At 43.4% G+C, this 118,925-nt stretch overlaps 3 protein-coding genes across 5 annotated transcripts; all 3 read left to right on the top strand.

Annotated features, from left to right (window-relative positions):
• The first annotated feature begins 32,227 nt into the window (after positions 1 to 32,227).
• Positions 32,228 to 47,824, top strand: PABPC1 (poly(A) binding protein cytoplasmic 1). 2 transcript variants are annotated; one of them, XM_080611690.1, is made up of 15 exons: positions 32,228 to 32,962; positions 37,647 to 37,840; positions 37,944 to 38,059; positions 39,858 to 39,988; positions 40,855 to 40,949; positions 42,373 to 42,510; positions 42,616 to 42,711; positions 43,171 to 43,443; positions 43,626 to 43,719; positions 43,903 to 44,013; positions 44,845 to 44,999; positions 45,451 to 45,535; positions 45,716 to 45,846; positions 46,141 to 46,236; positions 47,382 to 47,824. In XM_080611690.1, exons 1-14 carry the CDS (start codon positions 32,770 to 32,772, stop codon positions 46,231 to 46,233), a joined length of 1,905 nt encoding a protein of 634 aa, XP_080467816.1. In that variant the 5' UTR covers positions 32,228 to 32,769; the 3' UTR covers positions 46,234 to 46,236; positions 47,382 to 47,824. The 2 variants fall into 2 exon arrangements, with proteins under 2 accessions (XP_080467816.1, XP_080467815.1); XM_080611689.1 differs by having other exon boundaries at positions 32,229 to 32,962; positions 39,858 to 39,997.
• A 7,671-nt stretch (positions 47,825 to 55,495) lies between these two features.
• On the top strand, positions 55,496 to 83,640 carry SNX31 (sorting nexin 31; the record flags this gene model as incomplete). Its single annotated transcript, XM_080639614.1, is given in 16 exon segments — positions 55,496 to 55,561; positions 55,634 to 55,708; positions 61,025 to 61,031; positions 61,034 to 61,138; positions 62,217 to 62,281; positions 70,361 to 70,471; positions 73,512 to 73,602; positions 75,240 to 75,327; positions 77,110 to 77,179; positions 77,707 to 77,766; positions 77,770 to 77,799; positions 78,411 to 78,614; positions 79,129 to 79,224; positions 81,091 to 81,168; positions 82,189 to 82,252; positions 83,211 to 83,640. Coding segments are annotated over 16 exon segments (1,302 nt in total). The 3' UTR covers positions 83,303 to 83,640.
• Positions 82,004 to 104,295, top strand: ANKRD46 (ankyrin repeat domain 46). Of its 2 annotated transcripts, none has more exons than XM_080639613.1 (4): positions 82,004 to 82,248; positions 95,282 to 95,624; positions 96,920 to 97,078; positions 102,251 to 104,295. In XM_080639613.1, the coding sequence occupies exons 2-4, from the start codon at positions 95,314 to 95,316 to the stop codon at positions 102,465 to 102,467; spliced, it is 687 nt and encodes a 228-aa protein (XP_080495739.1). In that variant the 5' UTR covers positions 82,004 to 82,248; positions 95,282 to 95,313; the 3' UTR covers positions 102,468 to 104,295. The 2 variants fall into 2 exon arrangements, with proteins under 2 accessions (XP_080495739.1, XP_080495738.1); XM_080639612.1 differs by lacking the exon at positions 82,004 to 82,248 and adding an exon at positions 84,761 to 84,794.
• Positions 104,296 to 118,925: the final 14,630 nt, after the last annotated feature.

The following is a 118,925-nucleotide window of genomic DNA, read 5'->3' as shown; positions in this document are numbered from 1 at the left end:
ATTTGATCATGACAGAACCTTCCTATGTTGAATGATCAGCCTCCTCTTGTTAAGAAGACATGAGAACATGCTTGTAGTTTTTGTTCTGACCTTGAAGACTCTGCTAAAACGTGGCAGTGTTGCTTTGAACACAGGGCATGTCCCATTCTGCAGGGCATCCTCCTGCTTTGTCAAGCAGAAAAGGCTTTCAAGGGCCTTGAATTCTTGCAGCTTTTAGTGCAGCATTAGCACTGCACCCATTTGTGATACAGGATGCTGCTTCTGCTGGATCTGCATCCTACTCACGGACTGGATGAGGCAGCACAGGCTGAACAGCCTAAACAGTGGTAGAAGCTGGGGATGTTTGAGCAGCCTGTGTGCTGAGGGCACCTAGCAACCCCCTGCAGCCTTGTGCCCCTGGAGGAGAGGCTTACAGAATGCCAGCAGCAGTCTGACAGCCCAGTTAGCACCTGCCCCTTACTCATCTTGCCTTTTGCCTGGGGTCCCTTTGGGAGGCAGGTAGGTAGGTTAGCTACACCTTGTGTTGGTAAGCTGTACGTGCATTGTGTGACTGGATGTGCTTCCTTATTCCAGTTATGTACATCTCAGCAAGATCCTGGCGGGCTGACACTTCCAGATTCTGAACAGAGGTGGGAAGAAAGGACAGCCTTATGGATAAGGAAATGTATTGGAAGTCAAGATTTAGCCTCTATTCCTAAGTCTTTCCTGGGATTTTTTTGTGGTAAGTGTTTTCTTACAAGGTGCAGTTAAAAGTTGCTGGAAGGTACTGAATCCCAGCCATTCTGAAAATAGTCACTTAAAGTGCCTTTCAAAGAGGGGAAATCGCTTGCTACTGATGTGGTATTAAGGTGCTTCAAAACTCACGTAAGGAACCTGTGGAAAGTGAGAGCTATTCTAAACAACTGCTGTAGCCTTTGAGCTGTATTCAAAGGCATTGCATTAATCTGGTGAATAATTTTTTGCCTATTTCACCCTCAGAAAAATTAGTATTACCTGTTAGCTGTAATATAGGAGCTGCTAGTTGTGATGAGTAAGAGCCAAGCATGCTTTTCCACTCTAGTTCACAAATTACCCAGTAAAGGTTGCTTGATTTGTTTATTCTTGTGTTTTAGTGTAACAAAATCATTTGCCTGAAAGATTCTTCTTTTTTCCTATCCTCTTGTAGCCTAGTCTGAAATAACAGAAAAAAACCCTCATTTTAAACCTGCCAAGTGCTAATTGCCATAACAACCACCTGCTCTTTAAAAAACTCAGAAACATGCATGACGAGAGACAACTTCAATATGAACTCAGAAAATGAAGCTCAATTCAATGTTCCTTACATTGTGTCCTACTGTCCCCAAGCTCTGCTTTTGACAGATGAGTGACAGGAAGGTGCAGCAAAGATTTTCTACCCTATGTAAATCAGTTTCCAACTGAAAGCAGAAAAGCTGAGGTTGCTCTCCTGGTTTAGTCTCAGGGCAAGATATCCAGCTCAGGTCAGTGTGGTTTTCCTGGAGTCAGCACTTCACATTGCCATTGTCAAATGCATCACATTGAGTTGTGGGTCAGTTTATCTTCTTCCCTCTCCTCAACATGGCTGATACGGAGTTTTAGTAGAAGCAAAGCAGAGCAGTCTTTAAATGGGTGTTTGAAGCAGAGTCAACTATTTCAGAGGTTTGCTTTACAGATGACCAGGGACATCATTAAGGGGTGTTAGCACTGGCTTGTGCAGAAGGACTCTTGGATCATGGGTGAGGCTGTAGCTATGCAGTCCTTATCTCCACCATTTAGACAAGGGATATGTCTGCTGGTTTTCAGTGGGCTGACAGTTATTGGCAGTGAAACACGTACAGGGTAGAGCCAAGTCAGTCATGCTGCATACCAGATTGCTTTTTTAGAACTAGAAGGAAAATGGCAATTTCAGATTCTGTTCCTAGGCAAAATACAGCAACAATTATGGCTTGGAAGTAGGAGCTTAGAAGGGCTTTGGAGGTTCACTTTGCGAGGCATGCAGTTTTACTCGGCCTCTCAGGAACCCACACGCAGGGAACCAGATTGTGGCTGAAAGTAGCCTTGAAGGAAGCTGGAACATATGGGCCCCCCAAACGCAACTGCTAGATGCAGCTCTAGAACGCTGTGATTGCAGATCCATTATTTGTTATGACTCCTGACTGGGAGGAAGAGGGAAAGACAAATCCCCTGGGTTACATGTGTGGGGCTTATCTTCAAAAGGGCTTGGGAAATAGTTGGAGAAAATAAGTATTTTTAACCATAAGCTACCTTTCTTTTGGGTTTTTTTGTTTGGGGGTGTGTGTTTTTTGGTTTTGGTTTGTTTTGGGTTTTTTTTTTTAGGGTGAGTGTTTTAGGTTTGGTTTGGGTTATTTTCTTACTAGAGATGTGCTTCCCTGAAGCAACTTAGCAAATGGTTTCTGTTGACCAGCCATTTCTTGCCTGGCAAGAAACATTGGTTTTGTGGGAGGAATTACTTTCTTAGAGTTTCTGTTTGCTCCTTAAAGGGAAGGCTTCTCCTTGCCTTTAATCCTTGACCATTGTATAAACTGTGATGGAGTGCTTTAAAGCTTGGAGCATTTCACAGGGAATTGTGGTGAACAAAGTGGCATCTGTATATTGGAAGTATTTGATTACAGTGCCATTGCTGTTGGTGATTATTGGCACTTAACAATGCCATTATTGCTATAGATCAGAGTGCCAGCTATGTGGAATCTAAATATCACACCCCTGAGCTGCCATCAGCAGACTGTCCCCAAGGACACATGGACCCAGCTGATGTGTAGGGCAAACATAACAGCTTGTCAGTGTGTGAATTTGCAAAGCCAAGTCCAAAGCTGCTGAGTTTAAATTCCTTAAAGAGGAAGGGATTGTTTAAGTATAAATTTTTATCATGGTAAAATATCCTCATTCACAGATGTATGTCTGATTTAATTCCATTGTGTTATTTCTTTACATCTTAATCTGATAATTTTATTTCTTCACATTTCGTAAGTAATACTTAGAATTGTTCTAATCTGGATTGATGCTTTCTTCTGCTGTATAGCCACACACAAAGCAGAGAGGAAGACTGGTCCCCAAACTTGTGCCACAGAGCCTAGTGTTTGTCCATTGCACTGAGTTTTTTAAGAGGCTTATAGTTTAACCCTCTGGGACAGGGTAATTAAGCTGTTTTGCTGTTAATGCTAAGCCATTTAGCATCAGCATATCTAATTCCAAGTCCTACTGCCAGAAGGAACTGGAGAACCCTTCTAGGTCAGTGAGGTTTGGATTGCCAGCAAGTGGCATTTCATGGATGAGAATTTTTTTCTGACCAAACATAAGGATGTGCCATTGCCCCAGCTGATTGCTTAATGTGTCCTGGGAGGACCAGAGGTGACAGGCTGTAGGTGGTGTGGAGAAAACACTAAACTTCAGCAACACATCTGTATGTGTTTTGAGGCATGACAGTGTTTCTGTACTCAGTTTCACAATTCTGTTCGAAGTACAGAAAGGTTGACTTAATGGGTACAGCTGAGATCTCACCTAAGCTAGATGACGTAAGGCATTTCAGTGTGAATCCAGACCATTCACCTCCTACATTCTCATCCTGCCATGTGTCCATGAGCAATAGACATGACGGGGTGACAGGCTCTTACGCTAGAGCAAATAATTACTCAGTTACTGACGCAAAGTGCTTACCTTTTAATAGCAGGAAAACAGAAGTGTCAGTCTATTACCTAAAGCAGTGAACATCAGCAATGAGTGATTTCCTCCAAGACAAAGGACCATCACCTCCAGTTTGATGGTCAGTCTGCAATTCTAGCATAGCTTGAACTTTAGTCCTGACCTGCCAAGGCATAAGAATGGGGTTTCCATCCTGCTGCCTGTCAGTAGTATTAAAGAAGTCTAACTTTTGTACAGCAAATTTTGTGTACTATCCATCTTTTCCCAGTCTATTTCGTCAGGCTTGAAGTTCATTCAACAAAATAGAAGGTTGCACAGCTGGGATTTAGAAGTTGCTTACTTGTAAGTATGAGGGAAGATAGGTCTGTAGTGTTACGTATTCTGGAAGATAAATAATTTTTACCAACAATGCAAACAGATATTTTGAGGTGAGCAAAGAAAATGTTAACACCAAGACTACAACAAAAGGAAATAAGAAGACATGCTGAGAGAGATAGATAGGGAAGTGAGGCAGCAAGAATCTAACCTCAAAGCACACAGGAGATTACATGACCCAACTTCCTAGCCAGCCCTCTGAGCATTTCAGTGAGGACGATCAGTGTTTGGGTGGGACCCTGCCGTTTTGTTCCACAAACCATTCACATGTGCCCTTGATAAACTTACCTTTTTGGAGAGCGGGGTCAGATGCATTTAAATGTGACGTTCAGACAGAAGTGGAGCTAGACTTGTTCCTGTTTTTCTTTTTTCCCTGCCTTTTTCTGTGTGTGCTCAGGCCTGTGTTACTTACAAAACTGTGATGGGATTTTGATTTAAATTTAGGTTTGGTTGTACTGCTATCCCCAGGAGGAATTCAGGTCAAATTGCGGTCGTAGGGGAACCTGTGACATGACATCATCATCAAAGTGAAGACACCAGGTACCGCACAGATACGGGTTTTAAAGGAGCTGCCTAGTTGATTTTGATTTTTCTTAACTAAAAACTTGCCAATGCCTGATGCACACTGGGATGTGTCAGCACAGGCTCAACAGTCTCTCCTTTTCCATTACTGCAGGAGCTCAGAGGGATCATCCTGAGGGGCTGGTCACCAGAGGGAGTCTTTGCCTCAGTGGTTGTTACAGTGATATGGCAGGAACCAGAAATAATTCTTCCCTGCTCTTGAATCTGCTGTATATGCAAAGCCAAAGGTTTTACTTTTTGCAAAGTAAAATCAGAACCAGATGTGACATTCCCAGTGACAGCACGTACAAACCAGGGACAATCTCCAGACATCATGCTGGAGCCACCCGCTCGACTCCCTCCCTCTGCAGAGCAGAGGCAATTCGCTGCCTTCCACAGCTCCTGTTGTCAGAAGCAACTGCCAGGATAGACAGACTGCCTAAGGAGAACCTGCGGCTTCCCAGGGGGGGTTAAGCAGATTGGGAGAGAGGTGTGGAATTAAGCAGCAGGAAGTGAAAGGACTGATGGGTTTTTCAAGCAGGGAAATGAAATTGCTCTGATGGTTGGGATACAGGGGAGAGTCTCTATGGTGGGGTAAACATAGGAATGATGGGGGGAAAAAATCTCCAGAGAAGTCCCTTGTTAAATATGTTGTTTTTATGTCATGCTCCAAACCCATGGAAATGTAAAAGGACGGACCCAAGATGCCTTCCAGTCAAAATGGGCTTAATTAGGGATACCACCAGAAAGACAAGGGCAAGGCTGGAATGGGTGTCTAGATGAACATTGGCACTGCAGAAAGTGTGTGTGTGGGGAGATGTCTTTCAATGATCACAGTCATGCAGTTTGTGAAGAGTCTGCAGCCCCACCAGATTGTGCCTCATACCTCTGAAGAGCCACAGTGAGTCACCTTCTCTTTTATCTATCCTACTAATACCATGAGATTGGTAACAAACGGAAGTGAAAAACAAGTTCCTGTGCTGGTTTCAGCCAAGAAGTTTTCTTTAGAAAAAACTTTGACTAAAACAATCTGTATTTTCTATCTCTGAATCTCAAGATGTTTCTCTCTTTCCTTTTCCCTATCAAATGAATGAAACAAGGTAGCCAATTATTGTTTGTTCACTTTCTTCTGGTAACCCTATATATATGGTATTATGTTGCAAAATGAAAAGGCATCTTCTTCAAGGTTCAGAAGGCTGGTGTCTTTATCTTGTGCTGACCCTGACTTTCGAGCTGTGCTGCTTTCCTGTCCCTGTGAGCATCCTGACTGGGCAATACACGTGTTTAGCAATAGTTGCTCAACACAGGAGCGCTTCAAGGGCTGCATTCCCACCAGTGACTTGCTGCTCTGAAACACTGAACAAACTCATTTCAGAGACAAAGCCATGGAGATCTCCTCCCTGCTGGCTCATGCAGTGGACGCCCAAGTCATCTTTGCACATTAGCCAGTTAACGTATTATGGTCATTAAAGCTTTGGAACATGGATATCCCATCCGAGGCTGAAGGTGTGAATGACAAGTCAACCAGTGAAATGCAGAGCCAGTTCTGAGCGTGTGTTTATGGCCATCGTCATCATCACTGATGCAATATTCCAAAATGGTTCCCAGGAAAAGCAGCTTGTTTGAACCTGGGAAGATGATGTGACCAACCTCCTTCACCTGCCTGCCATCTCCTCCTTGAGCAAGCTCTGCAAGTGATGAACCTCCAGTGAGCAGGATGGATTCCCAGATGGCAAAGTTCATCCATCAAAGGCCAACCAGGCAGGCCAGCTCTTTATGGTGCAATCACAGCATCTGTCTTTGGTGCTCTCTAGGTTTGGCGGTACAGTAGGAAATTGCATCTTCTTGGAAGGATAATGAGGAAACCCAAACTTCTCTGTCCCTAAGAGCTGTCCCTAAGGGTCAGAGCTGAGATACTGGCAGAGAAACTCAAGGTAGCTACCTGCCTTCTCCTGCTCCAACTCCCTGGCTAAGGAATGGACTGCAGACTTCAGTCTACAGGGCTGCCAGGTTTGGCTTAAGTTCGTGTAAGAGATCTTTTAATTGAAATGCTTGACTTAAACATTTATTATTCAAACAAGGAACTTCAAGACGTCATTTAAACCTTACAAAAATCACAGATATTTTTGAGGAAACGTAAGCTGAATTTGGAGCAGACTTTGTGCCACACACTGAGCAAAAGCTACATCACAGTCTCCCTCACAAAGTTCCTGGGACAAATTGAAGAATCAGTGAAGTATCTTTCATGGGGAAATACGATGTCGAAGAGGGATGACCCAGGTGACCTTTTCTTGATTCAAGAAATGTCTGTTACACTCTCATGATACATTTTTCTTCTAGTTGCTAGCTCTACAGAATGGACTCTTATTTTCTGTGGTAGAAACTCCTCTTTAATTATGTTTCTTCTTTGCTGTGACATGTGTTAAGGTTTCCAGTTGTGTCATAGACTTAAACTCCTTGTGCTGAGACCATGTGCAGCTGAAGATAGAACACAAAAAAACAAACAGATCAACAAGCCATCATCAGATTCTGTGATGCAATTTCAGTGGCATATTCCAGCAAGAAGGAAAATCTGCCTTTCAAGAAATGAAAATATTGCTTATGCTGTTGACGGAAAAACCAGTATTTTTGTAGTTACTTAAGAACCACTGCTGCAAGTGACACCTTTAGCTGCATCTCTGATGGAGAGCCTGAGGATACCCTGTAGAAGTCTGGCTATTCTATAGCTGAGGAAGGAGCACCAAGGGAAGGGGTTTTTGCTTCTCAGAATTGTCATAAGATGCAGAATTAGCTGAGAGAAGAGGGAAATCTCTAAGATGTTTGTGCTGTTGATAATGGCAGCAAGTCCTGTGCTGGGCTCTACAGAAGCATATAAAACACTTGCCCTCAGTGGGGTTTATGCTCTCTGCTGTTGCTCAGTACATCTGCAGAACAACTCCAGAGGCTGGACGCGATGCTGAGGTTCACATCTCTGTCCATGACTGCCTGGCAGCTCCATCTGCTGTGTAACCTTAGTGAAGAATTGTCCAGAGACCTAAATACTAAAGCTTTGGAGCTTGCAAGTAAGTGCTGTTGGCAGTCCACACTGAAACTCCATTTTCTGTAGTAAATAAGGAACTTGAGCTTTCTTAGTAGGGCAGCAGCACGTGTGTTCCTGTCCAGAAGTGCCAGTAATCCTTCTTTTTGCTTAGCTTGTAGGACAGCATCATTATCCATCTTGCAGCAAGTATCTGCTGGGTCATGTAGTAGGAGAAAGATCTCAGGCCCCCCAGATTCAACACTGCATCCAGCCTAATGAAGCATTTTTCAGTACAAAGACCACAGGATAGTATTCCTCAGCATCAAGTCACAAAAGAAGCCAAGGTGCCAAACTGTGAAGCTTCAGATCCTTGGACTTGGTAGTGTAGATGGAGGCGGCAGACTGAGAGTGCCCCCTCCACCAGCCTCCAGGAGCAGGCTTCACTGTGCAGGGTTGAGTAATCCCTGTGGCCCCTCTAAAGCCAACAGAAAAGAAAGGGACCCTTCACACAGGTGAATAACCCCCTCCGTAACAGACACGGGGTGAAGTGGATCTTCTGGAGATGCCTCTGTCTCCTTTGATGGGCAAGTAAGCCCTCATTTTTGATGGCTGAAGTCAGAGAAGCTGCCCCTCCATGTCCTGACTCGTGTCTGCTCTGTGTTGTGCATGCAGCCTTGTCCACCGCCCTTTTCCCCACATCAGTGTTTAGAAGTCTGTGTCCTGCGGAGCAGGACTCCTGAGCTGCCATGCATGAGCAGCTCCCAGAAGGGGCACCGTGTGCGTGGCTGCTGCTGATGGTGTGAGGAGCAGGGAGATTCCGAACCCTGCTCTTTATAACTGGTTCCCTCACTGCCAAGCAGCAGGCAGCTCCTGCAAAACACTCCAGGTTTCTGGCACTTCTGTGCTCATGTGGCCGAGGTGTAAGATATAAGTAGTTATTGAGCCTAAAACTGTTTACAGTATTTTCTATACCTGAAGAGAACCTAGGTTAGGCAGTAAAAGAGCACATTGCTTCAGCTTTTTTTTTCTCCTAAGGGGAGAGGAAGGTGAACTTTCTATTTATAGACAATACACGTAAAGGTTTTCATCACTGAGTTTACCTCATCCTTGCGTTGTGTTGTTACTTGGGGGTAAACAATGTGTGGATGAGATCTCTTCACGTTTGCCACAAGATTATGGTTTTAGCATGCTGCTGTAACCACAGTGGGCTGGAGATAGAAGCCGTGAGGATTGCAGGGAGATACCAGTACCTTGTATCAGACCAAGTTTAGATGGTAAATGCTGGGCATGGCCTTTCCCAGTACATTTTCACTTGAGACTCTCTCCATCACACATGGCCAGTAAACCGAGTTTTACAGTTTCTAGCATTTGCTGTCTCCTACCTGCTCAGCTGGAGGAGAAAGGTTGAGAAAGAGAGAGCGGGGACTTAATTTGGTTTCCACCGCCCCATGATGCTTTTTCGCCCAACACTTCGCTCACCACAAGCTCACTGCAGTGCTCAGACTCCAGCAGGACTGTTCCCGCTTGCCCTGATTGCTCCCAAAGCTCGTGGCACTGCCAGGAGCTGCCTGCAAGTGGGGGTATTGCTGCTTGTCAAGATGAACCATGGTAACTGGAGAGAAGAAAGTAGTCTCAGGGGATTCTTAATGTTCCGAAATTCCTGAAGTACGTGTGCAGTAACATAAAAAAGGCCTAATTCATTTTGCATTTGAATAAGTCCTTTAGCAAAGAACTTTGATCTCCTAAATCAAGAAGACTGGCAACAACTGCTGAACCAGTGTAAGTACAGCAACATTTAGTGGCCCCACTCAGCTGAGATAAAAAGACCGTCTGAGAAACTGCCTTTGAAAACATGGTGCTGGAGGGAAAGGTACAACTGAGACATGTTTTTCATTCTTTATAAACATGATTGTGTAGCAGCTTTAACAGTTCATAGAATCAAAGGTCATCCAGTTCAACCCTTCTGCAATGAGCAGGGACACCTCCAACTAGATCAGGTTGCCCAGAACCACATCCAGCCTGTCCCTGAATGTCTCTAGGGATGGTGCATCCACCACCTCTCTGGGTAACCTGTGCCAGTGTTTTATCACCCTCATTGTGAAGAGTTTCTTCCTCACGTCCAGCCTGAATCTCCTCTCTTTTAGTTTAAAACCATCACTGCTCATCCTATCACAACAGGCCCTGCTAAAATGGCTTTCACTATCTTTCTTATAGGCCCCTTTTAAGTACCGAAAGGCTGCAATAAGGTCTCCCCAGAGTCTTCTCCAGGCTGAACAAGCACAACTTTCTCAGCCTTTCCTCATAGCAGAGGTGCTCCATCCCCCTGATCACTTTTGTGGCTGCCTCTGGACCCTCTCCATGTCGCAGCTGTTTGGGAGGTGCCGTGCTGAGCTGCTGTGGCTTTGGGCAGGAGCTGCTCTAAGTAGCGCTGTCACAACCAGTGACCACGGGCGGCACGAGGAGGGCCCCTACCCCCTGTCCAGCCATTCACACGGCAGAGGCGGGTGGCCTGGCTCCCACAGCCCCTTCTCTCGGGAGCTGTCGGGCACCAGACCCTGTGCAAGACATGGCTGGGGAGAATGCTCCATGTGCTGAGGCTGCCACAGGGCAGAGAGAGCGTTGTGTTCCTGCACCGAGGTGTGCTGAACTGGACATGTTCGTACTGCAATTAAATCCAAGTCATGAGATCATTTGAAGTTGCTTGTTGAGAGAGTTTAAAACTACACTGTTCGGGATGTGATGGATGCTGCTCACAGACATTCAAGTGACCGCCCAGGAGTTTGTATGATTAAGATCATTTGTCCTTTTTGTAATTGTAAGAAAGCTTTCAGGTACGTCAAGCGAAGCAGCTCCTGTTCCTTTTATCCCAAAATGGGTACACCTCCTGGAGCTCGCTGTGTGTCACTTTGACAAAACACATTTTCTGAGACTCATCTACATGAAAAAATCCAGATTATTATAAATATTTCACATCAAAAGCATTTTATTTTGCAATCATTTCTTTGTTATTTCTTGCTTAGACTTCACTAGTAAGCTGCTGAGAGGGGCACTGGCACCACTGACAGCCTTCCCACCTCCCACTGCTGCTGGCGGGGTTTGGGTTTCCATTCCTGCACGGGGACATCAGGTCACCAGTAACGCATGGACACAAACACACTCAGTTAACACCTCGACTGTCCAAGCTCAGAGCTGCAGCAGCAGGAGAGTCAGGGAGTGCTGCAGGATCTGGTGTCCCAGCACTGCTCTGCCCAGGTTTGCCAATGAGCAATGGGAGAGAAAACACCTTGGTGCTGAGCGCTGTGCTGCTGGGACAGGGCCCAGGCTGAAGCCTGCAGAAATAGGGGACACCAGAATCTCCTTTTCAAGGAGGGAGCTTGCTCCAGGCCTAGGAAGGATGAGCTAACACAGCTGCTGGGGCTTCACCTACAGAGCTGCAGCAAAACGGGACGCAGCCATGGCACACAGGTATGGTTGCTGCTGAGGGACAGCAGAGCGGAATCTGGCCTGGCAATGTGATTCCCAGTTATCTATGAAGAAGTTTTTTGGTAGCTTTTGCTTACCCTGTCAGTAGTGTGCTTGTTCACAGCTGTATCTCAGTGAAGACCCTGCGGTCACACAGGATGCTACATACATCAGTTAGTAACTTCTGCAGTGCCTGAAATACCAGCCAGCCTCTGGAATGGCTCAGTAAAGAACTAAACCTGCTTGGGGTGAGAGGGAGGACGAAGAACCTCCCCGTGAGCAGGGCATGAGGTGCAGGTAGTGATGAAGGCCAAGTTTACAGGGTTTACAGCTGTCCAGGGCCCGTCAGCAGAAGGAGAAATTAACCCATCCAGCATGTTTTAAGCACAGCTGTTGGTCAGACTGGTCCCTGCATCAATGCTCTGCTCTCCTCCCTCGTGCCCAGTGAACCCCCTTCGGCTGCCACTGAAGTGATCACATGAAGTCTTCAATCCTTCAGACCCGAGTGAGGCAGGCAGGGCTGCAACCTGCCTGGGCAGGAGCAATGTCAGCCCAGCCCTTCCCTGGGAGGAACAGCCGGAGAAGCACAGGGCTCTCACAGCAGCCTTCTGCACTCCTCCGCTCCTTCTTTCTTATTGAATTTGGCTTTAAAACGCATTGGCTGGTGCTCAGCCTTACGGCATGAGGTTGCTCCTGGTGAGTGTGGTCAGTGCTCAGCCTGTGAAAGCAGCAGGACTGGGTGCACTGGGACATGGGATGACAAGACCTCAACAGCCCACAGAAACTGAGCCAGAGGGTTCTGGATGGCTGTGCCTCACTGCCAGAGGTCATCTGCTCATGCTTGGAGCCTCGTGCTTGTCCTCATCCCTGCAGGGTCTGTGTGTGGTCGGGGTAAGAGGATGGGATGGTTTTGCCAGGGGTCCCATCCAGCCCATGCAGCCCTGTGACAGGCTGCCAAGGTTTCTCCTGGGTGTCTGCAGCATCAGAGACTGACTAATAACCGACTGATCATACAGTGTAATTACTGGGTTACTTTTGCCCTCTAAAATAAAGTGCTACCTCATAATTAAAAATAAAAAGAATTGCAGTCCTAATTATTAGGCTTTCATTAGGCTGACAGAGGCACACGTGGCACTGCAAGAACTGTTCTCAGTCCCTACCCACACTTCCCTGTGACGCTCCCAGGGAAGCCCAGGGCAAAACCTCCCACTGACAACAGGGGCAGACGGTCATGGCCATGTAAACCTCACCAAATGCCGTGCAGAGCTGAGGAACAAGAGGAGCCTGCCCTTGAGCATCCCTCGAACTTCAGTGCCTACTGCAACCCAACCTGCAGGCTGCTGCTGGAGCTCAATCCTCAGCCACCTTAGCAGCTCATGCACTGCAATTTTAGCATAAGAATCATAAATGACACCGTGTTTCACATCCACATAGGAGATAATCATAGCCTGGTATCTTCACACTGAAAATACTGTGGTAAATACATTGTGTTGTTCTTACCAGCATCCCTGAGCAGCCGCACCCCAGCACGTGGGGAAGGAAGAGCTGTGTGGAGCCATCCAAAGGAGGGCAACGAGGCTGGTGAGGGGCTTGGACCACAAGCCCTACGAGGAGCGATTGAGAGAGTTGGAGTTGTTTAGCCTGGAGAAGAGGAGACTCAGAGGTGACCTTATCACTCTCTACAACTTCCTGAAAGGAGGCCGTAGACAGGTGGGGGTTGGTCTCTTTCACCAGGCAGCAACTGGCAGAACGAGAGGACACAGTCTCAAACTGCACCAAGGAAGGTACAGGTTGGATATTAGGAAGAAATTTTTCACAGAAAGAATAATAAAATATTGGAACGGTCTGCCCAGGGTGGTGGTGGAGTCTCCATCCCTGGATGTGTTTAAAAAGAGATTGGATGTGGCACTTGGTGACATGGTTTAGTCGAGGTGTAGGGCATGGGTTGGACTCGATGATCTTGAAGGTCCCTTCCAACCTGGTAATTCTGATTCTGATCTGAGGCTGCCTTTGCTGAGGGGTCGGGTACAGGCAACTTCTGCTGGAGGCAGGAGGGCCTAGAAGTCTCTCTGAGCTCAAGAGTAAGTCTTGCTCCCACTACTAATGAAGTCATAAAATACCATGTTGGAAATGCCAGCCCTGGAAGAGCAAGAACTAAGCACCGTGGCACTGTTTGTAAAGCACTGCAGAAGAGATGCCAGGTTATTCTTTTCCAGCCTTTCTCCCCCCATCTCTAACACAAGCCACCTTTGCTTAACCCTTTTGCAGTTGCTGGCCATCGCAGACCATCTCTCATACACTAAAACAGTTGGCCTGGCTCTAGCCAGAGGGGTAAACCAGAAACTCTCCTTGGAACCTGCCTGGAGTGGGACTAGCAGTGACAATGCCCAGGTGCCACTTAGGAGTGATGGCCGCATGCTGCCAAGAGCCTTGAAACCCTCTTCCTGGACCTTGTGCCTCACTGAAGCCTCTTGGTGCGTTTAGCATGTACCACCCGGGACAGCTTTATCCATTGTCCTTGCCCTGGTTGAGTGAGGATCGGGAGCACAGGAGCAGGGTGGGGATGTGCTGCTTCTACCAGGGCTGGAGGGGCCCTTGGGAGGACTGCTGGTTCCCCAGGGAATGGCGCAGGAGCAGGCAGAGGGGAGGCGGAAGGAAGCGGTAGTTTCCATCAGCAGCAGGAGGGGAATTCCAGCAGGACGCTGCTGCTTCGTCAGTGCCTGCACCTCCCGGGGCCACATCCTGCTGGGAAAGTTAGAAACTGACTCAGGGTTAGCCAGTCCCTTGGCCACGAGCTGCAGTGGGATTATGGGTGTGAACAGGGCAGCCCTCGGGCACCACCAGAATGGAGATGGGGGGATCCCAGGAGACCTCAGCCCACCCTGGGCAGCACTGCCTGGAAATGAAGTGAGTTCAAAGGGGGCACCCTTCCTTACTCCATCAGGGTGTGGACACGGCCATTGGTGGTCAGCAAAAGATCAGCAACTCTGGACAGAGCCCTGTCCTGCTGTCACCTTCTTCTTAAATCCTCTGAGGGGTGTGAAGCAGCTCGGAGGAAGCCCGGAAAGCAGTGAAGGCTGTACCTGAGATGTGTGCCACCGAGTCCCTGCTGACAGAACAGGGATGGTAATCAACTGGCTGAAAAAGGGGAGCATGAGGGAGAGCACAAGAGAGGAGCAATCAATCAGCTTTTTCACATCAAATAAGCTGTTCTGGGTTGCTCCATGGTGGGACAGCATGGGACAGGAATCTGGGAGAGACAATTTTCTGAAACTCCCTTCTAAGCTGTATATCCCAAGTGTGACTTTCCACCCACACTGTTTTGGAGGGAAGAGCTGCCCATGCCTGCAGGGAGGATTCTGCAGCTTCCAGGAGAAAGGATCTCTTGGGATGCAGGCTTGTAACCGGCAGCTTGAATTCCGCCTGTCAAATGAACATGGATTAGATTCAAGCTAAAGTAGCAGTTGTTCAGGTGGAACGAGAGAGGTCTCCAGATCCACACAGCTTGAACGCTGGGGGAAGCTGAGCTCATCCTCACGTGTTCAGTCCTGAGATACAGCGAAGTAGAGAACAGCAGCAAATCTTGGACATGAATCAGATGTTTCCAGAAACATCTGTGATTTCTGACATCCCATCTTCTGGTCCAAGCCCTCCTGTAATTTATAGTTCTGCTTTTCGAAAGAGAAGGCAGTATTTTGGGCACAGTGCCAGGCTGGAACAGCTTCAGGACAGCACCATGCATGAGCTGAGAGCACAGGCACGTTTCCAGTGACCTCATTTTTCGGAAGTGCTGCCCCTCTCCATGTCCTGTTGTGAACAGCCAGGGGCTCACTGCCTGCAGCTCTGTCCTTAAGTTTGTTAACCCAACGCACTGGTCAGGACACACACCCCCTGCATATTGCTGCGGCAAAGCCCATGGAACTGTAGGGGGTGTTAATGAGCTATAAAGCTCTTGCAGCAGCCTTCTGTAAATGGTGTCATAGGGCTGTAATTCTCCATTCAGCTCTCCAGGCAAGCTCCTGCAGATAGGATCTCATTCCCTTCTGGACTGTTATTGGATGTTTCAATCCTTGTTGCTGCCAGAGAAACTAACGGTTAGACAGGCTGTGTCCTATGGTGCGCCCAGTGATCCAGCCTCGGTCCAGCAAAGTGGTGATTTGTGTCCCGTATAAAGCACATGGAGATTCCCACAGAAGTCAGTATAAGAGGCAGCACCCTTGGGATCAGGGCACCAGCAACCCATGAAGGAGGAGCCATCAAGGGGCAAGTACTGCCATCACTGGATGGGGTTCTTCAGAGGGATGGTCAGTCCCAATCAGTTCTCAGTACTGTGGTCAGTAACAGTGGTTTTCACTGCAAACATTTTTGGTTGCTCCAGTATGTGCCTCACCCTTCTTATTTACAGCAATTAGTGAGGCATTTCATGGGGAAAAAAACAAAAAGGGCTTCCTATTAAAGCAAGGAAACGGTGACAAAGCAAGAGGTGGTGAAAAGAAATAGAGTTTGCCTAGCAAAACAGCTATCCTATTATCTCATCAATGGCACGGAGAGGCGAAAGTATAAATAGCAGCACTGGTAATGCCTGGGAGTTGCATCTTGGCGTTGCTGCCTCTGGCCACCTCCTTCTGGCTCCCGCTCCCAATGAAGTCCACGGGCAGGGGCAGGAGCTAGGTGGAAAATCCCGCCAGCTCTCTGACTTCCTGCTCCCGCAGGGCAGGCCGCGGGCCGGGCAGGCAGGCGAAGGTACCACTGACACAGCCTCAGCTGACCCAGCAGCGCAGAACAAGGCTTTTTTCTTAGGAAACACAGATTTTCCCGGTGCAACTTGACAAAATGCACAAGGGGAAGAGCCCAAAGATGGAGGAGGTAATTGTTCTTAACTGGTTGTCCCTGATCCTTCCAGTGATGGTGTATGATGCAGCCTTGGTGTATGATGCAGCCTTGGTGTATGATGCAGCCTTGGCTACAATAATCCCTGTTCACAGCAGAGAGAAAGGCTTTGTGTTATTACTATGACATTGGACTAAAGAAAGGCAGGAGAAGAGCCAGGACAGCCTCTGTGGCTGGCTCTCACCAAAGAGGTGATACCTTGGAACGGAGGGTATCATCTATTAAATTCTATTGGAAGGGCTTCATTAGAGTTTATGAAAGGTAGTAAAGGAAACAGCCCGTGCACCATCCTATTGCTTCCACGTTTTTCCAAAGACGTTGGAGACATGGATGTATACAAACACTTCGTTGCCACAACCCCTGTGACACAGGCCAGACACAGACCCACAAACCCAGCTTGGTATTCCAGGGTGGTTGCAATAGGCTCCCACATTCTTTTGGGTTTCAGAGTAGCACACATCACTGGCAGCATCAGCAGCAAAGACCAAACCTGTTGTTCAGCTGACACACAGTTACTTGGAAACTCTGAAACGTTACCTTGTTCAGGATCAGGCCAGCCTCAGCAAATAGGGTGAACTTAGATGTAAAGAAGAACTTTTTTCACAATGAGAGTGGTGAAGCACTGGCACAGGTTGCCCAGAGAGGTGGTAGATACCCCGTCCCTGGAAATATTCAAGGTTAAGTTCGACAGGGCTCTGACAACCTGATGTAGTTGAAGAGGTCCCTGCTCATTGCAGGGGGGTTGGACTAGACAACCTTTAAAGGTCCCTTCCAACCCAAACTCTTTTATGACTCTGATTTGCTGACTTAACTTGACTGCTTCACACCCTGTGTCCCCCAGATCAGTATTTAGTCAAGACACTCGCTCCTGGCTTCACAACCAAGGAAAACTTCCTCCGACCACCTGTGTGAAGGTCACCTGCACAGGGCATAAGGACCTCATCTTGTTGATTGCTGAGCACATCTTCTCCCGCCCACTGCAGCCATGGGCCCATGGATTTCTTCCAGCCCACTGCAGCCGCAGGCATATGGAGCAGTTGCACATCCCAGGCAGGACTCCAACACTGTAACCCCACTTTCAGAGGTCTGGCCATCACAGCACTGGCGGTCGCCAGCCACTCCAGAAAAGAAAGGGTAACTGGGCCAAAAATACAGCAAACAGCTTATTTCCAGCAGATGTTCCTGGTGACATGTTGGTTGTGACACCTACTGGTGTTCACTATGGAAATCATCCTTGGGTGCAGACGCATGGCATGCTCCAGTTCATGACTGGCACAAGGAGTCAGAGTATGTCCAGCCCTTTGATGGGATATGGGATGTTCTGCACCAAATGTAAGACCAAGTTCACACCTCTCTGCTCTCATCTTGTCTTCAGAGCCGATTTCCTTAGTGACTGAGCAAGAAGTGCACAATCTCCACAATGACAATAAGAAACACTCAACAAACAGGCTGTGGCTCAAAACCACTGGCCTCATAGCTGCTTGCAGATGGAGGGCTGGGGCACAGGAAGCCATGCCGGGCTCTGAGAGCTGGTGGTTCATGTTCTGCAACCATGTCCTGGCCACAAACCTCTGTGCTAGCAGAGAGTGGAGCAGTGGCCGAGGGGCTCCAAACAGCCCGAGGGAACAGCCAGGGATCAGGCAGGAAGCTGAGAGACAAACCAATAATGAAATGGAAACCAAACAAATAAAAAGGGTAACTCGGAGAAAACTCTTGGATGGAGCTTTTCTTCTGATCGCCTTGCAAAGGGGAAAACGGGGACAAAGAGAAGCGATCTGCAGATGCCCGTGGTGCAGGCAGTGCAAGGGAAGGACAGGGAGCCTGCAGAGACACCCCACACCAGAAGCAGTGCTGGCAGTGAGCGGAGCAAGGGGGTTCACCCACCAGGGCAGCTGGGCTCAGCTCTCCCCATGGCCTTTTGATGGGCATCAAGTACTCTCAGCAGGTTGCTCGGAGGTGCTCAGGGATGGCCTGAGGCTGCTGCCTTAGCCAGGACTCAGTGTCCCCGGAAAGTCTCCTCCCTACCAGGTTTTCTTCCCCATGGCGCAGATGGGGAAAGCACTGCGGAAGAAGCACAAGGTGCTTGGCTGCTGTGGCTTGCGCTGTTGAGGGTAACATCAAACTCTTTCCTTCAGGGAAGGGCGCCGCACAACCGGTTGTGTATTTGTGCCTTCTGTGGTTTCTTGCCATACAGCCCTGCTTTCTGATAAACCAAGAGGTACATGTCAGGGCCCCTGTTTGCTCCCAGCACAGGAATTTGTGGGTAAATCCTGGCTATAAAAGAGCTGGCTTTCAAGGGGGCCTTGCAATAACAGCAAAGGTGGAAAGGGGATAGGCAGGAAGGCTGAAGTACTGAGATGGGTGACAGCTGACAATTGGGTGTCAATCCCTTACCAAGATAGCAAAATGCAGCAGAGAAAGCCTTTCATCAGGGTGCTTCAGCCCCGAACAGCCACTGTTTGGCTACAGTGGCAGAAGGCTTCATCTATCACAAAGAACTGAAGGTAGGGCAAACACATAGAATTACACAGCAAATCAGGAAAGCCAAAGCTAACTAGCAGCAGAGCTTGTTGTGGAGCAGCTCCTGTTGGGACACTCGTCCCTTACTGGCGTTGGGACGCTTGTGCCCTACTGGAGCTGTCTTTCTGGAGCAGAATACAGGATTGTTTTCACTGTCAAAATTGATAGAATCTCTCACAGATTGAGACTGAAGAGCCCTGGGAAGACAGCCCTGGGTTTTAGCTCCACATTCCCATAGCCCAAAGGTAGCTGCAGATACTTCTAAGGAGCTGTTCTCCTTAGCGTCTGTGGTGATTTTTGCAATGGCTTGCACCTGCATTTGAGTAGATTTTGGGTTATAATCTGGTAACACTGAAACCTGTTAATCTGGCTGTGCCCCTGTGGAGGAATTGAGCTGTTGAGTCTGAGCTGCCCAGCCAGGCCTTAGCAAGATGGGGAGGGGGACTGCTTTTACGAAAAGCAGCTAAGCCAGCGATCACTTGTGTTGATCAGTAACCTGGCTGCAGGGGTGCTGCTGCAGGAGGCAGAGGTTGCTGTTACCCCTCATCACTCCAGGGAGGTGCGTTTCTGCCATGCAAAGCCTGCTGCAGCCCTAGGGAGCACAGGGACTGCAGAACAAGACCCGGTGTGAGCCCCACAGGGCAGTGCTGTCAGAAGACACAGAGGAGTTAGAGCTCGCCCAGCCCTCCCTTTTCGGCTGTGGTAGCATCAGCACCCTCGGGCTTTGTACTGTGCTAACATGATATGGAAGGTGATTTTGGATCACTGTGCTCACTGTTTACTGCAAATCCCCTGGGAGTCTGCCAGCACACCACACTGATACCTGCTTGTTCATGCCTATGCAGTGTGCACCATAGGCAAAGAGCGTGAATCATAGAACCATAGAATAGTTAGGGTTGGAAAGGACCTTAAGATCATCCAGTTCCAACCCCCCTGCCATGGGCAGGGACACCTCACACTAAACCATATCACCCAAGGCCTCATCCAACCTGGCCTTGAACACTGCCAAGGATGGAGCATTCACAACTTCCCTGGGCAACCTATTCCAGTGCCTCACCACCCTCTCAGTAAAGAATTTCTTCCTTATATCCAATCTAAACTTCCCCTGTTTAAGTTTGAACCCATTTCCCCTTGTCCTGTCACTACAGTCCCTGATGAATAGTCCCTCCCCAGCATCCCTGTAGGCCCCCTTCAGATACTGGAAGGCTGCTATGAGGTCTCCACGCAGCCTTCTCTTCTCCAGGCTGAACAGCCCCAACTTTCTCAGCCTGTCTCCATACGGGAGGTGCTCCACTCCCCTGATCATCCTCGTGGCCCTCCTCTGGACTTGTTCCAACAGTTCCATGTCCTTTTGATGTTGAGGACACCAGAACTGCACACAATTCTCCAAGTGAGGTCTCACAAGAGCAGAGGGGCAGGATCACCTCCTTTGACCTGCTGGTCACACTCCTCTTGATGCAGCCCAGGATACGGTTGGCTTTCTGGGCTGCGAGCGCACACTGAAGCCGGCTCATGTTCATTTTCTCATCGACCAACACCCCCAAGTCCTTCTCTGCAGGGCTGCTCTGAATCTCTTCTCTGCCCAACCTGTAGCTGTGCCTGGGATTGCTCCAACCCAGGTGTAGGACCTTGCACTTGGCATGGTTAAACTTCACAAGGTTGGCATCAGCCCACCTCACAAGCGTGTCGACAGCAGAGCTGGAGGTGCACCTGGATGAAACAGGCATGTTCTCATGGACAGAAATACTGGGCACAAAGACCCCCTAAGTGAGGGCATATCTGGAGGACTGTGTCCAGTTCTGTGCTCCTCAGTACAAGAAAGGCAAGGAGCTACTGGAGAGGGTCCATTTGAGGGCCACAGGGATGATCATGGATCTGGAGCATCTCTCTTATTAGGAGAGATTGCAGGAGCTGTGGCTGTTAAGAGAAGACTGACAGGAGATCTCATTAATGCATACAAATATCTCAAAGGTGGATGCCAGGAGGATGGTGCCAGACTCTTTCCAGTGGTGCCTAGTGACAGGATAAGAAGCAATGGCCATAAACTAAAACACAAGAAGTTTCACCTCAACATAAGAAAGAACTGCTTTACGTTGAGGGTGGCAGAGCACTGGCACAGGCTGCCCAGGGTGGTTGCGGACTCTCCTTCTCTGGAGACATTCAAAACCTGCTTGGACATGTTCCCGTGTGACCTCTGGGTGACCCTGCCTTGGCAGGGGGCTGGACTAGATGATCTCCAGAGGTCCCCTCCAACCCAGATCCTTGTGACCATCAAAGCCCTGGTTTTTGCCTTTGCATTTCTGCCTATCCAAATCAAAGTGCATGTTCCCAAAGACTTCAACACTCAAATCCTCTGAAGTACCTGAGCATCTCTGCTCTCAGCACTGGGGCATCTGCACCCTGTGGTAGGCCTTCACACCTTGCAAGAGGCACAGCCCAGACAGGGAACAGGGGAAGACAGCAACAGATTCCACCTGCAGTAGCTGGACACCCCCTCCGGTGCTGCATGCCCAGCTCTGTGTCACGTTCTGCAAAAGCGCTCAGTGCCTCTGTGCCAAAGTGCATCTAAGTGGCTCTGCCTCTGGCACCCTGTAGCAGCCACAGCCATCCATCACTTTTCTGAGCTCTGGATTCGTTTTCAGTCTGCATTTCAGTAAGGCAAGAGACTTGTATAACCCCAACACCTGTCTGCCTGTTTTTTCCCAGTCAGCACAGGTTCACGAAGGGCAGGTCCTGCTTGACCAACCTGATCTCCTTCTACAATAAGGTGACCAGCCTGGTTGACGAGGGAAAGAAAGGCTGTGGACATTGTCTATTTGAACTATAGCGAAGCATTTGACACTGTCTCCCACAGTGTTCTCCTGGAGAAATTGGCTGCTCATGGCCTGGTTAAGAGGATTCTTCACTGGGTTGGAAACTGGCTGCATGGCCAAGCCTGAAGACTGGTAGCAGATGGTATCACATCTAGTTGGCAACTGATCGCTAGTGGTGTCCCTCAGGGCTCATTGTTAGAACTGATGTTGGTTAACGTCTCCACTGATGATCTGGATGAGGGGATCAAGTGCACACGCAGTAAACTTGTGGATGACATCAAGTTCAGCAGTAATGTCGATCTGCTGGAGGATAGGAAGGCTCCACAGAGGGATCTGGACAGGCTGGGTCGATGGGCTGTGACCAATGGTGTGAGGTTCAACACAGCTCAGTGCTAAGTCTTGCATCTGGGTCACAACAACCCCACGCAATGCTACAGGTTTGGGGGGAGTGGGCTGAAAGCTGCTTGGCAGAATATGACCTGGGGGTGCTGATTGACAGAGCTGAACATGAGTTTGTGCCCACACAGCCAAGAAGGCCAATGGCATCCTGACGTGTAGCAGCAATAGCGTGGCCAGCAGGGTCAGGGCAGTGATTGTCCCCCTGTACTCGGCACTGGTGAGGCTGCACCTCAAATCCTGTGTTCAATTCTGAGTTCCTCGCTACAAGAAAGATATTAAAGTGCTGGAGCATGTCCAGAAAAGGGCAATGAAGCTGGTGAAGGGTCTGGAGCACAAGTGTGATGGGGAATGCCTGAGGGAACTGGGCTTGTTTAGTCTGGAGAAGGCTCAGGAGGGACCTTATCACTCTCTACAACTGCCTGACAGGAGGTTGCAGTGAGGTGGGGGTCAGTCTCTTCTCCAAGTAACCAGTGACAGGACAAGAGGTAACGGCCTCAAGCTGCACCAGGGGAGGTTTAGATTGGATATAAGGAAAAATTTCTTCACTGAGGAGGTGCTCAGGCATTGGAACAGGCTGCCCAGAGCAGTGGTTACCATCCCTGGAAGTGTTCAGAAACCATGTAGATGAGGCTCTCAGTGCCGTGGTTTAGTGGTGGTCTTGGCACTCCTGGGGTAATGGTTGGACTTGATCTTAAAGGTCTTTTCCAACCTAGCTGATTCTATGATTTCCAGTACCCCCAGATAACCTCAATTCAATTTAGATGACATGCCTCAGATATGCTGGAGTTCCTATAAATTTTAGTGACAATCGATGGCTGGGCAGAGAAGAGAGAGACCCATATCACTGACTGTCCATGGAAAGCTGTTAGGAGCTTGGTTTGATTGCAGATGACATGCCACTCGGCACATGGGCACAACTGGGGTGGCCATGCCATTGCCTGCCTCTGGTCCAGCGGCAGCAGGGCTGGCAGCAAGGTTTAGTGGGCCAGCAGCTCGGGGGAAGCTGGGAGCCTGGTTTTGTTACACCACTCAACAGCTTGCTTCTTGATGCTTTCAAAAAGTGGCAGCTTCAAGTGCATGAAAAGACAGTTCCTGTTCTTATGTTCATAGATTTCCTTGGATTGTCTTTGCAATGACATTTTTAATAGATGTTTCCATTTCATTTTCTTATCCCTTTGGATTTAACTGCACTCATGCTACTGCAGTTCAGAATCACTGGCCGTTTAATGGTTCACCTTTCATTTAATCAGTTACATTTACCATATTGCTTGTCCATAGGACTTTGCCACATCCTCGATGGCTGGCAGCTAACATCCTGTGCTTGTCCAGGGGTCTCTGTCAGTGGTATAGATAGAGCACGTACAGATCCGGGGGGAAGCCTGCATGTGAGTGTAGCAGGAACCACAATGGAAGAATTCGTCTAAGATCAGACTATGCTGGCCAAGCAGAGTACCATAGCTGTTTTTAGTCTTTACTCCAAGCTAGGCCTGCAGTGCTGGGCCAGATGCAATTCCTTCCACACTCCCTTTCTTCCAGTCCCCTTTCAGATCCCTGATGTCACGCGTTGCCCTCCCCTTCTCCCCCAAGCCTTTGGTGGAGCAGAGCTCCTGCTGCACCACATCACATCCACAGCACCCAGTCCTGGCCACAGCAAAGAGAGGCTGATGTCACAATAGACTGCTGGTAATTCACTTCTCTGTGCCAAGTCACCTCTGTCTGTCTCTCTCGCTGCATTCACCACACACCTAAGCCTGGGGGAAGACGCCTTCACCAAGCCCTCACCAGGGACCTCTTCAGTGAGCTTGAGTGGGAACAAAACGTTCATCATAACTCAAGTTTGGCACTGCCCCGCTAGAATGACTGTAAGCTGGGCAGGCACATGGAAGGTATAGATGGACACTGAGGTAGGGATGTTCAGAGCAGGGTGAACATTTCTAGAAAGCAGAAAAGCACTGAAACATTCAGATTCCTCTAAGCCACCCACAAGCAGCATCTGCCACAGGCTCCAGCAGCCAGCGCTTTCACTCCACTCCTCTGCAGGGATGACTGAGACTGAAGCAGTCCCAGTTCAGTACATGCTGGAAAAGAATAGTCTACTTGCTTCAGCTCCCCAGCTCAGAGTCAGGCAGCAAATTCACCGTCTTCCCTAGAAAGGGTGGGGATTTGTACAGTATTACCTCATTTGCCAACTTCTGCTTTGCCTGGCATTCTGATGGGTGCCCCCTGGGGCTGCATGTGATGGGACTGGTTTGACTCCTGTACCAGGGGAGCTGAGTTCCTCTATACCGAGAGGAGAAGCTGTTGAGCAGCTAAGGACCATCCTCAGCAGCAGTTATTGAAATCCCCTTCCCATCAGATCACTTCCCAGACCCAGGGCCTGAGGTCCCTCTAGACACATCATCTCTCTCTTCAGCCCTTTCATCAACACTCCACTCAGCCTTTGCATCTCTCTCCTTCCCTTCTGCTGCTCTACTTTTTTGGGTAAAACAGGGTGACCAAACAATTAGTGCTAATTATTCCTCCAGAATTGCTGCAAAGGACATAGCTTCACAAGAGGCCTTAAGGCAAATTAACATTTTATCAGCACTGGAACAGTCTCCTTTTGTTCCTGGGCCACACAGCCAAACGCTTATCTTGTGTCAGCTCTGACTCTGGGAGTGGATTTAAGTCAGTAAAACATCCCAAATTAACTTCCAGCAAAAAATGCAAGCCGACTCTACAACCAACCAGCCCTTTAGAGGGAAGTGGTTGGGACTGTATGGGGTGGACAAGGGGAGAAAGCTGTGAGGATGAGGGAAGAAGGGAGCAGGAAAGGGGAATGGACCTTCTCCTCTCAGTGGGTATGTTCAGCCACTGGTGGAACCACAAACGGTCCGTCAGAGCCCTCTAAAGGACGGCCGGGCAGCGCCATGCTCCCAGTCTTCTCCCAGAATACCAGATTTGGCCATGTTGGGTCCCAACTGTAACCCAAAGTGCACTGGAAGCTACAGACACTGCAAAATGCACCAGAACTGAACAGTTATTGCAGTATGTAACAATGGCAGTAACTACTTCCTGCCTCTTAGGTAAGAGTGTTATTATAAGGCAGTTATTAATTGCCAGTACAATCCCTTTCGACTCAGAGAAAAACTCTGCTGTCATATCCATGGTGGAGAGGGGAACAGAGGCAGCTGTGGCCAGGTTGCCCACCTCATGCTATGGGCAGGCTGTCTGGCTCCTTCCACAGGCGAGGGCCCCAGTCTGATGATACAATAAACTGAGCTGTAATGTCCTACCACTAGGTTAAAAGCAGTGTGTGACATGAAGCTCTCACTGATACTAACTCCTCGTGGCAGATCACATTTGTCCAAACAACTGTGGTGGGTTTACTTCATACTAGCGGGGCTTTATGCAGGTTCTGTCATCATGCGTCCAGGCCAGGGTTTCATGGCACCTCAGAGGTTTTGTCAAGTGTTCTTTCTTGCTCTCCACCTCTCCCTTTATCCTAGGTGTCACCAGCCTCCTTCAAATGCAGATCCTGTCAATCCCTTGCACATTCTCTCTGCTATATGCACATCCCGCTCCAGATCTCAGGTTTTGTGCCCAACTCCTCAAGAAGACTTTTGCCCAGACCCTACTGCAACTTATGCAATGGTTCCAAGTCACCCAGGAAAGGTGAGCACAGCACTGAAATTGTGCTGGCAGTGGGAGAGGGGAGCCCAACAAGTGAATCTGCAAGTCCTTGGGTGGTACAGCACTGTGGAGCCAATAGGTATGGACTAGGTTGAGGAATGAGAGGTAAATCAAGCCAGCACAGACTCAGTGGAAGCCCATCCAAGTAAGACCCTCATCATAAGGTCTTGTCACCACCAGCTCCTCATGCAGTGTGTGAGCTGCTTCTCCATGCCCTGCACATGCCTTCCTCAGCAGGCATCCTTCCCATGCCACGCTGCATCTGCAGACCCACAAGCACCAGGCTGCAGGAGGCACCATGTGTCCATGCACAGAAAAGAGATCAGACCAGTCCTGCCACCCAGAAGCCACCCAGCCTCTCTCTGTGCTCTCCCTGAGCCAGTTTCATGCAGGTCTGTGAATCCCATTCTACTTCAGTTTTGGCTTTCTTCTTTGTACTTACTTTTCAAACTGTCCTTGCACTCCTCTTTGCTCACCATGTGAGCTAATTGGTTACAGGCTGCCAGGGCCTGCAGGTCTGTGCTAGAGGAGCAGCAGGCTGACATTTCAGAGCCAGCAGGGTTTCAGCACTGGTTTAGAAGATGCCAGGCTACTGATTCAAAGATGGCAGGACTGTGATAAAGGTCCAGATCAAAGGGCCTGGACTGAGACCTGTGAGAAAAGTTTAGGTGAAAGCATCATCCACGGAGTAAGAAACACAGAAATGTGTCCTGCATATGGGCAATCTCAAGTCACAGTGAACAGCTAAAACATTTTATGTAGACAAACTGGCCAAAACATCACTTGTGATCTTTCTGGTTCTCATGGCAAACGAATGAACTGCAGCTGGTCCACTGGAGGTCTGTTTCCTCTCAGGCAAGATACTCTTATGCTGCTACCATCAGCCTTTTGCAAAGGGAATATACACACAAAATCCCCACAACACAGTAGGGAAAATCAGAAGTGAAGTTAAGCCCAGGAAGAAGGGAGGGGCGGGGGGAAGGTGTTTTGGTTATATTTCCACCGAGTAAAGCCTGTTTTGCTGGTGACAGTAACTGGTGAGTGATCTCTCCCTGTCCTTACCTCAATCCATGAGCCTTTTGCTGTATTTTCTCTCCCCTGTCCTGTTGACAGAGCAGCTTTTGTGGCCACCTGGTGTCCAGCCACAGCCAACCCACTACACATGTACACTTGCTAATTCAGCAGTGCCTATCAGAACAGGTTACCTGTTCATGGCAGAGCTCACTCCAGTCTGACCCGCTCACTGAGCCAGCACCACAAGACCAGTATGAATGCTTTCCAGTACCTACCCTGCAAGGGAGACATGGCTTTGTTAGGAGGAGGGAGGGAGGCGGGGATAAAAAGTGTGTTCTGCACTTCCACTGAGGATAGAATGAGAAGTAACTGCAAAAATGGGAACTTGGGTCACACATTGGGAAAATAATTTCCAAGTTAATGAGAGAGAGGCCCTGGAACAGACTGCCTGAGAGATCACTGCACTGCCATCCTTGGAGGCCTGCTATGAAAAAGCTTGAAACATCTCAGTGGGGAGGACAGTGTTCTCACTTGGGGAAAGAATGGACTAGGATACTTCTATGCTTCCTTCCTGTCTCTTCTCCCATCCCTTCCCCAACAATTCTGCACCTCTAACAGTCTACAATCTGCCATAATCTAGATGTTTGCATAGAAACATGACAATAACTCTGTCGCCCCAAGTATACACCACTCACCAGTCCCTGTGTGGCATTCCAAGGAAACTCAACAGCAGCATGATACTCTCACGTTTTCGCTTGAAGTACTTCAGTTCTTAAGGAAGAAATACTGTAGCTACTGATGAGGGGAGCAAGCCTCAGTTAAACAATTCTGACTCTATCTAGTGAAGGGCACAGGGAGAAAGAAACACTAATCTGCTTTTCAAAATACCTTAATTTGGTGATTTCTAAGCAAGGGGGGTGGATTGTATCTGGCAGAGGACAGGGAAACACAGCAGAGGATGTGGCTGAGAGGTGGTGTATGAGGGACAGGGGTAAAGCGAGACAGAGTTCCCTCAGGGAAGGAAGGACAACCAAGCAGAGGAGCCTGTCCCACAGAGCAGCCGGTGGCAGCCAGGCAGAGCCTCCCCCTGCTCCCACTCCTGCAGACAGAGCCTTCCCGTAGCAGCCCCAACCCCTGCTCTAGGACCTCTTCCTCTGACCATCCATCCTTCCAACCCTGACGTCACTTCCCAAGGCTTAATACTTAACCAGTTCTTAGAGTGCGGAAGGGAGACAGAGCGTACTCTTGAGGAGATATGAGGGGAAAAATGTGGCAACATTCCTGACCAAACTCAGCTCAGTACCTTCCCATTCCCTCAGCTGCACTTGGCATTGGAGAAACACACAAACCTGTTGCTTTGTTTGCTTCAGGCACATCATAAAGTAATTAACTATCTTTTTTCCCATGTCATGACTGCTTGAGAGTGACACTTCTTTCCCTCTTCATTGCCAAAATGACTTCTTCACAAGCTCAGTAAACAGACACAGTTCTTTGTATGAGTGAAGAATACCCATCAAATAACCCAGAAAATAAGAAAGGAAACGGCTTTTGCCCACACTCAAGAAGATTCAAAACACAGCGCTCTGAGGTTGATGCAGGCTTTCTTTTTATTTTTTACTGAAAGTATTTCTCAGAATTTGGGATCGGCTTTTCTCAACAGATCACCCAGCACTGAAAAGCCCATCTGGACTAAGTAGGCTACCAAAAGCAAACAGTGTTATCATCGAGGCACTCAGTTCAAAGAAGCAGGCACTCCCCTGCAAAAGGTCCAGGTTCTTCCTTATCTCTTTAACACAGCCCATCAAGGTTTTAGCTTTCACAATGCAGTTTCAGGACATGGCATTGCTCTGCAGCTAAAACAGAAAACTCCAACGTGAAAATATCATGCAGTTCCTGAAGGCAGAAACACAGTGTGTGTGTTCTGAACAATAAAACCTTATTTTTCTTAAATCAACTATTAGCAGTGTTAAATTTAAAAAAAAAAAAAAAAGAAAAAAAAAAAGAAAACTCTTCAATATTGGCACTTTTCAGCTGCAATTTAAGAATGCCTCCTGTGGCTAACTACAAAGCTGGGTTTGCCTCATTTCCAACAGTTCAGTGCAATCCACTGTGCATCAAAAAGTCAGAATTCATAGGCAATAGAGAGGAAAGTTACTGAAGTCTAAACACATTTCAATAACTTCCCTATTTCCGTGACAGCCTGCAATAAAATAACAATTGCATTCACAAATCATAATGCCATCGGCACAAAAGAAAAATATCATATCCGCTTACAGCTTTCAGTTACAAAGGATCATTATTTAACATTGGTAGAAATTATGTTTGGAAAACATGCATGAGTGTAGTCTAAACTATTAATCAATTGCTGTTGGTGAAGAATACTGTGTAAACTTGGCTCCTTTCCCCATTTGGTAGTTCAATGAACATTTAGCTGAAAGGGGGCAACACATCCATCAGGTAAGCTGTCTTATCTGGATTGCAAAATACTGCAAAGATTTAGAATTAAAGAATAACTACCTCTCATTCAATTCCTGTTTGGCTTAGATCCCCTGAGGCTGGTAAGTTACATCCTCCAGCTAAATCGCAAGCCTGGGGCTTGAAAAAAGAGCAGTTTCTGTCGGGAAGGCCAACTTCTAGGCCCAGTCACAGGTGTGGAACACCTGCAATGACAGTACATACACTGGGTCTAGACAACAAAACCCAGCTGACGAGACAAGCATGATACAGCAACTCTTTATCAGCCACCACACAGAGCATCACAGCTAAAATGGATTTTGGAGAGACACAATGAGAGTATGAGGTAACACTCAACAACAGTTCTCCTGCCAGGACCCCTTCTGGACCTCTAACCTCACCTGGGGCTCTGGACTGCAGTTCTGGGTGAGCAATTGGCAGAACAAAGCACGTGAGTATCTAAGTCCTTCATGAAATTTAATCCTAAAAGACTAGAACCTGCCAGCAGCAGAATTCAAAGCTTAATACAGTCTTGTGCCTCAGCCACAGAACTATCTTTTCGCTGCACAACACTTAGGCCACATCTCAAAAAGTAAATGTTATAGGAGGAGGACAAGACAATTGTCTTGGGCACCACCAGCTAACTATACCGACCTCCTACTGTGCAGGGGGTTTCTTTGAATTTCCCAAGATTGTGTGGCAGTATGTGGGTGCGAGGGGACTGACAGCAAAACCTTTACTGACTGTCACATCCCTGCTTCAAGTCAGAGCAAAAGGACTGCAATCTATGAAGACAAGCCCCAATAAGATATTATTTTGCTGAAAAAAGAAATACTAGACTTGTTTAATTAGAAAGCTCCAGTGCTTTTGAACACAACTTGAACTTTTCTGGATACCCATCTAAGGTCAGGAGTGCACTTTTACTGTATTAATAGCCAAAAGTGTTAGAAACTCTGAACCCATACATTGTTAACAAGGCTAACAGCAAGACCACTGAAAGCTCCTCTCTGCTGCACAAAAGTTGCCTTTTTTTTTTTTTTTTTTTTTAAATTTTAAATGCCCTACCACACTCTGGGCAATTTCCTTGCCATCACCCAGGAGAGCCGAGGACTGAAATGGGGTGACCTAACTCACATGAAAGAACAAGAACATGACTAGGCAAAAAGAATCATGAAAGAATGTGCCCAGGAGCCAGTGACAGAGAAGTATGAAAAAAGGCAGTCTGGGGAAAGGAGACATGCTGAAGAACACAACGGAGTAAGGAAGGGATAGAGGGGAAACAGTACATAATACATCCTAGGGAGGGCATTATAAACCAGTATTTAAACTATAGGGTGTTTTTTTTTTTCCTATAAAAATCATAGTTGATTTTTTAACAAACACATCAAACCCCACTATAAGATACTGCTGACTCCGGCTGTTTGCTTTCTCACGGGACAGAAGCAACCATTGTTGCAGCAGGGCCCGCAGAAGGGGGCATATTCATTTGTCAGCTGCTTCAAATCCAAGCCAGTGCCTCGGTTTAAGCCACCAGTGTGGGGTGGGGGGGTTGAATGAAGATGATGATACTTCAGCATGAAGCAGAGAGGGAGATGGCAGTCCCGCCATGGGTTTGGTGACCTCCAATCAGAGGCAGTCAGCAGCTGACAAATACAGGAGGAATCCCCCACATGTGACAGCAAAATTCCACAAGTACTCCCTCCTACAGCTCTGTTTAAACCGGAGATGACAAATGCCAGTGAAAGAAAAATAAAACAAGACACTGAATATAAAACAATATAACAAGATACAAAAATGTGATTCTTCTTTCTGTTGAAACTATGTAAAACAAAAAAACCCAAAACCCCACTAAACAAATATACAGAATTAAAACTACACTAAACAAATATACAGAATTAAAACTACACTAAACAAATATACAGAATTAAAACTACACTAAACATGAAACAGCTGTAATCTCCAAGACTTCTGCAAGTCTAAGACCTGGCTTCTTGCCTTCCATCTGCACTAAATTATTTAGCAGGAACAAAGCACATTTGATTTCTGCATTTTTTTTTTTTGTGTCTGAGAATATGAAACGTTTAATTAGTTGATAATAAAACCCCACAGAATTTGAAAAGATAGGGAACTATTTTCCTTTTTTTGTGAAAAGCCTCATTTTTTTAGGACTGAGCCAGATAAAAATGAACTGCCCCAGCAGCCTGCCTATCACAGGCCTGCTAAGCTCCATAGACTGTTTCTTCTCTGAAAAACTCTTCATATGGCACAAGTCATAAGACACATTTGACAAGTTTGTAAAGGGGCATTACAGCCTTACATCACCCCCCAACAACAATGGCAGATATCTTACACATACATCACAGCTACAAAGAGATGGCCAGCCCATTCCAACATACAACCAAAACTTTAATGGCTTAACGCAAAATTCAGCAACAACAGACATGAAACTTAAGGTACAACCAAAGCAGAACCTAAACGTTGCTTCCGCCAAGACGAGCTTTGCCAGTCTGTCCGAGATCCTGGAGATGCAACTTCCGATTTTCCTCCAACCTTTTACTGCTTCTTGAGCAAAAGCCCCAAAACAACGCGCTGCACGTTTAATCTGCATGGCTCAAGGGACTAAAGGCACCGCCGGGCTCCTCGAGAGCCAGCAGTGATGCCCGCAAACCTTCCCCACGCTGGTGCCTGTACACCAGCCCCACGAGGTACCGATACCAACGCCCAAGTCACCCGCGAGTAACTTCGGCGCCGAACGAGGCCCGAGGCTGCCCACTGGGAGCACAGAGTTCTCGCATTCACCCGCGCTGCTATAGCCCCAAGCACCAAGTCCCATCGGAGCGGAGCCGAGGCAAGGCGAGGTGGGTCCCCGAGAGGCACCAGCACCGCGGGCCCAACCGCTCACATGGAACGAATTCCCCAAACCAGACAACTCCAAACCCATTGAGGAACCACGAGCCCCGCCCGGGGGCGGAAGCCGCTCTATGCGCACGCGCGGGAGGGCTGCCCGGGCCCCTCCCCTTCCTGCCGGCACGCGACCTTCCTCTCCCGCCCGACCGCTTCCCGCACGGGCGGCACGAGCCACAGCGCACGCGCACGGCCACTCCCCCGCGCGCCGCCCCGCCCGGCCGCCGTTCAACCGCTCGGCGCGCACGCGCCCTCTGAGGTCCCCGCCCCGTCCGCGCCGCGCACATGTGCTCTCCCGAGGGCGCATGCGCCCTGCCGCTGCCTCCCCCACCGCTGACGTCGGGGGGCGCCGGCGCCCGCGCGTGTCCCCGCCTCCCGGCGCGTGCGTGGTGCGCGCGGCCGGTGCGTGGCGTGCGGCGCGGTGGGGGCGGGTGGGGGCGGGGCGGGTATATATAGCGCGCGGCCGGGGCGGCGGCCTCCCCCTTGTCCCCCGGCCGCCGTCGGAGCTGTGTGCGCAGTGCGTGTGCTCCGGACACCCGGACACGCCGGCCCGGCCCCGCCGCACCATTTATTACTAAAAATATATAAAAAGCCAAAAAAAATCCAAAAATCCTAAAAAATACCTTTAAAAAAAAACCAACCCTCCTTTCTTCCGCCTCCCGACAACCTTCTGCAACCGGCCGGTTTGATATAAAATAACCCGGTGAAGCGAAGCCCCCGGACCCGGCGCAGCCGAGAGGAGACACCGAGCGAGCCCGACCCTCACCGAGGCCACAGCAGCCGCCGCCGCCACCTCCGCCAGGCCCGGCACGGAGTGAGCCAGACCCCCCCCGCCCTTTCATCCGCCGCCGCCGCGCAGCCGCCTCCCGCAGCCGTTAAGTTTCGAATCCGCCTCCGGCGTGCTCCCCCTACCCCGTCCCTCGCGCCGCCACTGCCGGCCCCAGCCCTCACGGACCGCCGGGCCGCCGCGGCCTCCTCGCCTCGTCAGCGCCCTCCCCTTGCCCTCCCGCGCCGGGAGACGGCGGCAGGATGAACCCCAGCGCCCCCAGCTACCCTATGGCCTCCCTCTACGTGGGGGACCTGCACCCCGACGTGACGGAGGCCATGCTTTACGAGAAGTTCAGCCCTGCCGGGCCCATCCTCTCCATTCGCGTCTGCAGGGACATGATCACCCGCCGGTCGCTCGGTTACGCCTATGTCAACTTCCAGCAGCCCGCCGATGGTGAGTACCGGGGGGCCGGGCAGTGGGGCGAGCCGGGGCGGCCGTCGCCGGAGGAGCCATGTTTCTCCCCCGCCCCCACCACGGCTCGGCGCGGTCCCCCTCCCTCCTTCCCCACCCCCCTCCCGGGCCGCCGCCGCCCTGCGTCCATTTTCCCATCCCGGCGCTGCCGAAGCGGGCGCTGGCGCTGCCGGGACGGGCAAACTTGCCGCCGCGCGGGGGAAGTTTGCGGCGGGGCCGCCGCTGGCTGACACGAGGCCTCGGGCCGCCCGCGCCTCGTGGCGGGGAGGGGATGGGGGGGGAGGCGCTTCCGCTGCCGGGAACCGAAAGCCGGCGACGGGCGGGGAAGGGCCCCCGCATGGTGGAGCTGCCCCGGCCGGGCCGTGGCATGGGGTGGGAGTGAGTGATCGTGTGTGTGTGTGTATGTACGGGCGGCTTTTCCACAGGCGGGCGGCACTGCACGTCCGTGCGCGGCTGTATGAGGAATCTGGGATGAAGGCTAGCTTGAAGAAAGCATCATAGTTATTAGCACCTTTTAATAACTACGCAGGAGCTGGGTGTGTATGCGTGATTAAGAAGCCAAAAAGAAGGAAGCAGGATGTACCAGGCTGGTTTGGTAGTTCCACAGATGTCCAGTCAAAGCACAGGCCAGAGCGTAGCATGTTAGGACACCATGGCATGTCTGTCACATGTAGGGAGGGGATGAAGTTACTTGGGCCTCCTTTGCTTGCTCTTGTGGCAGGCTTGTACGCTGATCCATTTCTCTTTACAGTAAACTCTTTATTAAACTTGCTTTTCACAACGTGTTGCTGGTTCTCTGTATCAGTAGAGAAACTTCCCATGTTTGTGCTGAGTTGGGCAAACAGGCCTGTTCATTTGGGAGGCGCTTCAATAAAAGAACCAAATGTGGCTGATTCTGAGTTTTGTGGAGTACAATTAAAAGGAAGAAGACCCTAAAACAACAGTAAAAGCCCAAAGCGACCAGCTGGAACATGTTTGATTTCAAGTACAGTTAAGAAGTTTTTATTATAATAGTTTTATTTTCAAGGATATAAAAGTGAGGTATTTGAATTACAAACTTTTCAAGCAATTAGATTAACTGACTTGAAAAATCTGTTTCAGTGTATAGCCATTATCAGATCAGACTTTGGTGTACCAATGGTATCTGTATCTAAGTAGTAAAAGTTATTGTCTCATCTTTTTAATGGGCAGATTATTTCACCTGCTGTTAGCTCACTCCAGAAAACTTTTAATTTATCTAGCCATTGTTTAGGATGAGACAATTTGAATGCTTGTTTTAACGTACTTTGCTTTCATTTGATAAAAACCTGCAGTACAGTTTACTCAGAAAAATAAGGGGTTAGCACAGTTCAGTGATATTATCAGTGCTCTGATAATGTCAAGGCAGAAGTTGAAGGTGATTCAAACACTTCTGCTGCTTAGCAATGACGGAATTCTGTAAGGGCAGGTTTATCATTGTCATTAGTTGAGCGACCTGTTCAACCCTAGGTTTTGTGACTTGCTTTGTAATTTGTCAAATATGGGAAAAAAATGCAGCTTATTCACCCAAGCAGTGCATTCAGAGTTTGAGAATGTGCCTCTTACAAATATGCTGTTACTCCAAATGTACGTACGTTTCAGACTTCAGGAAGTGCACATATTTTATTCTACACTTAGTCCAGTTCAGCTAAAATCATTTCTCATCTGTATCAAACTTGCAGCTGGCAATATCTGTAAGCATTTGTTTGAAATATACTTAAATGATAATATGTGATCATACTTTTGCAACATGATTTGATATTCTTGGCAAATACCTAGAAAGCATTTGCTGATTTTTTTTTTTTTTTCTTCTTCATAGATCATTCTATCCATTTACTGAAACCTTGAAGTAAGAGGGAGATTGGTGAAATAGCAGGGTTATTCTTAACACTGGTTTTATTTTTATCCCAGAGTAGCTGCCTTGTCTTGGTTTAGCCTAATTCTTAGCTATATCTCCAGCTATGCTTATTAAACTGCTAGTAACAAATAGCTGGGGTTTAGAAAAATGTCTTTGAAGGTGTGTTTGACATCACCAGCTGTCTGTAAACTGGGGATCTCAAAGCTCTCCCAAAACCTCATTAGACCTGATGACACATTGGTGAGGTATGCACACATTTCATAATTGTGACTTTTCAGATTTGAGTCACAGTCTGGAGCAAAAACCTAGGCACTCTTGTTTAATCACTAAACTGGAAATATTCTTGAGTAATCTGAAAGTGCGCTTCTCCCATCACATTTTTCGAGTGGTTATGTTTCCAGAGTTTTCTTATTTTACAGTTGTTGCTGTGTAGGTTCAGCACAGTTTAGCATGAAGTGTATATTTCCTGTGATTTTTGAAATGTAGTGGACTGTTCAGTTGCTCACAACTAAAAAGGGAACTGGTGACTCATTCAGTAAAAGCTCCAGCAGAATCAGCAGAAGTGCAGCATGGGGTAGGTGTGTCCACTTGGTAACAAGTTAACTGCTGAATGGAATTGTCTCACCGGCATGCAGCTTTTCCTGGCTGAACTGCAATGAAAGTAAGCCAGTTTTACTAGTTGTGAATTTTAATGAGACTGGCTCCTACCTGTTGTCAGATGTATTCCAGTAATGCTTTAAAATCAACAGTGGAATGACAATATGGTGTTGACTAAGCAGGAATCTTTAAACTTCTGCTTCTGCTCCACAGCAGAGGTGAGGAGAGCTGTTAAAGAGTTTCCATGCTGTCCTTGTCTTTGTGGAGGAATTGCATTGGTCTAAATGCATGCTTGCTGCTAGTTAAGAGTGGCAATGCTTGCGAAGGCTGGGAGGGACCAACTTTGAGTCAAATGTTTGGGAAATGTGTCCGGGAACACACATTTTTGAGGAGTGTTGGGATTATTCTAGAAGCAATTAGCATGAATTAGAAAAGCTTCTTTTCTAGTAAAGGAAGTCCTATTACTGCTTCTGGAAATAATGAACTGTTTGTTGCTGGCACTTTTATAGGTGCTGGCAGTAATAATTCTAATTACTTCCAGGGCAATAGCAGTGTGTTCAATGTTTCTACTGTAGCCAGCCTGATTATCCACACTTCTTACTTTTTTTGCCATCTTGTTTGTTTGGTTTTTTTTTTTTTCTCCATTTGTAATGCAAAGCCTTCCAATGCTTTTTGTTTCTTATTATCGGTATCTAGGTTGTCTTTTCTCTCCTGCTTAATTTATATTAAAGTTTGTGAAAGCTTCGTTAACTTATTTAAAAGACTGGCAATGTTTAAATTTTTTTGTTGCTTCAACTTAAATCAGTTGTTGACTTGCTTATGTGAATAAGGTAATATTATCAACAGACAATTTTTTCCACAAACAAACGTTAGATGTTTGGTTTGTTAATTTCTACAGTTGTCTTTCAGAGAATGAGCTTCAAATTCACTTGTAATCTGAAAATGTGGCAGGAAAGGACGTAAAGCAGGGTGTGCCACCTGAACCAGAGGCTGATGGCAGATTTTGGTTTACCATGAAGATAAAAGCAGCAGTTAAAGAGCAAAAAGATAAAATAGGGGTTTCCACAATGAGATTGGCCCTTTGGTCCTTCTGAGAATAGCAATTAATGACATGGCTTTTAAACGAATACTAAACTGATTTCAGTCTTGTTAATATCATATGGCTCTATTATATGCAAATTGCAGTGAAGTGACTTAGGTGTGACTTCAGCTATTCACTGGGACTTTTTTCAGTGTTCTTCCAGACATACAGGAAGAATGACAAAAAGGAGTTAATGCAGGAGATCATTGCTTAATAGCTTGTTGACTTAAAACCTTACAGGCATGTCTTGTTGCTTTGAAGGGGCATATGAAAACTGAAGAACTCTTGATACTTCTTATCTAAGTATACTGAGATCTTAAATTCAGAATTTGAAAAGTTAGTTACAGAGTTCTACTGTAAAAACTGCTTAATTGGAGTAACAAAACCTGGTTTACTGTTTTGCTGTTTTAACGCTTGCTCCTTCACTCAGCTTGTATGTATTTCATCATAGCTTTTAATATACATATAATTTCAGATTTTGAAAATTGAACTCTTTGAACTGTCCCTTTCCCAGAAATCCATTACAGATCTTTTTTTTTTTTGTCACTAAGGAAGGAGTTGTGTGAAACAGCTGCATGAACCAGGCTTGAACTCCACCTAGCAAAGATAATTTGTCAGTTTAGGGTTATTGGTGCTTTAGGAATTCTTATATTAATGTTTGCAAAAGGCCTCATGTAGGCACCAGCCATACCCCTAAAAGCATTGTTAGTAATACGATAACACATCTGTGTGGTGTGGGAGTGCCAGCTGTTTTTCAGAGATAAATGTTTAAACTTCTTATGGAACAGGGTTGTAATTGCCATCACTCAATATATTTTCTCCTGTTACTGTGCTGTCTTTTCGTAGTGGAGTCTGATCCTTTTCTACAGCCTGTTCAGCTGACTTGTGCTCCTTCCTGTCCTAAGTGCAGCCATTGCTGAGGAGTTTTTGCCGGTTATTATTTGCTTAAAACGATGGGGTGTATTTACATTGGAGGGTTTGGGTTTGCGTCTAGATGGTGGTGCTCGACTTAAAATAGTAAAAGTTTTCTGAAGAATTGTATTTCAGATGCTATTTGTGTGCTCATTAAGATAAATGTAGTGCTTCCTACTAATTTCATGATGTTTTCCCAGCTGAACGAGCTTTGGATACCATGAACTTTGATGTCATTAAGGGCAAACCGGTGCGCATCATGTGGTCTCAGCGTGATCCATCTCTACGCAAAAGTGGTGTAGGAAACATCTTCATCAAAAACTTGGACAAATCGATTGATAACAAAGCTTTGTATGACACATTTTCTGCTTTTGGAAACATCCTATCTTGTAAGGTGAGTGGAAAATTATTGGTGCGTTTAATGGTTTAACACAAAAAAACTCAAGTTCATGCTGGAAACTTTCCATGGGTTTTACAACACGTTTTCTCTTTGATAGGTGGTATGTGATGAAAATGGATCTAAGGGTTATGGATTTGTACATTTTGAGACACAAGAAGCTGCAGAAAGAGCTATTGAAAAAATGAACGGTATGCTGCTTAACGACCGCAAAGTGTAAGTACATATATATGTAGTTAGGGATCAACAGACTGAAATTCACTTTACAGCAGATAAACGCTTAAAGCTCACCTAGAGAAGATGGGCTGTTCTAGAGATCTTTTAATTCTGAAGAGAATTTAGAATTGTAGTGCTAGGAATACTATGAATTGTATCACCTGCCTATTCTAAAGGCAGAATAAGTTCAGAAAAGGCCAATAACTGACTCTAAAGGAAAAAATTGTGTCTCAAGCCAATGCTGTAATAAGGATTTGGGAACTTCTCTGGTTTTCTGGTCTTACTGGTCTGAGATAAAATACAATCCATCGGGTATTATGAATAATGCTTCCTTTATAAGAATGAGTTAGATACATGATCCATTTTTTGGATGAAACTTAAAGCTCTAGAGTTACTTAGTCCTGACTAGTGGTCGGGTTACACGAATGTATTTATATGGATGTCTGTTAATAGGCATATCTAGGGAATAGGAGTAGAAAATAAACCTTACAGAAACACATTTCACTGTTCTATACTAAGGGGGAAGGTATTTGCTACTTGGTTAGTGATATCTAGGCTGGGGGGGTAGGGGGATGAGTGTGCCTCATAGCTATGCCTGAGGGATCATTATGGTATTTGGCATAGTTGCAAAATAGCTCTGTAAATACTTGGGAGGGGTTTGGAAAAAGAAAAACAGAAATCAGCATCAGCTTACCATTATGGATTACTTTTACATGTAGAGATGGATACATCAAGTCACATACAGGGAGAACATACAGTTATTCCTGCATGTTCTATGCTTGACTGGCATACTGTGGATGTTTTTACTCAAATTCTATCTTTAAATAGAATTTAAACGTTTTTAAAATAGTAAAAAACAAAAGTCAGCATGTAGTTGTAAAAGCACATGATTTATGTAAACTTTGGTAAATTACATCACAAGAGCTGATTTTGCCTGGAATTTCTATTCAGGCTAGGCTTTTAGAAGTGAAAGTATTTCACTCAGAGTCAAAATCTGCACCACATTGCAGTATCATTCTTGCCATCCTTGGTTACTACAAATGGGGCAAAGTTGACAAAGTTTAAGAAAATATTGAGTTACTGTGTGCTGTTTCATTGGATTTGTCATATTTGGAGCTGTAAAGTTGGACAGTACAATAAAATTTGAGCAGAAGTCTACTACAATCAGAAATGAGTGGTAGCTGTATAATGTCTGTACTAGAGCAGTTCGTTGGGTTACAGAGTGCTGGGTTCAGCTTCTGGCTTTCTCTGTATGAACTGACCTTTGCTATTCACAGGGAGATTGCTATTTACCTGTGCCTATTTAAAAAAAACAAACCAGCCCCCAGACAAACAAAAATCTTGTTTTGATAGAGGCTGGAAAGGTGTGGAAGGGGTTAGTTAAATATCCTTTGCTTAAAATTGGGCCGGTGGATCAGAGAATGGCAATTGCTTTAAGGCTGCCAAGTTTTTAGTATGTCAGAGGCATTATGCTGATATCTAGAATTTCTGTTTAGCCACTTTACCCACCCATTGTCCAGCTGTTGTTATCAAGGCTGTTTTGTAAGAGTAAACGATCTTGCCAATGCCTTGAAAGCATTTTTATGCTAGTAACTGTGATATGCACACTGATGTAGCAAAGGATAGTGAAACTGGTGTTCTGATGAAGTTTAACCATCAATATTTTATCTAAAGAATTTCATGCATATAATGAACAACGAGACCTATTAAGATTAAAATATTGATGTCAGAGGATTAAAGTAAATTTTTGAAACTTGGCAGACATGCTTTAATCTGCACTATTCTGTTCTGCAACCAGATTTGTTGGAAGGTTTAAATCCCGCAAGGAACGTGAGGCAGAGCTTGGAGCCAGAGCAAAGGAATTCACCAATGTTTACATCAAGAATTTTGGAGAAGACATGGATGATGAAAGACTTAAGGAACTCTTTGGCAAGTTTGGTAATGTCTTAAACCTTAAGTTTATATAAACATGAGTGAACTTCAGCTTCTATTTTATCAGTACAATACAAGGAATCAGCTGGTTGTTGGTACTTAATTCCAATTTCGAAGTGCAGTAATAGCCACTGCAGAATTTTAAATATGCAGAATAGCATATGTAATCCTGCCATCAGAATTGTTCCCAGTAATGTGAAAATGATGTCTAGATATGTCTTTGGGATTTGAATTTTTATTTTAAAGTTGCAAATAGAAGTATTTTCTGGTTTAGTATATATTGATGTTATGAATTCACTACAGGTTATATGACAAATGAGTTTGCAGCATTTACAGGAAATTCCTTTCCACCACTGAAGTGTCTGTTGTTGGAATGGTAGCAAATTTAGCTGCTGATGTCTGTCACAATTTAGTGTGTGAACTGCAATTTTTCAATGATTCGGAATTGCTGAACTGGAATGGTCTTTCACCAGAATAAATGGTGAAGCACGTACCTGACAGAAAGGCTTCCTCTTCAGCTTTCAGTATCTATTTCAGAGGATGGAAGCACTAATACTTTTTAAATGTCATAATTTTTAATGCCAAACCAATTTAATTAATGTAGAGATGAAATTCTGACCCCATTTTGGTTGAAAACACAGTAGGGGAGAAATTCATACTTCCCTCATAATGGCTGAAGTTCACCATCAGGGCAAATTAGCAATGATGTATTGATGAGTGCTGTTTGCTAAATACTATTATTGCTGCAGGAGTACTTTGTAATACAAGTGAAACAAACTAAATGTTAAGACTTCTAAACAGGATTTTGGAAAGGTGAGAATATACTCTGTAGGCAAAGTGTAAGTATTTCATTCTCTTTTTAGGTCCTGCCTTAAGTGTGAAAGTTATGACTGATGAGAGTGGAAAATCCAAAGGCTTCGGCTTCGTTAGTTTTGAAAGACATGAAGATGCCCAAAAAGTAAGCTTTTGAACTTCGTTTTAGGAATTCTGTAGCTGAGACCCGAATAATATGTTTTGTTGAGTGATCTGAAATCCTGTGAATTCACTAAGGGTTTTTAATTGGTCAAGAACACTGCAGAAAAAGCAGGTGTCAGCTTCCTAAATAACTTAGCATAGTTTCTGTCATTTAGAATGCTCTCTTAGGAGCAAATGTCAGTTGATTTGAGGAGCCTATTAAGTCAAGATACTCTGAGAGACAGCTGGAACTAGTGTAGAAATGGGGAATCTTGAATAATTTATTAAGTTATTGTAGTTGCGCTTAAAGGTCTTGGTAAGATTTGCACTCCTTCATGCTGGGCAACATATAAGCATAATAAATTATTACATCTCTGCAAAACCCAGATGAATCATTGGATCCAATTTGGTTGCACAAAACATTTGTGCAAGGCAGAAAGGATTGTTTTCAAACTTCAGTACTGCAAAGTCAGCAAAAAAGCTAATAGTTCTATGAAGCATCTTTAGCACAGCTATAAGAAAGTAGTCATAGTGCCCTATGAGATGTTGCTTTTACTGTGAAGAGTAACTTTGAAAGAAGGGTTCTTTTGATTCGTATATATCTCTGTAACATGCCAGTATGCTGTACAACTTAATCCTTCGCCAACTGCTTCCTTGATGTGTCAGTTGACTGTGGCAGTAAAGAAAAACTCAGCACAGAATGAATCGGGCCAGCAGATGAAATTGGCTTTTCAAAAGGCATTTTGCTGGTTTGTCAGTACTGAAAGTATACATGAAAGAGATAAGAACAAATCCTTTTCGTCTTGCATCTACGTTGTTCGGTCTTGTATACATTCATTGATGAATTGTTTCTCTTACAGTTGTCAGAATCACATATTTAATGTTTCAGATAACATAAAATTCTAATATCTTAGTATATATATATTTAATGGCTTCGATCAGGAAGGTACATAATAAGCTGGTGACTTCTGGTTTTAAATCAATTGAATAAACCTATGCCAGAATTTTCACCTCTTAATAGTTGTAACTCAAAACAGCATAAGGGGGAAAAAGTTTATTTTTTTTATACTGTTAAGTATTTCCTTAATGAAAGATTAAAAATCAGTTTAAAAAAAAGCCATATATACCAGCTGTAGCTTAACATACATTATGCAAGTTGATTATTTTTTTCCCCCCATATCAGAATAGTTTTTTGCATCCCTTGTCACTTTTCTTTAACTGGATGGAAGACTGTCTGAAAGCAATTTCCATTTTACTTTATCAGGAAAGTCTGGGGTTATTTTGTTTCAGCTAGTGGTGTTTTAAATAGATTGGCTCTTTTTCTGGAATCCTTACATAACTTTTTGTATTGGGATTACATAGTCTTTTTGCATGCCTGAAAAACACTGGAATACAAAGCACTGCTAACTTCTTTTTTATTAATGAAGGCTGTGGATGAGATGAATGGGAAAGAGCTTAATGGGAAACAAATCTATGTCGGCCGGGCTCAGAAAAAGGTGGAAAGACAAACGGAGCTGAAGCGCAAGTTCGAACAGATGAAGCAGGACAGGATCACCAGATACCAGGTTCTGTTTTAATTCAAGAGGACTAATTTTGTTCTACAATATTTTTAGCTTTACACAGATCATTTGCTTTCAAAAATAATTTGCCTTTTTTTCTTTTTATTTTAGGGTGTAAACCTTTATGTGAAAAATCTTGATGATGGGATCGATGATGAGCGTCTTCGAAAAGAATTCTCCCCATTTGGTACAATCACTAGTGCAAAGGTAAAAGTTCATAGATTGTGCTCATCCTTTCTCTAAAACTGAGCAGTTATAATTTTCCTTCACCAAGGAAGAGTGATTTATTTCACTGACAACAGATGTGACCCACTCATTTATCACTGCTACTATCCTCTACATATATGTGGACATCTGCTTTCTTGATAATTGTACATCTCAGGTTAAATGCATATGATCATCCTTTCTTGAAATAAACTGGGTACTAATATTAATGTGAGAAAATGACATCTCTTCATTGCAGTAATATGTTTACCATTACTTCATTGAGATTTTCATCTCTATTCAGTAAACAGTTACATAAAAGTTAAGCAGTTATATTCCTTTTTATAAATCAATTCAGTAAAACAAATGGTGGCACACTTCTAGTGAGCTAAGGAACAAAACTCATGCAGGTTGAGTAGATACAACATCCTCTTGTTCTAAAACTAAATTCTGTCCTGACAGGTCATGATGGAAGGTGGCCGCAGCAAAGGATTTGGATTCGTATGCTTTTCATCACCAGAAGAAGCCACCAAAGCTGTCACAGAAATGAATGGTAGAATTGTGGCTACTAAACCATTATATGTAGCTCTAGCTCAGCGTAAAGAAGAGCGCCAAGCTCATCTCACCAACCAGTATATGCAGAGAATGGCAAGTGTAAGAGCAGTACCTAATCCTGTAATCAACCCATACCAACCAGCACCTCCTTCAGGTTACTTCATGGCAGCTATCCCACAGGTACGTGTCGAGATGAGTAACTGAATGTTTTGTTCTGTGGATAAAATCTGGTTAGATTTAACAGTAAATATAACTATTAGTAGGTGTCCAGAATCTCAGCACTCTAATGTCCTAGCAGAAAGGTGGTGGACTGTTCAGTATGCCCTTCAAAGGTAACGTAGTTACATGTTTTTGTTTGACAGACTCAAAACCGTGCTGCATACTACCCTACTAATCAACTTGCTCAACTTGCTAGACCTAGTCCTCGCTGGACTGCTCAGGGTGCCAGACCTCATCGTAAGTCACTTCTTCACCTCTTTCCAGTGACTGGTAAAACTCCAGAGCATTTACCTTTGAACTTTTAAATACATTTTCACGGCATTATAGTATCAGCCTTCTTTGTCATGATAGTGGTATGACTTCTGAACTGTTCTCGACGTCCAGTGTTTCAGCATGTAACTTATTTTTTCTAAAACATAGCATTCCAAAACATGCCTGGTGCTATCCGCCCAGCAGCACCCAGGCCACCATTTAGTGCCATGAGACCAGCTTCTTCACAAGTTCCGCGAGTCATGTCAGCGCAACGTGTTGGTGAGTTTGATTTATGCAAACTTCAAGTATTAGACATTTTATTTGTGCTCATTCAGAATGATCTCTCAAGAGCATTCATAACTTCAGTATCACAAGTGGTAACACTTCCCTCCTCCCTGGTTCTTACTAAATGAGTAAATTAGTAGTTGCTTTAAATATTGTCCCAGCAGAGATGCCTGCTGTAATCCCATCTCTTTAGCAAGAAGCATTTCTTCTTTTAGTGTGCACTTCAATAATGCTGTGTGACAGCTGCCATTTCTAAGCATTGTTGTGGCATTTGTAATAGGTTGCATGTAGAAATAGCGAAATGATGTGATTTTAGCTGTTATTATTTTGTCATAGATTACTGTGAGCCAGTATCATGTATGCAGAATCTGCACATCACTGAATAAACCAGAATTTATTATAATGGAGTCTTAATTCTCTCAGAATGTATTAGGCAGTAGTATTTTTTGCTAAATACTTCATGAAAGCATCTTTTTTAGGGTGACTGTTGACATAAATTGCTCGGGAAATAAAGTGTTGTTTGAGCTTAGAGTGAAATTGAATTAATGCTCAACCAATGTGAATGTTGTCTCACAGATCTTTCAATAGCATTTGGGAAAAGCAATTCATTAGAAAAATGACTGGAAAGTAACATCCAGTAAACTCTGAGATTTGAACCTTCGGATACAACCAGTGATATGACAGTTGACAAAGCTATTGAGATGAATCTATAATGCAGTACATATATTAGGTATTCAGTTTGGACTGATTTGGTTTTTTTTAACTTGTACAGTGTAGACTAACTAGAAAAAATAATTATACACAGAATTATGTTACTTTTTTCAGCTAATACAGCAACACAAACCATGGGTCCACGTCCTGCAGCAGCAGCTACTGCAGCTACTCCTGCTGTACGCACAGTACCACAGTACAAATATGCTGCAGGTGTTCGTAATCCTCAGCAGCATCTTAACACACAGCCACAGGTGGCCATGCAGCAGGTATGTGACTTAAGGAACTGGTCATGCTTTTGCTGATGCTTTTTGCAAAGGAATGTGGTGAGTGGGGGCACTTGTGGTTGAGTCGTCTTTGTTATTCTAGAATTGAAGCTCCGCATTATGGCAGCAGAATTAGAGCCTTTGGGTTTTAAGTATATTTCAAGTTCACCTGGGACAGGATGTGATCCCATGTTGCTTCATATTTTCCAGTTGCTTGCTACCTTAGCCTGAATTCTCTTTGTGCTTGCTCCATGGTGAAACGGTTGATACTAACCTCTAGTATCACTTGTCTCTAACCAGCAGTATTTGATTAAAGTGCTTATTTGTAATTTCTTCCATGTTTCTGACAGTGCAGGCATTGTTTATGTTGAGTTGTGAAACATTGGGCATTTTAAGCTGCGCCTAATTATGAACTAGAATTTAATTTTGAAATGGTATTAAATTAAATTTGCAGCCTGCTGTCCATGTGCAAGGTCAGGAACCCTTGACTGCTTCCATGTTGGCTTCTGCCCCTCCACAAGAACAAAAGCAGATGTTAGGTATGTACATGATATGTTTCTCTGTGCCTTGTAGCAGGGCAGTCAAAGTAGTCTTATCAGTGTTAAAATGTGGAATAACTGGTTTTATCAGTAGAACAGGTGTTTGTTTCCCTTTCTCTTAAATCTAGGCTGTGTTTGTCTGATGAGATTGGTCACTCAGATTAACTTTTTTCTCTCTAGGTGAACGTCTCTTTCCTCTCATTCAAAGCATGCACCCTACTTTGGCGGGTAAGATCACTGGGATGTTGTTGGAGATTGACAACTCTGAGCTCCTCCACATGCTTGAGTCTCCTGAGTCTCTTCGTTCGAAGGTAGGTGAACTGCCTCACTCTAGTTTTATCAGCAGTTAAGTCTACACTGACTGAACAGCTGTTCATGCTGGCACAGTAGAGTAGCAGCAATGCAACAGTGGCCCAGGGCAAGAAGTTAGAATATCCTCTTTCAGGGGGCGGCAGTAACTTACATTAGCATGAACTGCAACTGTAATGTTATCCCTTTCTTTTTAACAGTGCAGGAATTGTTTGTATGTGTAATTTAAACTGTTTCATTATCTTAAATATGCAGAAATGACTAAGTTTCCCTTTATTAATTTTTCTTCTTAACAGGTTGATGAAGCTGTAGCCGTACTACAAGCCCACCAAGCTAAAGAGGCTGCTCAAAAGGCAGTTAATAATCCCACTGGGGTTCCAAGTGTTTAATAAGTAAGTTTTCTGAGCAGTGTGGTTTTATAGGTTGATTGGGGCAATAGCCCTTAGTCCATGGCCTTCTAAGCAGCATGCTTCCAGTCTCTGGATCATTTGCAGCTACAGCAAGTGGCAGCTATGGTCACAGTTGTTAACAAATTTTGTACTGAATCCTCTTGTCCAGTTCTGTAGCTTGTGGTTAGCAAATGCTGCTGGTCTGTCTTGCATATTTAGCTGATATTAGAGCATTGGTTTTAACAGCGTATTTAGCTGGAATTAGTTCTAGGTACGTGTGCAGAAACAAGCAGTTCTGTCAAGCGCTGCTATTCATACTGTTGTTCCAGAGGAACTTGTGAAGTAAGCTTAAAATGGTACTGCAACTTCATTTTTCCTTAGAAATGAAGTACCTTATTCACACTATAATTTGTATACATTTGCCAAAATCTAAAGTTATACAGTAATTAAAACTTTTTATTGTCTTGACTTCACATTTTGCTGAATTTAACTTTGATGTCAATTAAAATACTGATTCTCTTTACTGCCTCCTGTGGGGTTAGTGTCTTAATTTGCATGACAGGAAGAGGCAAAAGGTAGCATCTTTACAATGTTGAAAGAGGAAAATGTTGTGGAGTTAAAGATAATACAGGAGTCTATTTTTTATTCAGTCCAGTTAGGTTTTGCCTATGAATTTACTTTCCATATTTATAGCCGTCAATTGAAGATGCCTGCTTTAGTATTTGATCACTTAAAATTACCCTTTTTTTTCTTGGTCTTTTCGTTTTTGCAACTTTCCTTTTGGAGACAGAATTTGAGTTATGTTTTTCCCACACTTCTTGCTTTCTCCATGACACTTTCACACTGCTTGGAGACCAATACTCTATATGCTTCATGATGTTTTAGTAGTTGGAAATTACACTATTGGTGTAGTTATTTGCTGAGCCTTATTATGTTGATGTTAAGAGTAGAGTTACTTAGGTTACTTACAGTAACAAGTTGATTGTGTGTAGCTATTGTGTGAGGCTGTGTGATGGTATCAATCACTTTGGTGGGATTGGTACTGCGAAACCCCAAAGTGCTGTCAGGCTTAGAGTTGCAGAAGGCGTGTCAGGAAACATAAGGTGCTGCTTTAATTTACAACCTAACAACATTGTTTTTGTTTGCAGAAAAATCCGGGACTACAATCTAGAACTTCGCTTCACCGAAGAAAAAAAAAAATCTAAACATGGAAAAACTATTAAATATTGAGAAAAACATTGCAAAATATAAAATAACTAAAAAAAGGAAAGGAAACTTTGAAGCTTATGTACAGAGCAACGCCGGGGCTAGTAAAACAAGTGCTGGTCCTAGATTACTTATTGATTTAAAATCTAAAAAAAAATAGTAAAATAAAAAATACAAATTAACGTTTTATAAACCCGGGGGAAAAGAATTTTCAGCACAGTACAAAAATTTAAAGCATTCCTTTCTTTAATTTTGTAATTCTTTACTGTGGAAAAGCTCAGAATATCACCACTGTTTTAGTTGACAGTGAGAATTGATAGCTGAGCAAAGAAACGTAATTTGGATTATAAAATTCTTGGTTTAATAAAAATTCCTTAAACACTGACTGACTTGTGATGGTTTCTTTTGTACAGTGTACTTCTCATAAGGTGGTTGTTCAGAGCGCCGAGTTAGAATCCCACTCTGTAGTGTGTTTCTAGAGCTAAGCTTACATTTAGCCATCTGCTACTGATAATACAAACTTGGGCATTAAAACAAATTAAAAGCTAGATCCATATCTGGGTTTTAAATCCTTAACAGCATGATATCTGAGCTCTTGTCATTGTCAAATTTAAAATAGACCTTTAAATACCCTACTTTTTGATTATTGGTAGGAAGTGTAAAAGGCCTGCATTGGAGTTGTGTAACACACCAACACATGATCTCATTTGGCCACCTGTGCATGGTGCAGGTTTGGGTGGGAGGAATGGTCTGATTAGGTCTCTGGCTGTGTCTTTAGCTGGCCAGTGAACCGCGAGATGGAGGCACAGTCACATATGGATTGAGGTGAAGGAGCAAGGACTGACTGCAATAGGCAGTGTTGTGAAATACCACTATTGTGAGCATAAGAACACAAGGTGTTCCTAGAACAGAAAAGGTGAGGTTTCCAGGTGGCAGTGTATTAAGAACTGAATGCATAGTAACAAAAATACTGTTACTATATGCAGTAAACTCCTCTGTGGACAGGACTGCTTAATCCTCTGAGGAGGAGATTTCTAATGCTGTGTATCCTAACAAGTGGATGGCTACTGTTAGCTTTTCGTTTTTAGTCTGCTAGTGAGAGGACAATTGGTTTAACTTTAGTGCATTTTGTGTTTTTTAATGTGCTGAACAAATCCTTCTTGTCAGAGGCAACTTTGAAAGTCTTGGCTAGCTCTTTGGTAAGTAAATTACTGAATTATTACTGAAAAAGAATACAGTTGGGGTGCTTTAAATCAGCAGGTTTGAAACTGTGAAAAAGAGATCTGAAATTGAATGAGGTTCCTTATTACTTGAGAGATCTTGTCCATAACTTCCAGTTGTAATGTGTCTAAGCTCTGCATAGAGTGACCTAATGCAAAACTGGGTGGGTTGGGTGTTGTTTTATCAAATTTTGTGAGTGGAGAAATAATTCTGGCAGTTTTAGTGGCTCCAGGAATCATCTTCCTGCAAAAGGTGAGCTCCTGGTTCATCCTTCTGCTTGACTGTCATTGAAAAAATACAATTGAAAGGGGATGGAGTCCCTTTTTAAAAAAAAGCCTGCTGCTTGATCTACATCTGCTCTAGTGTACCATACCACAGAATCATAGAATGGTTTGGGTTGGAAGGGACCTTAAAGATCATACAGTTCCACTCCCCTACTCATGGGCAGGGACACCTTCCACTAGACCAGGTTGCTCCAAGCCCTGTCCAGCCTGGCCTTGAAATAATAATTGCCCATACTTTATAATTGAAATATAATTGATCATAGAAATAACCCTCTCTTCACTCGGGGCTGATAGGACCTTCAGGTCAGCTTATGTGTTAGTCACTAAAAAGAGCAATGGCAGCAAAAGTGAGTAGAGCCAACACTAGCACATGAGCTGCTTAATTTGCTACAGGACCTTACTGAGGCTGAGCACTTTGTAGGCTTAAAGGCTTAATCAAGACAGTATACAAGCGCTTTTGTTGTAAAACAAACTGTAAGTTAGCAGATAACATTGAAGTTGACCATCTACAGACAGATTATTTTACAGCTGCTGTCTTGCCTCCTCCCCCCCCCGGGAATATGTTCTGCACACTTGCAGAAATTGAGAGGCATTTTCTACTTAGTTTAGCCCATAATTGGCTCTGTAAGCTCCTTAATCAAAATTGATAATACAGGGGAGAAAGAGGAAGCAGTGAAGATGGCAAGTTCTCCTCTTACAGACAAGGGAAACTTGGCAGGCTGGCAATGAGAGGAAGGGACAAAGCTGTTGCAGAGGATCGCATGATTCTTATCCATGGCAATCCAATGGGCTCCTGTTGCTGTACTTGAAGGACAGTTTTACAGAATCACAGGAAAGGGCTAGTGAGTTCTTTCTGGAAGGGTTCCCAAAATCCTTGTTTTATAGGAAGATTGCCAGTGTTCTTTGGACCTGTTGTTGCAGTCTTAAAGCCCTTCAGCATGCTTTCTGAACTGACACACAAGAATTCAAGAGTGCCTTTATTTTTCCCCTTGTGCAAAAATTTTTAGACCAGAGTTTTTGTGAGTTTGAGAAATAATTCTAACCTAAAGAGGCGAAATTGGTCTGGCGTAAATGAATCCTATTTAAAGTCTCTCACTTCACGAAAAAAGCATTAGGTTAAGCTTGTACAAGTCTTATGTTCAGTCCTGTCCTGATGTAGGTAGCCTGGGTTAGCCTTGAATTTGCAGTCCTGAAGTGTATGACTATAATTAAGAATTTTTTTAATCGAATGGTAAATCTACAGAGGAGATGGTTCAGACAGATCCATACAGGATAAGAGGTTGAATGTACAACTGTAATTTCAACTGCAAAAACATTGAAGCTTTGGAGATAGTTTTAAGCACTAAAATACTTTTATTGCTAAAGTATTTAAAGTATAAAAGTATTTAGCAATAGAAATGCTGAAGAATCAGATGATATTCAAAGTTTAACAGAAAGTCTAAAGGATGATGTAAAGACCTATTTGCAGGAGTTTCAGGGCCCTACCAGGGAAAGTAAGAGCCCACCTCAGTTCTGCTTGTTTCCCCAGATAAGAGGTAATGAATGTCTTTGGTGAGTGTGCTGGAGTTAACCAAACTAATCATTGTGTTTTATAAGAATGTGAAGTTCTTTAACCTGTTGCATATGTGGAAACTGAGAAAGGAGGAAAAGAAGGGCTCTTCCAGCTCTACTGGGCTTTTGTGAGTGTGTCAAGCACTAGCATCTGTACCAGCCTGAAATACTTGGAAATGTTTGTGATGGAATAGCACAGTGAGGCAATTCTGCTGAGGAGGTCACGACAGCTTAAGGAAACAAAACCCTAGGTTGGTTGAGTTTATTTCTTCCCACTCTTGCTTAAGCAGTAATTGCTCACTCTATACCACAGGCACCTGTTTAACCAATGTCTTAAAGGCGGTTTGTTTGTTTGGGGATTTTTTAATCTTAAGAGATAATGAATGTGTGTGTTAGCACCTTTATTGATGTGTCTTTACAGTACTACTGTGAAACAATGTACCACAGAGAAAAACCCATTTCTTCAGTAGCAGTAAAGCCCTGCTCCCTTGTGTTAAAGGGCAGACTCACTGGCAGTCACTTCCGTCTTCCACATGTGTCAGAGGCTTACACTGATCCTCTACTGCCCTGCAGCCACCCAGCACTAAGCTGATTTTGCTGGCTTCTCTGGTATTTCGTTCCTTCAGTCCTTCCCTGCTTTCCGCTCTAACCACAGCAAACGCTTCAGAGTTCAGCAGCACTGAAAAGCCTGCTCCAGAAATTAATGGCAATTTGAACTCACTATCTCCTTTCTCAAGCAGAATGGCTTTACAGGCAACCAAATCAAAGGCTGGGGGCACAGGTAATCGGGATTGCATGTGTTCTCTTTGCTGCTCTGCAGAAGGCTAGGAAACCTGGATTTCACTAGGTCCTGAGGCAGGAGTCGCAAGGTCACGGAAATCAAGATGTTCTTGAGTTGAGTAAAGTCAGTACAGGTGCTGGTTTATACTAATGGTTTACATCCTTGAATAAAGGATGTCTTCAGTTCTTGCACCTAAAAGCATTTCCTTCTCAGGAGCACTGTTCATGATTGTTATGGATAACTGGATGCTGAAAAACAGACACTTACTGATTTGGATTAGGCTTCTTGGCAAAAAGGCTTTCTGAATTCTGCATCTAATGAACAGATTTCTACTTGGGTAGTGTACACTAGCATACCTGTTTGCATAACTGGTATGTGCTCTGGTTCCAGATTAAGGGGATTTTGTTTGTGTCTTTAAGGAAATCAAGGCCAGGTTGGATGGAGCTTTGAGCAACCTAGCCTAGTGTGAGATGTCCCTGCCCATGGCAGGGACGCCTGATGATCTTTAAGGTCTCTTCCAGCCCAAACCATTCTAGGAATAACTGGAGACACATACACTCACCGAGAAAACTCCACCAAACTTCCCAAACCCCATGAGGATTTATTCTCAGTAGGCCCAAGAGTTGTGGTCCAAACTGAGAGCGAGTCACAGTCTTGTTCTTGGGACCACAATTCCCTAGGCTTTCAGTTACATGTTTCCTGGCCATCTCACTTGGGATTCAGTAGGCAGCTCCATTTCTGTGACTGAGCATTCCATTTTCACTCCCTGCAGAAATAGTTTAAACTACTACTGAACATTTCATAGCTTTCCACATACCTGAGTTGCCCCTGAGAGGTGATTTGAGGTTAGAAATGTCTTCTGAGCAATCCCAGCACAGTCTTAGATTTACTGGAACCAGCAGCTACTCTTGAAAAAGTCTCAGCTCTTCTCTCAGGTTACTTTTTGGTGTATGTATGCACTTTGACTTAAACCACCCTGTGCCTCTTGCCTCTTCGACTAGTCCTTTCCTTACAAAGAGAAACACTACATCCTGCTACATCAATTAGCTGTCTCATCGATGTTAGGGCAAGCAACACCAAGAGCCTCACACCACCTTTGCAGTGAAAGCTGCAGGAAGGCTACAGGGTCTGGCTGGGAAATGCTGCAGATCGTCTCTGGCCTGGTTTCAAAGGCAGCATGCTGACTGGAAGAGGACCTGCAGCTCAGCTGCCGGTCCTCAGGAGGAGGTGTCTGGGACCTCCCTGTTCTCATGCGAAGACTTGAAACCTGGGGAATCCTTGTACACCTTACTCCTGCCGGGGAACCATTTCCATTTGGGTTCCTGTCTCTTCTGAGACACTGCCTCCCCTCCTCAGAGGTTTTTCCTCAACTGATGAACCAGAAGTACACAAAAAACCCACCAAGATGCGATTCCTCCACAAGGCAGGCAGACACCAGCAAACTAAATGTTCCTTTGGCAACTGCGAGTCCTTGTGGTACAACCACCTCTGTGAATGAAAGCTTCTAGTCCCATTTACCTTCTGTAGAATGTGGTCAGTAATGACAGACAGTAGCTGTACCCACAGGGAAACACAGCTGGCAGGGTTGCAGATCCTTAGGGCATGGCCTTTGAAGTGAATACAAATTTGAAATACATATTTTCAGCTGCAGTAAGGCCACAAGGAGCACAGGTAGCCAGACTTAGAATCATAGAATCATAGAATAGTCAGGGTTGGAAAGGACCTTAAGATCATCTAGTTCCAACCCCCCTGCCATGGGCAGGAACACCTCACACTGAACCATGCTACCCAAGGCCTCATCCAACCTGGCCTTGAACACTGCCAAGGATGGAGCATTCACAACCTCCCTGGGCAACCCATTCCAGTGCCTCACCACCCTCACAGTAAAGAATTTCTTCCTTAGATCCAATCTAAACTTCCCCTGTTTAAGTTTGAACCCGTTACCCCTTGTCCTGTCACTACAGTCCCTGATGAAGAGTTCCTCCCCAGCATCCTTGTAGGCCCCTTTCAGATACTGGAAGGCTGCTATGAGGTCTCCACGCAGCCTTCTCTTCTCCAGGCTGAACAGCCCCAACTTTCCCAGCCTGTCTCCGTACGGGAGGTGCTCCAGTCCCCTGATCATCCTCGTGGCCCTCCTCTGGACTTGTTCCAACAGTTCCATGTCCTTTTTACGTTGAGGACACCAGAACTGCACACAATACTCCAAGTGAGGTCTCACGAGAGCAGAGTAGAGGGGCAGGATCACCTCCTTCGACCTGCTGGTCACACTCCTCTTGATGCAGCCCAGGATACAGTTGGCTTTCTGGGCTGCGAGCGCACACTGAAGCCGGCTCATGTTCATTTTCTTATCGACCAACACCCCCAAGTCCTTCTCCGCAGGGCTGCTCTGGCCTGTTGCACATTACGTACTAAAAGCAGTATATCTGTGCCAAATAGTCTCCTGCTTCCCACATAATCTGCTGAAGAAACATCCCTAATCAAGTGATGTTCCAGCTGGCTATAGCTATCCAGAGGTATGTACTTTATTATAGCTCTGAGGACACTTTAAAATGTTCCATGTGATATCTGAGCATCCAAAAAACAGAAATGATGCCCAGGGCACACTAACTGGTTGAGTCACATTGTGGTAACTGGGACCTTGGGTTACACACGGTCTAGGTTAAACCTGAAGTCAGCAGATGACATAAAACAGGGATTACAGTTCAAAAAGCGCTCTCCAAACATATCGCATTGCCACATCTGTAGGCGGAAGCTTGCTTAATTCTGCCCCTTGCCACTGTTAGAGAGATTTGCCACAAAAGGGTGCCGATTTCCCCTTCCATCGTTTTCCAGAGGGGAACCAGATTCAGGCAGATGAGAAGAGACCACCAACCTAGAATGGCAGCAGAAGTGGAAGATTCCTGCCCATGTCACAGAGCAAAGAGCTCTTCCTCTGTCTGCTATACCGCCGTTTTTTCCATCAAACTCGTTCTGCAGCCACTTTGTCTCCCAGGTTACAAGTAATGACGGGGAATTGCCACATTTGCCACATCCCAGCCACAAGAGTGGCCTGGGATGCAAACAAGGATGCACACAGCCTTGCTCAGGAGGGGAAGGAAAGTTCTTCCAAAGCTGCCTGGAGTGTGGGTGCCTCATCTCCCAGGTGCAACAGGGCAGCTGTGGCACCAGGAGCTCCAGCATTTGCTCTGTAACAGGCAGGTTACAATGGGTGCTCCACAAGTCATCAGACTGGTTGTATTTGTCTGCACAGATGAAGAAGAGAAACAAGTCAAGTTATCAAACATGTTGCACAATGTTATTTTACCAAGTCTTCTCCATTTGCTCAAGAATGCCCACAGTTAACCCTGTTTCTCGAAAAACACTTCTTGTTCCACTGGGAAGGGTTTTCCCCAGGTCAGTCGGTGAACCATGGCCTTCCTGGAGTAATTGTCTTCCTTTTGGTGAGGGCACAGCACTGCACTTATGCCAGGTCCCAGCCTGCAGCAGAGCCATTTCAGCTGCATTGTTGCCACGCTGATGAACTCATTTCATGTCTCCAACAGCTCACACTGCTTGGGTAAGGCTGTGAGAACTTCCACAGTGGCTCCCTCAGCCTTTCCCTCAGGGGTACCAGAAATACGCTATGAAACACAGCAATTGTAACTCATCTTTATTGTCTGGCAATTAGCGATGTATGAAAGTCCCATGGCAGAGAGGGACCTGCTGTTTTAACTGTGTTTGACCTTCAGTGAGGCACTGCGGGGAAAAATTACTTTATTTTCTTATAAACCTGCTGCATACCGCTCTCACCGGTTGGTTCCTAATTCCTGTTCCTTGAAAACCAGCGAATTATCACTTCATAGTGGATTGTCACTTTGTAGCCCACTTCCCGGCGCTACTCACACCTCCTTCACTGCTTGGCACCAAACAGTGCCCGTCATCCCTGCTGCCCTTCCAGCCCCCTTTCCCTACAGGCCATTCGTTTCCCCCATTACCCCACCAAGGCCCTGCCGCGCAACTATCCCCACCACAGGCCCCTATTTCGGGGAGTGTTAATTAACCTTTTCCGGAGGGATGTTAATTAAAAGCTGCCGCCGAGATAGCGCCTTAAGGACCGTTCTGTTTCAGTGCCTGCGCGGTTGCAGCGCCTCCTGGCGCCGTGCTCGCTCCTGCCCGCGCCGCCCGGTGTCTCCCTCAGCTCTGCCGCTGCCGCGAGAGGATGGCCCGGGTGGGCCCCGCCATGAAGCTGCACTTCAGCATCACCGCCGCCGAGGAGCTGCGGGAGAAGCGCGGCGGGCGCTACGTGGTGGGCGCGGGGAGCGGAACGGGCGGCGGGGTGGTTCGGGCCGGGCGTGGTGTGACGGCGGTGTGCTTGCAGGTGTACTCGGTGTGTCTGGAGGGCTTCCTGCTCGGCAAGGCGCGGTACAGCCAGCTCCGCCGGTGGGACGCGCAGGTGAGGCCGGCCGGGGCATGGCGGGGCGACGGGCACCCCGGAAAGCCTCGGGAGGGCAGCCTGAGGGGGACCGGCGGGCCCTGCAGCACGCCGGGCCCCGCGAGGGCTGCCGGGCAGGAGGGGCTCTCCAGGCCCTCGCAGACGCTGTATGGGATGAGAACAACGAGTTGTTTCTGCCCAAATGCGTGTTATTGAAGTCTTCCTTCATGCTGATCTCGGAGGTAGGATGCGCCTGGTCCCCCCAGCGCTGGGCTGTTGGAAAGGCAGAGTTTCTGCTTGTGTGGCATCCGTGTTTGCAGGGTGAAATCCAGCAACAAATGAGAGGCAAATCCGAAGACAGCCGAGAGATGTGACAGAAGGGTATTGTAAGCTGGCTTAGTGGGATGCACTGGCCAAGCTGTGGGCTCCAAATGCCTCTTTCCCTTGGGCTCTGGGAGAGAGGTGCAACTGCACCCCAATAAGAGGTCTTTAATCCTGTGAACAAGTCTAAGAAGTGTGTAGAGGTCAGTCCATGCAATCTGCACAGTCAGCGCAGGGTGTTTTGGACAAGGCAGGGCTTAACTTGAGTGTTGGATCCTTTGGCCTGAATTGCCTAAGTGAATACCTCAGGAGTGACCCTTTCCCCGAAGGCAATTACAAAACAGCTGGAACACAGGCCTGGAGTATTCAAAGGAACAGTGGGCATTAGGAAATAATGTGGAGTATTTCAGGGTGAACCTGTCTGTTTATCTCTGCTTTTGTTTTGTTTCTTGTCGAGTTGCCTCTGTCCCTTTCCCCTCTATCCTCTGTTTCATTTTTTTTTATGATGGTAAAAGGGAGCATGTGATTTGAGCTTTTTCATGGAAGCAGAATGGCTGCCAGCCTTCTCTTTGCTAAGCCTGATCTCTCTGGCCTTTGCCAGTCTTTGGCTCCAAGCAAGATCTCTCCCAGCTCTTCTGTCAGTGTGGGTCGTCCTTGCTGAGCAGCCTTATTTTACCTTGACAGCCCTATTTTAGGCCCCTGTTTGATGAACATTTCTCGTGGTAGTGGGTTAGGTAGGCGCTCCTTCTCTTAGCAGCCTCCTCTCTGTGCTCTCAGCTGCAATGATAGAACCACTGTGGAGCAGTTCTTACAGCCAGCCAGGTAACTCCAGATGGAGATGGATGCATCTCTCCCAACTCTGTGTGACTGAACAAGCAGTTGGAGCAGCATAGCTAAAAAACAGCTGAGTCAGCAGCAGGGCTGCCACAGGAAACTGTGTTTGCTGAGGTGTGCTTTTGTGCCCCAACCTCTGCAATTCTTTTCCCTGTGGGAGCTCTCACTGTAATATTTTGCTTTGGTTAATGGAGCATTTTGGATAACATATCTGAACTAATAAATCAGCTTATGTATTTGTATGCTTTTTCTTCAAGGCTTACGATTTCTTGCTCAAGAGTTTAACTTCATTAACACGCTCAGCAAAATCTTCTCCTTCCCTGCATGCTGTGTTACTAACAGTTTGCCCCTTGCTGGGCTTTACAACTTCTTAGGTGATTTTTATTTTTAATTGCTTCATTCCTGCTGTTGGTAACTGCCATACTCGGTCTTGAAGCTTACAACTACACTGCTGTCCCTTAATTGCCTTCCCTATCCTTATGCAAGATGCTTGTCTATAATCATTACATCCTGTTCCGCTTATTTTGCTTTAAATGTTTTGTTAAGGTAGAGAAATGCACACATAAAGAAGTCTTAAACTCCAGGATACAGTAATTTAACCCTCCTGATCAGTGTGTCCCACACATGCAGCAGTTCTGTGATGGATAACAATTAGGAATAAGCTTCCCCTGTGGAGAGATTCCTGCATAACTGTACTTGACAATAATTTCTGAACACTGCTCTGGACTAATTGTGCTTCTGATCTCCTTCAAGGTGATGATTTCTAAAGCACTGCTATTCCACCTCTACAAGCTCCTCTCCTAACTTGTGATACAAAATCAGGACATGGAATTTTTGTTGTGATGCTGTGCCTTATCTGCCCCTTTTCTCTTGCTGCTCCCTGTCACTTTATATTCTGAGAGTACTTCTGTTGCTTGACACTTCCAAACTCAGCTCCTTTCTGTCTCCCAGAGTGGTTGTTTCCTACAAAAGAACTGTCTGAAGGGAACAACTGTTCAGAAGCAGTGTGGTGTGATGGAGCATATGAGGTTTCAGATACACTGTTGAATGAGGAGGTGCAGGTATACTAACTCTGAGCAACATTTCCTTTCTTCTGTGTGCCTTATTTCCAAATGGGATTCTCAGCCTTAAGCTGAGCACCCAAAAACAAATAGTATAGATGGAAGTGTGAACTATCAAGAATGATATCCTAAAAGACATCTTGCTTAGGAAAAGTTGCTTAGACAGGGCTGGCAGAAATGCTGGGGAGAGCAGTGCAGCTTTAGCCCTTCTCCTGTGGGGACAGGCACTTGACTGTGGATGCCAGAAAGTGCCTGTCTTGGTCTGAGGCTTTGTCTTGGCTGTAAGAGTGTTCAGAGGTGGCTCTGCCTTCTCCCCTCCTGTCACTTCTTTTAGGACCTAGAGCTTTTGCTTGTGTGAAATACAGTTTTCATTCCCTCTTCTGTCTTGAGTATTTAGGTATTAAGCATTAGCAACAGGAAGAAGAGCTGAAGGATCAGCCTTGTTTTGCTAGGGATGATCACCATAAATGTTGGGCAGCATTCCTTATTGTTTGCACTTGCTGAACTCAGACTTTTGTAGCCATTCTCAGCAAATGACTGTGAGCAGCTTCAGCAGGAGTGTCGATGGCAAATGGATGTGCATTTTAAGGATCTAAGCTTTGGCCTGGATTTATACAAGTAAAGCTAGTCAGTGTGCTGTAGCTGTGTTCTCTGGCTTTAGTTCTGTGGGGACTGCACACTGACCAGACCACCCCTATTAAGGCTGTGGGTCTTTATTCTGTTTATGGAGAGGTAAGGCTCTCTTGCAAGAATATACAAGTGACAAACTAGAGTGGGGCTGGAGATTACCTGGATGGTGCTTTGTGCACTAAAAATGTTACTAGATGCCCTCAAAATTGAGCAGCTGCTGAAGACACAGGCTCTCCCTTGTTTCCGCCTTTGATGTTGTGATTTTTTGCATTTGGCTTTTTAGTTTGGCAGCTGCTCTCTAAACAAATATCATAATAATGAATCTATGTTCTGTTGTAGGACTGAAAGGAACTGATTATTTCTTGCATATTTTGGGGGCATTCACTGCTGTATTTCAAGGCAGGGAGTAAATAGGATGTATCCTCTGTAGGGTTAAGAGTGAAATGCAACACTGATTGCTCTGGATGGCTGCCTGGTCAGGTAGGTCCAGCCAAGAGAAAATGGCAGTGCTCAGGGTACCCTGGCTTGGGCTGAGATATGTGTTTTCTGTGGGGTGTCTTTAGGTTGCAGAAAGAAACCCAAAGCCTTGAAGGGGGAAGAAGAGGGAAGGTCAGCAGCAGGTTTTGGGTAGGGGATCTGTCTCTTACGGTGGCATTCACATGGCAGGGCAGCAGGCACCTGGCACCACCAGGTACAGTGTTGATGACTTGCATTTATAATGTAGATTGAGTTTGTGAAGACAAATACTGTCCAGTTTCATTCTGCTAGAATGAAATTCCATGCTGGTGGCTGATTGTGTATAGTGTTGAAAGTCCACCCCACTAATACACACTTAGTTTAGGGGTAGTTTTCTTTAATTGGTTGGAGAAGTTTCTCTTCTCTCTAGGCCAGATCCTGGGGACACACAACTGTGGTTCAGGAAACTGACCAAGCAGCTGTCACTGAGATAAATTCATTTTAGTTTATTTTACTCTAAGTAGGCCAGAGTCTCAGCTTGTGCAAGCAGATGATAACAGATGGTACCACTCTGTGTAGGTGAGACATGGCCTGAACACAGAGGGAAGAGAAAGGACCTCCTTGTCAGTGTGGCTCTGCCTTACTGACTTCTGGCAGGTTTTTTTGCTGCATCTCCTCAGTTTGCCTGCCTGTAGAGCAGAGATAATATTTTTCAGTCCCTGGGGGAAGACCACATACATGAAGGACTTTGAAGATAAAAAGCCCTCTATACTTAGCTATTACTCTTAGCTTTACATAGAACCAAAGCGTGTTATGCTACCTAACTCTTTTTGCTGTGTCTCTTGAGTAATTCATGCATATCTAATAAACAAGAACTCGGAATCGGCAGTGTGTGGCCACTGTAGGGAAAGTGGATCTGTCAGAATATGCCTTACTCCTGGTTTTAGCCAGTGGGCAGGAAAATGTATTGCTAATTCTTGCAGGAGTAAGCTTTGTTTTTTCTTCAAGCTTCAGCTGCTGGAGCCATGTGAAAGACACGGGCAGCTGCGGCCAGAGGGAAAATGTCATTTTTCAGGGGATTTAATGATGCTAATTGCTGAGTTGAATACTGGTGCTTAAAATTTAATTAGTAGGAATGTCTCGGCATACTACAGGAGTCTCATTTTCCTGATCAGATGCTATATCGATTTAATTTAGCTGAAGGAATAGCTAATCCTTCTCTTGAGATAATTTGCCTATGGCAGAGAATTTTTACACTTCCAAGTGATCAACTACTGCCCAAACCTATAACTTCTTATGTTAGCATGAGGTAATTGCAGTTCTCCAGTCCTTACAGGTGTGATTATACATGCAGTGGTAGGGTTTATACAGAGACATCATGCTCTTGTTAGCCAGCTAATACAGCTGGAGCAAGGATCAAACTCTCAGATAGTTTGTGTTCCTGAAAGAGTCTCTGTTTGTTTTTTGTTTATTTGGGGTTTTATGCGTGTGTGGTTTGGTTTTAGTTTGGTTTGGTTTTTTTTCTTTGACAGTGTTTGATTATCTGATAAAAGTTACTACCTCTCACAAACAAACTAATAAAAGCCTCTGAGGTAGCACTAATCAAGGGCAGAAGTCACCAGCTCTGAAAGTGTAGTTCTCTGGATATAGGTCAAAGAAATCCTGTATGGACATATTGGGAAAAGAAGACATCTCTAACCATACCTTGTTTGTCCATGAGGTATATAAGACCTAGCTGATAAGGTTAATACAATGCTACTTTTCTGGCTCGGAGCAGGAGCTCAGAAGTGGTAAGACTGAAAATGAGAAACCTGTCAAAAGAGGCTGCTCAGTTGGGCTTCTTCTGGTGGTTGCCCAGGCAAATGCTTTGCCCTTGCTGTGGTCCCTGATGGCCCTCAGGGAGGTTCTGGGTGGGTACCTTGTGCCCTTTGTAGGTCATCATGTCTCACTGTCAAAACAAGAGAGAATTGAAAGTTCCTTGGAAACTATAAATGTTTCTTCACTGATCTGTAGCTTTCCTTTGGCTGTTTTGCAGCTGAGGCAGCTTTTGGGAGTGCTGTGCCTGCTTTTCCTCCAAGGTTTTACCTGACAATGACCAAGTCAATGGCAGATGAGAGATGGTCTCAGCTGGAGCAGTACCTTCAGAATGGTAAGCCTGGCTAGAACAACCTGATCACCTTTCATACAGAAGGGTAAAACCTTTGAGGATGTGTCTCTAATTATGACTGCAGGGTGCTTTACCTTCTATGCTCTGCTGAATAAGGCTGTGTCTAAAAGGCTGGGACTAGGCGTTGCAGCCCTGTCCTGTCTGGTTCACTGCCTGTAGAACAGCGGCATATCTTATTTCTCTTATTTCTGAAGCAGCTGTCTTTCTGCAGCTTTCCCAAAATGTAAAGGTGCAGTTTCACACTAAACTTAATTCACTTTAGCCTTCCAGTGGCAGCCTGTGGTCTGGCTTTTCACTGTTCTTCCAGATCAGTGAGCTGAGCTAACCATCTCTTCTGCTTCACAGCTGCCAAAGCTGACATGGGGCTGTGAGAACTCATGGCTGGTGGGTAAAAGAGGGAGGCAAAAAAGGCAGGCACTTGGACTGGTGGAAACATAGTATGGAACTGGGCTCTGCATCAGCCTCTTCCCTTTAAGAGTTTCCAGGTTGACTTGTCATAATTATAATGAGGTTGAAGAAAAATCTCAGGCAGAATGTGTTGTTTTATAAACTAGGTTTGCAGGATCTTAGAATGCATCTCGGGAAATTCATATAAGCCAGGAAATTAAATAAATAAAAATATTCAACTACCTCAAAAGAAGGGTGTGTGAGGGGATGAGCTTGAAGAGGTTTTGTAGCCTATGGCCTCAAATACTTTGTGCCAGGACTTGACTTACAAAACAAAACCTTAAGATTAGTCTTTAAAACTTGGTCATTATTTGATCTTTCTTGCTTAAGTATTCAACAGTTACTTTTGGCATTAGTGGCCAAGAATGACCATGGATTTATGTGGCCAAGCACCTTCCCGTAGTTTTGCTTTGAGAGAATAGCAACACTACATGTGTTTTGCACTTGTCATAGCTTCAATGATTTAACAACAGGCTAGTAAAGGTAGCTGTGCCAGAAACCAAAGGATAAGTAAAGTAGTTTAACCAACAGTCATGTATACAACTTTTTAGACGTTAGCCATCTTTTGGCTAAGTTTGGCTTCCTCCCTCCCTGTTTTCCTCTTGTTTTTCAGTTACTTTGGATTCAAATGTTACCAATAGTGATGTCTTCAGAGGTTTTTTTCAAAAGCTACAGCAGGTAAGTTTTGAATTTTTCAGCCAAATAGTTTGTTATATGAAAGAGTTGAAATATCCTACCTCCTGAGTTAAAGGCTTCCTTTGCTATCTTCCTTTCCTTGTGTTCTTAGAGTATTTCTCTGTCTTGTAAAGCAGTGAGTTCCGATGACAGAGTGCTCTCTGTGAAGCCTGGGTGGCAATAATAATAGTGGTATTATTGTTTTGTCCATATATGAACTTCTTTCTCACATGGAAAGAACTGTTTGCTTTGGTTTTATATCCTGTGGTGTATCTGATGAATCTAAACAGTTCCCAGAAAGAGTCTTTGTGAGAGCTCAATAGAAGGATTACACACATGCTTGGATTTTGCAGCTGTAAATGCTTTTTGGTAGTGTCAGTGCTTTGGACTGATAAGTGTATTGATGACTGCTGTGAAAATGTCATGTTCTCTTATCTTGCAACTGTAGTGATGGGCAGAATCTGGCATTGTATTTGGGCTGGTGCAACCTAGATAACTCTTGCAAATCCATTTTCATGTGGTCCATGACATGTATGATCCTTGGCAGGCTTGGATAGCTCTTGCTTGTGTCTGACTACTGCAAGGTGCTGTATTTCTCTTTTTCTCCCTTACCACCTCTCCAGCTGCTGTGGTTCTTATGAGGATAGTGGTAGTTTGGAGCAGGTGAGTGCAGTATGACTCCAGTAGTATTTTCAGGGATGGGATGCTGCTTACTTTTCTGGGAAGTGCTTGGCATGCTTCTGGTGCTGCTGTAACCCCACTTGTGGTAAGTTATTCTGGAGAGAGATGTTTTGAAGGACCATGTAAGAGGCTTGTGACTTGAGAGCTCTTTGCTTGCTATGTATGATTAAAGGAAGTTCAGAAACACGGTAGGAAATGAAGAAGTATTCCTAACAAATTCTAGAAGGGTTTTGCCTATGTACTTTGTAGATAAAAAGACAGTTTATTTGCAGTCTTTTAAATTCAGACCTACCAAAATGCTCAAGACAGTGAATTAAAAGTCCCTGTCAGATTTCTTTTGCAAGTAGTCTCTCTTTAGTTCTGATCCAATGCCTGCTATAGCCCTACGGATGACTCCCAGAAATTACTGCTGAGTCTTAATTACTTTTGATGAGACTGATAACAGGTCTGCTAAAGAAAGTTAAATCCATCAGGAATGCCTGCCATTTGCCTTCAAACACTGCCAATTGCTTTCTTTTTGGCAACATTCTGGCATGAAATAATTCCTCAAAATGTATGTTTGCAGTGTTTAAAGATGTCTTTTGGCATGCCAATAGATTTCTGTCAACACCCCATCAGAAATGATGTTGTATATTTAGGTTTCTCTGTACTACAGGCCCTTTGGTGAAGAGGGGTGACTTGATAAGCACATGTGTAATACTTGATTTATGGGTTATGTACATATGTGTTTGTGCTTATTAAGGCATGTGATGACTGTGCCACCAAAAGCAGTCAGTTATTTTGTAGAGTTCAAGGTAGGCACTAAATTATACCTTAAATGTTAGTACAAGGTTAGTACATTCTCAAGACCTAAAATTACCCCAAATTTCTGTTCTGTAATACAATGGAGTTTCATATATGATGTTTAGACTTACTGCTTGGCAAAGACAGGACTTCTCCAGCTTTTATTTGTTTACAATTTAAACTAAAAATGGTTGTGCATATGTAAATTACTGCTTCCTAATACAAATAACAGTAGTGCTTTATGTGTTCTTTCATTATGGCAAAGAACAAACTTCTAAGAGAGGTCAAATAACTCTGTGAGAGACAAGAGTGCGTCCACTGTCATTACCTGTGCACGGTGCCTTCAATTGGTGTAACTGGTGGCTGAATAAGTATTCATTTTGGCTTTTTGAAGAATTTCGCTCAACAAACTGGCTTTGGTGTGCATGTTCCAGTATTTATCAGTATACTGGCACTTGCGCGATGTTTATGGCAGAGTGATGAAATTTCTGTGACAGCATTGATGAAGACATGGAGCGAAGTTCATCTTTAAAGCACCTTGGTACTGTTCTTTCCTTATTCATTGTTGAAGATGTGTAGGCAGCACTTGGCATCCTACATGTTGCTTACAAGGGTTTCAGTGTTACTGCTACTTAGTATTGAAACCAGGCATTACCCCAAACTTGCTCTTGTTTATGTTACATTGCAAGAGGGATGATTAATGAAAGATTCGAGAATAAAGCATCATTAAAGTGATGAAATAGCATGCTGCTTTTATGTCAGTGGCATAGACTGGCTTTTATTAGGCAGTCTTGGCTACCTGAAACAAGTTAGTGCACACCTGTACAAGCAACCTGCCAGCTAATGTAGGAGAAGTAACAATGGAACCACACTGCAGGCAGTGATGAACAGGAAGCAGTTGGCCACTTTTCTGCCACCACAGCTATTTATTGAGCACAGATCTGTCTGAAGGTAAAACCAGCTTTTGTAATAGAAACCTTCAGTTTTAGTAGATTGAGATGGATGAGATTGCTAAGCTAGGTTTTTTAACTAAAAATTCTACGCTGATTTATTTTCACCTTGACTTGTATCTTTCATTATGAGAGAGAATAGAGCTGTTCTCTCAGGTAGCCTACTAGTGCTTGCTTTGTTTTCTTGGCTTGTCTTAAAACCAGCAGTATTTAAGCTTCTCACTGAAGAGATTTGTGTATGTCACTGACTGAAATAGAAGATGCAAAAGAAAATCAGACTGAATTTGAGACCCCTTTGGTCCTTGTCCTGTGTTTTTCTTCTGAATGTGAAGGCTGTGCAGAGATGAGCACTCCCTGGAGTGGGAAGGCTGTGCAAGGACCATGGCTTTACTGCATCTGCCTGACAGTAGTGAATATGACTCTTCTGTATCTGCTCTCAACATCATGCTAACCAGTTCTACCCCCTGTACCATGCCTAACAGGGCAAACTTTTCAAGTGGGGTCAAGGCCATGCAGGTTAACCCTGCTTTCCAAGCCCCTCTTTTGGCCCAGCAACACCTTTACCTGCTGCATAGGTTGTTATGGTTTGCTCCTTATAATAGGCAAGCTCTGGCTGTTTCCTCAGCAACCTAGTCTCATGGGAGGAGTTGTCAGGGGACAGGAGGGCTCCTGACACATGGGGAAGCAGCTTGGCACAATGGATGCTTTGCTCAGAGTGAACATTGCTGGAATATTTCCAATGGTATCATGTAGTGGAGTTGAACAACTGAACCCGTAACTTTCCTGCACCTCCACTCTTCCAAACTCTGCAGACTTGGCCAGTGACCAAGCTTCAGTATCTGCCCTGGAACCTGCAGCCCCTAAAGACAAATGACACAGTTCTTGCAAGAAGTCATTAACAAGATGTGACTTTTGTGGCTATGGTGTGCCTTCTTTTTCATCAGGAGAAAGACAGTACGAGCAGTTACGTGCAACCCTAACAGTCTTCTTTTAATGGAAGTCAACAATATCATGGTATGTCCCTGTATTAGGTGCCCATGGAGTAAGGTGGTTGATTTGGGATGTAGCTGTGAGGACAGTCATTATGCATTTATGAATAAAATTCTTGCAGCAGCAGAGGCTTTGAGTTAGTGATGTAGCAGGCTGACCTTTTCCTGTCTCTGTTGCTGGTAAACAGTAGCCTTTAGCATGTGCAAAAGGATTCAGGTGTGGGTGAAGGGACAGATGAGAAGTTTCTGAGAACTTGAACAAATAGAGCCAACCAGTGCCTGGTAACAGGCAAAAAGCAGGGTTCTTATGTAGTCCTTCATCAAAGGACTCTGTAATGTGCTTTTCCTTCTGAAAAGCAAGCATGAGGTCAAGAACTGAATAACATGAGAGCTGTGGTGTGTGTGCTATTGAAAGTATAGGTAAAATGAAAGCCAGAAATCTGCAGGTGTTACCAGGAATCAAAGCTGGTCTGATCATGGGTTGCATTTTGTTGGACAGAGACCATGTCTCTGATGATGCAGCTTCTTCTCTGCCCTTGCAACACACTCAGCAGGCAGTGGAGGAATGCATGTTCAACAGTCCTGTAACTCACAAATGGGTTTGGATGTGTATGTACACAAACAGGAGTCAGGCTGAATAGCTACAATTTAAGCACTGCTCTAAGAATGTTATTTCTTCATATCAAACCAGGTTGGGTTTCTTATTTATTAACTTCTATTTTAAAATTACAGCTGGCCTGAAATCTGAATTTCATGTGCAAAGCTCCCATTTCTTGTGTGCTGGTTGGGGGGAAGGTTTCTGGCATAGAAAACTCTGAAGAATTTTAATTCAAGGATGTCTGGTTTATTTTCCTATGTTAAGATTCAGTTCAGTGCCCTGACCTGCTGTTCTTTTCAACCATGTTGTAATAAGGGCCTCCATTCTCACCCTTTCTCCTTTTATGGCACTTGCTTCTTAGCTGAGCAACAAATCCCTTGAGAGTTTGCTGAGGGTTCAGGTTGGCATTGACTTCTGTTAAAACAAAATCACTTAATTTTAAGTTTTCTAATGGAAAACTGTGAGGAAAGATGTAGTTCCCAGTGGGGAACTGTATAATAGGTATCCCTTTTGGTTCCTTTATTTGCAGTTTTTAATTCATTTGAGGTTTTTATTTTGTTTGTTAAAAGAATTTGTTCTTTTCACCAAAACACATGGGAAGACCCTCACTGCCTCTATATTATTCTGTATTCCTATTTTAATGACTGATCTGTGCTTCAAGCTACAGGAGCCAGCAAGTGGGGAGTAGGCAGCAGTTCTGGATGTTACAGGAGCTTCTACCACAGGTGATAGCAGCATCATTAAGGGAAGATTCAAATAAGCAGTGCAAGACAGTGTCCAATCCTAGTTACATGGCACGTTCCCTGAATTTCAGGAGCAGTAGTGTAGGAAATGTGGAAAGTACTGCTGAACATGTTGGCAAAACATGGGGGGAGGGGGGTGGTGATGGTGTGGGAGTTGTGTTGGTGCCTGCTTTGAGTAGATGAGACAGTGACTCTGCTACTTTTTCCAAAACTACAACAGCAGCCTGTGAGAAGATCTGAACTTCTCTGACTCACTGCTGCAACTTCCTTTCAAGAGTATTTTTGTGTCTGTGTTGGAAGTGATTGGGATTGCCATGGGCATTTACTAAATGGATTATTGCTAATGCTGATAAATGCTCTTCCCTTTGTATTTCTACTAAACTTATACTGGATTCTCTTGTGTTGTTTTAGGGACATGTCTATTTGTATTTCTTCACTTAATACTGTCTTCTGCCTTACAGCCTGCACTGTTTCCTCCTTTTGTTTTTCTGTAAGTAGAATTTTTTTGGTCTCAACAATACTTTGCTGGTAAGAGGCTAAACACAAATATTTATAACACTGAACAATATGTGGAGCTTCTGGCATAGACAGTTCTGTCTTCTGTGCAGAAGCATGTGATAAAGTGGGAAGAAAATCCCCCAAACCCAATGGTTTAAGTTAATTCTTATTTTTGGTTTGCTGTGTCATAGCCATAGTAAAAGAACAGTGATAACAAGTTGGAGATAAGAAAGTAGGAAATTTGTCCCCAAGACCATGAAATGAAGCTGTGCCTGTAGTTCAACAGAGTCAAATAAGATAAATAAAGCAGTTTTTTGAAGACTGTAGAAACCACTGGATTGAGTATTAAACAGTGATATTTAATGTGACCATTGTAGATGAGACTGAGATTTTCTTTTCTCTAACACATTCTTTCTTGTAGATCTTCAAATTAATCTGCCTACTGTTAAGTTGCATGGTGTTCTTGGAGAACTCATACCATTAGGAAGTGGCTTGAAAGTGCCCTTTTTCTTCCTGTCATGATTGCTGAACAGTGAGGTGGTCAGTAGGGTAGGATGCTGTGAGGAGTGGTGCTCTTGGTGTGGCAGAAGGGTTAAGTGACCTTTATGTCTTTGACTCTTGGCTGCCACAGTGGATGAGGTGGCCTATACCCAGTCTGTGAAATCTACAGTAGGAGCAATGAGGATCTGGTAGAAGTAGGTGCATGAAGTCTTCCATGTCCTTTCCCTGTGGGAGCTTCAACTCACAGCCCACACTCAGAAGTGCTCACTGAGGTGTGTGAGCCTTTGCCCTCACCTTCACCCAGTACTTCTGAGGCCTGGGTAGTAAACTTGCTTGCTCTTTGTCAAGAGTCAGTGATGAGCTACATGTCTTTACCTCATTCTGCTGTTTGCATCCCATGTTTGTTCTGAGTTTCACATACATTTTTATCACATGTGAAATGTTTCATGCCAAAATATGTGCACCAAAGGCATTTGTAAGAAGTGTCTGCTCCTTCCCACTTCAGGAAAGTGGTAAAGTACTCAGGTAAGCACAAGATATGATGATCCTTGATGTAAGAGAGGGGCTTTTGTATCTCCACAGAAGCAAAGTAATGCTTATATTAATTAAGAGGAATGATTAGACCTGTCTCCTGGATAAAAAGGAAATTAATTTGAGGATAAAGATTAAATCTGTGTGGATCCCCAGAAGGACTCCAGCCAGGGCATTGGTTTAATGCCTTACGAAGAGGTTCTCTTCTTCTTTAATATGCGCAAACAGATGTGTAGGCATGCAGTTAGGTGAAATACTGGTGCCAGGAAAACCTGTGGGAAGTTTGTTTAAATAAAAAAGATAATTGTTTTGTTTTTTTCGCAAGACCTTTTTTCCCCACATATCATTCTACAAACTTTTGACAACATGTTCTTAATTTTTAAATGTTTTGGAAAAACAGTGCTTGCATTTGATCTTACCTTGAAATAACTCTTAAGCCAGAATTACTGGAAAATGTGGTCTTTCAGACCCCAGAAAGTTACCAGTATGAGCTAAGAGTGATACATCCTATTATGTTCTCCAGGGTAGCCAAAGAGAGGCAGTGGAGTACCCAGCATAAACGTCAGCCTTGCCACCCTGCTCTTGTTGATGAGGGAGTCAGGAGATGCTCCTATATACAGGCACCATGAAGACTCTGCAGCAAGATCCTGAGAGTACTTGAAACCTAAGGGCTCCCAGATCTTCTTAAGTACTCCCATATCTTCCACCAGGCTAGGTGGATACAAGAAATTAAAAATTAATGTTGCATGCAGTATGTATAATTGCAGCATTTTCCTCCACTATGAGTCTCAAGGGAAGTATCTCTCCTTAATGAATCAAGATGATAGGAAGACCGTTGCTGTCCTCTGGTACAGGGCAGTTAACAGGAAGAGGAGCTGCAGTGATGAGTTTCTGTCACCTCATCCAGAAGCATCCCCAAGGGAATTCTCAAACTAGTCTCCATTCTCTTGAAAAAAGAAACTTGATTTCTTATACATAGCAAGGCATGGGGCTTTCTGAATTTGAGTTCAGGAAAATCTTTTAGAGAAATACAAAGTCCTGATATAAACCCAGTGGAAGATACCCCATTCCTGTGCAGTGCCTCACTGTTAGAAATGCATGCTTTACTTCTAGTCTGACTGCATCTATGATCAGCTGACAGGCCATGGATCCGGCTTCTGTACTTCAGTTTTCCAGATTGTAAATCACCCCTTTATTATGTCTATATATATGACAGTTCTCTGAGGTCACTTGAGAGCTGTTTTCTCATGACCTAAATGCTTTCAGGTTTCTTCTTATACCCTGTCCCTTTGTGGTGGCTTTGAATCTTGGGCACGGGCACTGGCACTGCACAGTAGCAGTGGCTCTGTTAAGATACCATAGCTTCATTATTCTCACTGGAGATTTTCCTATTTATAGGTACAGGGGTGCATTTTTTAGCTTTTGGCAAGATTGTGGCTTTGAATACTTGCATGCAGCTGCTTATCCACCTCCTCTTTTTGGAGTCTCTACTTCCTAGGACAGTGACTGCATCATTCCTGCAGATGCTGAGACACTAACCTGGGCTCAGCTTAACTTCAAAGTGACTTTCCTCTAATTCTGCAGTATCTTCCCACTTGTGGTTCTGCATATGTTTGGGTGTTTCAGGGGTTTTTTTGGCATCTACAAGCTTTAACAGTAATTTTAGTAACTTACCTTACTTGTTTACTAAACAGTAATCTGAATTGTTTATTTTACTTGAGTAAATAGGGAAATGGAGCATCAGCATCTTCAGAAGAGCTCCAGCAATATGAAAAGCAATAAAACAGTGTTGTGTTTCTACCTAACAGGATACATTTAAGATCCAAACCGAGAGAACCTTTTTGGATGTTTACCTCGCTGATGGCAGCAATATTAGACTTGAGATCCAGACATTGGACACTGCAGAAAGAATATTAGAGGTAATGGGTTTCTAGAATTATGTTGAAACTTTCATTTCTGAGAAGTGGAAAAAAAGATAATTTCAGTCAGGAAATTATAAAAGACTTATTTGAAGACATTCAAAAATACCTCTGGTGCTTTTTGAGGGGTTTATTGGGGTGGGAGGCATTGCTCATTTTGCACATGCGTGTTTTTGGTTCTTGCACTTGTCCATAATTTGCTTCTTCTTAATGTTACACACCCTCTGCTTCTATGGCATTTGGCTGTCAAATTCAGATTTCCTTCCTATATGATGGAAAAGATATACTATTTCTTATAGGGACACGCTCTTAATTAACTCTCCCTTTTGGCTTGGCATAGTGAAAGTGCTAAACATAGCACCATAGAATCGCAGAATAGTTAGGGTTGGAAAGGACCTTAAGAAATGATGGTCTAATATTGACTTACGTCCTGGCTGATGCACTGCTGTTAGAACTTGGTGTGCAACTGATATGTTGTGTTTTTCTGCATACTTCTCCTTTACTTGTTTTGTGTCACAGAATCATTTAGGTTGGAAAAGATCAAGGAGTCCAACTGTTAATCCAGCACTGCCAAGTCTACCACTAGATCATGTTCCTAAGCACCTCATCTACATGTCTTTTTAAATACCTCTAGGGATGGTGACTCCACCACTTCCCTGTGGAGCCTGTTCCAACGCTTGGTAACCCTCCCCTGATGTTTGCTGTGGAACTGTGGGGCTTCCTGTTGGTGCAGTTCAAGTACTGTGGCCCTGGGATGTCTGTAACAGCTGTTGTAATACATACAGTAAACAATTGCTAGTTGCATTTTGAAACCAGGAGCAACCAAACGTTGTTTATACAACTGGTTGGCTTGCATCTGAAACTTTCAGATGGGGCTCCCTTCATACGCCAGGAGAGGGGGAGCAGTGGTGACTGCATGTTTTGTGTATTTGCATATGTGTGTGCACAAGCAAGGCTGAAGCCTCTGCCCTGGTTGCTTCCATTTCCTAATCTTTACAGCAATAACAAAGCATACACCTGCCAGATGGGAAGTAATTTTTTATCGGAATCTGAAACTTCCTCTCATCATGCAGGAAACTGTGACCTGTATTTCTGCTGTGCCTTTGCAGTCTGAGTTTGTGGAGGTAGTTCTCAGCTGGCCATAGGTACAAGCAAGCTGAACATGTATTTGTTCTCCTCCATCAAGCTGACATGGTCTGGCCATGTCAGATACATGCAGTATCTGTGCACAGTTACCACGAGTTGGATAACACAAGGTAATCCCTTGCTGGCTTTGTTCTGCCCTGGGGTTTGCACCACCTGAGGCAATGCTAGGACTGGTTCTTCCATGGGAAGGTGTCAGAGTTGGCCTTAGACCCTGCAACAGGAGACTTGCAGGAGACATTGACTGTCTTTTTTTGCAGTGCAGGTAGATTTTGCAATGGTCACTCCCTAATGTCCTGGTGCTCAGGCAGCATATACCAGCTTGTGCTTTGATCCAAGAAATAAAATAAGTCACATCCTACTGAATGAAAGATGTGTGTTTGACATTCCTGGGAAATGCCATCCAGTATCCTTAGTATTATGCTATGAAGGGGACTTTTTAGCACAGAGGCAGAAAGAATGGAAGACAGTGCTGCTAATACTCACTTTTATGTCTTTTGTACTTTCTGAACTTCTGTAACTCTCTCCCCATTACATTTGGTGTCTGAGCTGAGTGTGAGGCAAGTGATTTTTATGCTCTGCTGCCCTCTCTGGTAACAGCCCTCATATTAACAAGTATAAGGAAAACCTCATGAATGTGTTCTTCAATTTTAACTTGGAACAGTTCTTCCCAACCTATATTTAGCTCAATGTCTACTTTTTTCCATGCACAAAAAACATGCCTGCTTTTTAAACCAGCTGAAGAAAACCCTTCTGAACTGTGGAGATGATTGAATTTACAATGCTACCATTGTGACACGGAGCTAGAAGTGGTTTGGGATGGTCACCCTTTGGAAGAAGACTGAAAACCAGTATTTCCATCTTATGCTCAAAGAAAGTCCTACTTCTTTGACCACAGCATGAGTCCTCCATCAGGTTGCACAATCTGCCAGATGAGCTATGACAGGAGTATTCTCAGGGGTGGAAAGTTTTCTTACAGTTGCCACACCACTTTCCTGAGAGATCTCAGGAGATTATGGTCACTGCAGGATTTAGGAATGCTCTGATGGCACTGTGCTCTTTTAGGTTATGGCTCCTCTGACTTATGCTTTGATTTTTCAGGACCTAAACCAGACCAAGACAATTTCTCCCGTCTGATTCAGCAGTTTCTGTGCTCACCTCTGCCTGATTTTTCTGTCTTCATTAATCCACTGCTCAGCTGGTCCTGCAAATAAGTTCATTTTCTGTTGGTGCTGCTTCATCTTCTCTGAGAGGGCAGTAGAGGGGCCACAGCAAGCTAAAACAAATCCAGATGTCAAGCTGGATAGGATTTTTTCCTCTGTATGCAATAATACAAGCTCAACAGACCTCAAGTCTGCTCTCGTCAGAAGCCCTCTTGCAGAATTGTAGAACCCTGCAAGTAAGACCAGTGCTTTCAATAAATGGGCAGGACTTTTAGATATTTCCTAGAAAAACAGAGGACTCTATCAGCTCAGAAAATGCACACATCCTGTAAACATACATATTTGTGATGCTCCTGAGCAATGTTGTTAGCTCATATAGCACACAGTGCTCACTGTACAACAGGATGTGAGGATTTAGTAATAAAGATTTGGAAGAACATGGCAGATGCCCTGTGTTAGAGGATACTTAAATGCATAACAGAGCAGTAAACATTTTCTGGTTTGTTACATTTTTATGTTCTTTTGAAAATTAGAAACTCCTTTTTTAAGTTTGAAACTCCTCACAAACTCAAATGCTGCAATATCGGAATGGTTTTATTTGTTTTTAAACAGGCAATTAAATGGGACATAAGGAAAAAATTGAAAACAATTAAGTTAAGGAAAAGAATGTTTAATACTTTTAACATATTTCTGCTAATGGATAGCTAAGTTCCTGATCTTCTTTGTTTTTAAAGGTTAAATTGTGCAAGATGGGGCTATCAAGAGAATTAATAGAGTATTTTAGCTTATTTTTCTTTCAAGATCATGACAATGGAGCACTCTCTGGTAAGTTTTACATGGTGCTTAAACCAGCCCTCCCTTAGATATTTTGCTGTCTGAAGTGACTGACCCTGGAGTCTGAATGGAGCTTGTATGAAACTGCTCAGGCTGAAAGACCCACATTGTGTGATAAACCCCCTCCATTCCTCTCTCCACATAGCTTGGAAAGAGTAGTAGTGGGGAACAAAGTATGGCAGTATGTTGTGTGGTGCAGGGGTGAGACCTTCACATACAAATATATTCCTTTTGGTTTACACAATATGTGGCAACTTTACCACATGGGAACTATTGGGTGTATCTTCTGGGTAGGTAATTAATCAGATGGCCATACCTACATAAAACAGTTCTTAATTTACGGATCACATGCTGAGTTTAACAATGGGACAGGAAACTCTTTTGTTATATGTATAAACAATGTCTGTGGCTTACTTTCCTTTGTATTATGACATGTTTCCTTTCTTAACTGACAGAAATGTAAGTTTAACCACGAGGGTTCTGAGCAAGCTATATCTCAGGGTTGTGAGTCTCTGTGGTCAGTGTGAAGGGGCTTTTCTGCCCTCATTGGTCTGTTGATGTCCTGTTTCCCATGTGGGCAGCTGTGTGGATGAGGCTGGATACAGACCTGGGATGGGATAGGCTTGGGTCACATCAGGGAAGTGAACACAGTGTTTGTTACTGACTGGAGAAAAGTTTGGCTTTGCAGCCTCTCTGTGTGGCCTTAACGAGACATTTAGCTTTTTTTCTTCTCATTGGTATAAAGGTGTTAATGCTCTTCTGAACCTTTTCTAGATGAAGGTCCAGTAGTAAAATCAGGCTTACCCAGTGGCATGGGAACTTTATTCTCCTGTCTATTTGATATGTTGTTCCCCTGCCCCCTTCTCTCTATCTGTGAAAGGTATCTCTGAGTATACAGAATCCTTGGCTATTACTGTGTCTCATGTATCTAGATATAACACGTTTTGTATACTCTTCTGTGGTTGCAGATGGAATTATTTTTGCCTTGCATTGAGATATAATCAGATACACAGCATAAGATAAGTCTTTCAGTTAATTACATTTCTATGCATCTTTAATATTCCTCATAAATACGTCAAGTCCAAATGTAACCCACAGTCCACTGCCAAAAAATGTTTAATGCTTACACGCTTAAAATGACATGTTTAGGTGTTCTGCTGAATTGTGGTATTAGCTTAGAAATAAATGGTTACAGGTTTGGGCCTTTAGACCTTTTTAAGAGTGAGCAGGAAAGTAGTGACCTCTGAAGAGTGACGTGCTTTTCTTGCTGTACGTTAGTTATACTGCTTGTCTGGTGTTCCAGTGTTCAAGAAAAGCACCAGTCCTGGAAGCTTGATTCAACATCTTTTCAATGCAGAAACATCTATCCTGCTTAGCTGTGTTCTGAGAGAAGGATATTCTGTAAGAGCATAGTCTAAGGGAGCAGAGATATTCTGTAAGTAATAGAGCTATGTAAGTTTACACTTGAGAAGTGAGGAAGATAACTAACCTGTCTCCATGCTTTACTCAGTATTTAATTTTGTTAAGGTTTTTCTCCTCCAAAAGGACACTGGTAACCAGCACTAACTGATACATGAAAGCAGTGGGGCTGTTTCACTGACTGTCTCTGGTTTTTCTTCTTTTCTCAGTGGTGAAAAAAGTGGCAGAATTTGAACTTCCTTTTGTGAGTCTTCAGAGCATGAAAGAGTTGCACTGTAAGCTTGGGATCAGAACATGGTGAGCAACAAGCTTAAGAGAAACTACTAAGATGTGTGTTCACTGCTATGAATGGAGAAAGAAATCCCTTGAAAAACTTGGCTACAAAGTCTTTAAGCCTCAGCAACTTCACTAGTTTTCTCTGAGGCCAGTTTGTTACTGGAATTGGCTGGCCCTGCAGGTTTTGTATTTTATCACTGCAGCTAGTTATTCCCTCTATTCTTTCAGAACCTATAGAGGTGCTTTGTGGCTGCTTTCCTCCTAATTTTTATACTTGCATAATGCAGGCATCACAAATTGGAATATAGTTGTAAACAACATAGAAAAGAACTTTAAGTTCTGAGTTGCAAGCTGTAACTCTGGGCAGAGAGAGGTTACTTTATATTGGAAGTGCTCATTTCTATATGCTAATACAAAAGGTACCTGAGGCCATAGCTTGAGCATTTCTTTTGGTAAGTGGCCTGGCTTAAGCAGCAGTGCACTCTTTCCCTTTCATTTGCTCAAACCTCGGGCTCCTCCTCAGTTACGCTGGTAGAACTGTGTGGCAGACATGGTGAGCTGGAGTGGTGAGCTAGCCTGGCCTAAAAACAAGTTGCTGGCTGTTAAATTATTTGGTTTTGCTGGCCTATTTTTGGCCTGGGTCAGTTCCCCAGTCTTGTTTGCTGTGCGGCAAACAGTCGTGATGACTGGTGGGTGAGGATAAACCCCGGGGACAGGGAATCTGGTGCCAAAGTCTTGCTTGTCAAATAGTGCCCTGGGGGTGCAGTTAGGCAGTATAGCTGAGCCTGGCTAATGGCTTACAACTGTGATTGTGGCCTGGTCTGTTCCCTACAATGAGGAAGAAAAAAAAAAAGGTTTTTGCATGCTTAGTGAGTTGTATTGGCTGCATCAAATGAGTGCTAGAGCAACAACCACGTTTGGGAACAGAAGAGGAAGAACAGACCATATCTTTTGGTGACAGCAAACATTAAACAACAGAAACTTATCTGATGCTTGTAACTTGTCTGGTTTAGATCTGCTGGGCTAGAGCTTGACCTTTGCAAAGCTTTCTCTGTTTCCCTATATGTGCCCTTATAAACTAGAAAACCTAGCAGCCTAATAAAAGAACTGTGTGGTTCTAAGACATGACAAAGTGACTGTCTGAGGAGATACTTCTCCCCTCATGCAGCTGCAAAGCACAGAGGTAGGAAATGGCAGCCCTGGGGTGGTTTGTGTGCTGCCAGAAGTGTATTGCCTGCTCAATGTAATGCAGCTGTCCCGCTGTATTCATACTGTCATGTAGACTCACCTAAGCCGCCTTCCAGAAAACAGCTCAAGCTAGCTGTTGCAGCATGGCACTTCGATAACTGAGTATTTAACTTGCTTTGTTGCTGTACTGCAGCAATTCTACAGTAGCTGGTATTGCAGCTGGCTGGTGTACTGTCTTGTACTTCAGCACTGCAGCGTGGCACTGGATGCTCTGGGAGTCTTACCAACTCTTATGTAGACAAACCCTGAGTTGTTTGAGAAAAGGAAGAGGAAAGTTTTAGTTCTAAACTGCAGCTGTTATGTTTGGTACCACCAAACTCAAGGTGGAGAGATTGGATCACCAGACTTCAGTTTATTTCCATTCTGCTACGGTTCATAAAGAATAAGCATAGCACACACTTTAGAGGCACATCTGGGTTTTGTTTCGTTAATCTGGTAATGGGATCTTTCCAGGTTGTGCTCCCATCATATTTAGCTGAAAAATCACAATGCCATATTTAGAAGCATATCTACATATTTTATTGCTTTTTTTTTTCCCCCGTTGGCTTGGAAAAGGTATATGGATCCTTCTGTTGACACACTGCTGATGGATTGTACAGCTTCACTGAATTTGCTATATATGCAGGTAAAGCTGAAAGGTCTTTGTAATTTTGAAAGCTATCTTTCCAATATTAATATTTCTTGAAATGTTTGTAAATGGTTCCTGTTTAGCACTGCTTTGTTGTGCTTTTCTAAGTGCTGGGTGTAGCTGTGGTTTGATCATGTTCCTTTTCCCCTCCAAAGTCATGTGCTAGAGATTCTAACTCATCTATGTTTTGTGCATGGGGAAAGTATTGCATTAAAAGGACATATTTAGGATATTTAGGTATCTGTTTCCTCTATTTTCAAGTGTATATAGATGTGTCTATATCTGTAATATGTAGGCACTCTGCTATGCTGTGAGAGCATTTGATTTCTGAACTGTAGGTGTGTTGAGATGTACTAGCTTTGGAAACTGTTAATTCAGGAGGAAAGAACAGTGTGGAGTGAACTTGACCTAAAATCAAAGGCCTTGTTTAAAAAAAAGCTCTGTGTGTGTTTCTAAATGTTTGTGTGCAAAAGGAAATACATTTTTGTTGACTTCTCTGGCTATTTTAAAAAACTCTCTTTAAGGCAATCCAGGAAGTTGAGAGGAATTGGGTTAAACCAACAGAAGAGCAGATGCAGGAACTTTGATTTCTACAAAAAAAGGCAAACAAAGTAAAGGTAAAATGGTATTTTTAAAAATAACATAAACAGATCAAAGGGGTGGTTTTTGAAGCAATGATGTGACTTTAAAAATAGAGCATGGTTTTGTGGAGTGGTTTGAGCTAGAGAGCCAGGTCTCCCATCTCCTGGTTAGATACTGAGCCACCAATAGAAAAGGAGGTTACCATCTCTGCTAGCATTTTAAAATATCCAAACAGAATTCCTTCGATCCCGAAGGTTAGCAGGAGGTTTTTGACTGTGAATGCTATTCATTATTTGCTGAACTCGGGTGCAAAGGTTTGTCATCCAGGTTAGGAGATCAGATGGAAATTCAGAGTGCTGGGACTACTGTTCTCATAGTTCTTACTGGTTAGTTTTTGTCTTCCTATCATCATATCTCACAAGCATCCAAAAGACTCAGCTCATATTCAGTGTGTGTGTGTGTTTAGAAATGAAGTTTCTAAATCTGGACTGTGAGTGCTGTTCTCTGAATCAAGCACTGACATACTGTGGTGAATCTCTGTCCTCCCAGGAGAAAGTGTTAGGAATCTGAAAGATTTGCCTTTATAAGTCACTAGATTTCACTTGCCTTTACAGCAAATCACTTCAGTTCTGTCTTTTTGGTGCAGTTGCTGGAGCTGATTCGAGAAATGCAGTTCTATGGATACATACGGATTGATCCTTTCATTTGTGACTATCCAGAAGAAGGCTGCTCAGGTGACATCTTTGTCGGCAACAATGAGATTCACTGCTGCATAAAACTGCCTACTAACCAGACCAAAGAGGTCAGCTTTAAAATCAACAGGTTAAGAAGCTGGCAGGTTGCTTTTCTTGTAAGTACTTCACTGATTCTGTATCTGAATTCATTTTTTCTTCACGAAAACTAAGGTAGTCAGGGAAGGACAGATCTGGGGAGAAGGGGTGGTCTGTTTTAAATCCCTTTCACTTGCCCATATTTCCCTCCAAACCTGTTCTGAAACATACTCCCTTAGCAGCCTTTATAGCAGTAACCATCTAGCTTTACTCTGCTATATTTCTCCCTTCTGTGGTATTCCATGTCATATTTTACCTGCCACTTTGCTTTCCTGTTGGAGGTAGAGTTGTCAAGAGAGTTTTGCATGGGAGCAAAACAACTGCTTTAGCCATCTTTAGGCTTCTAAAGACTCCCTCGTCCTACCTGCCACTTGCACCCTCACTGAGAAGTGTGCTGGTACAGATTTCAGCTGCTTTATTTATATGCTATATAAAACGAACCTAATTGATTAATTCTGATTTAAGGCTGAACACCTTAATGTTGCTTTTAGTAGTTTCTTCTGTCCATTGGCTGGTTTTGGTTTTGTTTTACAGGGTGCTACAAAGGATGGTGAAGAAGACACTCTGGAGCTTAGATTTGAGTACAATGACTCAGGCACATGGCAGTGGATAATTTTGTACACAAAGCAGGTCAGTTCCCAGTCCTTTTGGGAAAGGATCAGCTTAAAAGGTATCTTCAACCATAAGGAATCTTCAGAAGTGGCTGATCCATCTCTACCAGAGAGCAGCAGTGATGCTTTCAAGCAGGTTAGCCTGGCGACAGAGTTATGTGGGGGAAAGCATTTGAGTTCCTAGTATAAGGGCAGGAGAATTTTTGTTTTCCACTGAAGAGAAATGTCTAGCAATCAGCAGCAAGCCTGGGATGGAGTGTGGACAGGAGCCATTTATATACTGGTCTCAGTAAATATCCAAAATCATTAATTGGTCAGACCTACCTAAGGTCAAGGGCTCCCATTTTCCATAAAAATCTTATTGTTCAAATATAAATATGCCATGTTAGCACAGGTTAATGGAGGGTGTGAATATGTGACATCGTAAGTATATATATATATTTTTTTTACATATAAATAATTCTTAAATGAGATTTTATAGGATGCCTGTCCTCCTACTGTTTTTTCAGGCAGCTCTTTAAAGAGAAAGATATCCAGGAATTCAAGTCATCCATCTGTGGTTATGCTGCCTAGCAAATAATCCAGACTCTGCAGTATCAAAGACAGCACCAGTCTCAGTTTAGGTACAGAGCTTCTATAAAAAGTGCATAGCCTGCTATTCAAGTAAACTGCTTCTCTTTCTTGCCTCTGAGACCAACCCAGCAGCAGAAAGGAGTTTTCAACTAAAATCAAAATGCTTAATTTATCACACATGACTTCTGAATTCCAGGGTGATGATGTAGTTCACACAGCTATTTAGTAAGTGTTATTTTCCTTCCACACTTAGATTTTATGAGAACATGAGCCATAAGCAGTAAGCTTTCTAGTTTCTTTTGCTGCTGGAGGGAAAAAAAAAAAAAACCCAAAACAACAAAACCAACTTAATTCAGTACAAATTCTCTGTGAAATCCGTTAGGGTGATGCTTGATGTACTGACATGTTGATTAGCAACCCTGTGTCCCACTTTGCTCAGAAGTGTGAGGAAGAGCTAAAGGCCAGAAATATGCTTCTTTGTGGAAGAAACAAAGGTTTGATGCAAGAGCCCACTGCAGAAAATGGCATGACTGGATGATTTAGAGCTTAACCAGAGATGGTTCCCCCTTTCATCACTGATGTTGTAGAATGTTTTGTCTTCGATTTATCTTTTGGTGCTTGACACCCTACCTGAGATGCTGCTTTTTGGAGAGTAAACAGTGAGGTGCATCTCAAGGGTGCAATTCAGAACTTAACTTGGGCTGCAGTATCCCAGAAAGTTGTACATGCTTATCAGACAGCCTAAGGAACTAAGAACAACACCACTCCTCTCTGAGGTGCCTTTGTTAGGTACCCAATATGTGGGATGAGTGCATACTGCTCTGTTCATATTAGGTGTGCAAGATATGACTCTGAGATGGTCTACAAACAGCTGCAGCCGTCTCATGTAACCACCAGGCCTTCAGTTTTTGACAGTGCTGAGTGCCTGTGAACTCCAGCTTGCTTCATTTGTTGAAGTGGTCTTGATGCTTTTGATTAACCTTACTTAGTCCTTGGTTTAATTAAGCAGCCTTTAAGGTAAGAGCCACAGACAACTAGAGAGAATAACTTGCCTTACAAAGCCAGTCATAAAAATTCTTATTCTTGACTTTGAGCATTACTGTGAGGGTTAGTCATGCTGAGGCTGGGCTTTAAGCAACTGCAGCAAATCTGGTGCACTGTGAGGATGCTAGGCACAGAGTAAAATGAACTGACTCAGGGAAGTAGTAGTTCAGTATTAGGGACTGCAGTTTTCTGGTGGAGGACAAATGGAAGAGTCGAGTACATCTTTTACTAGAAGAAATCAGAATGTTCTGTGGTTTATCCTCTTTAGGCCTTTTTGCTCAGTAGCTGCTTGAAGAAAATGGTATCAGAGCAGATGATAAAGGCAGCCAAAGAAGGCCAAGAAATGGTGAGCATGTGTGTTTGTTGGTGTCAGAATTTGTATTTAAAAGAAGCCTGCTACTCTATTTCAAATGTGCTGAGAGAAGTCCCATTGAGAAAAAGAATCTTACATGTTCTAACATTTCAGTAGCAAATGAATTGACTAAAAAGTACATCTTTGGTCAGTTTTACAGAAATAAACCACCTTTAACATTTAAAATGTTATCATCAGAGATTTAATAATCTGTTTTGCCTTCCCTCCTTGACTTAAATTTTTGCTGCATATGATAAAGGATATCTATGGCATAATTTTTGTATGTTCAGCACTACCCTGTTGTATCCATTTCTGGCTTCTGTGTTTTCCCCCCACTTTGCTTGCTTGCTCCATCTGCTGCAATGTTAGACCAATTTGAGATCTGTGACATTCATACCGAGAAACATTTTGGTTTTAAATAGAAGTGTTAATTGAATGAAATTCAGGTTTGTAGCCAAAATACTTCTGCTATATTTTGTGTAGCCTTTAAGGATGAAAATGTTTAGATACTTGTTAATTGAAGAAATAATTTCCAGCATTAATAATGGCTTTATTTAACCTTGTGCTATGTAAAGGTTTTGAATGTCTGCTAACTGAAAACTTCTGAAGAGAAAAAAGGGAAGGAACACGTGTGATCTTCTAGACCCATGCTGATTACAGTGAGCAATGAGGCAGTGAACAGCATGTTATTTCATAGCTTTAAACTATAAATGATTCAGAAGACCAGTTTTAATTTTGGAATAGATTTGACCTCTCCAAGTTTATTTGTAGTGGAAGTACAGTAAACCTTTAATTATGAAGATGACCATTCATTACTTTAATATTCAGCTGTTGCTAGCGTTGCTTGGACTTCATTAGCTTGGACTAAAACAGAATTATAAGAAGGGTAACCATGCTAGTTCGTTTCTGACACTTTCTGCTGGGTTTAACTGAATGCTGCTTTGCTCAGTGTAATTTGTTACCGTAGTTGGGGGAGCAATCTTACTGTAAACTTAAATTTTTCAATCTGTTTAGGAGATGAAGATGACTGAATCCATGATAAATAGTAAGAAATCCAGCATCCAACAAAAGCAGGTTAGTGAGTGAGAAATTGTCTCCAAGATGTAAATACAGTGTTTATTGCTTGCTAGTGCTGTTTAGCCCAACCTCTGTTTTTCTGGTTAGGGAGACTCCTAATAAATTTAATATGAACTTCTTCAGGCAGGAGAAGGAGCTAAGCTTGAACTTATGGGGAAAGAAGAGGGCAAGAAACATGCCTGAATGAAAAATTTATTTTGGTTTGGGTTTAATGACAACTTGCTTCATTTTATTGCTGTTTGTAAGTGTTTCTGAATGAGACACTTGAGGTTACAGAGAGTATATACAGATTGTGTATATCCACATGCAACCCCTGATGCAACTGACGTACTTGGATTCCACACTGGGATTGTTTATGCATATGGATTGTTCTTGATTTTCTTATGAAATCTGACTGCTGCACTGGACTGTCTATTCAGACAATAATTTATCAGCTGTTATGCTGATCTGTTATTATCACTGTACTCCTACAAAGAGATTAAATATTAGGAAGAAGGTCTTAACTATAAGGATGGTGAGGCATGGGAACAGGCTGTCCAGAGAAGCTGACGATGCCCCATCCCTGGCAGTGTTCAATGCCAGGTTGGATGGGTTTGGAGCAACCTGGTCGAGTGGAAGGTGTCCCTGCCTGTGGCGGAGGGGTTGGAATTAGATGATCTTTAAGGTCCCTTCCAACCCAAACCATTCTACAATACAATTCTATGATGTGTTACCACATTTGGAATTGCCATTCAATCTGCACCACACTTAGTACACTGCAATAGGCCTTAAGAGCAGAAACAACTGTTCTTTTGTCCTGTTCCAGCAGGGAAAATAAAATGTGTTCTCTCAAGTATCAATTAAAGAGATCAACCACTGTTCCTGAACAGTATCATGTCAAATTTTCTAGCTTAATTTTGTATTTGCCTATAATTATTGAAATACATATACTCTTTAACTGTCTGTTTCACTGCAGGTAGTTCATTTGGGTTTTATATTAAGGAAAAGATTTTTGGTTAGGCCAAATGAAGATGACTGTGTGTTTGAGAAAATAGGAGAAGAGGACCTGTAATAATTTATTTGGATATTTTCTTTCAAAATTAATTGTCTGGGAATAATAAAGCTATTGTTGAAACTTTGAACTATAGGGGCAAAAAACTTCCCCCAATCCTCAGTGTAATTCCTTGCCTTTGCAGAGTCCTTTGTAGTATTTACAACTCTAGTGAACCAGTTTGAAAAGGTGCTGAGAATTTGGAGATGTCTTACATGGATGCTTTTTTTGCCTTTTTTCCCCCCCAGACTGACATTGTTGGAGCAGAAAGGGGAGGGCTAATTAGAAATGGTGCTACTAGAGGAGAAAAAATATTTACCTATCAGTTATGTTTCTGTGAGTATTGGGGTTATGGCTGAGCAGGCTGTTGCCACCTAGACATTTGTCTGGAAAAGGCATTCCTAGTGAATGGAAAAGGATTTCCTACAATCATCCCCCTTATCAGGGCCAGTCATTCCTTTCTGGAATGTGGTGCTGATGTGATGCCCTTATTGACCTGCTGAGTCAGTGCTGACTCAGAAGCTGCTGTGCTTTGGACAATGAAGGTATTGACTAAGTATGGGGAGAGCACCAGTTAACCTATGTCACTACATCAGAAGTTGTGCTGGTTTACACTGATGAGACTGGGGAAAGCAAGTACCTGAGGTAGCTGGATAAAGGTAGGCATGCCATTAGCCACATGCCTAAGTTGGCTACTACTGCAAGAAGACTAAAGGGCCTAAACCATGATACTCTCCATACCAGGCTAGAAGGATCTGGGGTTCTTCTTAGTGTTCTCCCTTTGAAAGGCAGGATCAGCTGTGAGAAAAGGGGAAGGAAGAAAGTTTAAATTATAATAATAATTTAAAAACACCCAGCAAACCCCAAAGCCCCAGTAATGTATTCTGGGGGAGGTCAAATACCTTCAGCCCTTTTGTATACTTACACTCGCAGCACCTTGATGCTGGACCCACTCCAAGGGCAGAGGAGCCTTGCCTGCATTTTCAGCTATGCTGTAGCACACACAGCAGTATAAAAAAATAAAGGGCTAGGTAAACAACTTCGTGATGTTTCCTTTAATAAAAACAGTCAACTACTCAATTTTTGTTAATTTTGTTTCTGTATCCTCCCAGACCCTCGGTTCTTTCCATTCGAGCTGCTGCCCCTCTTCTCTCCCTCTCATTTTCTGCCTCTCGCTCTTCGTTCCCTACTCGGCCGCCCCAGGGGAGGGGCCGAGGGTCCCGTTGCAGCCCGCGCTCCCTTTGCAGGGTTTATTTCCCGGTGCAGCCGGGTAAGCGACTCAAAGCACAACAGCAAGCTGTAAGCGAACCTTCCTCTCGGGGCCGGAGGACGCCGCGCCTGCTCACCGCGGCTCCGGGGCGGCGGCAGCTCTGTGAGGCGCCGTGCGTCCGCTCCGCGCAGCACGTAGCGGGAGCCTGGAGCGGCCTCCGCCCAGCAGGGGGCGCGGGCGGTCTCCGCCGCGCGTCTCCTCCTCTGTCGGCTCGCCTGACCCGCGCTGAGCCGCCGCCGAGGGGTAGGGACCGCGGGGGATCCGCCCGGCGCGCGGGGAGAGGGGCGGGCTGCAGGGGGATCGCCGGTGTGGGTCGGTCTGCCCGTGAGCAGAGGGGAGGGGAGGGGTGGGCGCCGTGCACGGGCCCTGTCGAGCGCTGCGCGTCGCGGAGTGGGGGTGAAAAGCAGCGGCACCGGTCGCCCCGAGGCGGCGGCGCTGTGGCCGGAGCGGCGGCGGGGAGCGGGCCGCAGCGCTGCCCCAGGCCGCCGGTGAGGGCGGCGACGGCTCGGCCGGAGGAGCGCAGAGAGGGCCCGGCCGTGACAGGCACGGCGAGCGGCGGCAGGAGCTACACCGGGCCGAGACCTGCTGGGGAGCGGTGTCGGTGCCCCGTTAGTGGGTTGAGAACGGGGAATACTGCGGAAGCCGCGGCCACGGGAGGGGGACGGCGGTAGGACAGCGGCTGAGTCCTGACAGGGTGTTAGTGAGCGTGCAGCGCTTGCGGCCTGTGTGAACGTGTTGCTGGGGAGGAAACAGGCGATAAAGGAGGCTAAAAGGCAGTGTGTGGTTTTGTTTTTTAACGTGGCCTCAAAGCTGTCTTTGATAAAGTAATTGCTGTCTTTAAGGGAAATGGAGTAGTTACTCTTTTCCTTAGACAACACTAAATTTTTGATCAGCTGCTGCAAAAGGAATTATTATTGTGCTGAAAAAATAGGGATCACACCTGAGTTGTAAAGAGGATGGGGAAGTAACTAGAGACAAGCTGGTGAGCAGGATTGAAAAGAAACTCCATCAAGTCTGAGAATAAAAGATTATAAAATTAGTTCTTTGATAATCTATCTTGAGACCAGCCTTATGATAATTTAAATAAAAATCATGATGTAGCATTTAAAACCTCAGTGGTTTAATTTGGTAGTGAAGCAGGGTTGGGAGGCATTGGCAATACAGAAGAGGGTTACAGTACTAGACAAAGAGATTTCAGTGATCCTAAGGGCTGGAGTTTGAAATAAGAACAATAACAATTTAAAGAGCATGGGTTTGCAGTTGCAGACTGGTAAGCACACAGTTTACAGATGAAGTTCTTACCGTTTGAAAGCAACACGAACCCAAAGTATGTTTTAGGTAGTTACAGGGTGTTTATATAAGCACGTGGAATATTTCAGAGGGCATTGCTTTGTACGTGTTATGTGAAATACAGGATCCCCAGCTTTCTGTAGTACAGATGACAGGCTGGCAGGCCTGTCTTGAGTGCATGGGCCTCATCCAGCAAATTTCAGTCTTGGTGTTTACTGAGATTCTGCTGTCACCTAAGTCAAGACGACAGAGGGCACCATTTTGCTGCTCCAACTTGGTGTACCCACATCTGGGGAAGTGTGTTTCTGCTCTCTGCATCTGAAGGATACAGCGGGTTGTAGAAGGACAACTGAAAGGGCCAAAGGGATCAGCTGCCTTAAGACGAAGGACTGGAAAGCCAGGATTGTTCACATTAGAGAGGAGACGGCTGGGTCATGGTTAAGACTTATGAAATGAAGGCAGTGGATAAAATGAGTTTTTCATCCAGTCTTGCAGCAGTGGGATGGAGGTTGCTTGCTGGGGCGGCTGGGAGGGCAGTTTCAGATGGCTATAGGCAAGGACTTCAGTGGGTGTGATGGGGAGTTGTGCAGGCAGTGTAGACAGGTTCAGCAAGGGATTAGAAAAACTCATGGACAGGAAGTCTGTTGGGCTGCTAAAAGGACGAGTCAGGGAGGGGGCTGCTGGGGTGTGTTTGGGGAATGGGCTGCAGAGAGCAGCCAGGCTCATGTGCTCTCCCAAAGAAGGATCTCTGATTGTTACTGTTGAAAGCAGAGTGCTGGGCAAGCTGGATTAATCTGATCCAGGACAGCAGTTTCTGTGAGCTTATGATCAGTCTTTTCAGTGGGAGAATTTTAGTTCTGCAGGGTTCTTCTGGGTTCTGAACTGTTAGCATTTCCATGAACAGCCTAGAAAAGGCAGTGAGCAACAAGGTGCTAGTGTTAGCTGATGACGGGTAGCAAAGATAAGACTTACTATGAAGAGCTGCAGAAAGACCCTGTAAGTCTGAGTAATTGGTTACTAAATGTAATGGCACATGAATTTAGTATAGGGAGAGTGATTCAGATAGCATAAATAGAATCCTAACTTCCCATATGAAATACTGGTCTCACAGTAATGAGCAGTATTTTGTAGTTACATTGTATGGTTCCATGAAAATGTAACCACAATAATCAGCAGCAGTCAAAAAGGCAAATCAGATAGTGAATATTATTGGGAAACACATAAAGAACAAACCAGAGAATCTTGTTGTGCCACTGTGTTAATCCATGGTTAACCTCAAATGCTCTGTGTGGTTCCCCTGCTCCATCTTCCAGCTCAGAAAGCATATAGTAAAAATTAGAAAGATAAGGAGAAGCAAAGCAAGAATGGTCAAAGACACAGACCCCCTTCCATACAGAGAATGGCCAAGAAAGCTGAAACTGTAAAATTCATCCTGATTTCTGAGGAGGATATGATGAGGCCTGTAGAATCATGAGTGGCAGGGAAAGAACAAGCAGGGGTCAACTGTCCATTCTTCCAGCTGGAGAGCTGGTCCACAAGTGAAGCTAATGAGGCTTTGATTCAGCAAGATCAAAAGATGTGGTTCTTCACAGGGAATTGAGTTGGAGAACTTACCAGAGTATGTTGCGGATATTAGATGTGTTGAAGAGGAGAATGGGCAGGTTCACAGGGTGGGCACTGAAGGGTGCTAAATATACAGGAACCCCATTCAGCAGTTTTGAATGGAAAATGCAATGTTACCTACACTTGACCTGTTCTACCTTTTTTTTTTTTCTCCCTGGTCTTTGCTTTTGGCCACCATTTGAAAAATAATGCTAGGCTTAAATGGACCTTTGCTGTGATCTCCTGTAGCTGCTTTTATGTGAGCTTCTTATTCACGGGAGTGACAATTGATATGGACTTTCTTCTGTATGGGTTTTTTCCACCCTTTCTCAAATAGGACTGAGTACCACCTGCCAAACCTCTTTAAAGAAATGTGGCTGTTGCTGTTCATTGTCTGGGCAGCAGCTTTCATGTTGAGTATAGAGGCTTTTTCACATAAGTTACTAGCATTTACTAAGTTATTTGAAGGTGGAAGTTTTCCCTGTACAAGTGATGTTTTCTGTTTCTAGGCTCAGCAGGATCCTTTGATGAAATTGGTAAACATTAGTTGAGCTACTTCACTCTCAGGTGCCATAGTTACAATTTCAAATCTATTTCACATCTTGCCAGTAATTTTCCATTGTATTTTTAGTCAGTTCCAGCCTCTGTGCACATCAGGAGCTTAAGGATGGCCTCCCTGATTCTCCTTGGACTTGCCAGTTGTCCCTGGAACCTGTAGACTGCTGATTTACCCCCTTCAGTCCATTAAGACATAGTATTAGCAGACAGTACTACTAGAGGTTTGCCTACCTGGAAAAATATTTTGAGCCTAAGCATGGTAAACCAACTGTTTATGAAAAATAACATCAATATATATTAATTAGAAATATGACCTTGATAGCATTACCGTATCATCTTACTTATCATGTCATGTAACGTGAACCAACATGATCCAATTAAATATTTAAAGTCGTGCTGTATTGATAGAGATTTAGAATATTTGCAAGTAGTAATTAACTATTTGGGTTTGATAAACTGGTTTAATGATTAATGTGAAATCACAATCTCTAATGAACAAGTAGAATAATATTTTAAAGGTAAAGTCAAAGATACAGTTCTATATAAATGACTTAAAAATTTAGGCGACATCTGCTTTTTAAAATGACCTACTTTTGCTCACGAGCTGTTGGATGTAGTGTTGCATATGTTACTAAGGTCATGTCATCAAGGTTATGTATGACTAAGATGACATAAGGTATTATATACATTATAAGAAATAAAGTAAGAAAATATGGACTGTACAGTAATAAGTGGTTTAGTGACAGGTTCTTGGCTGTTAGTTTGCTTTATAGCTGGAATAAAGCTGACTAAGCTCTGACTTCTGCTGATTCCTGCTGGACACTGAAAGTTTTCCCATTTTAGTAAACTTCTCATCCCAGAATTACTGTTTGTCTAGGAAGGGTTTGAGATTTTGGGAGGTGTTTTGGGTTTAGTTTTCATGATTTTTTAAAGAAACTGGCATAAATGCATGTGTTTTTAAAGGAAATACCTTTGTCTTCAGAGCTCAAGCCCTATATCACAGTCCTCGTTGCACAAGTACAGCATCAGAGCTTAAAGGAGGTTGCTCTTTGTACCACAGGGAAATAGCAGTTTGGATTCCAGAAGTCTTTTTCATCAGGCTTTATAAAATCTTCCTTTTAGGCCTCCCACCGCTCCCTTCTCGGAAGACACAACAGTGGGGGTGTTGTGAGTGGGTTTCGTGCCGCAGTTACTGCCGCCCGGAAGCTGTCACCCCGCATGGCGGCAGTGTTCCCCTGCCTGCATCCCTCGCTGCTCCTCGCTGGCCGCTGCCTTCTCTTGCAGAGGGCTGCTTCGGGCTCTGCAGCAAGTTTAAATGCAGACACTTCATTAGGAGTGGGACGAATTTTCTCTGCTCTGTTAAAAAACAAACGGATAAACCAACCACCAAACAATATGCAGTGACCTTTGATAATTTCTTGACTAGCATATACTAGCACCCTACCTGTTCCCAGCAGAAACAAAGAAGGGATTTGAATAAAGGTCTGTGAAAAGGTTGATGAATATGACCAATGTAAGTGATTCAGTAACTTCCCATAAAAGCAGATGTGTGCAAACCGACCACAGTTATCAGGGAAGTACTGCAGTTATTTACTGACTTACCTGAGCTAGTTGTGGGGAATTGAATTTACAGCTGATTTGAAGAAAACTGTAAATTGCCTTTCTTCCTAAATAGTTCCTTTGTGGAAGATGAAAAATGAGCAAGGTTCAAAAATGCCTAAATGTATATTTGATAGAAGTTAACTGCACTGAAGCATGTGATGCAATTGATTTACCATTTAAATGTAGTAAGGATAAAATGTTTGTGAATCTGCTTGTCAATAAAGGTGTTTTAAAAGAATGATCTCTTTCCTATTGTTCCCTTAGTTTGTATACATAAATACACAATGCATATACTATATTATCTGGGGAAGTATTCTGCAACCCTGTAAGGTATTTGAGATCTTGTTCATTTTTTGTCTTGTAATGTTGGCATACTGTACATTGATGAGCAAAGCTTCCTGTTTCTCAATGCCATTGTCTCCTGATCCATAGATGAGCAGCAATAGTTATTCTGATTTTTTCATAAAGCACTTTATAGCCTGTACATGCAAAGCAGTAGGTATATGCAGTACACCAGAGTTTCTGCTCACAGGGTGGTCTTGACATCAAGAGAGTATACCTGTATGTCTCATGTCTGCAGAAGGGGATGGCTGAAAACAAATGGTATAAATAATGTTCTTGTATTGCCACTTACCCATGTGTCTGGCTAGGGACCAGAAGGGAGAGGTAGGTCTTACAAACCTGCTGTTACATTGAATCCAGGAACCGTTGAAAAAGTAACCAGAGTGCTGCAAAATATAGCTCTGGGTAGAATGGGCGTTGTGCTGTAGTGAATCTGAGATGCTGCTTTTAGCAGCAGATCCTTATTAGTGAAGCAGTAGAACTGTTCTGTTGAACTCATAAGATACAGGTTTTTAATGGAAGATACAGTGAAACTTCATGTAGATAAGGGGGCTCTTTCCTAAACAGAAATTATAATTGATCAGATGGTATTTTACTCAACATAACATTGACTCAGTTAAATGACTTCTCAGTGACTTGCACATAAATACATGTGTGCATGAAAACGTGTGCAAGGAATTTCTCCCTCAGCCTACCTAGAAAGAAGAGAATAATATTGTTGGGTTTATATTTCAGCAATTGATCGATGTTCAGAGGAAGCACAAGGTAATGTGGAGGGGGTTTTTTGTTTGTTTGTTTTAAATGATTAAGTTAAGCCTACTTAAAAATTTAATCTTGTAAATCCATATAGAGCTTATGTTCACATAGTGGTTTTAAGGGAACAATCCCATTTGACCAGGAAACATTGCCTTCAGAGATCATGGGCTTTCAGTTTAAGCAAAGGACTAGAATGTTTTTCATTCATTTAAAGACTGAAGAGGAAGAGCTTCGCAAGCCACTGCCACTGAAGTACTCTCAAAATGCTCTCTTTCTCGACTTTTAGTTTCCATTTCTTGGAGGAGGCAGTTTCTCTTGTAGTCTTACTGATGCGTCAGTTCTAGATGTTGAAGTGTGTGCTTACATTGAGGAAGTGTCAAGTACTGAGCAATCTGGTATTGTTCCCTTGTCCTGACTATTGTTTTAAAATAGGGACAATTACTTCAGTTTTTCTGGATGTTCCTGGAAATGTCGCAGTTTTGCAGAACTGGATATCCCATGTAGCAGTGGCTGGCTCATGAATTACAACTTGTCAAGTTCATTCACATTTTTGCAGTGGAGAGATGGGTCCCATTAGTGATTCTGTCTCACAATCTAGCTGTTCTCTCCTTTTTCCAGAGCTATTTGGTAACTTAAACAAAATGAGAAGGCAGAGGCAACGGCGTATATTTACTGCAAAATAAAACTGTCCATGATTAGTGCAAATTTAGGACTAGTTTAAGAAGCGACAGAACTTGTATCTAGCTCTATGGTTTGAGTTACTCAAGATCACTCCTGACTTCTGCAGGTGTGAATGTGTTGTACAGCAGATCAAGGTGTGACATTGAGTTACTGTTGTACGCAGTGCCCTGAGAGACAACTGGCTTCTAATACAGATAAGTAAATCTCACAGAATCACTTAATATAAGCATTCCTTCTGAAAGCAGAACATTCAGTTAAATTTTCTTATCCTGTACTAGCGCACTGCTTACAGCATAATTTCTAAAGTTCTGTTAATAACAGTACACTGTGTTGAGGCCGTATCCAAGTTGTATAATTTAGGATAAATTTATTCTTATATTATGCCTTTCTAATGGGAATCCTTCTTGGTTGGGAGGACGTCTTTGATTTACTTTTTTTCCCACAAAACCTAATTTTCTATCAAAGGACCAAGTTATTAACATCAAAACTTTTTTTTCTTTTTTTAAACCCTATAATTTAAAAGATATATTTTAAGTAGATACTGATCCATTTTTAGAAGCAGTCATTTACTGAACCAAATCAGATGTACTTAACTCCAGTAGTAGCAGGAATATATAGAGATATTAAGAATGCTCAGTTTGCAATACTTTTGTGTCTTGTTCCTAATGCAAGTCTGTTTGTCCTAATATATGCCTGTGCCATCAGTGCTTAATGTAGGTGTACCAGCTCCTAGGCAGGTTCAGAGTTGTTATCCAATTCATCTTTCAGGAGCGATTTGAAGAGAATAGCCAGTGCTTTGCAATTTTGTTTCTAAATCCATTGCATTAAATACTCATTACAGCAATAAGCTTTTTGATACATACTGTGGTCAGAAATGTAACCACAGTTTGCTTATTCAAAAATATCTAAGTTGACTATTGTAATTTGTTCTGAGTTTTGCTAGACAAGAAACACTGCTGAATTGGGTTAAATTTGAGGAAAGAACGTATCATTTGGAGACTGGCAGTTTAAAGATGGTGTATAGTTCAGCTTTGTATGCAGCTCATATCTGGCATAGGTGAGGTAGCCATATGTGAAATAGAATTGTGTTTGTAGGAAAAAATCTTTTTAATCACAAAGATAAATCAAACCAGATGGTCCAGATTTTTTGCCTTGGGAAGAAGGATTTGTTGGGATCTTGTCTTTCTTTATGTGAAACACTGAGGTTTCACTTTAGCCTTCTACACTTCAGTGATCAATTCTGAAAGATTCTGGTCATAATGAATTCTGAATCAGAATGACTTCCAGTCACACTTTCTGATAACTGCTAATCTTTGTGCTTCCTTTCCTGAGAAGATAAGGTAGTGACAGGTTTTTTTCTGGTATTATTAGCTAATGTTTCATCAGATTTATATGTGAAGTAACAGGGAATTCTGTAAGGGTTTAGTAGATATACACATCTGGTATGAAAGTGTAAACATTAGCTTACATTTAACAGAGTGTGCCGTGCTGTTTCTCAAATAGCATACGTCTCTTCCAGCATAATATTCTGTTGTTGTGTTATGTTAAGCCTTGTTTTATAGAACAGGTTTAAACACTCAAGTATTACTTTACGAGTGAACCACCATTTTTTTATCAAGTACAGGTAGGGTTTTGTGCTGTTGATATACTGTTACTATGGCTAATAATCAGAGGTTTTTAAATGATTTATGACCTGGCTTTAAGGAAGATTTAGTTCGGAACGTAAAGGTCACAATCACATTTTACAGAAACTGTGCCCAATATTTTTCTCAGCAAAGAGACTAACAGAGTTGAAGGGAAATTCTTTTATCATTTATGACTTGGGTGGGCAATAGGCAAGAAAATTGAAATTGCTGTCAGCTGGGAATTCCAGCTTTGCAACACTGAGGGGTTTTGTAACATATTCATTGGAAATACGAGTAAGTACATTTTGATTTCTTCTTGGGTAGAGTAATAAGAAAGCTGTTAGTGCCCTAAATGACACCAGTCTTGCATTGAATGTTTTATGGTACATCAGTGAACTGGCTTTTGCTATTGGAAATGACTGTGGAAAAGGGTGCCTGAGCCAGAGATATGCCATCACGTGCTTAAAAACATGCTTGCAGCCTAGTGGAATGTACTCTGCTTAAAATCATTCCTCATACAGATACCAGGATGTAGAAGTTATTCCCATCTCTTTCTCTTCTGCATCCAAGAATAAAAAAACCCAGTTGTGCATTCCTGCACTGGGAAGCTAGACAGTGTTGATACATGTAGCAGAATTTGTCCAGATAGGAAATAAAATAATGAAGTTTAAATATGATTTATTAACCTCAACAGCCCCAGATGCTGCAGCTGTTAATCAGACCAGTGTGTAAACATTTTGAAATTACTTTTGTAGGTACTTTGATCTGGAATTTGATCTAAAACATGGGGGAAGAGCTGTAGAATACGGACATTATAAACTCTTGAAAAAAGGAGAGGTTTTAAATCTAATTCTTTGGCTACAGGCCATGTTTCCGTTCTCCTGGCTGAATGAGTGCACTGGTGTGGAAGGATACCTTATATAGATGAGAAAATGTAAATCTGCGTATAGCAGACTTAACAAGAGCTATTCAGAACACTGCTACATCATGAGCCCAAAATACAAACCCCAGGGCAAGTGAAATACGCTGTTTCAAGTGAAGTTTCAGTTCAGTTTCCATTCAAAGTTTATCTAGTAAAATCACTTTTCCTTCCTGTCACTTGAACAGTGTCATTTCCATATTGAGATTTCTTCTAAGGATTTTTACTGGTTAATATGTTTTTTTTCCCTGTTTTGCCTCTTCTCTGAGGCAGTGCGAAGCTGTGCTGTCCAGTCTCTTAGATGTTTTCATTTCTTAGCATTGCCTCAAGCATATTTTACCATCCTGTTGCATAGACATTCCCTTTTTTCCCTATTGTTTTTAAGTCATCTTTTCTGTGTCCCATAAGCACACTGTCATCATAACCTCATAATTTGACTCATTGTTAAAATATTATTCTGCAAAACTTAAATCACAGTTCATTAAATACTCTCTATCAAGAAATCCATGGTGAAAGATTCATCTTCCTCTTTTAGGTCCTGATACAGAAAAGGACTTAATCCTTTATTTAATATTAAGTCAGAGAAACTACATTTGTGTTTCCTTATATAGAGTTTCTAGTTGAACCCACAGTAGCTCTGTACTTGATTTTGCCATTGTCCTTCTTGTACCCACTTTCAGTTTCCACTTTCAGGTGGGTAGTTTCACACGGTACACTCAGTTTTCTATGGTCAGTGTTGCTATTCTTGTTTTTCAGTAGTCTGTATATCTGTGGCACTATAAAAATAATGTTCTGCAAAGAGTATTGAGAAATACGTTTCTTGCAGAATGAAGGAATTAGTATTTACAGTAATCACGCATTTGCAGCAGCTGACTGTACTTTGTACATCAAGTTCAAATTCAGATGGTAGAAATCATGCTGGAGCTTTGCTTAGCGCTAGCAAGAACTGTAGTTAGCATCACTGTTGACTGGATTGTATATAGTTTCCCAGTTTATGAAATGTGGTTCTTCCTTTCAGTTCTGATCTCCACTGTTTTGCCCTTTAGTACCAATACCACTCCATGTGATCTCTTACTGGTTGAAAGCTAATGGTTTGTCTTGCATTTGTGACGTTGATCTTATCCATTTTCTGTAATAATAAAGCTTTACTGCTGTTTCCAGAGGTGTAAGACTGAAAGGGGCTCTATCCATATTACCGGAACGGAATGCAGCACACAAAGTTAGTATGTATGACATGAAGATTTCAGAGTTGGTTTATGAGCTAGTTTGCATTTTTGCTTGGGAAACCTAAGCACTCTACCAAATCGTGTTTATTTGCCTGATTTCACCGTAATTTCTTCCCACCTTATTTGCAGGTTAGTCACCTGCTCCAGAGAGAATCAGAACGATGTCCTATGTGTTTGTAAACGACTCTTCCCAGACAAATGTGCCACTGCTGCAAGCTTGCATTGATGGAGATTTTAACTATTCCAAACGACTCCTAGAGAGCGGTTTTGACCCCAATATTCGTGACAGCCGAGGCCGAACTGGCCTTCACCTTGCTGCAGCCAGAGGAAACGTAGACATCTGTCAACTGTTGCATAAATTTGGCGCTGACTTACTAGCCACCGACTACCAAGGTAACACAGCCCTTCACTTGTGTGGGCATGTGGACACCATCCAGTTCCTAGTTTCTAATGGACTAAAAATTGATATTTGGTAAGTCACTTTATTTTCTTTTTTTTTTTTTTACTTTAAACTTATTTTAAAGTTTAATGTTCTATATGTATATATTTTGTAACACATTAGTCTTCTCTTGCCAGAGCCTCGCGTATTAATTTCTTACTGAAATGTTGTATGTGGTGCAATTCCACTTTAAGATATCATTTAAAAATCCCACAAAATTAAGAAGGCAGGAAAACAATAAGAGGCCACTTCTGCTAGTCTGTGCAACAGGCAAAGCAAATAAACAGAGCAGCTGCTGGTGGAGGCTGCTGGATCTAATCCTGCCTCACCGCTGACATTGCTACCCTGGTTTAGCCAGACAGCCAGGTGTGGGTGGTTGGCACCAAAGGAAAAATCGCATTGACTGCTTTAAAAGAATTTTCTCCACTCGAGTTCTATTGTTTTAATTGTTGTACTGTATGAGACAAAGGAAATACAGTGTATGTGTATTCATTCCCATGCTCCTTTGGTAACAATGCTTCCTTTCAGTGCTTTCCCCCTCCCTCAAAATCTGTGACTCAGTCCTTCTTTTAAATATTGTATAGTCTTTCCTTCTGGCTTCCAGCAGCTGTCAGATGCCAGGGCTCAGATGTAAGCTCTCAAGCTGCAAAATAACTAGCTATTTCATTGCAGTAGTGGAATTGTTTTGTTTGTGGCACTTTGTGCATACTTACAACATGTGCGAAACCAGTAGTAACTTCAAAACCTTTCAGTTTTTGAATCTGCTTTAATGTTTTCAATTCAGCAAAAGACCAGATTCTTTAAGGGCTGTGGCTTGGGGTTTCTTTGTCCTGATTTCAAACAAGTGGTGGAAATGCTTAGTCTGAAGGCAGCTCTACTCCTATTTGGTAAGATTTTAATAACAGCAGAGGGACCATCTGTATTTTATTTCATTTTTGCCTGATGTTCTAATACTCCCATGGAAAAGGAACTATGAGGAACCAGATTGCACAATTCCTTCTTGAAATTAAGCTTAAATTTGAACACTGCCATAAATCTACTGCTTATTTTTTTGTTCTAACACCCAGAGATTCCAATTAGATTACAATACTGGGAAGTTCGATTTTATTTAGAAGAGTTGTGCAGTTTCAAACCTAAACATACCAATTTTCTTGTATAGTCAATTATGTTATAACTTGTATAGATGGGAATTTCTTACTGTCTGGTATGACTGAAAATAGTTCTGGGGACTTAATGAATTGTAATATTTTATACTGAGTTGTCTTGTTACAAAATGTCTATATTAAAAGTTTCTTTTCTTCTCATTTCCTTTTGTGGCGTTATTTTAGCAATCACCAAGGTGCAACACCGCTTGTTCTTGCAAAACGAAGGGGTGTGAATAAAGATGTGATTAGACTGCTGGAATCTTTAGAGGAGCAAGAGGTGAAAGGATTTAACAGAGGAGCTCACTCAAAGCTGGAAACAATGCAAACTGCGGAAAGTGAAAGGTATTTACAAAACAAAAATAATTACTAGGAGAAATAACGGCTTTTCCGTTTCTGCAATTGACTTGATAGTTAAAGGAGAACTGAAGATTTCAGGAAGACTGCTGACAATTTCAGGGAATGTGTTGGGTTAGAGGGAAGTTACTGATGAATTCATAAAGGTCTGATTCTGGGAATGTGCTTATTTAGAATTTGCATAAATTGTATTGGCACAGAATGTAGTAGCATGTTAGTGGGACTAAGAAGTAAGATACAGGCAACTCAGAGGAAAACTGTGATGGCATAGACAAAAACCTGGGATGACAAGGGAGAGGAAATTAGTAGGGAGAAATTGTGGTTCAGGAGCACAAAGTGGAAATTTATTTATCTAAAGCTGTATGCTGTAAAATGGAAGTTCCTCAGTGGAAAGTGGTATAAGAGAATAGGCTTGATGTAGTTCAAGTGGAAGTAGTGAAGTCAGTTCCAGGAGTTGCTGCTACCCTGAAAACGCAGTGAAGTCCTACAAAGCACCAAATGACATGTTTCCACTGTATAAAGCTGCCAGTGCTGTTGTAGAAAGCAGTGTAACATATGTTGTGTAGTACAGTCTATAATGCTCTTTAGCCCCAGTCAAAATAAGTTTTATCCCTTAAGAAGCGTGGAGAAGCATTACTTCAGTGCTCAAGGCAACTGCGTCTCCTTGCGAAGGAAGGCAACTAGAGCTCTGTGTAGTCTGGCAGAGGGAAGGCTGAGGTGTGTGGCTGCTGACAAGAAATACTGGTTTTGAGCAACGTAAAGTGACTATTCAAGACAAAAGATGTTGACAGCACAGGAGAAAAAGGACACAGATAAACCACAAATACTTTTCTGATTGAAAATTGGGAGTGGTTTTTTACAGTGAGCTTCCAAGACAGCCTTCTTGTAGGATTTAGATGAGGCAAGAAGCCTTGCACGTTTTCAAGGAGGCTGATTCTCTTGCAGAGATCACTGAATTGCCAGTAAACATGACAGAACATGGGTCTCAGATTAATAATGCAAGAGATCTTTCCAGTACTGTTTTGTTGTGTTGTGTTGTGGGGGTTTGTTTTGTTGTAGGTATTTTATTTGCTTGTTTGTGGGGGTTTTTTTTAATGATATTAGAAACAGGATATCAGTGTTGCTTGGAATGCTTGCTTTTATACTGTATTTATTCAAATTGTCATGTTTTTATTGTCTAATAATGAGATTGAACTGTGACTGCTGGAACACTGTGTTACACAAGAGAGGGAGTTTTGTCACATAATTGTTCAGTTTGTGTCAAAATGTACACAGCTGGTACTGTAAATGAAAATTAAACCGTGTAGATGGAGTTGTTATCTAAGATACTCCCAGTGAGCAGATTAGAAGTTCATTCTTATACATTAGTGACCTCAGTCATCAGAGAGACTGGTTTAAGCCCTGGAACAGAAAATGTAGTATTATTCTCAAAATGACATGGGTATAAAAAGAATTCATGCATGTTATCTTAACTACATTTCTCTGAAGATTGCTTGTCACACAGAAATGCATTTATGCTGGTTTTGTTTAAATGCATGGACCAACAGCTCAGCCTCATTTAAATTCCAGTTTTTGATTCGATAGTGTCCCTTTAATGAACATAGCTTCCTTTCTGTTATTTGACCTTCATAAATGTTATATTGTTTGCTTTGGCAAGGAAGTCAGCAACTCTCCTTGGGGAGAGGCACAGAGACATAAACAGTGCGCTACCCAGCTTGTTTGTGAACGTGTTTAAAATGTCTGAAATAGGTTATTTTTAAAATAACAAATAACAGATGCCTACAGCAGCAAGAGAAGTGAGCTTTCTGCTGTTTGCTTTGTAAATAAATAATGTCTTCATAACGGTTGGCTTTTCAGACCTCCGCAGTTTTGTTCCTCCCTCTTAGTATTATTTTCACATTTTAGAGACACTTAGATGAATGTCTTCTGTCCTCTCCCACCGCGCCAACTCTCTTACATTATGTATGAACCTATGGAGGAATAATGGTTGCTCTTTCTGAAAACAGTCTCTGACTTAAGTTTTCTGCTCCTTATTACGTGCAGCGCTGCTGCTCTGGAAGCAGAGGCCAGAGCTAGGTTCCCAAGTCAAATTTATTTTCACTTGCTTGGCACTCCTCCTGGTGAGGAGTGGCACTGTGCTCTTTGGAGGGAGAGCTCACTCTCTCAATCTTCCAATGCAGACAGTCTGTCCATGTACGCAGCACAGCATGACCTGTGATTGTGCCCACAAGTGCATCCAAATGTCAATTCCACGTTGTGCTGGAAACAGAAGAGAACACCTGTCTGGGCTGTGGGGCACAAAGCTCTTCTGTAGGATGCATTGCTGCATTACCATTACCATCTTAAGCAGCTGTAATTCAGAATAAGAATCATAGAATAGCTAGGGTTGGAAAGGACCTTAAGATCATCTAGTTCCAACCCCCCTGCCATGGGCAGGGACACCCCACACTAAACCATGTCACCCAAGGCCTCATCCAACCTGGCCCCAAACACCGCCAAGGATGGAGCATTCACAACCTCCCTGGGCAACCCATTCCAGTGCCTCACCACCCTCTCAGTAAAGAATTTCTTCCTTAGATCCAATCTAAACTTCCCCTGTTTAAGTCTTAACCCATTACCCCTTGTCCTGTCACTACAGTCCCTGATGAATAGTCCCTCCCCAGCATCCTTGTAGGCCCCCTTCAGGTACTGGAAGGCTGCTCTGAGGTCTCCACGCAGCCTTCTCTTCTCCAGGCTGAACAGCCCCAACTTTCTCAGCCTGTCTCCATACGGGAGGTGCTCCACTCCCCTGATCATCCTCGTGGCCCTCCTCTGGACTTGTTCCAACAGTTCCATGTCCTTTTTATGTTGAGGACACCAGAACTGCACACAATACTCCAAGTGAGGTCTCCCGAGAGCAGAGTAGAGGGGCAGGATCACCTCCTTCAACCTGCTGGTCACGCTCCTCTTGATGCAGCCCAGGATACGGTTGGCTTTCTGGGCTGCGAGCGCACACTGAAGCCGGCTCATGTTCATTTTCTCATCGACCAACACCCCCAAGTCCTCCTCTGCAGGGCTGCTCTGAATCTCTTCTCTGCCCAACCTGTAGCTGTGCCTGGGATTGCTCCGACCCAGGTGTAGGACCTTGCACTTGGCAAATGGAGAAGAGAAGGTTCCAGGGTGACCTTAGAGCAGCCTTCCAGTACCTAAAGGGGACCTACAAGAAATCTGGAGAGGGCCTTTTTATAATGGCACATAGGGATAGGACAAGGGGGAATGGCTTTAAACTGAAATAGGGAAAATTTATATCAGATATTAGGAAAAAACTCTTCCGTATGAGGGTGGTGAGGCTCTGGCACAGGATCCAAAGAGAAGCTGTGGCTGCCCCATCCCTTGCAGTGTTGGACAGGGCTTAGAGCAACCTGGTCTGGTGGAAGATGTCCCTGCCTGTGGCAGGACAGGGGAATGACATTGATTTTAATTGGGTTGTAATATAAAATAGCAAAAGTGTTTTCTATGTATCCTTTTCTATTTCATGAGCAAGCGTGATCTTTTCACTTAAATTGCATTGCACCTTTATTTAACCTCTGTGTGGTTATGTATTAACTAGTTAGTACTTGATGAGTGAGTAGTTCTGTTCGACACCAATGACTGTCTTATTAAACCCTTTGTTTTGCTTGGGAAACCGTAATAAGCAAGGAAGATGACTAAATCTTGCAGCTATGGGCAAGCAAAAAGAGCTTTACAGTGGGTAAATATCTAAAACCCAAAAAAGCCAAGCTGTTTAACAGGTAATTTCTGAAATCTGCTCATGATGCTGCAATACTTGAGCAAGCTACAGGAGTTCAGGCTAATTATTCTTCAGTGGCTGTACTTCCTAAGAAAAAATACCTTATGAATAGTGGGAAGTTTTTCAGTGGTGTAATCTTAGGAGAAAGATTTATAAATGAGACCTTTTTCTGATAACAATCATTTGTCAATTTATTATTGTCACCAAGAACAATGGCATTTCTGCAATTAGTTTTGACATGGAAATTACTTTTCCCTGAAATGTTTTCTTTTATTGTTGCTATAAGAGATATATAGGAATGTGGTAACTGAAAGCAATTAGAAGGGGGAAAAAACCTGGGTTTTCTCTGCTTACCTTCTGCTATTGACATCATCATGTACGTAGTTGGTTTCACCGTTTCTTTTCTGTGCTTGTCAAAGCCTGATCCTGTAAACACCTGTGTGTGTAATTTCACTTCAGTGAGAAGTAGCAGGACTGTGCAGGTGGCTAAAATTTTACGTAAGTAAAATCAAGTGATGAGAAACTTTCCCTATTCTTTGTGAGGTTTTTCATACAGCAACAGTTTGCTGTTACAGACTAGTTGTGAAACCACCAAAATAAGGAGAATGGTACAAGAAGCCATGCAGTATTTGAAACAACTTGTTTTTCTGAAGGAGATTCATTGTCAAGATGACAGCTTCATTCTGATTTTATATTTGTTTCTCATTTCAAAGTGAGAGTTCTAGTCCCTAATTTGTAGTCTTACAGTTTAAGAGGGCCTGATGGATTGATAGTGGAATGTTAAACATCAGAGCAGTTGCTGAACACCATATGGTAGAAAACATAGCAATGCCAATTTGTCTTGAAGATCAGAAGGTTTCTGAACTTCTTGTTACCCAAATTTATTGTTTTCTGTGATGATTTTGTGCTAGAGAAGAGGCCTCTGGAACAAAGAGATTCAGAAGAGTAGTAAAGATCACTACAGATTTCAGAACGTAAATTATATTGGTCAAAGTTTCCATTTTATTAATCAGAGGTTATTTTTACATCATAATTTGTTAGTGAGCTGTGCCTCTTGAGGTTTTAGCTTATGCTTCATTAAAGTTTACTAAGCTGTATTTAGTAGTAATTATGAGAACTGACTTTTGAAGGCTTCTAGGTGGCAAGCCTACAAACAAATAGCATTCTTTTTACACAGGTTAATAAAACATCCTTTCAAGTAAATTAAGTTTAGAGTTAGGAGTCTTTTCCTTATCCGCTTTGTCTTGACTTAGCAGAGGCAATGCTGTAAATCTGTAGGTGTAGATGTAGTTTTTAATTTAGAATGTTTCAGTTGCTCTTAGTAGGATTACTGTCATACTTAAAGGTGCATTCTTTTGCTCTGATGTATTTTTAACTTTAATCCTTTGTAGTGCGATGGAAAGCCATTCCCTCCTTAATCCAAACCTACAGCAAGGTGAAGGAGTTCTTTCCAGTTTCCGGACAACATGGCAAGAGTTTGTGGAAGACCTGGGCTTCTGGAGGGTCCTGCTCCTCATCATTGTCATTGCTCTTCTGTCGCTTGGCATAGCGTACTATGTTAGTGGGGTACTTCCTTTTGTAGAAAACCAGCCTGAACTGGTGCACTGAAGCAAATGTGAAGAAGTGCACCATGGTTTTTCCTGTTCTAATGTTATTTTGAGCTTCTTGGAATTATTCTCTTGGTGCAGGCAGTGGCAGCTGTAGATACTGTTTGCCTTTTGTACTTATTATTAACCCCTTTGAAAGAGGGATTCATTCATTTCAAGTAAAACACTAAATTCTAAAGCATTCCTAAGCTATCTCTGACTTACCTTGACTTGCAGATAAGATGTGAAGATAATCCTCTCTGTTGATAAAATATTATGAATAGAAAAGGCCTTTCCTAATGAATATTAAATTCCTGGGCGTGAAAAATATATCCTAGTACAGAACCAAATTTGATCTATTTTCCCTATGAAGAGGTAAATCTGTTGTTGGATTTTTGCGTGCGTGCTCCAGTTGAAAGAAAAATATTCTTTTGGAAGTCCTCCTCAAGAAATCTGGATAATATAATAATGCGTACTGATATATAGGCAGTAATAAGCTGCAACTTCGTAGTTCTTTTAATACCTCTCCATAGTTTCATATCTGCTAGCTTATAAAAAGAATGAGAAATAGTTTGAGTTTTTTCTGTGTCTTTAATGAATAGATCACTCCTTTATTTATTAGGTTAATGTAGTGTTTCTTCTCTACATGGATTTAATGTTGTTAATACCTGCCTGAAGTAAATCTTGTAGAACAAAGCTGTTTGTTGTGCTTTGGAAGTAAAGTTGTTTCAGCCTTAGGCTGAAAATTTTGCCTTTTTGTTGCAATGTTACTAAGCAAGCCTTTCTTTGTGAGGGTGATTAAAAAGTGATTTAGGTGTTCTGCTCTGTATATAATAATTCTATAAGGTCATTGTGAAATATGTAATGAAGGATAACTTCTTATTCCGCCCACAGGGACCAGAGTGAACCATACAATTAGTATTGTTTTTGTGTCTGTGGAGAGGACTCGACTGAATTGGATTCCTTTCTAGAATTGTTTTCCATTTCAGTTGTTTTCAGACAACACTTACAGGCTTATGGATCATTTTCTGAATATGCAGAATAAAAGGATTTTAAATGTTACTATTTAGGAACATTGTATGAAATTAAATGAAATCTTGACCCATTCTGTACTTAGCTGTGCCATCCTTCGTAAATAGCCTAGTGATATGAATCAGTTAAGATACTCTTTTATGAAAGCTAGAAAGGTACTATGCAGTAAGTTGGAGGCTTTCAAAGACAGCAGATTCTCCCCTCCTATGCTGATCAGACAGCTGACTCTCTTGCTTGCTATTGCCTTGAAAATCCCAACCAAAATGAATTCTGCAAACCTAATGAATCTTTGTTTTTTGACTTAGCCACTCCTGAATTGTTGCTAAATAACATATAACAGTTAAGAAATTTTAAATGACTAAGTATTGGCAGAAGTAACCTACATCTCTCTGTTCTGCTACCACGTGTATTTTTCTTTCTTGTTTATGGGTTTGAGTAAAGAGGGTTGTTGTCTTTGTTTTGATGTGTGACGTGGGCTTCACTGAGCCGGGCCCCATTCTAAATTGCGTCTGAATAATTCTTGATCTCATTTGTTACGTCAGAGGTTAATGAAATGATATTTTTCTAGCAGCTGCAGTGCTGCAGGAAGGAAAGCCTCTGAGAAAAAAACCAACAAACCAAACTAAAAAAAAACCCCAGCGCGTGCTCCTCTTCTGAATATTTCAATTATTATATGTCTGGTCATGAACAGAGAATTATAAACTCATAGATACCTAAATCACATTTACTTCTCTCAGTAAGTACATTTCTGTTAATAATACTCTGTCTCTTGGATAATCGTGTTGTCTCTCAGTGTGCTATCTCCATAAGTTGTAACTGTATTCTCGTATGGGTGAATGCCACAAATAAATATATGTAGTAAATATGGTTTTGTTTATTATTACATTAGTGCATGGTAATGATGCTACCCCATCTTACTGAGGTTGTTTGTTTGTTGTGCATTGATAATGAGCATTTCAGAAGTGTGGAGGTTCCCACCCTGAGAAATGGCAGCCACACTGTCAGTATAAATGAGGTTTTAGAGCATGGTTTCTTTAGATTTGCCTGGTTTATTTTCACTGGTGTTACTGAATTGAAGTTGCTGTCTGGCCTGTCTATCTCTTACATAAGATTTCAGGTATTGAACAGGTGGTATAGAGGTCCCTCGAGATTTAAGATTATCTATAAAGGGGTACAAAATATAGCCAAGAAAGCAAAGCTTGAGCCTCAAGTAGCCTTTCCTACTTTGCTGTACTTTGTTTATGTATGCAACAGCAGCTTATGCAGCTTCAGAACTGTGCATTGAAAAGGTTTGAAAAAACTGTGCGTATGTTCCAAATTAACGTATTTTCACTTTTTAAACCCAAAGAGATCCAAAGCAGTGTTTGAACTTCACTGTGTAATGACTGCTACTCTTTGAAATAAGGATGTGATAAACATCTGACTACAAGAGGAATTTGCTCTGGATATACCTCTGTTATTGAAAAAGGGCAGGTCTGCCTTTCAATATACCTGTAAACATTAACATCTTCCTTTTCAAAGGTTGATTCTAAAGAATTAATTTACCTCCTTTACACTAGATTCCAAGGAATACGATCTGTCTTTCTTACAGGAACAGACTTTAGCCTGCTTCCTCTTGAAACTGTTGTCATAGGGAGTTTCAGTGTTCCAGCATATTGACGTAGATCAGTTCAGATTGTCTATAGGTCAGTAAGATTTCTTTTATTTAGTTATTGTTGCAGTCTGGATACCTTGATCCAGGGACTCCATTTTGCTAAAGCACTCTTCAAGACAGATTGTTGTTTCAAACTGTTCTCAAGCTAATGAGCTAAAACAGAATAAGTAATTGAGAGAGGAAGTGATCATGGAGGGATGAAGTGATTTTTTCCAGTGTTATAAAACTTGGTGGACAAGATCATGCAAGGTAAACTGGAGTGTAAAATAGATGCATTTAGGTTATACTGCAGTGGGCTGTCCCTGCGCTCACATTTATTCCACACCTATCTTACGTTGTAGTAGCTTGCTCATGTACCATATATTTTTATCTTCAAGGGCTTCTGTTTTCACTCATATTGGTAGTTTGCTTTGTGGAAGGGGATGATCTGTTCTATGACTGTCATGGGTTGTTTCTGGTTGCAACAATACAACAGGTATTTCATTACTGGACATATCTGGCACTGTGAGGAGTATCATCATGGAAAGCTGTTATGAGAGAAAGAATGTGGTTGCACTTTAAATTATTGAAACAGAAGATTTAGTCGGTTTTGGGATCTGCAGCTGGTCTGAAGATTGATTTTTGCATGAGCCATCTCTCTGTTTTTAATAACTTAAGTAAGGCAAAATGATCACCTTGCCCGTATGTTGTAGGTGGGCTACTTAGCTAGGTAGCTGTTTATCTAATCAAAATGTGTTTGGTCGTAATACTTTAGAGAAATGCCAATTAAGTAGTTTATTCAGAAATTCCTTAACATCATTTTAAAGTAATACCAAAAAGTGCAAATTGCAAATGAAACTCTCTGCAAACTCAAAAAAACTGGGTAATGTCGTCACATTCAGAATTTGCAAGTCTAGCATATGTTTAAATGTTACCTGGAGTTGAATTTTAACAGAACTGATTTCTTCCTCAGCTGACACACAAGTTAACTTGTTTCTCTAAGCCAGTTGTTTTTGAAGTTGTTCATGTTTCTGAAGCCAGCATTGGTGACTAAAATAAGTCTTAAATGACGTGAGAATTACGTCAGAGTGCTTTTTCTCCACTCAGTGTTCATTTCTTACATTTCAGCTTTAATCCTTGTGGATTGGTTACTTGGGATACGCTTTCCTAAATCATCCAGAATGATGTAGAAATTGTTGCAAATTGTTGCTGCATTTCTCATCCCTGGTGTTGGAGCTTTCTAGAAGAATTCAAGTGTCACAGTTTCATAACCCACAGTTCTCTGCAAGTGCTGAAACTTGCAGCAAGTTGCTGCAGGTGCAGGTGTTGAATCATGAATCTCAAATCTCTGTTAACGTGATGCAATTAATTTCTGGTGGCAGTAGAGATAATTCTGTACCCGCGCTCGCAGGGTAGTGTGATTCACCTGTTAGCTTAAACTTGATTCAAGTGCTTCGGCTGAGTTTTGTGTTGCCTGGTATCTTTGTACTGCTCTTGCAAATGCTTCAAAGGAGGAACACTTCTACGATACACAGTATTAGGAGACAAATGCAACTAATTGGTAGTTCTTTGCCAGGAATTCACTGCCAGGGAGCAGAGTGTTCCCACGGACACTCTTCCACAGAAATCTGAGATGAAAACTGGAAGTCTCCATCTGACAGTGATGTGGTGCAGCCTGTGCTCTCACGCAAAGCAGAACTGATGCTCTGGTGTTGCAGCTGAAGCAGTCTGTGTGCAGAACCCTGAAAAATGTGTTTCTGCTGTAGGCATTTATAGTTTGTAAATCACTGTAACTAAGCATTAAGCAACAAGCATTTCCTAATGACTGTGATGAGACAAAACAATTGTTCTTCATTACTGCCAAGGGAATGGGAAATCTACTGGAAATTGCCACAACTGAAAATCAACAAATCAGGATTTCTTCTAAAGTCAAAGTGCGAACAAGTCACAGCTGTGGCTTCAAGTGACACGTTCTTTCTGTCTGTGATTTTAAACTACCTTCTGGATAAGGAAAAATGGGGAGACGTTTGGAACAGAATTTGTTGTGTGGTGGTTTGCAGAAAATAGGAGGGAAGGGAATGCAGTGAGCCAAGACAGCAGCAAGAGGGGCAGAGCAGTGTGGTACCTTCATGAATCACTGCTTAAAGGCCAATCCTAATGCCTGTAAGAAGCGTGAGGAGTGACCGGTAACAGCCTGCTAGCAGGAGGAGGATTTCACTGGCTGGTGATGACACCATGGCACAGGGGTGGCCATGCAGCCCTGCAACTCGAGCTGGCCCTTCTTGACTTTCAACGGCTAGAGCACTGCTATTTCAGACAACGGCATATTTGAATGTGTGCCCACATTAACAGCTGCTCGTCTGGAGCCCGAACTGGTTCCTCTTATACAACAATCCTTTTGCACACAGGTTAGCAAAAGAAGTCCCACCAAATGTGAACAGAAGCTCTTTGTAAAACATTAAATATTGCCGGTGTATTAAATTATGTTTATCTAAGTATCAGAAGGCAGGAATCCAAATGAAGGATCAAGTATATACGGTAGTATCTTTCTTTGCCAAAGAAAAAAAGAACAGATAACATTCTCTTAATGTAAAGCAGTAAGAAAATCATAGTAAATTTGTTTTGAACTGTAGAATATGAATTCATTATTGAGCCAAATTTCTTCATATGAGGACTTTTTCAAATAACAGTCTCTGTCAGGTAAGTGTTCTGGAAGAAGGGCTGACGGAGCCTTGCATTGGTGTGAAGGTATGAATGCATAAAGGTTGCACTGGCTTAATGAAGTGTGCATACTGAAACAAACTAGTTAATAATTTCTGCTGGATTCCTGCTAGCAAGTAAGAACTGAAATGCCAGATGCTCATCCTCATACTGCTGTTGTCTCATTGTAGGGTGAACATCTGGCTTGGTTTGATTTGGTAGAGATATTTTCAGACAAAAAATGAAGCATGCAGACATCCACAGGTTTAAGCTGGCAACCACCGTTTCTGTAGTGGATATACAGGCTAATGGAGTACCCCAGTGAAGGTCGTGGTAGCTTCTGTGTGGACTGGTCAGTCCACAAACCGGTGGGTTTCCCATGTACAGTGCTGGTTTGAATCCTTGTGTCAGTCCATGAACAGTGGTTAATCAGGGCTTGAACTGAAGGCTATTTTCAAACATTCTAATTAGAACAGAAGGCATAGCTTTAGTCTTTATTTCAGAGTTCAAGGAACTCTCTTTTTTTTTTCTCTCTCTATCTAATGTTTACTAGAATTACAGCCTGCAAATGTGCACAGATAATGAACATGTGTGTGTCCTTACGCTGTGCACTCTTATGCCAAAAGGAGGTTTAGGAAAAGCAAACAAGGCCTCCAGTGAGATCACTTTGAAATAAGCCTGATTTAAGGAATCCTGGGGCTTTTAATCACCAGGTTGGTGTTTAGTATACCACCAGCTCCGGTTTTATTCATTGCACAGACTTAACATATTTTCTTGGCCTCAGTGATACAGTTTGGGAAGTGTAGATCACGTTACCTACCTCACAAAGGTGTGCTGCACCCACCAATGTGCCATTATGCTGATGACAAGTGAATTCTTGTTTCAGAATGTTATTCAGTTCTCTGGTTTTCACAGTCGTGCTGTCTGATTTGCAAAGCAAGCATCTCGATTGCTAGTATGGGACAGTTTCCTTAGTTAAGGCTCGGTTGGTTTGTCCATTTTTCATGTGGAATGCAGCAGTGGTCCGGGGAACTGTTGGCCCTGGTTTAACCTGGTCCTCCAGAAAGCCTCTGCAGATGGAGCAAACACTTTGAGGATTAAAAGGAATAAAGCTGGAGAGGTATCTATAGATCTGTCTATTCCCTGCATTTTCATACTTTTCAGGACCCTGGGCATTTCATATTGGGCATTTGGAGTCACTGCCAGAAGGATGACAGCTTTGTAGAAACTTCTGGCCTTTATATGTTCCAAATTTCAAAGGTGAACTGTGGATGATTTTCTGGTGAAGAACGGCCACGTACCCAGATCAGCAAGTGCCTACATGGAGTTCGACGTGAACCAGGGGACAACTAAAGGTGAAGGAGGACGGGAGTGAGGCACTGGGAGTAACAATCCCAGCAAGATAAGAAGGAGCTAGAATTTACTGAGTTGCTAAATTGTGGACTGTGGGTAAGCTTTGAAGGTCAGGTTCTCACACCTGTGCTTAGCCAATTATATGTTAGTTGTTAAGGGCCTTAAAGATATGTATCCAATCACAATGGGCCAAGTTAGTGTAAACAACTTTAAAAAACAGTATATAAAGAGTTAGTTTTCTATAATAAATGGCTTTTGTCTGATCACATTGATCTCCGACTGAGTCCATTCCGCGACAGTGAACAGTTTTGTAAGCTCTTGTCTTAGAATCATAGAATAGAATCATAGAATAGTTAGGGTTGGAAAGGACCTTAAGATCATCTAGTTCCAACCCCCTGCCATGGGCAGGGACACCTCACGCTAAACCATGTCACCCAAGGCCTCATCCAACCTGGCCTTGAGTCTTCCTCCAGGCAACAAGTGATGCTCCCGTACAGCAGTATTTTTAAGCCGAGTAAGCAATCTAACTGCAAGTCAGTTTGTAAATCTTAACCAATGTAAGGGTACAAGGGCTCAGTCTTTACCTCCTGTGGGCACTCAGGCACCTGCTGTTTCATTCCCCATGTGCTTCCCTGCCCTAGCACTAATGCTAGCACACATCTGACCCAGGGACCTGCACTGGGAAGCTGTGCCAGTTAGCCCTCCCACTGCATTCTTCTCATCTCAGCCCCTCCCTGTCACTTCATCCACTGCTGTCCAGTCCAGGCCTCTCTGATGCTTCACCTTGACTTGAGGTTTGCACCATTTCTTATGCACCAGGGATTTTGTTCATAAAAGATATTTCTCTCACATAATTTCATGTTGTCATCTTCACTGCTTACAGCACACCATAACCCATCTTATTTGAGCCGAGCCTAGCCGAGTCCATGCTGAAAGCTGTTGATGAGGTGGAAGATGCCATGCTTTGAAGAGAGGGTATCAGTTTGCTCTAATTCACCAGTCCATTGCTACCAGTAGTAGTCATCTTTTTACCTTCCTGTAAAAAAGAAACAAGAAGCTAACATTGTATGTCTTGTTTTCAGTTTTTACTTCCTTTTTCTAACGCTGTAGTTGATTCTGTTGGTACTTTCATTAAATCAAACTAAGTCATGTGGATTGCTTCATCTTTCAGTAGAAAATGTCTGAAATATGACTAGTGAAGAAGCTGAGCTTGGTATGCGGAGTCTGTGCACCGCTTTGTGAGACTCTCTGTATAGTGGGACAGGATGGAGATCAGTCTCTGCTCCACTGAACAGGGTATTGTAGCCTCTGGGCTCCTGTAGTCTACAGAAGCAGTACAGATCACAAGAGCAGCACGTAGGGATGTCCCGCATTTACCACTCTTCTTTTGGCTATGGCTCCATAATAGATTTATGCTGGTCACATAGAGGATGCTGAAGTGGCTTCTAGAGTGGACATACACCACTGGGGACACTCCTGTTGCAAGACTTTTTATGTAGGGCAGAGTTAGTCTATGAGACCAAAAGAGATGTTAAGAGATGAGACCAGTAGTGCCACATATCAGTGATCTGGTATAACCAGCTGCACATGGGCCATGGGTTATGACAGTACCTCAGCTTTTTCAGCTGTGCCCTGTACTGCACAGATGAGACGTAGACACACATCTGCTGCAGAGGCAGGGAGGAGAGGAAGTGGGGTCTGCGCTGTGCACTCTGTTGTCTCTGCATGGCCAGTTAGCAAGCAGGTTGGAGTTCACCAACCGCATGTGGAAGTCACTGGTGCACAAGCGTGAGCATAGTTTCTTCATAAAAATTTTATACGGGTAACTTCCCTGGTTTGGGGGTTTTTGGTAGGCAAGCAAGCATTAGGGTGTGAGGTTCAGTGTGACTTTTTGGCACATGAAGGAAGAATGCTGAAAGTAATGGATCAAAAAGAGTAAGGAGGAAGATTCAGAGAGAGATTAGCAACTTCCTTAGAAACTGCAGATGTTTCCAAGGAAAACTGTGCAGATGCAGACATGCTCCTGGCAAAGAGAACAGTTTTGGGAAGATCTTTTCATTCTTCCAGTTGTAAATATCCAAGTGTTATTTTACCAGAGCTTTCAAAATGAGCAAAACACTCCCAGTTTTGTAGCAAGAAACATAACCAGAATTGGAGTTTTTCCTCTTGACTAAAACTGACAAGATTTTTATTGTGAATTTTATTTGTAACATCATTTAAAGCATTTCTGTATACTGGGACTCAGAAGGCCCTGAATCTGAAATGATAATGCATAGCAGGAGTAGTGTCCAGTTCTGACTTACCTACCTGCAGAGTAAGTTTAGAATGCCAGGCTCTAAATTCAGTATCAGAATAAGTGATTTCCCCATCTATTTTCTACATGTGTGTATTGGATCAGGAGCACTTTTGGCTGCTTGACTTTAACCAAAGCCAAGTTCAAACAGGGCTGTTCAGTTTATTCTCTACTTTCTGGGGTTTTGTTGATACTTTGTCACTCGGATCTCAGCCTCAACCTCTCAGTGCACAAAAAAAGATTGCTGTAGATACTTAAATCTGAGTCTGCCAGCAACAGGCTGGGATTTATGCTGTGACGTAAGTTGCATAAGCATAAATGAGATGCAGTTGGAAGAGAGTACATGGAGCAGGTAGCTTGCAGCTTGAACTGCTCTGTGCATTAAGGCCTTTACAGCTCCCATCTGATTACTCGGGGAGCTATGTCAGGTTGGGCATATCCCTTCTGTTTACCTATAAGAGGAAATGAACTTTTTATGGATGGAGACTCTTAGTGGAATGGAAATGAATTCTTTATTCCCACTCCAGAGCCAAATTCCAGGCGGTCTAGTTATAGTATTATCACATAATCGGCACTTCCTTTCACACTTGTCTTGGTTAATGTCTCACAAAAATTCTTTGAAATTGCAGGGTCAGTTCCATTTAATTTTCTTAGTTTCCCTAAAATATTTCATCTTTAAGAGGAGTAAATCAATATTTCAATTCTTAATTTGTTTAAAACAGGTGGTTTTTTAAGTGTTCCAGTACATACAGATAGGTCTGACACTGAGGAGCAGACTTGTATAATGTAGAGTAGAAGCACAGAAATAATAGTCCAGAAACTGGGATAACAGTATCACTGCGGGTTTCTTACAGCCTTGTGGATGCCAGGGCCTGCATGGAAGGAAGGAACAGTTGTGGCTTCTCTGGACTTAAAAGCAACCTTGGGGTAAATCGCCATAAACTTCATGTGAAATCTCAGGCACAAACTGGATTTTGTTTGTATTGGAAATCTCATGACATCAGGCTGTTGTGTCTGACTTTCAGTTTTGCTAGAAACACTGTTGGAACACTTTCCCTCGTATTATTCTAGTGCTCCTGTTCCTGGCTAAGTGCTGGTGAGGTCTGATAAACAGAAGTTGGCTCAGGTTTCTTGGATGGCAGAAAACATTTATGTTTTAGAATTAATGCTTACTTTATTTGTACCTTTTGTTCCTTTTGATTCTTCTTGTCCCTTAATGGTCTGCTGGAAACATGCATTCCACAGTGAGTCAGCATGGCCTGCTGGGCTGAGCAGAAGGCAGACTTGGGAGTTATAAATCCAAGCACTTGCTGTGTGGCCTTAAAAAACTTACTTAACCTCTGCTTCCCCACCAGTAAAATCGGAATAACTTATAAATCTTTGAGAGATATTGTCATTAATATGCATAAAAGGACTTTAAAAACAAATGCTGGTACTGAGAGCCTGTAGGCTTTTTTACTCAGAGTAATTGTATTCATTTTACCCAATATATTCTAAACATAATCTAATGACAAAGGAATAGATAGCCTTTGATCTGTCAATTATTAAGCTCGTTGTTTCCTGTTGTTTCTCTAGCACTCTTAGACATGCATGGATTGCAGACAAAAGCTCTCATCTCACATCATCACTTTCCCGCTGAGACTCATGCACCGGTGTGTGAAGCCCCATTGATTTCAGTGGCTGTGGGCAAGAGCAGTGGGTGTCCAGAGGTGATTTAGACCCAGAATCGTGGCCAAGTATGGAAGACCTGCCTGTTTTCAGCTCGACACAATGAAAATGGAAGGTGACTGAAATACAGAAGCTGAGCTGGGTGTCTGCCAGTTCCTGAAGTTCTTAAGAAATCCATTCCCGGGTTCAGTGCCTCTGGCTGCAGTTCAGTGTAGACAGAGTAGGAAGGACTGTGACCAAGGCACTTCCCTTCTTTCTGGTGGATGTAGGGGCTCTCACATTTCCCTGTTGAGTGGGGGATCAGTTTTCACTCTGGAAACAAGTTTGGCAGGAGGAGGATGTGTGAGCTATGGAATCAGAGCTTTGGAAGGTCTTCAGTGACATTTCTCCATTCTTAGCACATCATTCAACGACAGCACTTGATGGCCAGGTCCTAAATCCAGCACCCAGTCTCAGAAGTCAGGCCAGACACTGCATGTTTGTGTGCAGGAAGCTAGGGGAGTGCTCTCCAGCCATGCCGTGGACTCACTGTGGAGCTGCTTTGCTCAGACTTCTCCAATCCCACAGTTACTCAACTTTCACAGGGTGAAGATGAGTTTCTAAAGAGGGGCTGCTTGCTTTCTCATGGCATTTCCAAGTCTTACCTGCTCTGCTTGCTGGGTTGCCAGCCCAGGCACTCACCCAGGATCATATCTTAAAGGCCTTATTCAGCTCTCGTACAGCCCTTGCCAGCACGGAGTCCTGTGCTGTAGAGGTTAGTGCCAAAAATGCCACACACACACACAGAGCCATGGAGGAGGCAGGGGCTGCTGGTCCAACGTCCTTTGGTACCCAGAAGGATGAAGATCAGGAAACTTCAAGGGAAGGAAAAAAAAAAAAAAGATAAAAAAAGGTAAAAGCAATCAAGAATCCACTGAGAGACAGGAGGGAGGACAAGTAAAGGGCACTCAAGACCCTGATGGCAGGTAGTACTTTATGAGGCTTTATTTTGGCTGCAAAACTCATTGCTTTCACCACCACTGTGCATGGCGTTGGGCTGTGGGAACAAAATTCCTGTGTTCAGGCTGCTGCATTGAGAAAAGTTGCCTGGAAATATCACTTTGATTTTGGTGGGTCTCTTGGTGCAACACAGCTAACATGAGAGACACCTATCTGCTGCGGAAACACCCAGACTAAGGCTACAGAAGGTCCAAGTTAGGCAGTCTTATTGCTCCTGTGTAAGATTCCCTGTTCCTATTTTCTGTTGTGTTGTGCTTTATAAAATGTCCCTTACCACAGACTTTATTGCCCTGGGCTGGGGCAAGATCAAGTGTGAATCCCTGTCGTTGGTGTGCATGCCTCAGCCTGCATTGGCCACACTGACCACTAAGTGATCTGTCACATTGATTGTTGGAGGTGCCTGGTCTTTTTCCCAAGTAACCAGTGATAGGGCAAGAGGTAATGGCCTCAAGCTGCACCAGGGGAGGTTTAGATTGCGTATTGGGAAAAACTTCCTCACCAAGAGGGTGCTTAGGCATTGGAACAGGCTGCCCAGGGCAGTGGTGGAATCACCGTCCCTGTAAGTGTTCAAAAGCCGTGTAGATGAGGCCCTCAGTGACATGGTTTAGTGGTGGTCTTGGCAGTCCTGGGACAAAGGTTGGACTTTATGATCTTAAAGGTCTTTTCCAACCTACTTGATTCTGTGATTCTATGATTTAAAAATAATAGTAATTCTGATTCTAGAAAAATCTTTTTCCCTTTGCAATCAAAGATCCTTCTTCCTTTGGAACAGTTGTATCCTGTGCATTCCCTTACTTGGCTGCTTGCTCATCTTCCATGAGGATAAACAGAGTTTTAGGGAATTTCCCAGGTGGAAAATCTCTATCGTTTATGAGAACTCTGTGTGCAGGGTTGTGTGCAACAGCCACTTCACTTTCCTTTCAGCCCAGTATAATTTTTATTAGCTTCATTGTCTGTCTCAGGGGTAAAAAAGGTGAGAAAAGGACTTACTAGCCCCTCAGTAGTTGTTCAGATTCCAATCTCACTTTCACCACTGTAAATCCAGAGTAACTCCACTGAAACAGTGCTATTACTCAAGCTTCTGACTATGGATTTGCCCATCTTTATTATCTTGAGGCTCATTGTACATAGAGATACCCCATAGAGATTGACAAAACTGTGTAAGAAACAGAACTGTCTCTTTCCAGCTGTGTGAATTGGAGGCAATTTTCCAACGATTCACAGTCCAGAAAAGTATTTTTGGATATGGGCAGCTCATCAATTCATCAGAGATATTGCTGTGCAAATCTGCAGGGCAGCTAACAAGTAACTCACCCTGTGGGTTTTGTTACAGCAGCTCTGTGAGTGTAAACATCTGGTTATAATTTATGACAGGAACACAAAAGGGTAGCAATACTGAGAATGGGGGAGACATAGGTGAGCTGAGTCGCGCTGATGAGCTGGTTTCTGTTGCCACTCTTCCAGGAGTTGTTACAATTTGCAAACAGACAAATTTATTTGCCATTACAAATCACAGCTCAGCCAGTGACACATTCAGTCAGTGAGTCCCCTCGGCACCCTGCTGTACTGGCCATGTTGACACCCCTTTTACTCTGCCAAAGCTGAGCTGCTGTTTTGTTGGGGTGTTTTTTAATGACCCATCTCTAAGATGAGGTGCTTGCCTCCTTTTGTGAATCTAGGCCATAGATCTGCTCCTTTGGATGAACTGTACTGGCAAGCAGGCTGAGGCTTTCCAAAAGCTTTTTCAGTTTAGGTCCATTCTGCTCTCTGCAACACCAGAATAAGCTTAAGTTTTTGGAAGAGATGGTTTGACAGCAAAAGGATCTTAATCCTTCCTTAAGCAATTCTAAGAAAAATATCTATAAGAAGTGTGAAGTGCAAGCCTCCGGCCTGTTCTCTCAGTCCTTGCAGATGCAGGTGCTGATGTGCTGGGATTCCTAGTGCTTGTATTGGTAAAAAGTGCTTGTAAAACTCGGAGGTGCAAGATAATTCTTAATGGGTGGAACTTGGCTACCCAGTGTTAAGTGGCAAATATGTCTAAATTAAATACTGATTAAAATGCTTGGGCTCTGCTTGCAACTTCTTTAGCTTTAAACTCTGAGTGCACTTTCTTTGTATTGGAGAAAAAGAAAAAAATACAAGAGGGAACTTGGAGTTTTAATGATGGGGGGGTTTGAAGACCAAGTCCAGAAACAAGTCCTGAGTGCAGGAAAATTATTCCGAATAGCATACTGGAAAGTAAATGAAGGTAAAGGCATCTCTCCAGAGGGAAGGGAGAGTTAGTTTGCCATCTCAGCTGGGTATAAAACAGGAAGTCTAAAAGAATTAGACCAAATGTGTCTTCCTATATAAAGAAGGACAGCAGGTAAACAGCCATGTGATTCAGGAAAGGAAAATACTGTTTCACTGGGAACAATGAAGTATGATTCTTTTTAACATTAGAATTCAGTTCTGTTGTTCCCTCTCCCCATTTTAATGGCACCCTGCCTTGTGAGCTTGCAGTGGCTTTGTCTTTACTTGGCATGTTTATTCATAATTTATATTACACGAAAGGCCTCTTTGTGAGAAAGTGATATTATCCTGCCATGATTACTTCATGGATATTAAAAAGGGAAAGAATACATTCTATGCTGTTTTCTTAGTTTATGTACCCTGTATCTTTTTTTCCGCTGTGCTAATAATGAAGGAGAGAGTCCAGCGCAAGCTTTGTAAATCACAGGCGGTGTAGTTCCAAAAAGGCTGATGTGCATGAGGTTATCATCACAAAAGATTTCCAGAGACCTGGAATCAGGTACTGGATTCTTGAGAGGAACTGGCTCTTGATCCAGCTAATGGCAATGCAGTATTTATGGATGTACCCCAAATTCCTCTGTCAGGGAATGCATGCAGTTTGCTTTGCACAGAGCTATGCAGCATAAATATTATGGATAAAAACCATTCTCTTTGAGCTTTGGATTATAAAATAAAGAATAGTAAAAATTCTGCCAAACTAAAATTAGGCAAATGGATTCAATGTTCATGGAGTTACTCTGGATTTTAATACCTGTTTACCTGAAAGCTGCACCAGTCCTTAAGCACTGACTTCATGCTTCTCTGTAGTCTTCTAGTTCTTGGCCCTGACATCCTCTTTCTATCAGTGTAACATGATTCACCATTTTACAAAGATTATCTATATTCTTTATCTTGTGTAGCCTGGTGTTCCCCAACTGAGAACGGGACCAGTTTGTGTTAGGCATGGCACAAGCATCGTGTTCCTCCATAGCACGCAAACCCTGTTCAGACATACCCCACATATTAATCATCATGGTACCCTGGAGCTGGCACTGTGGATGGCAAAGCTTGGTAATAATAATGGGTGTTTTATATCTTCAGGAAGTGCATCAGGAGGTAAATTATTTCTGGAAAGATACTAACTGACATTACAGGAGTTTGAGCCATTGTCTGCAGGAGTCAGCAAGACTTTTTCTGTAGATAGCAAAAATCATTTAATAATGAGGTGGTTTGAAGACCAGTTCCTGAATGCAGGAAAATTGTTCTGAATAGCATATTGGAAAGTAAATGAAGGTAAAGACATCTCTCCGTAGGGCAGGGAGAGTTCATTTGCCATCTCAGCTGAGTAGAAAACAGTAAGTCCTGACCAGAGCTGCCACTTTTCATGCTAAACAGAATGAAAGCACAGACCATTTAAGCTGACCTTAGTATTCCTTATTCTCTGACAAGCATGTGCATACATCATTATGCTGTTTGGACAATTGTCATTTTCCACCCCACAAGTTACTTCAGTCTGTTTCTTGTCTATGGCATTAATTTCAATAAGCTTTGGGATTTCTTATGACACATGCCATTCATGTTAATGGATATTTTTTAAATATCACAAAAAATACTTGCATTAGCATTAAATAAAAACCATCACTCGTACTATCCAGCCACCGGGTACATGGCTTACTATGCTGATGGTCCTCACAGAGGAAGAGCACAGAAAACCATGGCCCTCTTGGGCCTCTCTGTCCCAAATGTATGTTGTAAACTCAATGACAAAAGCAAGAAACTGTTTTCTATCCTAAGACACACCTATCTGAGCTTACAGCAAAGCCAGATTTTACAAAGCTTTCATACTACATGGGCTTTTATGACTAGCCACATCTCCACCATCTCTGAGTGCATTCCGGTGATGCCTTAAACACTTGGCCCAACATCTGTTCCAGTGGGGCTTGCTCTCTCACTGCTGCCATGTGTCCATGCTTTCCAGTTGAGCTTTCCAACAAAAAAGTGTCAGTCTCTCTAGACTCTGCTTCCTGCTATTTTCACTCAGGCCTCACTTTCTCAGATAATGCCCATCCTCATCCAGATATCCAAAGCAACTTAGCAGGCTGCTGAGTAGCTTCAGCAGTTGCAGTTGCTGTCTGGGAAGATACAGACTTCTTCTTTTCAAAATAGCTCTTCTGTCAACTTGTTTTCTATTTCTTTTTCCTGCCTCCTAAGGCCTTGAATAGTTCCCTAATTTTGGTTGTTGGAAAGCTGACACTAAGCTCTTCTCATAGCCCAAGCAGAAACAAAACAGAAATTCCACTATGTGTAAGCATCTCAAAACCACTTGTGCTATGAACCTACAGTTCTGGGATAGCTCTTCTGACAGTGAGACTCACTCCCAATGGGCAATGACAGCAGTTGAGCTGCATTGACTCCACTGTGTTTGACCCATTTGGCAACTCACCTTCTTTTCATGTGCCTGTTGTGACATGCAGGGCTTTCCACCATCCAAACCTGCCCCAGATGCCTACAGCTAGTCCTCTAGCATAAAA

The sequence above is a fragment of the Psittacula echo genome (assembly GCF_963264785.1).
Source record: "Psittacula echo genome assembly, chromosome: 2".
Lineage (NCBI taxonomy): Eukaryota > Metazoa > Chordata > Aves > Psittaciformes > Psittacidae > Psittacula > Psittacula echo.
The sequence above is the reverse complement of the archived record's forward strand: the minus strand, read 5'-3'. Positions and strand labels throughout refer to the sequence as shown.

Bases quoted from the DNA above. Each gene is read 5' to 3' on its own strand.
- PABPC1 (XM_080611689.1), top strand. From the start codon at position 32,770: ATGAACCCCAGCGCCCCCAGCTACCCTATGGCCTCCCTCTACGTGGGG. The intron at 43,444-43,625 runs GTACGTGTCGAG...TTTGTTTGACAG, and splicing joins TCATGGCAGCTATCCCACAG to ACTCAAAACCGTGCTGCATA. The intron at 44,014-44,844 runs GTGAGTTTGATT...TACTTTTTTCAG, and splicing joins CATGTCAGCGCAACGTGTTG to CTAATACAGCAACACAAACC.
- ANKRD46 (XM_080639613.1), top strand. From the start codon at position 95,314: ATGTCCTATGTGTTTGTAAACGACTCTTCCCAGACAAATGTGCCACTG. The intron at 95,625-96,919 runs GTAAGTCACTTT...GCGTTATTTTAG, and splicing joins GGACTAAAAATTGATATTTG to CAATCACCAAGGTGCAACAC. The intron at 97,079-102,250 runs GTATTTACAAAA...AATCCTTTGTAG, and splicing joins CAAACTGCGGAAAGTGAAAG to TGCGATGGAAAGCCATTCCC.